Source organism: Elgaria multicarinata, chromosome 9 (assembly GCF_023053635.1).
Source record: "Elgaria multicarinata webbii isolate HBS135686 ecotype San Diego chromosome 9, rElgMul1.1.pri, whole genome shotgun sequence".
NCBI classification, from domain to species: Eukaryota; Metazoa; Chordata; class Lepidosauria; order Squamata; family Anguidae; genus Elgaria; species Elgaria multicarinata.
Window position 1 is genome coordinate 101,237,558 of NC_086179.1, and position 144,179 is coordinate 101,381,736.

Sequence of the window (144,179 nt, forward strand, 5' to 3'; positions counted from 1 at the left end):
CATCCCCAAGTACCGACATGCTTTTACAAGGGCTAGATTTAACTGCCTTACTTCTGCAATCTTGGAAGGGCGTTATCAGGGCATCCCATATGAGGACCGCTTGTGTCCCTGTGGTGACAAAGCAGTCGAAACACTAGACCATGTTTTTTTCCAATGTAGCTTCCACAGGGAGGAGAGAAATAGATTTCTTGGCCCTCTTATGAGAAAATGCCCTGGAAGGACACCCAAACAGTATTTGGAATATTTTCTGGCAGGTACAAACAAGTTAACAACAGAGTTAGTGGCTAAGTTCCTCTTCTCCATACAAAGGAATCGCAAATTGATCTCATCTCAATTGTAACTTCTATCCCATGCTGCTGTTGCTTATCCTTTGTACCAGATGTTCTAACTATGCCTATATATTTTAAATATGTGTATGTTTTAAATAACTCTTTTAGCCTGTTCGTATAATGAACAAATGACTGTGATTTTATGGTTTTAAATTAATGATTGTTGGTATTGTTTCTATTGGGTCTGTGACCACATAATAAAAATCTATCTATCTATTTGAATCTCCCTGGTCAAAGGCCATGACAAGCAAAATCATTTCATTAGGGCTCTCATCTCCTATGTTACTATCAAGGGATCTAGCAAGTGCCAAATCGATTGTGAAACAGAGACTACTCGACATAGATATGCAAAGACCTTCAGAGTGCTGCTTGGGGTCTATGCTCCCCCAAGGCCCTAGGCTTAAATGTAGGGTACATGTACAAGATGGGAGAATTTGTGGCCTGGGAGAACTACATTGAAGGATTTGGGTGTGGCAATTGACAGCAATCTGAACATGAGTTAGCAGTGCGAGATAGCTGCTAGAAGGACTAACGCAGTTCTAGGCTGTGTTAGAAGAAGCATTGTATCAAAGATGCATGAAGTCCTCATTCCTCTCTACTTGACACTAGTGAGACCACACTTGGAGTATTGTGTATGATTCTGGGCACCACATTGCAGAAGAATATCACCAGGTTAGAACAGGTTCAGAGGAGGACAACAAAGGTGATACAGGGACGTGAGGACATGCCCTATGAGGACAGGCTGAACGAACTTGGGATGTTCAGTCTAGAGAAAAGACTGAGGGGAGACATGTTACCAGTGTTCAGATACATAAAAGGATGCCATAGGGAAGATGGTCAAGAACTATTTTCCATTACCACAGAAATTTGGACCTGAAATAATGGATCTAAGTTATAGCTACCTAGAATTTTGATTAAAAACAAGGAAAAGCTTTTTGAGGATAAGATCTGTACAACAGCAGAACATTCTACTTACGGAGGTTGTGGGATCTCCATCTCTGGAGGTTTTTAAGAAGAGGATGGAGAGCAACATCTCCAACCTCTCATGGATGGTTTAATTGGTTTTCCTGCACATTGCAGGGGGTTGGACTAGATGATCCAACACCACAATTCTATGATTCTGATTGAAACAGCCTAATTTGGTTCCGAAGCACACAACTATTGTTCAGCTGCCTTCCTTTTTGGGTCTGTAATGACCCCAGTGTCAATTCTTGTAGAGTCTCACACCAATCCTATACTCACTTATCCAGAAGTAAGCTCCATTGAGCTCAGTAGGACTTTCACAAGTCTGAAAGAACTGGGCATGTTTAGCCTGGAGAAGAGAAGATTGAGGGGAGACATGATAGCACTCTTCAAATACTTAAAAGGTTGTCACACAGAGGAGGGCCAGGATCTCTTCTCGATCCTCCCAGAGTGCAGGACACGGAATAACGGGCTCAAGTTAAAGGAAGCCAGATTCCGGCTGGACATCAGGAAAAACTTCCTGAGTGTTAGAGCAGTGCGACGGTGGAATCAGTTACCTAGGGAGGTTGTGGGCTCTCCCACACTAGAGGCCTTCAAGAGGCAGCTGGACAAGCATCTGTCAGGGATGCTTTAGGGTGGATTCCTGCATTGAGCAGGGGGTTGGACTCGATGGCCTTGTAGGCCCCTTCCAACTCTGCTATTCTATGATTCTTCTGAGTGGACATGAATAAGACTGCCTGTGAATAAATATATAATAAATAAAACTTCCTTTTCAGTACTTTGGATGTGGATTGTTGTATTTACTCACATTCATTGATCCCAATGTCCAGAAAAACACAATGGAATCAGGGGGCGGAGGAAGGAAAGTCAGAACTCCACAGAATAAATCACTACTTTCATTATAGGGAATTTATTTAGAGAATTTATGAGCCATCGTTCACCATAAAATGTTCTTGAGCCATCATTCCAGAACAGTGTACATTTAAAAAAGTAAGATAATAACATTCAAAGAGTTAAACAATATAAAAACATAGAAACAGCAGTGTCACCATGCTGCACGAAGTAGTACAGGATAGGGGGAAAACATGCATTGTTCTTTTTTTAAGGTAGAGCAGTAGCTTCTTGAAGGGAGAGGCAAATACCTCAAAGTCCTATTACCCCTAAGAAAACACATCTCGCAGACTATTGGGCACTGGGCTATCTACTGCAGAGCCATTTCCAACCCAACGTTTAAACAGCAGTGATAGCAGCAGAGATTACGTGAAATGTTAGCCTACATGTACTCTTGAGCAAAAAAGGAGGTATCTCCTTTTGTACAGAATCATTTTTCTGAATTCAAAGCCCAATTTCATGTTGTCAGATCACTAAAGTTTCCTCTTTTTAAGCATTTGATACTGAGAAGCAGAACAACTTGCACTAGTCGGGTGACTGTCAATGGGGCTGTGCAGGATTATTTTGGCCCTATTGCTGTGCCGATAGGAACACTCTGCTTCAAGGAATTTAGAACATCTGAACTGGTCCACTGCTGTGCTGAGCATTTAAGTGCCAGGGATTTATGGGAAGTAACATTGACGTTAGAGCTAGACTTGAAAGGCAATAGCTTCTAGACCAACAAATACCACCTAGTCCATAGTTAGAAGTGGTCTTTTGATGGAGGATGCTTCTCTCTCAAACATGTATGCAAAGTACACATATTAAAAAACACGTCATATATTCAATAAGAAACTAGACTATGGAATACCATTTGGACAAATAGTCTTTATCAAGTTTATATGATTAATTCCAATACCTTTGAAAAGCTTTTCTGTTGGAATCCAGCTGGGTTGTTACTGAAATCCTCCCACTCTTCCAGTGGTATTTATTAATTATTATTATTATTATTATTATTATTATTATTTTATATAGCACCATCAATGTACATGGTTCTTGCAGCTGTAAAACCTCCATGCAAGTGTCAAACAAACTTATATTATACCAAAACCTCTAAGAGAATTTCTTCCTGGTCTTGACTCTTCCAAGAGATATTGTCCTTTACTTGGGTGGATGATATCTCCCACCCCACAAAGAACGACACCTCTGCAAGAGCCAAGAACAGGAAGAAATTCTCTTAGAAGAATTCACATGATATATGTTTATTCAGCACTTGGGTGGACATTTTACAGATTGAAGAACATGAAGATCACCAGATGAGTGGGAGGATTTCAGCTTGGTAATACAACTGGATTCCAATAAAAAACTTTTTAACCCAAGGAATTAATCAAATGAACTTGATAAAGGCTATTCGTCAAAATAGATATGGTATTCCATTTTGTTGGATATATTATCTGTTTTCTATATGTATGGTTTTATATATTATGTGTATATTATACATACTTGCAATAAAAGCATTTTGTATAAAATTGGGTCCTGTGATGGGATATTTATCAAGAAGACTCACATTTTGTTGAGTTTGTACTACTGGTATGGGAGACGCTTCAGACTATTATGTGATTTCTGGGCAAAGTAATCATTTTAATTTTTTTCCTGTGCCTTTAACAGAGGCCTGACATGAAGAATTAAGTGTCAGAAGCTTTTTCTGGCAAGGACATAGTGAAGGGAGATGCTTCAGCTGTCAAGTACCTTTGTGATAGGCTCCTGTTAAAAGCACAAGAACAAGGAAGGAAAAAATGGCAACCCCAACAGAATAAAAAAATTTATACTTAAAACAGCTATGTAGGATTTCAGAGTTCATACATTTAATACTTGTGTAGTAGAGGGGACCATTGGTTGATACTTTTAATTACAAGCTGAACCGGTTGAATTCCCTTGCAACTATCAGTCCTTGGAATTTAGTCACCCTCTTTATACTTTAAAAAGCACATTAAAATGTACAAATATTTACAGGATCCAAACCTATGAACAAGATGCTATAGTAAACTGGAGTACTATTAAAAAGAAATGGGAATTCTCCTTACAAGATTTCATAAGGAATGGACTTAGGTTGTCTTGATTGCTTGTAAAGTGTCTTCTTGGCCCTCCATATAACTAAGAGCAATAGCCATTTGAATGCCAAGCAGGCTCTGGGCAATTTTATGGCCAGCTACATGAGAGGGTCATCCTAGTGTGTCAGTTAACGTAAAAGTTAGTTAACAAAGTACTCTTGGTTATGAACAGTGAGCAGTTTTCAGAATATACCAGCCAGTTTTCTTCATTTCAGTTCAGGAATTAACTGTGACCAGCTGAAATCAGTACCCACATCATCCTCAGGGCCAGAGAAACTGATGTCTAGGAGAATTTTGCTCAAGCTGTCATTCATGGTATCTAATACTAGGCCTTCCAGGAGTGAATGTTTTTCTGGAAGAACAGAGGCCCAAAGCTCTGGTGATGACTGTTTGCTGGGTGCAGGAGAACTTGTCAAGGGCCCAGACACCATATCATTTGCTTCTGCATTTAAAAGTGGCAGCTGTGGGGAATCACACAAGGGAATCGCACTCAGGGGAGTGCTACTAAATCCCAAAAGATCTAAATTCTCTTGGAGTGATAATAGTGGCAATGGAGGGGTTCTCACAGGGCTGAAATCCGGATTGCTAGTTTCCTTAACAAAGGGTGCTAATCTCCAGGGATCAGTACATCCCAAGAATGTTGGGGTAGCTACAGATGCTTTACTACTAGGAGTGGAAGAAATTGGCAGCTTGCAGAACATCTCTTTCATTGGAGTTTTAAAAGGGCCGCCTTCCTCCTGAAAGCACCTAAAGTAGGACATGTTTCCCTGAGGAGGAATCTCCTGCTCAAAGGGAAGGTCATGCCTCAGGATGAATGAATCTGGACTACAGCTGCCTGGAAGGAGTAGGACTGGTTCTTCTGAACAAGGCAGGGCTAAGTGCTGCTTCCTTCTGGATCTACCCATTTTGTGCTCCTCTTGCCTCTTGATAACCAGCATATCCAACAGGCTCTGGGGTGGTGACTTGAGTGCCATAAACTGTCTCTTCTGCTTTACAGGTGCTGCTGGGAAGCGCAGGTTCAGTACTTCACCAGACTGTGCTGGTTCTTCCTTTACAGGCAGGGCTGGGAGGAAGGAAGATGACAGCTGATGGGAATGAAAGTTGTCCCTCTCCTCTTTTATACACAGCGCTGCAGGGAATGATTCTCTGCTGATCTGACAGGCATCCTCCTTTATGGATTGGTGGGTGGCAAATGGACATGGCTCTTCATCATAGTAAGTCTCTTCCTTTACAGAGACTGCAGCTGGGAACAGCATTGGCTCTTCACCCGATGGCAACACCTACAAAGGGGACATAGAAAGGAAGAGGCTATACTATTTAAATAAATAAAATCCTATATCACTTGGGAGTGAACTCCAGTGAACTCCGCGGCATTGACTTCTGAGAAGACATGTATAGGATCCAAGTGTAAACCAACCTTCTCCAGCTTCATGCTCTCCAGATGTGTTGCACTGTGTTATGAAGAAGACAAAAATCATTTTTATCACTAGTTTTGAAATAATGAAAGTATGAAAGTTTCATGAAAGTATTAGGTGATAGCTCTGCCTTTGATCTCACACTTGTAAACACGTAAGAAAAATCCTGTTAGTCCCCCAACACCATATATCTGATATTCAATAAACAGACAACTAATTGAAAACCAATTTTGGTGTCTGAAGAACTATGCTGGAAAACATCATACTTTAGAACAGATGTGGGCAGAAAATAGATCTATCCTGTTGCTTTGGACATCAACTCCCAGCATTCCTGATCACTGCCCATGCTGATAGGGGCTTTTACAAGTTGAATGCCAAAATATCTGGAGATCTACATTCTGCCTGCCCTTGCTGTAGAACAGCATTCCCTAACCTGGTGCCCATCAGATGTTTTGGGCTGCAACTCTCAACATGAGGAGATGATCTAACAAAAGAGAAGTAGGTGGCCCTAAGTTGTTCATGATCAGTTTTCCACAAGTCCAGTTTCCTCTGCATATCATATTGCATATCATAACCTGCTGCCCTCCAGATGTTTGAAATTACAAGTCCCAGCATTCCTGACCATGGGACATACTGACTTGCAATGATGGGAGTTTTAGTCCAACGCCTTTGGAGGGCACCACGTTGGGGAAAGTCAGGTTGCTTACCTGTAACTGAGGTTCTTCGAGTGGTCATCTATGCATTCACACATATGGGCTTTGCGCCTGCGCAGAGCTCATATCGTGTACTTCCAAAGCTAAATTAAATGTGTTTGGCGGGAACCCCTCCCAGCACCACTGTGCATGGGCAATGGTTCCCGCCCAAAATCCCCAGTTCGAAATAAAGAAACTGACATTGCAGCCTTTAGTGACCAGAGTACCAGGTTACTTATCCTGGAAAATAAATGTAGACACCCACCAAGCAGGGATGGAGGGTGGGTTGTGTGAATGCATAGATGACCACTCGAAGAACCTCAGTTACAGGTAAGCAACCTGACTTTCTTCTTTGTGGTCTCTATGCATCACACATAAGGGCGAGTATCAAGCTCACATACCTGGTGGTGGGTCTGTGGGTCAACGCAGAACCTCCGACAAGACTGCTCTCCCAAAAGGACAGTCATGCCTCGCTCTGACGTCCAGTCTATAATGTTGTACAAACGTGGATGGAGTAGACTTTACAGATCCCGTGTATGGGAACACCCCTGCCAAAGGCAACTGAGGTCGCTGTTCCCCTAGTCGAGTGGGCTTTTATCGACTGTGAAAGTTCTAACCCCACCAATGAATATGCCAACTCAATTGTCTGGGTGATCCAATGTGCCAGCCTTTGAGGTGACACAGGGTGCCCTTTCCTAGGCTGGCCATAGCATACAAAAAGTTGTTGTGATTTCCTAAACTGATCCGTTCTAGCCTTGTAGAACAACAAAGCTCTTCTTACATCGAGTGTATGTAGAGCAGACTCAATCTGTGTTTTTGGGCTCTGAAAGAATGCTGGGACACAATATCCTGACTGATGTGGAAGTCCGACAGAACTTTAGGATGAAAAGTTATGTCAGGTCGCAGGATAGCCTTATATAAGGTACGGGGAGTCCACTCTGAGCGCTGTGAGTTCGCCAGAGCGCCTGGCTGATGTCACAGCTATAAGGAATGCCACCTTCATTGATAACAGTGGCTCAAAGGGGATATTTTATCAGTGCCTGAAGCACTACAGATAGGCTCCATGCAGGAAGTAACGTTCGTATTAGTGGGGCCATATTCTTTAAACCTCATAAAAAACTTTTTACTAAAGGATGAGAGAATAAAGATTGTCTATTGCATGAAGTGCAATTAGCAGAGATGGCAGCCAGGTGGAGTTTTATGGAGGAAATTCATAAACCCTTATTATAAAGGTACAGCAGATATTCTAAGGTATTTTCCACTGAGCTATGCTTGGGATCGAAGCTGTTGTCCTTGGCAAAAACGTTGAAACGGTTCCATTTATAACGGTATGAGCGTCTTGTAGATGTTTTTCTAGTTTCTCTTAGGACGGCTTGGAGAGAAGCAGATAAATTCTGAGGCCACGGTATGTCAGGTTCCGGACTGGTAATACATCAGGCTGATGGACAGACATTGCTAAGGGAGGATTTTCCAGGCGGTGAGGTGGAGAGTCTCTATCTCTGGATGTATAATTTTGCCTCTCTCCCTGATAAGAAGCGTCGTTAGTGATGGGAGGTGTCAATACCGTCCCTTCGATAGCAGCAGAAGTTGGGAGAACCACACTTGACGAGGCCACCAGGGGGCAAACAGAATGCATCCGAGGCATTGTTCTGTATTTTTACTACCATTTTGGCGATGAGTGAGATGAGGGGGGAGGTAGAGAAGGCCCCCGCTCCACTTCCTCATGAACACGTTGCCTAGAGAGGACGTGCCCTTGCCTGCTCTGCTGCAGAAATTCTGACACACCGCATTGTGTTCCGACGCAAACAAGTCTATTACTGGGAATCCGCAGTGGAGGAATAATGCCTGGTGAACTTCGGGATCGAGCTCCCATTCGTGAGATGTCTGCTGAGTTCTGCTTAGTGCCTCCGCCAGGATATTGTCTTTGCCTGCAACGTGGACTGCTGTAAGGAGAATCCTTTTCCTGATGCACCAGTTCCACACCTGAAGAGTCAAGTGAATTAGTTGGAGGGCTCGCGTTCCTCCATATTTGTGTAGATAAAAAACTACAGTCGTGTTGTCTGATGCCAGCTGCACATGATGTCCTGCTAATGGTATCACAAACGCCTTCAGGGCATATTCTACCGCCCTCAGTTCCAAGAAATTTATATGGTTGTTGGCATACCTTCTCTGCCAACGACTGGAGTCACAATGTGCTCCCCATCCGGTTAGTGATGCGTCTGTTGTGAGTAGTATAGATGGTGTCGACTGAAGGAAGGGCATCCCTGTCTGAGGTTGTCCATTGTCGACCACCATAGTAGTGATGATCGAACTTGTAACGGTAGGGTCAACCAAACCGTGTCTGCATTTCGACGTAGGTCGAAGGTTCTTATGAACCAATTTTGCAGGGTCCTCATTCGTAGCCTTGAAAAGAGAATCACCGATGTAGTCGCAGCCATAAGGCTGAGAAGTCTCTGTATTGATCAAGCCCATACAGGGCGCTGATGTTTGACCTGATTTATGCAGCAAACCAGGATGCGGGCTCTCTCCATGGGAAGGAAAGCTTTTTCCGTTAGGGAGTCCAGTGTGATGCTGATAAAATCCAATTTCTGGGATGGCAAGAGCTTTGACTTCTCAAAATTGACACATAGTCCTAAACTGGATAGGAGATGTAGGGTAGGGAGTACTTCTTCCTGGAGTCGAGAGTAGGAATGGGACATCAGAAGCCAGTCATCTAGGTATGGAAAAATGTTAATACCTGACTTCTGAAGGTGAGCGCACACTACCACCATGCACTTCGTGAATACTCAAGGTGCCGTAGTAAGGCCGAATGGAAGGATGGTGAATTGAAAGGGTTGGTCTCCTATCATAAACCGAAGAAACTTGCGGATGGATGGTGCTATCGAGATGTGAAAATAGGCATCTCATAAGTCTATCACTACAAACCAATCGTTGTTGTGTAGGAGCTGTAGGATAGCTTGAATGGTGATCATGCAGAACTTTTTGGTGGTGATGAAACTGTTCACACCTCTTAGGTCCAGAATCGGTCGCAGTCCCCCGTCCTTGGGAACGGTGAAGTAGCAAGAGTAAAAGCTGCTGTTCACATCTGCTGATGGGATACTTTGAATTGCTCCTTTCAAGATAAGGTTGTCTGTTTTGATCAACAGTGGCGGAGATGGAGCGGTTACTTTCAGTCCCGAGAAGGGCGGGGGGTATCGAACTCGATTCTGTAGCCGTGTTCTATGATACTTAGAACCCAAGAGTTGGAGGTGATGATCTCCCATTCCTCAATGAACGATTGGAGACAATCCATAAAAAATGGCGTGTGTGCGCTGTGAGGGAAGTCAAAGGCGCTGCTTTTCACCATAGTCAGACTGGCGATGGGATTGTTGGTATTTGGGCACAAAAGTGTATTGCCTTTTTCTTTGAGGCTGCTGTTGTTGTTGCTGCCTCGGTTGTCTGTCAGGCTGGAATTTGGGATGCTGGAAGTAAGTATTTCTACTCCAGTGTCGTGGTCTATATGTCACTTGTTGTTGTATGGAGAAGCCCATGTGCTTGGCCATCGTACGTGCCTTGTGAACCGTATCTAGGGCTTCATCCATTTTTGCATTAAAGAGGCCTTCCCCATCGAAGGGGAGGTCCTCTATTCTGGTCCTGGTCTCTTGTGCAAGACCGGCCGATCTCAGCTACGCGTGTCTCCTGAGATCCACCGCACCCATCATGGCCTTCAAGTGGCAGTCTGCCTGATGCCTCGCGGTGTTGTCCTTGCCTGGCAATAGACATAGCCTCCACTTGGAACACTCTTGCGAGCTCCCTTCTGTCATCGGGGAGGTAATCGCACAATGAGCCAACCTTTTCCCAAAGGAACAGCCATGGTAGCTTGATAGTTTGCAACTCTTAAGCCCAGTGATGTTGAGGAATATATTTTCTGACCTATAAGATCAAGTCTCCTTCCCTCTTTATTGACTGGGGCAGAGTGGGGCCTGTTGGATTTGCCCTGTGAGGACTCCACCACTATAGAATTCAGCTTGGGGTGCTGAAAAAAGAATTGAGCACCCATATCCTGCGTGCGATACATAGCCTTTAAATGTTTTGAAGTTGGTACCGTGGATGATGGTAATTTCCAAGACTGTTGTGCAGTTTGGAGGATCGTAGGGAGGAAGGGGATGGCTACTGGGGCGTTGGACTCAGTGTGAAGGACATCATAAACCGGGTCCTTGGGCTTCTCCACTGGTTGCTGGGTTTCTAGCCCTAACGACTGTGCCATGCGTAGTACATGCTCGGAAAAACGTCCCATGTCCTCTGAAGGAGAGGGTGGCTTGGTGGAGCCCACTACTCTGTCAGGTGACGGAGTAGATGGTGTTACCAAAGGCTTGGAAGGGGAGTCCGACTGATAGTCTTCCTCAGGTGAAGGTGACTTTTCTCTCTGCCTTGAAATATAGCGCTGTGGAGACTGCGAACGTTGTCTTTGAAGATGGGGCTCTTCTGCGTGGGTAACCGGTTGAGGTGACGGAGCTTGGTCCCTATATTCTGAACATATCGGTGAGGGCGGCAACAATGGATGCGTCGGCATAGGAAGCAGAAAAGCTCTCGATACTGGTGGAGGTAAAGATGGTAACAAAGAAGTCTGTGGCCCGCAATATCTGGATTGATAATTGCCTTGTGGATATGGGTCATATTGCCTGTAGTAGTCCCAGTCACTTCTATCATATTGCTGAGGATCAGAATGCCAATTCATTCCTCGATCCCAGGTTGGGGAGTACATATGGCCAAAACGGCTGGTAGAGCCTGCACTTCCCAATCTCACAGGAGAGGGGGGAGGGGGCATCAGGCATTGCGGATGGTATTGAGTTGTGTCATGATGGGCCGCTGTCGTTGATGCTCTGTCTGCTCTCGAGGAGGCTGAGTCCTGTATCTCCCCCTCTGATATCGACTCCAATGGCCTCGGTATTGATGTCGGTACCAAGGGTGAATATCTCAATGTTGGCGAATTCCTTGGTACTGACGGTGAAAATCTCAATGCTGGCGAGTTCCTCAGTACCAGTGAAGTCGGTGCCGGTGCCAGCGTGGGCGAGGGCTGGGAGCGTTTGCTTTTCTTTTTCTTCTGGGCATCTTTCATGCTCCGCACCTTTTTTTATTTATTTATTTATTTATTTTTGATATCTTTTTGGCAGAGGAAACGGTTATACAGTGATCCAGAGTTAGTGGATGATGGTGGTATGTGTGCTGGCGGCGAGTCTCCAATACACACCTCCTGTATAGAAAACTCGGTTCCATCATGAATAAGATCACAAGGAGAAGATCCCTCCCTTCGCAATGAAGGAGCAGAAGGGGGTGTGTGTTCCATAGTCTTGCACCTATGCTCGTCCGAGCGTTTAGGCGCATCTGGTGCTGAGCATTTAGGCTTGTCTGCTGCTTGTAGGGCTTTCTCCCACAGCACTGCACAAAGCTTGTCCGCTCTATGCCTGGTAAAAGATGTGCAGTGATGGCAAGAGTCTGTTTTGTGCCCTTCTCCAAGGCAGATAAGGCAGAGCGAGTGTCCATCAGTGGGTGGGGGGGAGCTTTCCCCTGCACCTGACACACTTTTGAAACGGCGCTTTCGCGGCCATTCACCCTCAGGGTGACCCTTCGGTGTGATTTTTGTGGAAACAGAGATATCCGATGATCTTTGAGGTTTGAAAAAATGAAAAATCATGAAAAAAAATAGGAAGTCCCTTCGTATGATGCTGCTGCAATGGTGGTCGATGAAGAACTGGGGATTTTGGGCAGGAACCATTGCACATGTGCAGTGGCACTGGGAGGGGTTCCCACCAAACACGTTTCCTTTAGCTTTGGAAGTACCTGATATGAGCTCTGCGCAGGCGCAAAGCCCATATGTGTGATGCATAGAGACCACGAAGAAGAAAGGCTGTTCTAAACAAAGAGAAGTAAGTGGTCCTAAGTTGTTCGTCACCAGTTTTCCACAACCCCAGAGTCACCTCGGCATATCATATTCTCCATCCTGTCCTCATGGTTTATCTGCTTTGGGAGAATGAGAATTTCGCTTGCACTTCCTGCCTCCTTAGGGAGGATGTGGTGTTAAGGCTTGTGGAGCCTTAAAGTTGTTTTGTAAACCGTAGGTTTTTTGTTTAATGAATTTATTTATATCCAATATTGTGCAAGTGTAAATAACTGATTATTCTGGTTTACAATGTAATTTAATATTAATTAGCTGGGTTCTTTTTTGTAATCGGCAGAAAGCTTTCTCTTTGCTACAGTTCTACCAAGTCACTAAGGTTTGACAACTATTGGTCATAATTCAGTATTTTACTAACCTAGGAATTAGTGTTTCAATAGCAATCTGAAATGGAACATTAACATTTTTTGTCAAAGTCTGGATGAAGATGTAGATACTGATGTAGATCGGGGGAGAGGGCGCTATAACCAATTTCGATAAGCCAAAAAGTCCATTTCTCTATTTCACAGGGCTCCATTTCTCTGTGACATCTGAATCAGGAGAAGCTGTGCACATTCTGAACTGGTATCTGGATGCAGTTATGACTTGGATGAGGACTAATAAAATGAAGCTGAATGCCAATAAGACAGAGACCCTATGGGTTGGCGTTTCCCAAGTCCAGGAATTGGAGTGTTTGCCTGGTCTGGATAGGGTTGCACTCCCTCTGAAGGAGCAGGTCCATAGTTTGGGGGTGCTCCTGGACCCATCTTTGTCACTGGATGCCAAGGTGGCCTGGAGCACCCATTACTACCTTCAGTTGGTATACCAACTATGCCTGTTCCTGGATAGGCATAGCCCATGGTGTTCCTGACACTGGTAACCTCATGATTAGACTACTGCAGTGTGCTTTATGTGGGGCTGCACTCGTACATGGTTCAAAAGCTGCAGTTAGCACCCTCCCCAAGCTCCAATCTGGAGGCTACCAGAGGAGAGGGGAATCCCCCTATTATTTCTGACTATTGCATTTCAGTCAGGGATTGGATGATGGTATGGGTGTGGCCTCCTCCCATCCTGCCTCCTCCCAGAAATCCCCCACCCTGCTCTACAAGCTATCTTTGTCCAGATAAACCTACGTGGCTAATAGATGCACAAACGGCACCTGTGGTTCACTGTCCATCAGCTACAATTGGTATGCTACCTGTTTTCTTCTTGGACATGGATAACCTGGCCACAGGAATCCATGCTTGACTAAACTAGTTTAATTTATTATATATAGGTTTACCTCTGAAAATTGTTTGGAAACTTTGACTGGTATAGAACATGGCCAGATTATTAACCAGTATGGACTGCTCTGAACTTATTACCCCAGCGTTAAAACTTATTACCCCAGTGTTGAGCCATTTTGTTTCCAGGCTCAATTCAAAATACTGTTTTTGATTTTTAAAGCCTTTAACAGTCTTCAGGCTGAATATGAATGACTGTTTTCTCTACATGACAATCTTCTCCCATTTGCCAGTTGTGATAATCTTCAGGGATCCTTTTCCAAGTGCTCCTGTCTTTTGAAGTTAGGCAAGTAGCTATTGGGTGGTGGCACCCAAATTATGCAACTTTTTTCCTAAATTACTCATATGGTGCCTACATACTTATCCCTTGAGCACCAGGCAAAATTCATCCTGTTCTGTCAAGATTTTAATGGCAGTTAGGATCCCTTTAGGGCTGCAATCTTTTACCTGCTGTTGGGAGTAAGCCCCACTGAACTCAATAGGACCGTGATGTCATATATGAGACATGTCAGGAATCTGTGCATATGGATGCATTAACTTTTTTCTGGTGAGTAGATCTAGCAAATGAGTGGTATGAGCAACAGGAGGTATGTTGTATTTGCCTATGTGAGATGATTGGCTGAGTGAGTGGAGGAGGAACAAATGGTGTCTGATATATAAATAGGGAGCAGTGCCTGTAGTTTTAGATAGGGAAGAGATATATAGGGCTTGTGAGGAGTTAATACTGCCTAGGATCTGTGTTTATAGGATTAGAGTGGTGTGTGTGTGTGTGTGTGTGTGTGTGTGTGTGTGTGAGAGAGAGAGAGAGAGAGAGAGAGAGAGAGAGAGAGAGAGAGAGAGAGAGAGAGAGAAGATATATTAATTTTTTTAAGTGACTTATTACTGTAACTAAATTATTTAAGTGCAGGAAGAGAATAGCGTGGTAAAAATTATTATATATATTAAAAAAAAGTAAAGGTCCTGGTGACAACTTTACAGCCTGCTGTGGGAAAGGCTGTAAAAGGAATTCACACTGGTAAATACGCATGAATACCACAGCGACTTACCTTTGAGTAGAGGTGTATTAGATTTCACTGAAAATGTCCTACCTTTAAGAATGTGCTGGTTTTGCCTTCTACTGATCTTTTAATTGTTTTAAGTTGAGTTGTTTTGCAAGCTCTCCTGAGAGCATTTTAAAATGCATCACATAAATACATATATAGAAATTCACAACGAGAGAGCTGCCAAACTGTTGCATCCATCTTTGGCTGAGGTCATTGAGATTTTACTTAGAGATTGCAAGACCCTCTGCAAAGTAACAGGATCAAGTCAATCAATCAATGAATTAAATTCATATACTGCCCAACTGATAAATGATCTTTGGTTTATCTATGATAATTAAAAAACCTTATAAATCAAAAACAATACAACAACCAAAATATAAACACCTATGAAAATATCAATATTTTCGCCCTGATGGGAGAAAGACGGGGGAGTGTGACTCTGTTTATTCTCCTTGATCTCTCAGTGGCTTTCGATACCATCAACCATGGTATCCTTCTGGGACGACTGTCTGAGTTGGGAGTAGGAGGTACTACATTGCAGTGGTTCCATTCCTACTTGACGAGTCGGCTCCAGAAGGTGGTGCTTGGGAGACATTGCTCAGCCCCATGGATTCTCCAGTATGGGGTTCTGCAGGGGTCAGTCTTGTCCCACATACTGTTCAACATCTACATGAAACTGTTTGGTGTGGTCATCCAGAGTTCTGGAGTGCGTTGTCATCAGTATGCTGATGACATGCAGCTCTACTTCTCCTTTTTATCTTCATCAAGTTGTGGATGTGCTGAACGTGCCTGGCTGCGACAATGGACTGGATGAGGGATAATAACCTGAAGCTCAATCCAGACAAGACTGAGATGCTGTTAGTGGTTGGTTCTGCTGACCGGATGGAGGGTGTTCAACCTGTTCTTGATGGGGTTGCACTCCCTCTGAAGGAGCAAGTTCGTAGCTTGGGGGTTCTCCTAGAACCATCTCTGTCACTTGAGGCTCAGGTGGCCTCAGTGGCATGGAGTGCCTTCTACGAGCATTGTTGGTGGCCCAGCTGCGCCCCTATCTGGACAGGGATAACCTAGCTTCAGTTGTCTATGCACTGGTAACCTCCAAGTAATATTACTGCAATGCACTCTACGTGGGGCTGCCTTTGAATATGGTTTGGAAGCTGCAGCTTGTGCAAAATGCAGCAGCCAGAGTGAAAACAGGGACCAGAGGGTTTGAGCATATAAGACTGACTTTGGCCTCCTTGCATTGGCTGCCTGTATGTTTCCAAGCTTGATTCAAGGTGCTGGTTTTAACCTATAAAGCCTTACATGGCTTGGGACCACAATACTTGATGGAACGCCTCTCTCGGAATGCCTACCCATACACTGCGCTCAACATCCAAGTTCTTCCTCCGGGTGCCTACTCCGAGGGAAGCTTTTTTGGTGCTGTTAGCATTCCTCAGTAGCCTCAGCTCATTCTCAGCTTTAGCCTTCCTGGTTTCTTCTGTTGTCTTCAATCTTTTTTCCTTGTTGGAATTGTGCCTTTAAAAATTTTTTATTAAAAATTCCCACCCATCTTAGACTCCTTTTCTCTTTAGGGTCACTTGCCATGGGACCTTACTTATCATTGGCTACACTCAGCTTTTGCTTCCTTTAAAATCAAGAACTCAAGTATGATGTGGTCACTTTCCCAAAGAGCAACCATAACTGCCACTTTATCCACTATGTTATCCCTATTGGAATCAAGTCAAGGATAGACAATCCTCTAGTTCCTTCCTCCTCTTTCTGTAGGAGAAAGTTATCAGCCACACATGTCAGGAATTTCTTGGAAGACCCACATTTAGCAGAATTTGTCGCTCAACAGATATTAGGGAAATTGAAGTCCCCCATTACTACTACATCACACTTCCTTGGAACACTGGCAATTTGCTCTTCAAAAATTTCATCCTCATCTTCTCCTTGACTGGGTGATCAATAGTAGACTCTGATTATCATGTTCCTTTTATTCCTTGCCCCATTTATTTTAATCCAGATGCTTTTGATGGGGCTCCCAGTCTCATCCGCCTGTATTTCTGTGCAGGGATAGGTATTTTTAACATATAGATCAACTTCCCTTCCCTTTCTATTTCTTCTTTTCTTTTTGAACAAGTTATATTCTTCAATTGCTATATTCCAGACATGGGAGTCAGCACCAATACCATGAACTAGGCACAAAAACTGATGGGCGACCAGTGCAGTTAATGCAGTATTGGAGTAATATGTTGGAAATGGCCCAGTCTCAGTAAGCAGCCTTGTTGCTCTCTTCTGCACTAACTGAAGTTTCCAGACCATCATCAGAGACAGACTCACATATAATGCATTGCAATAATACAGACTGGGGGATAATTGTAGCCAGGCTGTCTGTCTAGGTAGGGTTATAGTTGGTATATCAGCTGAAGCTGATAAAAAGCGCTTCATGCCACTTGAGCCTCAAGTGACATAACTGTATCTAGAAGTACCCCTAGACTATGAACTTGCTCCTTGTGAGGGAGTGCAACCTCATTCTGAGCAGGTTGGACACCACTTAACCATACAGTTGAATCACCTACTTACACAGATTGCAAACAAGCTAGTTTTGACCCTTTTGGTGCTCTGTAGACATTATGATCCCACTTTTTCATTTTCCTGAATTTGGAGATAGCAGGCGCTGCATGTGGCTCTCAGGCTGCCCACCCCTGTATTAACAGCATCTCCAGCTTGTCTGGATTGAATTTCAATTTATTGATCTTCAATCAACCCTTTACTGCTTCCGAGAACCAGTCCAGGATAGCCACTGCCTCACCTGTATTTGATGAAAAGGAGAGGTAGAGCTGAATATCACCTGCACATTGCTGACACTTCATTCCATCAGACACCCTCCCCAGAAAGATACCATGGTTGATGGTATCAAAAGCTACTGAGAGGTTTAGGAGAACCAACAGGGATGTACTCCCTCTGTCTTTCTCCTAACAAAGGGCATCCCACTCCAGCCCCAAACCAGTCCTAAAACCTGATAGAAATAGGGCCAGATAAGTACAACTACAAATGTACCGGAGGGTGGGGGCAAGGGGGACTCTGGAAGTCCAGTGACAAGCCTGGACAACCTGGACTGCAGATTTCTTCTCAGGCAAGATGATGGAGCTTGGCACTAATTATTTGAGGCATTCAGGACCAAATCTTAATAGGGACAAGAGTAACCCTGACTATATTTACACTTCTGCTATGAGGACTGACCTTTGGAGCAATGCGCACCCGCTTGCTGCTCTGCATGTTCTCAGAGGCACTCTTAGCTATAGGCAGTGGCACCTTTGAAGAAGACTGAAGAATGAGAGACTGACTAACTGGGAACTGGATCGGAACCAAGTAGGAATTAACACGTGGAAGCAAGGGCTTCATTTTCCAGCCTAGAAAGGAAAAACAGTTATCAGCTCAGTAGCCAGAAATTGTGAGCGTCCTTAGTTCTAATGAATATAGCATAATAGCAAGTTGGTCCTTTGAACCCTTCTCACACCTAATTTGGACATTGGGATTAGTGAATGTGAGTAAATACAACAATGCACATCCAAAGTACTGAAGAAGATTTTTTATTTATTATATATTTATTAACAGTGCAATTCTATTCATGTCTACTCAGAAGAAAACCCCACTAAGCTCAATGGAGTTTACTCCTGGATAAATGGGTATAGGATTGACACTTGAATGACTTCAGCATAGTGAAAAATGCAGGTTGCTTACCTGTAACCGTAGTTCTTCGAGTGGTCATCTGTGCATTCACACTTAATGGGGCTCTGGGCCTGCACGGAGCCTCGATCGGAATTTTAATAGCTGAGAACTTTTTGGGTGGGAACTCCACCCCCACCATCATGCGTATATAGCTGTGTTCCCGCCCAATCCCTCAGTTCCTCGAGACCAAGTCGGTCCCAGACCTTGGGATAACCCATACCTCAGTACCGATAGGTTAAGTGACACCGAAGTGGGGACGGTGGGGGGTATTGTGAATGCACAGATGACCACTCGAAGAACTACGGTTACAGGTAAGCAACCTGCATTTCTTCTTCATGGTCTCTGTGCATCACACTTAATGGGGTGATTAGCGAGCTGACTTACCGGAGGTGGGTAAGGTGTCTCATTGTAGTATGGATGCCAGCACAGCTTTTCCAAACCGGGAGGCGGATCTGGCGTGTACATCCAATAGTGCCTGATGAAGGTGGATTGTGATGTCCAGGTAGCCGCTTTACATAAGTCCGAGAGGGGAATTCCTCTGGCGAAAGCTGTGGAGGTAGCCACTGCTCTAGTAGAATGGGCTTTTACCTGGACAGGTAAATCCTTGTGTGCGGCACAGTATGCCAGCAGGATTGTTTGTTGAATCCAGGTTGCGATTCTTTGATTGGATACGGGGGCTCCTTTGTTAGGTTCCCCATAGCAGACAAAAAGTTTTTGAGTAGATTTAAAGGGCTGAGTTCGGGCCTTGTAGAATGCGAGTGCCCTTCGTACATCTAGTGAGTGGAGTTGTCTTTCCAGGTTGGACATCGGATTGGGAAAGAAGATTGGTAGAGATATTGGCTCGTTAACGTGGAAATCGGATGTGACCTTCAGGAGGAAGGAGATGTCCGGACGGAGAGAGACTGACTCTTTGTGGAAGACCAGGTAAGGATGGTCTACTTGAAGGGCTGAGAGTTTGCTGACTCTTCTAGCCGATGTGATGACTATAAGGAACGTTACCTTCCACGAGAGGAGTTGAAGGTTGCATGTTGCCATGGGTTCGAAGGGTTTAGTCATAAGTGCCTTCAAAACCAAGGGAAGGTCCCAAGTAGTTGCTTGGGGTCTGAGAGGTGGTGCGAGGTTATTTAGGCCTCTGAGGAATGATCTGGCTAGTGGGTGACAGAATGTAGTATGTCCATCAGTGGGCAGGTGTGAGCTTGATATGGCTGCTAGGTAAACCTTGATCGATGTTGGCTTTAGTCCTTTGTTGAAAAGAGTCACTAAAAATTGAAGGACATCGGTTATAGGGCCGTTGTACGGATCCAATCCGTTGTCGGTTGCGAACCGTAGGAAGGATGCCCACTTGGAAGAGTAAGAACGTTGAGTGGATGGCCTTTTGGACGTATCGAGTATTTTTTGGACTTGGTTAGGAATCTGCGGTGGTGTTATGGCTAGCATATCCTCCAAGCCGTGAGCTTTAAAGTCTGCAGGTCTGGGTGGTGTATTCTGCCTGCGCTGTGTGAGATTAAGTCGTCTTGTAGGGGAAGGTGGAGGTATTGCCCTTGAGTGAGTCGAAGTAGTGTGTGGAACCACGTCTGCTGTGGCCACCACGGTGTTATGAGGATTGCATTCGTTCGTTCCGTGGAGATTTTGGTGACTATTCATGACAGCAGTGGGAATGGTGGGAACAGGTAAAAATGGCTCCCTGACCAGTGAATGGCAAACGCGTCTCCAAGTGATGGCTGGCATCTGCCTCTGGAGCAGAAGGCCTGGCAGACAGCGTTCCATGGGGACGCAAAAAGATCCACCATGGGCTGTCCCCATTTGTGGAAGATGGTCTGTAGGATGAGAGGCATGAGTTCCCATTCGTGGGATGTCTTGGTTGAGTGGCTCAGTATGCCCGCTAACATGTTGGAGGCACCTGCAATGTGTACAGCTGTGAGGCTAATGTTTCTGGGGATCATCCCGGTAAATATCTGAATAGTAAGGTTGAAGAGGTGGGGAGAGTGGGTGCCTCCCTGTTTGTTTACGTGCCACAAGACAGCTGTGTTGTCTGTAAGGATTTGGATGCGGTGCCCTGAGATGTCTGTCTTGAATGCGATCATCGCTTTCCATACCGCCAGAAGTTCCAACATATTGATATAATGGAGTCTCTCAGCTGTAGACCACAGTCCTTGGGCTTGTAGGATCAGCAATCCTTTGAGAGATGCATCTGTTGTTATGGTTTTGGAGTGTGGGGATGGCTGGAATGATGCCTTGAGTGAGGTTGTGGATGTCCATCCACCAAAGGAGGGATAGTGCTGTTTCGGGTGGTATGATCAGTCAAATTTGATGGCCATTGGATTCAAAATTGAAAACTTCTGCCAGCCAACGTTGTATAGGTCTCATTTCGAGTCTGGCCCATTCCACAACTGCTACTGTTGTCGCCATGTGACCCAGTAGTTTCTGGACAGTGTGGGCTATGGTGCTCCTCCTGTTGAATAAGGAAGTGGCCATGGTAACGATTTGAAGGCTCTGTCTTGGGGCAGTTAGGCTCCTGCCGGTGTATGCATCCAGTTTTGCTCTGATGAATTGGATGGTTTGGGACGGCTGTAAGTTGGATTTCTCGGTATTGATGCACAGACCTAGTGTATCGAGGAGGTGAAGGGTTTGGAGTATGGCCGAGTTTAGTGCTTTCTTGTCAAGTGCGACGATGAGCCAGTCGTCCAAGTAAGGGTATACTTTGAGACCGTTGGTACGAAGAAAGGCGCACACCGGAGCCATGCATTTCGTGAACACCCTGGGGTCTGATGAGAGTCCAAAGGGGAGTACACAAAATTGAAAAACCTTGGCACCTACTGCAAAATGGAGATACTTGCGGTAGGTCGGGTGGATTTGTATGTGGAAATATGCGTCCTGCAGATCCACCGATGTGAACCAAGTGCCCTGTCGGAGGAGTGGGAGTATTGTTCCAAGGGTGTTCATTCTGAACTTTCTGGAGATGATAAAGTTGTTTAGGGGGCAAAGGTCCAGGATCGGACGGAGTCCTCCATCTTGTTTGGGGACTGTAAAATAGCAGGAAAAGAACCCGTTTGTGGTTGGGTTGGTGGTGATTCGCTCTATAGCCCCTTTCCGGAGGAGAGTCACGGTCTCTGCTAGGAGTACGTGGCTTGGATTCGTGGTCTTCACAAATCCTAGTGGGGGAAGGGAGAGGAATTCGATTCAGTACCCATTTGCTATGTCGAGAACCCATGAATCTGTTGTGGTGGCAGCTCAGGCATGTTGGAATTGGGAGAGCCTGCTGCCAAATATGATTGGCACTGTGAGGTGACTGTCAAAGGCGGCGTTTTGGAGGTGGTTCGGCACGGCTGCGTGGTGGGCGTGATTTTGTTGGTTGGTATTGCTTCTTTTGTTGTTGTGGCTGGTACTGTGGTAAGCGGTCAGAATACTGCCTATTGTAGTATGGGTTCTGTGGTTGAAACCATCTGCGGGGCGTGGATGGTGATTGAGGGTGTTGTTGGCCGAGACCCATTTTCTTTGCCGTGGAGTGGGCTTTATGTACAGAGTCCATTTGGTTGTCAGTCTTGGCATTGAAGAGGCCTTCTCCATCAAAGGGGAGGTCCTCTATCCTGGTCCTAGCCTCTGGAGTTAGTCCAGATGAGCGTAGTCATGCATGGTGTCTGAGGTTTATGGCGCCTACCATTGATTTGGCATGACAATCGGTTTGGTGCTGCGCTGTGTTAATCTGGTGGCGTGCCAGTTTTGTGGCTTCCGCTTGGAACACTCTGGCCAGTTCTCTCTGGTCGTCCGGGAGGTAGTCGCAAAGCGAACTCATTTTATCCCAGAGAAAAAGTTGGTATCTGGACATCATTGCCTCATAGTTAGATACCTTGAGACCGAGTGATGCTGTAGAGTAGAGTTTTCTTCCCAGCGCATCTAACCTGCGTCCTTCCTGATCAACAGGTGAATTGTGCTGTTTATGGGTTTTTCCTTGCGCTGACTCAACAATTATAGTGTTGGGGCATGAGTGTGATAAAAGGAAAGATACATCTTTCTCTTGCACCCGATACACAGACTCGAGACATGTTGATGTAGGAGCCATTGTGGAAGGCGAGTTCCATGTCTGGTGAATAGTTTGTAGTAAAGCTAGTAAGAATGGAACAGAGACCGGTAAGGATGATTCTGTATAGACCGCATCGTATACTGGATCCTTTATTTGTTCAGTTTGTTGATGAGCATTGATACCAAGGCTCTGGGCCGTCCTGAGGACTTGGTCAGAGAAGACTCCTAGTTCTTCTGAAGGAGATGCCCTGCCCTTGCGCCTAACACTGTCCTCTGGCGAGGGTAATGATGGAGGGGGTGACGACGCTGAAGAGGAGTCTGACTTGTAGTCCTCTGGAGCAGCGGGTGAGATGTGCTGGGTGGTTCGAATTGGAGCCGGTTGTGAGTCCGGTGGTGGAGGTGGGAGCAGGTGGACTCGGAACGGTGATCCTGTTGAGGAATCCTGTGGGAAATCCCTCACGGTGGTACCAGAGGCGGCGGTGTTGGTTGGCGAGGTTGTGGGCGCGGAGACACGGATCCGTAGTAAGGGTCTCGGTGTTGAGAGCTTGGTTGTTCTGCGTGGTCCCTCCAATAGTCGGGGTAGTAATGAGTAGGTGGATGGTAGTATTCGTAGAAACGGTTCCAATCCCTATGCAGCAACCTAGAGCGAGGGCGGTAGTGATCATACTCGGAATGCGAGAGTGATTGTCCCCTTCTATCCCTATAGCGGGGACTGGGGGGTGAACAGCTCGGAGGGCTGGTATGTTTATTTATTTATTTATTTATCATACTTATACCCCGCTCCTCAGCCAAAAAAGGCTCTCGGAGCGGCTTACACTTAGCAAAAAAGACAGTCCCTGCCCTCAGGCTTACAATCTAATAAAGACATGACACACAAGGAAAAGGAGTCAAGAAGGGAGGGAGGGAGGGAGGAGAGAGAGAGAGAGAGAGAGAGAGAGAGAGAGAGAGAGAGTCCAGCAGGAGCAGGCCCCGATGTTACTTCTGCCTGCTCCTGTCCCCTCGGTCTTTCTTCTTCCCCACAGGGCCAAGATGGCAGTTTGCCCTGGGGGGGGGGGGGGAAGAGTCCAGCAGGAGCAGGCCATGATGTTTCTTCTGCCTGCTCCTGTCCCCTTGTTCTTTCTTCTTCCCCACAGGGACAAGATGACAGTTTGCCCTGTGGGGGTGGGGGAAGAGTCCAACAGGAGCAGGCCATGATGTTTCTTCTGCCTGCTCCTGTCCCATTGTTCTTTCTTCTTCCCCACAGGGACAAGATGACAGTTTGCCCTGTGGGGGTGGGGGAAGAGTCCAACGGGAGCAGGCCATGATGTTTCTTCTGCCTGCTCCTGTCCCGTTGTTCTTTCTTCTTCCCCACAGGGCCAAGATGGCAGTTTGCCCTGGGGGGGGGAAGAGTCCAGCAGGAGCAGGCCCCGATGTTACTTCTGCCTGCTCTGTCCCCTCGGTCCTTCTTCTTCCCCACAGGGCCAAGATGGCAGTTTGCCCTGTGGGGGGGGGGGAAAGAGTCCAGCAGGAGCAGGCCCCGATGTTACTTCTGCCTGCTCTGTCCCCTCGGTCCTTCTTCTTCCCCACAGGGCCAAGATGGCAGTTTGCCCTGTGGGGGGGGGGAAGAGTCCAGCAGGAGCAGGCCCCGATGTTACTTCTGCCTGCTCTGTCCCCTCGGTCCTTCTTCTTCCCCACAGGGCCAAGATGGCAGTTTGCCCGGGGGGGGGGGAAGAGTCCAGCAGGAGCAGGCCCTGATGTTTCTTCTGCCTGCTCCTGTCCCGTTGTTCTTTCTTCTATGTTGGCTATGAGTTGGTGACAGAGAGTGATGGTGCTGAGGCAATACGGTATCGACGGCTTGGTTCGGAGGAACTGATAGGTTCCAATCCCTATGCGGAGATGGGTCTCGGGATCGACCGATAGAAGTGGGAGGTTGCAATGGAGGTGAAAACTCCCTGACTTCTCCCTCTGACGCCATTGATATTGGTTCGATGACCAATGGCGGTAGAGGGGACCACACCAGTACTCGAATGGGGGAGTTGAGTAGTGGGGGAGGTGGTGGCGTCTTCACCAAAGGAGTAAGATGCTTTGTCTTATCCTTCTTCTTTGGGTGAGATTCACCTGCTTTAGCGTTTTTGGTGAGCTTTTTGGCTGCTGCCTGTGCTGTGGAACCTCCTGAAGTTGGAAGATTTGCCGGAGGGTTCAATGAGGTGGAAGCGACGGGTTCGTTGACGGACGCCATTTTAGTTGTTCGGGCGGGGTCGACCGCTTGGAGCGCCTTTTGCCAAAGAAGTGCCTTTAATCTATCGGCTCTGTTTTTCCGAGCCTGTCTGGAAAAAGACATACAATGTCTACAAGACTCTATGACGTGGGTTTCTCCCAGGCACAGGAGGCAAAGAGTGTGTCAGTCAGATGGTGGAAGTTTACTTCCACATTGGACGCATTTTGTAAATGGGGCCTTCAAGGCCATGTGCCTGGAGGACGCACACGGATAACAACAATTTTCTTCTTCTTTTTTTTTAGGAAGTGAACGTGAAGAAGAAGAAGAGAAAGGCGACGAAAAATGGTGAAGCAATTGGTAAGCAATTGGTAAGTAGTAACTCTAATCCTGATGAGGCAATGCCAACGGCGGTCGAAGAGGAACTGAGGGATTGGACGGGAACACAGCTATATACGCATGACGGTGGGGGCGGAGTTCCCGCCCAAAAAGTTCTCAGCTATTAAAATTCCGATTGAGGCTCCGCGCAGGCGCAGAGCCCCATTAAGTGTGATGCACAGAGACCATGAAGAAGAACCATATTTCCCCATTCAATGCCCAGACAGCTTTGGCTATGGGGCAGTGTAGAAATATAATAAATGAATGAAAGAATGTTACAGTAATGATAAGGAAAAAAATTGGTTTTTTATTCATATCTCATGAGGACAAAAAAAGAGAACAAGTTGGAGAAAAGTGTATATATAAAATATTAAAGGTTGGTGATACTTTACCAGAATTAACACTGGGGTTATTACAGACCAAAAAAAGGGGGCAGTTGCACAATAGTTGTGCGCTTTGGATTTGGCCAAATCCCGCACCAAATCAGGCTGATTTGGACAGATTCAAAAGATGCTGAAATCAAAACAGAGCTCCTCTGAAGTGGACCTATAGCAGTCAATGTGAAGCACAAAGGTTTGAATTCGATAGAGCCATGGAAAGTTCCTCCACACACAGATAACCATCACGCCAGCCAACACAGGAAACCAGATCCAGCGTGTCTACTGCTGACATCAACTGAGATAGACCCATGATTGACATGAAATCCTGAGCTACTCCCAACAGTGCAACCTCAGCATGTATGTCGAAGTCCCCCTTCAGCACTACCTCAGCTCACCCAGGAAGGAAGACTATTGGGTAGCAGGGTGGGCAGTAGACCAGCGCAATCTCTATTCTGTCCTGAAAACCCACTTACAGGTACACATGCACACACAGAGCTCCCGTACACTAGTTTTGTTCAATCAGGTCTTTGGCATACTCTTCCAGGATGGCTGTTTTCCCATTCACCAACCTGACATTCAGTAGCAGTACCTTCAACTCAGACACGCTACTGGCAGCAGTGCCATGCAGGCTTTATGAACAAAGAGACAGTCCAGGGCAACCAACACCCTCTTGCATTCCCTTCCCTTATAATGACCTCGCTGCCTCTCCCTTGCCATATCTTGCTCTACCCTCTCTAGCAGCTCTTTCCCGCTTCCACCTCTCCACCACTTTCAGAATATCTCTCTCCCAGTTATGGCTGGGAGGCAGGCCACCAACTATGCAACTCAAGGAGTTTGTATACAGACCTTTGATATCAAGCCAGGAAAACTTCAGAGCATCTGAACTTCAAGAGGCAGCTGCACAACCATCTGTCAGGGATGCTTTAGGGTGGATTCCTGCATTGAGCAGGGGGTTGGACTCGATGGCCTTATAGGCCCCTTCCAACTCTACTATTCTATGATTCTATGATCGCCAGCCCTATCGGAAATGTCAGTCCTTACCCATTTAATGGGATTTGTAACATCCCTACAGAAGCTGGTGTAGGAGATCGGAAAGGAATAAATGATGCTGCCTTTTGCTGGGGTAGTCTAGCCATTTCTACGCTGGCAGCGCTCTTCAGACTCCCAGATAGGGGTCTTATCTGCTGCCTGGATTCCATCAAATGGAGATGCAGACATTGAAACTGGGCCCTTCTGAATACAAATACACATGTTCTCACGGACACTCGCAGGTAGTGCGGACTGTTTGAAGCTCTCCTATGGGAATGCTGTCTCACCCAGTTTTCCCCTGGACAGAGAATTTTGTTTGAGTCTTAATTGAGCTCACGTGTAGATAATTACCCATTACCCATTACATCCATTGCTTCTTTTAGGGAGGAGAGTTCTGGCCTTTTCTCTGGGTTTCACAGAGATGCAGAATACACACTCACGTGCTGTCTGTGGCTCACTTTTGCTGCCACAAGAGCCTCCCATATCCTTCTGCAGATCCAGACTGTGCCGTTTTTGCTGCTACATTCATTTTGGGTTGAGAGACAAGAAAAGAAATGTTAGAGGATAATCCACCCCTGTCCAATGGCCTTCTGTTGATCCAGTGTGTAGTGCTAAACTAAAATAGGGAATGTAGCTGACACAGTAATTATAAAACCATTGGGTGTTATGTGTCACATCCTGCTGCATGCGAGCACTGTGCTGAGTGCCACCCAAAAGCCCATTAGATCTGGTGGTGGTTTGACAGAAGTCATTCCGCAGCTGTGAGCTCTTGTGCAGGGGTGTGTGTGTGTGGGGGGGGAGATATCGGGATTTGGTACCTCTCACTGCCTAAGAAGAAATATAGATGATTAATTATACAGTGTCCTGTTCTGGCCAAATTCCACACGCTTAAGCATACTGGCAGAAAGGGAGAGGAACATGCACAAGCTGTTTGTAGAAGGGACAAATCAGGCTGTTTTTCAACTTGCAGCTCTATTATCAAATGTTTCAGAGAGTTTTCAGCTTCAATCCTGCCAGCAGCTTTGCTGATGTCAGGATGCAGAAGAAAAAAGATACATTAAGAAGATTTTTTTCTAATAGAAATGCTCAAAAAGTGTAATTGCAGGTATTTAAAAAAATATGTATTTAAACCCCACCATTTGACTCATGACTTCATTGGCGATAATGACCATCCCCTAAGGCGATATGATGCACATAATTAAACTTAAGTGCCCATCCATTAATCCAAGTAGGTAGTCAAGCCTGACCAGAATACTGAATATTTGAGGGAGAATAGGAAAAGGAAGGTTGCTTACCTGTTTCTCTTGTTCATACATATGTGTTCTGGCCTGCATGGACCCTCAATTCTGGAAACTTCTAAAGCTGAGGAACCTTTTACTGTGAACCATCCCCCACATCCTACTGCTCCTATCTCAGATGGTTCTTGCCTAATTCCGCAGTTCCTTGAGACCACTGATGTGGCCTCAGGAATGAGGATATAAACTTTTCACACCTTAACACCATCAAAACTGACTTCAACACCAAAGTGGGTTGTGGGTGGGTTGGTTGTGTGAATGCACAGATGGCCACTAGAAGAACTAGTTACAGGTAAGCAACCTGCCTTTCTTCTTCGTGGTCTCTGTGTATAACACTCATGGGCGATTAACAAGCTCACTTACTAATGGTGCGTAGGTGCATGATGATGTTTCACTACAGAGATGACAGCAGTTCTCCCAAGCTCGAACATCCACCCAAAAGCCCAATAGAGCTGGTGGTGGTTTGACAGAAGTCATTCAGCAGCTGTGAACTCTCCTGTGGGGTGGGGGTGGGGGAGTTCTGGATTTGGTATCTCTCACTGTCTAAGAAGAAATATAGAAGATTAAATATACAGTGGTTGATGGCTTTGTCCAAGTTGTAGCCCTACAGAGGTCTGGTAGGGCCCTCCTTCCTAATGCAGGAAGGAGGAAGCCCTCCTTCCTAATGCAGTCGACGTGGCCATCCCTCGAGTTGAATGTGTCCATTTCAAACTTGATAGCTCGAGACCAGCAAGTTCATATGCCAGTTTACAAATTATCCAAAATGTGAATCTTTGGGATGAGCCCTTTCTGGTTTCCACCGTAATAATGAAAGTCATTAAGATCTACAAAACTCTGGATTTGCAGAAAGCCAGGGCTCGCCTCACATCCAACATGAAGAGTCAACTCCAAGGAAGAAGTGGGCAACTAGAAACAAAAAACACGGCAAAATAATATCTTGGTTCAAATGGAAGTCCAAAACCACCTTTGGAAGGAAGGAAGGATAGGGGCACAACACCACCTTGTTCTTATGAAATATCAAATAATGTGAATCAATCCGTAAAGCACACGGCCCTTGCTGTAGTGATTGCAACAAGAAAGACAACTTTAAAAGTTAAGAGGCATAACTCCACCATTGCAAGAGGCTCAAATGGCTTCAGGAATACTGAAAGAATCCACTGAGGGAAGAGCTCTTGAAGCAGAGGCACCAAATTATTTATCCCCTTCAGGAACTGTTTGTGAATGCTGTGAAACCTTGAATTACTCTATTTCTTCGATTCTAAGACACACTTTCCCCCCCATATAAACATCTCTAAAAATGGGGTACGTCTTTGAATCACAGGTGTGTCTTAGGTTTTTTTCCCCTGTTGGTGGTACTGAAATTAGTGTGTGTCTTACAATCACTGACGTCTTACAATTGAAGAAATACGGTAGATGATGCAAAGCTGAAATAGCTGCCCAATAAACTCAGATCGATTATAATTTGAGTCTCTTACAGAATAAGGAATGTAGAAAAAGAAGAATCCTTTTTACCGGTCCTCTGAAAGGATGGAAGTTATAAGGCCTAGCAAAGCTGGTGAATGCCCTCCACTTATTAGCAGGATTTCTTATTGTGGGCTTTCTAGCAGCCATTAATACAGACAATTTCCTGTGGAAAACTGTCCTCCTGGTCTGTCCTCTTATTTTCCGAGCCATCAACTTGAGTGTGGACAAGTTCAGATGCTGGACCTGAATGCCGTCCTTGGAAATAAGATCTGGTACAGATGTGAGATGAAGATACTCTCCCCTGGCAAGTTTGAATAAAGAAGTGAACCATGCTTGTCTTGTCCTCCATGTGCCCTGACCTGCGATTTGCTATTACTTTTGTCAAGAGAGGGAATGGGGGAAACAGATAGAAGAGCTCCCCGACTTAGGATAGGAGAAAGGCATCCCCTAGAGACAATCTGCCTCAACTTGCTTTGGTGTAAAACTGTGCACATGCTGTATTTTGAGGTGAGATGAAGACATCTTTAGACAGTGAGCCCTAGCACTGGAATAACTGATGAAGAATCTTCCATGACAGCTGCCACCTGTGAGTGTTCAGGTAAGTTCAACTTAAAGGTTTCACCAAATTGATAACACTATTACTCAAGGAATGGCTCAAACAAAATTGTCTTGTGTCATGGTAATTAGATAATCCAAATGCATTGTGCCCTGCTTGTTTAAATGCCAGACCACTGAGGTATTGACTTTTATCATAACCCTTTTGTCCCTATGATACCCTCTTACATAAAAGATACCAGGCATTTTTTACAATTTTTGGATTCAATAAAATTATCGGCCAGTCAGTGCCTGTTGGCAACCCTCAATGTGTTTCATTTTATATGAACTTTACCCATGACGAAGCTATGGAGGTTATAGAATCAACCTTGTAACAAAGAACGGATTGGCAACATCCTCCAACTAATTTCATTTGTGCATTGGCTGAGACAGTTCTCAAAAAAACCTTTTTTGTATTCCAGGACCGGTTTTATTGGCAGACTTTGGGTACAGCCATGGGGTGTAAATTTGCCCTGGAGCTTGCAAACCTCTTTATGGATAGCTTCGAATGTACGTATATTTGGAGCCAGTGTATATCAAAAGCTATAGGAGCTATTTAGATGAAATCTTCCTCATTTGGGAATTATTGGAGTTCAAAACATATCTTAATAGTGTGCATGACACGATGAAGTTTGATCTTCAGTTTGACACCTCCAGACTTAATTAATTTCTTAGATGAATTAATTATTAAGGAAGGTACTTCTATTCACACACATATAGAAAGAAGACAGATGCAAATTCATTCCTCAAATACGACAGTTTCTATCCTTCTCATATTAGGCGAAACTTACCTTACTCTCAATTGATTAGATTAAGAAGAAATTGTTCCAATCTGGCAGATTTTGACAAACAAGCCAAAATTCTGATAAAACAATTCCAGATTCGGGGGTATCAAAAAAGAAAACTCAAACAAGTAGTGTTTGAGGTTAAGAAAATGGAATGGAAGGATTTATTCCAGGATAAGGATGAGAGACAACATGACTTGTGCCTATTACCTACAATGGCCATCACCTACAATGGCCATCCAGGCTACCATTCTCAAACATTGGGGTCTGTTAGCGGACATACCTGGCTGTAACCTCAAACCTTTGTTTGTATACAAGTGTGCCAAGAATCTAAAGGACTTCTTGGTACATAGCACTCTCAGGAGAAGTAATGAAGAGAATCAAGGCTGTACCGTATATCAGAAAACCAGGGGAAACTTTCCTTGCCATCATTGCAGTGTCTGTGTTGTTTACAAATCAAACACTTTACCAACCCCCAAACAACAGACGGGAGATGTTTAACTGTGAATCTAAGGGCATTATCTACATGATTCAATGTCCATGCAAACTCTTATATGTGGGCATGACCAGTAGAAAAATAAAAACCAGGATTTCTGAGTATAAGAGTTGCATTAGGAATCAGAGAATACATGCCCCTTTAGTCAAGTACTTTACAGAACTAGATCATTCTGTGGAGGATATTAAATTTTGGGTCCTTGAGAGACAAAATGGTTCTTATCAAGATTTGGAAAACAGATTAAAGAGGAGGGACCACCTCTTCTGGATCTTTACATTACAAACCATGGTGCCCACAGGCTTAAATGACCCTAACTGGTCCTCTATTCTGTGTAATTAAGTGATTGATTCTTGCTGTGTTGAATTTCCATTGGTCTTATTCTTTCTTATTTGTCGTGGTTGTTAGTATGTTTAAGGGCCTCTTTGGATAAAGGCAGGAATTAACTCCTTTTAGGACCTAGCCCCTTTACTTGCTGACACAGGTGCTTGTTCTAAATCTTTGATTCATTAGCACCAGTATGTATGCCTCCTCCAAATTGTTTGGTCTAGATGCCAGCTCTTCGCTTGCATGAGCAGAGGCTGCTTCAAGTACTGCTTATGGGCTTCTTCTAAATATTAGGTAAATATTTTGGGACACTTCCGTGTCCTCTTTTTTTAAAAAAAACCACACACTTAAGGATAAGATGTTTGAGAGTTTTTCACTCTTTCAATCTCTTGCAGGATTTTCTATTTCATATTGAGGGGAGTGACGTCCATTTACTCCTATTTTGAGGAATTTTCAAGTCAGCCCCATGTTTTATAAATAGCCCTGAGTACTGATTAGCCTGGGTAGGTCCAGTTAATATTTGATTATTTTAAATTTTAAATGTAAAGATTAGCACTTCTATGCATTTATCTTGGCTTTTGTAACTGTTTGTTTTATGCATTTTATAGTACACTGGCCATTGAGGAAGACTTTATGTTGAAAAGCGCCTGGCCAAGCCAATCAAGTTTGCTGAGCACTTTTCTTTTTGTAACATTTTAATTGTGTTAATATAAGTGATTCTGTTAATATAAGTGCTCTTTATAATCTGCTTTTATTAGTGTATTAAATTTTGTTTATTGTTTACACCCTTAACTTTTTTGTTATCAATTATATTATCACAGAAGCCATCCCTGCAACAGTATCATTTGGTGATGAGCCCATACCACCACATAAACTGTTGCTGCTATCAGTAGTCTCTGTAAATGCTGTAGTCACTCATTGTTGATAAACTCACTTCATCAATGTGACTAGATTTGCAGCACGAACTTCTGGAAAGTAGGCTTGATCATCCATGGAGTGCATGACTGCCCCAATGAAAGGAATTACTTCTGTGGGGGTAGATTTTGACTTCTCTTCATTGATACAGAGGCACAAGGTCTTTAGAAGATCTCAAACACAGCCTCTTCTCTCGAATGTGTGAAAATGAGTCAGTCATCAAGATAAATATAAGTTCTACCCCGAGCACCTGAAGGTGTCCACAAACTGCTGCCATGGACTTTGTGAGCACCCTTGGAGTGGTAGCCAACCCAAAAGGGAGACCTCGAAACTGGAACATCTCCTTCCCTATCATGAAGCGAAGGTATCTCTGATGGGCCTTGTGAATGGCTATGTGGAAGCCATTCACAAGGTCTATTCACAATAGACCATCACAACAGACCATTTATAAGCCATTCACAATAGACCATCCTTGAGGTTTATTGCTGAGAAACAGAGACCACGTTCAAAAAGATGGATCATTGCTAATGTAACCATCCTGAATGCCCTGGTCTTGATGTATGCATTCAGATCCCTCAAGTCCAAACTAGGGTGGTCTTCCAGCCTTCTTTGGGATTGTAAAGTAACGGGAAAAGAAATAGTCTCTCTCTTGATATGGTATTATCCTCTGAATAGCCCGTTTCTTCAGAAAGGATTCCATTTGTAACTGTAAAACATGTGACAGAGCCCACACCCATATGGTACTGATGGTAGGGAGGACATCGAATTCTATCTTGTAGCGCTCCTGAACAGTGAGAATGGAAGGTAACTGTCTTGGCCTTTGGGGTATCTTTGTTTCGAGACTGAGCCACTGAATAAAGTCACACATGTGCCCCAACCATGACATTAGCTGCACAATCTGATGTCGTGTCGTATTGATCTGCTGTCTTGATAACTTAAGGGCTTCAGCCTGAAAAACCCAAATCAACTCTCGTTGGCCATCTGGAAGGTGCTCACAAAGAGGAGTCGTTTTGTTCCACAGGAACACTTGATAATGGGCCATGGTGGCCTGATAGTTGGTAACATGGAGAGTTGTCGTAGGTGCCTGATGACATCCTGGAGAAGCCCCTCCAAGATATTGGAATCCCTCATGGAGGTCATGCTCCATGCTATACTGCCATTCATCCAAATAGTAATGTCTCAGTGGAGGGAACAACAAATCAGAGCTCCTGTCTCAGTCCCTAAGTGGGGAATGAGACTTTTTGCGGCTATATCTATGAAGTTGCCTTTCCACAGTTATCCGCCCAATGACTGCAGTGACTCAGAAGACTCTTCTTGAGGCCGACCTGAAGTGGTCTCTCCAGTGGCAAAACTCTCAGGGGAGAGACATCTTTAATCTCTCCCTCCAATGTCAAATCAGTGTGTATTGGCTCTGATCTCAGTACCAACACCTGCAGCAATAGTATCATTGAGGCCGGTAGGGAATAAGGAGCTGGGATGGATGGGGCTGGAATTGATTTCTGCAGCTTATTAGAGTCCTTAGTCTCTTTTTCTTTTTATGACTATCTGAAGAGGGTTTTTGCTTGAAAGATAGTTTTTCACCATCTCTAACAGTAGAATGGCCTGGTGTCAGAGGATCTGTACGGCCCATGGTTAGGGTCAACTGCAGTGGTAAAGTTGGAGCTGGAGGCATCATTATCTCAACTTGAGCAGGCTCCTTTGCTCACAGTTCAGAGGTTCTAGAAGCATCGATAGGCTCCAGTGCTTTCTTCCAATGGGGCTGCTTTCAAGCGACCCAACTGATTATGGCTAGCTTGTTTAGAGAAATTCATAGTGTGAATATGTCCTATACCACATGAACTTCTCCCAGTCAAAATGAATGTTAGTGGAAGAAACCTTAATTCAACAAGAGACACTCTTTTTAAAGTGCACCATGATCAATGAGTTCAAGATGATGGAAAAACAAAAATCTACTTTTTTGTTTTGAAGAAAAAGACAGGGAAAAGGAGGAACAGGAAAAATGCAAAACAAACAAACAAACAAAAAAAAAAACACTTCAACTATCTCATTACAGTAGCAAGTGAAGTTTGCCATAAGGCAACCAGTCAGACGGTCAAAAGAGAACTGAGGAATTAGGTGGGAACCTGCTGGGATATGTGCAGTAGGACATTTAGGGAGGGATTCCCACCAAAATGTTCCTCAGCTTTAGCTTTCCTGAATTAAGGCTCCACACAGGTGCAGAGCCCATATGTGTAATTCATGGAGACCATGAAGAACTAAAGGAAACTGAGAGTTGGCTTTAGCTAGACCTAAAGATTATCTGAGGCAAATGGAGGGGTTGTCCCTGCCTGTTCCCGGGATCCCCCGTGTGTCATTTGGATGCACAGGGATGATCCTGGGACAATCCCGGGATATAGGCTTAGTCTAGCCATGGCCAGAGTCTCAGTTTCCACAGGCAAAACATCCTCTCTGTATCTGCAGCAACTAAAACAGGAAAGAAAAAAGCCTACGCCCCCAACCAGGAGGGAAAGGTCTTATGGATTCCAAGAGCTCAGGCAATGCTGGTGACCCCACTATTGCTGTTGGTGGCCGGGCAGTAAAAGAAAATTATCAGAGTTGCAGGAGAACAAATGAATGTTGAGGCAGAGAACTTGAGTTCTCAATGAGTACAAGGGAAAGGTCTTATGGATTCCAAGAGCTCAGGCAATGCTGGCGACCCCACTATTGCTGTTGGTGGCCGGGCAGTAAAAGAAAATTATCAGAGTTGCAGGAGAACAAATGAATGTTGAGGCAGAGAACTTGAGTTCTCAATGAGTACAATGAAAATTCTATACATTAGCAAATTTTTGGAGCCTCCTATTATCAGACGGTCATCCCTACCTCAAGCTACACTGGTGAGCTCAAACAGCTTTTTAAACAAAATACTTGTAAAATACCTTGACCGAAACCACTAAATAGGTTTCATAGAACTTTCCCCCCTCTCTTCTGGAGCAGAAATAAAGGCTGCTCATAGAAATCCAAGTGGACAGCAACTTTGTCCCTCCCACACAAAATCCTCTTATTTCTAACTCAGCTCTTTTTGTGAAAAAAGAACTTAATTTTGAGGTTTTCAACATTTATTTATTTATTGCATTTTTATACTGCTCAACAGCCGAAGCTCACTAGGCTACCTTCCCACATTTAAGACAATAGAGGCTTTTTCCCAGTCCCTAGCCTCCTCCCTTCCTTCTGTCTGTTCGGCTGTCTCCTTGGACTCAGCTGTCTCCTTCTTTAATTCCTCCTTATCTTCAACTCTTGATAATCTTGCTCCATCTACAACTCGGATAGTTCGCCCTTCTCAACCCCAACCGTGGCTCACCTCTTCCCTCCGCTACCTTCGCTCTTGTTCCCGGGCAGCTGAACGCCTTTGGCGTAAGACCAGGGACCGGGCAGACTTTGTCCATTACAAATTTGTACTTTCCTCTTTCTCTTCTGCCATCTCACTGGCCAAACAGCAGTACTACTCAACGCTGATCCAGTCAAATGCTAGGCATCCTCAGCGGCTCTTTGCGTCCTTCAATTCTCTTCTGAAGCCTAATCCGCCATCTCTCCCCGCCTCTCTGTCTGCTAACAACTTTGCCTCTTTTTTCAATGCTAAAATCCAAACTATCCGCTCTGATCTGGCCAGCTCTGCTCCTCTTCCAGTTCCTGTTCCTCATCTGTCAGCTCCTCCTGCAAATTTCTCTGCGTTTCCTTCGGTCTCTGCGGATGAACTGTCTACAATACTGCGCTCTTCGAAGCCTTCCACTTGTTCTCGTGATCCGATTCCTTCTCGCGTCTTTATTAATCTTATTCCTGCTATCCTCCCTTCCTTGCTACATATTATTAATCTTTCTCTGTCCTCTGGTTCATTTCCTTCTGCTTTTAAACATGCTACAGTCTCTCCCATTCTCAAGAAACCTACTCTTGATAGGCTATCTCTGTCTAACTACCGACCTGTCTCTTTGTTGCCGTTTGTTTCAAAGATCCTGGAGCGTGCGGTCTACTCTCGCTGTCTTGACTTTCTTTCTAGTAACTCTGCTTTGGATCCATTTCAATCTGGATTCCGTCCTCTGCATTCCACCGAAACAGCCCTTACTAAGATCACCAATGATCTCCTTACTGCCAAGTCTAAAGGCCATTATTCCGTTCTTATTCTCCTTGATCTAACTGCAGCCTTTGACACGGTTGATCATGATCTTCTCTTAGATTCCCTTCATGACCTTGGATTTTGTGGCTCTGTCTATAACTGGTTTGCCTCCTATCTAGCGGGTCGCTCTTTCAGCGTGTTGACTAATGGCAGCTCGTCTTCCTCCTTTCCCCTTTCAGTAGGGGTTCCGCAAGGCTCGGTGCTTGGCCCGTTGTTGTTTTCCTTATACATGTTGCCCTTGGGCAAGCTTATTCAATCTCATGGTCTCCAATATCATCTGTACGCCGATGATACACAACTATATCTGTCATCTCCGGAACTTTCTCCTGATGTTCACGATCGTATCTTGGCATGTCTTTCAGATATCTCAGCTTGGCTGCTTCATCGTCGCTTGAAGCTTAACATGGCAAAGACTGAATTGCTTGTTTTTCCTCCTAAACCTTCTCCTCATCTCTCATTCTCTCTTACTGTCAATGATGTTACGCTTACTCCGGTCAAGGAAGCTCGTAGCCTTGGCTTTATCTTCGACTCCTCGCTCTCCTTTATTCCTCATATTGAGGCAGTAGCTAAATCTTGTCGATTTTTCCTGTATAATATTGCCAGGATTCGATCATTTTTGTCTGTCTCTTCTGCCAAGACGCTTGTTCATGCACTGGTTATTTCACGGTTGGACTACTGCAACCTTCTTCTCTCTGGCCTTCCTTCTTCTCACATCAGTCCGTTGGTTTCTGTTCACCACTCTGCCGCAAAGATCATCTTCTTAGCACGCCGCTCCGACCATGTTACTCCGCTTCTGAAATCTCTTCATTGGCTTCCAATTCACTTCAGAATCCAATATAAACTTCTCCTGTTAACCTTCAAAGCTTTTCACGGTCTAGCTCCTTCCTATCTCTCCTCTCTCATCTCACACTATTGCCCCGCTCGTGCTCTTCGCTCCTCTGATGCCATGTTTCTCGCCTGCCCAAGGGCCTCTACTTCCCTTGCTCGGCTTCGTCCATTTTCGTCTGCTGCCCCTTACGCCTGGAACGCTCTTCCAGAACATTTGAGAACTACAAGTTCAACCACAGCTTTTAAAGCTCAACTAAAAACTTTTCTTTTTCCTAAAGCTTTTAAAACTTGATGTTGTGCAGACTTCTACTGTTACTTTCTACTGTTAGTTTTTCCCTACCCTGTGCCTGCTTACCCTTCCCTGTACCTGTTGGCATTCTCTTCCCCTCCTTATTGTTTTACTATGATTTTATTAGATTGTAAGCCTATGCGGCAGAGTCTTGCTATTTACTGTTTTACTCTGTACAGCACCATGTACATTGATGGTGCTATATAAATAAATAATAATAATAATAATAATAATAATAGAGTGCAAAGCATCTGCATGCAACTGAATGCTAATTTGGCCTAGGAGGAGTTTGTGTGGGGCAGGCAATTAAAATTGAATGACCTTTGCAACAAAGCAAGATATGTTTTGCATAGAAGAGTTTGGGCTGGGTACCCAAACATCCTCAGCTTGACCCTCAATCTGCAATATTAACAGTAGGCTACATTGCAGGGTTGTTGTAAACCATTCTTACTTAGCTGCAGTTCTCCCCACCCCCACACTAGAGGGATAATGAACTGCATTCCTTTGGGGAGCTATATAAGAACCATGCTGGATTAGACCACGGGTCCATCTAGTCCAGCATTCTGTTCACAGTGACCGACCGTCAACCAGGAACCCACAAGCAGGACATGGGTGCAATAGTACCCTCCGACACTGTTCCCCAGCAACTGGTGTATATAGGCTTACTGACTCCAATACTGGAGGTGGCACATAGCTGTCAGTAGCCTTTGATAGCCTTCTCCTCCAGGATTTTACCCAACTGCCTTTTAAAGCCATCGAAATTAGTGGCCATCAGTGCATCTTGTGGTAGTGAATTTCATAATTTAACTATACTGTGTGAAGTACTCCCTTTTATCTGTATTGAATCTCCCACCTATCAGCTCAGTGGGATGACCCCAGGTTCTAGTAGTTTGAGGGAGAAAAATGTCACCCTATCCACATTCTCCACACCATGCATAATTTTGTATTCCTCTATCATGTCTTCCCTTACCTTCTTCTCCCTCTCCCAAGCTAAACAATCCCAGCTGTTGTAACCTTCCCTCATAGGGGAGATGCTCCAGTCCCTTGAACATTTTAGTGGCCCTTTTCTGCACTTTTCCCAGTTTTACGATATCTTTTTTTCAGTGTGGTGACCTGAACTATACACAATATTTTAAGTGTGGTTGCACCATAAATTGATATAAAGGCAATATGACACTGGCAGTTTTATTCTCAATTCCTTTAATTGTGCTTAACATGACTTTTGCTTTCTTTACAGCAGCCACATACTGGGATGGTATTTTCATCCAGCTCTCCCTCACAATCCCCAGATTTCTTTCTTTCTTTCTTCTCCTCCTCCTCCTCCTCCTCCTTCATTACATTTGTATTCTGCCCCATAGCTGAGGCTCTCTGGGCGGTTTACATAGGATACATTGTTCAGTCACCACTAGTTCAGATTCCATCAGGTTATACTTGAAGTCTGGATTTTTTGCCCCAATGCGCATCACTTTACACTGGCTTACACTGAATTGCATTTGCCATTTGGATGCCCAGTCTCCCAGTTTGGAGAGATAATTTTGGAGCTCCTCACAATCCCTTTTTATAAATGTTAAACAATTTTGTGTCATTGGCACCAATCTGCATTGGTTGGGCTATTTTTTAAAAAATGTTGATAAACTGGGCAAAATAATTCACTTGAAGATCTGAGTTAGAGCATTAAGTTCTCTTTCTTCCTACCTTTGTCTGGTGGTGGAAATGTTGCTGGCCAATCACAACTATGTTAAAATCTTGGAATTTTCCACTGATTTCTGTGGGCAGCTCTTGCCAGGAAGGCATATAAAAATGGCATCTCAGTGTCAATGAGAAAATGGCATATCTAGACAATGAAGTAGTCTGAGCCTTTTTATTAAAGGGGTAAAGGGAAGATCAGTGAGGGAATGGAGCAGACAGGAAGGGGTTAACCCCTCTTCTGTGGATGACAGGACCAAACAATATTTGTTTATTTATTTTTTATACCACCCAATAGCTGAAGCTCTCTGGGTGGTTCACAATACAAATCTTTGTCCTCCAGAAATGGTAAACCCTCTGTTTTTGATTGTGCCTTCTAGCAAAGAGCATGGCGAAGCTGAGGCTCCCAGTGTAACTGTGGAACTACCAATTGTTTGTTTGTGTCAGGCCTATGATTGCTTATCTGATTCTTCTACCCACTGTCAGCTCATAGACAGGATTTTAGTCTCAGCATTATTTTGGTTTTTCTTGTTCTCAGCCTTATGCAGGAGTAGTGCCAAGACTGCTCCAAGCCTTCCTTGTGCATTTCCTTGATGGCTACAGCCTCAAGTAAAAGCTAAAGTTCTTCAGTGGCTGCCGCTTTTTTGGCAGAAGCAAGAGACATTGAAAGTAACTTTGTAGTGCAGGCCACGACACTTGGGAGGCCTTAAGCTCAATGGTAATTTGCCTGGGTCCTACCTGTCTCCAAGTGAGCAACCTTTCTCTAGGCAGCATCACCTGGGGGTGTGGCCGGGGGCAGAAGGGTTTCTTGCCTTTGCCCAGGAAAACATGGTGCTCAGAAATGGGCCACAATATCCCTCAGATATGAGGGAGTGACAAGCCCTCACACAGGAAATTCCATACCGTCTACTCAGCAGCCTAGAGTGCAGCTCAGAGCCTCTCCAGACGGCACAGCTGTACAGAAGCAATAAATAATGCCTACAACCAAGGGCTGGTCTGTTTGCGGCTGGGGTATTGTCTCAGCCCAACATCCTTAGATGGCTGAATAAAGTGGTGATGAAGCAAACTGTGGCTTCCTTGACAAAACAACTTGGCCATCAGTTTTCAAAGTGAAAAAAAGGGCACAAAATGTTATGCCTGCAGGAGCCCTTCCTCCTCCTCTAAACATTAGTCCAAGTGGAGGAAGGGCTTAGGTATAGACATTCTAAGCCTAAGAAATACAGGGCTAATGGACACAGAAGCAGAGGGGATTCCCCTCATGCCTCGCTTGCTATGATTGGGGACCTATAGACAGTTGTCACCGTAATGGTGTCTTCAGAAGGGAGAGTTTCAGATGCCTGGGCTCACTCCCCCTTCCCAGTTCTGACAGAACCAGGTCCCTTAAGGCACTTTCAGGTCACTTTCTGACAACTCATCTGGCTGAGTCCATAAGAGAGGAGGGGGAATTTTCTGAGGGAGACGCACCTAACCTAGCCACTTCAAGCTGCAGGTTGTTCAGTATGGACATCTTCCCTACAATTCTTAATAAGGCAATTTAAACCTTAAAGCATATTGCGCCCCCAGCTGAGTCCAGGGTAGAACTATAGGGGGTGGTGAGATATTCCCTACAAATGCATCTTTAGCCCTACTTGTTGTGCTCTTCCCAGAATTCTTTTCAAAAGTTATGTAGAATAACTTTCTGGCAAAGGGAGGCATTGACCACTCCACTTACCCACTCAGCCATTCCCCCTCTGGCTGCTTTTATAAGCCAGGAAGGGCAAGGATCTAGTACACACATGGTGGCTCTCACCTCTCCAAGGATCCTGTCCACGTCATGGAGCTGTACAAATTGAAAGGTATCCAATAATATTTATTTATTACATTTTATACCCCCCAATAGCCAGGTGCCAGAGTTACATCCACTGGGTCTGTATCAACTATAGCATCCAAGTCAAGTGCTAGGCAAATTGGTCACAGCCGGCTGTCGAAAGGTCTGGATTCTCCTTTTGTGGGGCAGTGTGTAAAAGGGCCCTGACCACCTGAAACAGCTCCACTGGATGGCTCTTTGCAGACACAATAGTGGCAGGAGAAGGTTTTTTTGCTGCCCGTATTGTCATGAAGTAGGCCTTCAAATAGGCTCTAGCCTGTGTTCAATTGGATTCACTCTTGAGTTTTCTGCCGTCGCTCTAGTCTCCATCTCACTTGTTTCATCACTGCCAGTGGCTCCACTTCGTGAAAGAGGATGGTTGTGTCCACCACTCTGGTCATTTCTCTATTCCAGAGATCGACCCGGACTTTGACAGAATTGCCTGCCGAGGCAACAGGAAAATCCCCAAGAACCACCAGGAAACCATTTGGATCCGTCAGTCTCCTGAAGTGGACCATCTTAATCGATCCTCCACCCCAGAGGCTCTGAGTGCCAGCAAGTCTAAACCCCACCAGGTAGTGATCTGTCCATGGCAATGGAACTGTAGAAAGTTCCTCCACTACCAGATCACTGTCTCCCCAATCAGCACAGAAAACAAGGCACAAAGAAAACAAGGCCATACCCAGCAGCGTGGGTAGGGCCAGATACTATTTGGGACAGCTACGTGGTTGTCATGGCAGACATAACGTTCTGAGCTGCTCCCGACAGGGCAGCCTCAGCGTTGATGTTGAAATCCCCCAGCACAACAAGCTGAGGGGACACCAACCCCAAGACTAACCCGGCTAGCTCAGGCAGGGAGACTGTTGAGCAACAGGGTGGATAGTACACAAACAGAATCCCTATTCTGTCCCGGGCATCCTCCTCCAGATACACACTATTATTATTATTATTATTATTATTTATTTATATAGCACCATCAATGTACATGGTGCTGTACAGATAACACAGTACATAGCAAGACCCTGCCGCATAGGCTTACAATCTAATAAGTTGTAGTTAACAATAAAGAGGGAAGGAGAATGCAAACAGGCACAGGGAAGTGTAAACAGGCACCGGGTAGGGTAAAGCTAATAGTATAGAGTCAGAACAAACTCAATATTTGAAGGCTATAGGGAAAAGAAAAGTTTTTAGCTGAGTTTTAAAAGCAGTGATTGAGTTTGTAGTTCTCAAGTGTTCTGGAAGAGCGTTCCAGGCGTAAGGGGCAGCAGAAGAAAAAGGACGAAGCCGAGATTGTGGGGCAGGACACCTGGTCAGGGGGATGGAATCCTGATAGACCACTGCCACTCCACCTCCCTGCCCTCCAGGCCTTGCCTGCTGCTGGACAGAGAACCCTGGTGGGCAGAGCTGAGAGAGATTAACTCCCCCCACTTCATCCAACCATGTATTTTGTGATGCAGTCCAGGTTGGCATGCTCATCCAGAAGCAGGTCCTGGATAGCAGTTGTTTTCCCATTCACCGACATGGCGTTAAAATTCTGGTAGATCACTCTTGACGGGCAACCCTGATAGACCCAGGGAGAGATTTCATCTCTCTGATGAATGTAATGTGCCAAGGGTTAAAGATGGCTTCTCTGCCAAAGGGTGTCTACATGCCAGATCTGCATTCCTAATGGTGGACATCATGTCCTAGCAGACAAAGGGAAAAACTTTCAACCAATAGAGCATCGAATGTAACCTATGACTCATTGAGATTGTGCTCCTTAATTTGAAAATTGAATGTAACTTAATTTGCTAATCCAGAACTGACCAATAGAAGGGTTAGAAAGAGACTAACACCCTCTTGTAGTCAGGGCCTATATATACTGTGAGATTCCCTTGTTCTTGGTGCCTCCATTTTGTGGAACTGGAGAGCACCTCCATACTGCAGCATCGGAAGTAAATGGATTAAGTGTATTCTCCAGCCTCGTGTGTTTGATTGGCTATTAACGTGCCAGGGTAACGGGCCTTTAAAACCCTGGTTGAGGGACAACAACCCTGTCCTTCAGTTAAACTGCAGTTGAACTGATTTGAGAATGTTTGTTTCAGCTCGTGTGTTTTTTGTTAGCCCTGTTAAAATTCTGGTAGATCACTCTTGACGGGTAACCCCTTTCCCTCAGTTGTTTTTGACAGTGCAAGAAATTCCTGTCTGAAATCCATGTCGTTAGAGCAGTTACGTCTGAGTCCCAAAAACTGCCCATATGGGAGGTTTCCCCTAAGTAAATAGGGGTGGGAGCTACTGAATTTCAAATAAGCACCAACATCTGTAGGCTTTTTTATAAACAGAGGTCTTAAGCTGTTGCCCTGCCTTTCTTACTTTTAAATCTACCCTGTAGTTTTGAGACATTCCCCGGTGCTTGTAGCTCTGACCAGATATGAATCATAGCATCATAGAATAATAGAGTTGGAAGGGGCCTATAAGGCCATTGAGTACAACCCCCTGCTCAGTGCAGGAATCCACCCTAAAGCATCCCTGACAGGTGGTTGTCCAGCTGCCTCTTGAAGGCCTCTAGTGTGGGAGAGCCCACAACCTCCCTAGGTAACTGGTTCCATTGTCATACTGCTCTAACAGTCAGGAAGTTTTTCTGACTTGATGCAATTGCCCTGTTATCATAACACCTGTAAGAAACTCAAAGAAAAACCTTGTTTAATAGTATATAAAATGCATTGCCTTCAGTACATCCCATCTAGTCACCATCACAAGACAATTTGCTCTTAATAATTTCTGCAGACATTATAACAAGTATGCAATATTTTAACTGTTTTGTATTATTAAATATATGCACAGGCCTTATCTTCAATGTGCCCTAAAAACGTTATGTGTTTTATTGAAATTATGTTATTGTTTACATGTATGCACAGGCTGTACTTGCAATGTGCTCATATAATTGTAAAAGGTTTCAAGTTGTGTTGTCTCATTCTTGCTTTTTATATGAACTTTTACAGCCCCCTGAAGAAGGCCTAAAAACCAAGAGGCCGAAATCAGGTCCTCTGCCTATAGACAGAACTAGGGGGGAAAAAGGAGCTAGTGGCGGACGTCTAGAAGGCTGTAGTTGAGGCTTCAAAGTCTTTGCAAAGTGCAGCCTCCATACATTGTCACGCGTCCTTTGCCCAGCAGGGATGATCACAGTGGAGGTGAGTAGTGCTACTGGCGCATCAATTGTGGGTACTTTACAGTAGATCCATGGCTTTACTTAGAAGAGAATAAAGTTTATGGATTGGATTGGTTAAGAAAGCAGTGCAGTCACACATGCTTCGGCTTACTCCTGCATCTCTGTCTTATTATATCCTGATAACTGCTTTAATCTCTACAATTGTTGAAAACAGCCGATTCAGCTTTTTTTTTGCTTCTCACACCTTGTTAATATTGTTTTATTGGCTCTAAATTTGCTCTTAAACTGGCTTAATGTTGAGCAAGAGAAATACAAAAAAGAAATACAAAAAAGAAAACTGTGACAGCTTCATCCCCTTCAATACAGGAGTGGTGGGTTTCTCTGAAGAACACAAGAGAGATGCTATGTCACTCCTTAATGTGATGGTTGGGGACCTCAAAACTATACAAGATTCTATTGAATTGCTGCAAGGATCAATCCATGGCATTTCCACAAGATTAGATTCTGTAAATTCTAGAAACGTGAAGCTGGACGATAACCAAAAACAAAAGCGAGGAGAGCATTCAAGCCAGCTCAGAAAAAAAGGAGAATCGGGTTCTCAGGATGCAAATCATTTATTTTCATGAAGCCTGATGTGTTTTGGCCTGAATTTTATTCAAATGCCTTCCTCAGGGGGCTGTAACATTAATAATACATGGAAATACATTAGGATAACACATAACATTAAAATATGTTTTGTTATTAAGTTAATTAGGCACATTGCCATAAGGGCCTCTGCCCATATGTAAGTTTTAAAACTTTTACTAGGGCCTGTACACATGTGCTATTAATAAAAGCATATAAAACTGGTTTCTAACAAAAGCATCTCAGGGAGGGGAGTTTTCCATGGTGTTTAAAAGAAGTGGTGGTATGGCCACTTCTAAAAAAAGCCCTCCCTGAACCCTCTGGATCTTAACAACTATCGACTAGTATCAAATCTTCCATTTCTGGGCAAGGTGATCGAGAGGGCGGTTGCTCACCAACTCCAAGCAGTTTTGGATGACACAGATTTTCTAGACCCATTTCAAACTGGCTTTAGAGCAGGATACGGAGTTGAGACCGCCATGGTTGCCTTAGCAGATGATCTACGCCTGAGTATTGACAGGGGGAGTGTGTCCCTGCTGGTACTCTTGGACCTCCCAGTGGCTTTCGACTCCATTGACCATGGTATCCTTCTGGATCACCTGAGGGGATTGGGAATCGGGGGCACTGTCCTTCGGTGGTTCCAGTCCTACCTCTCGGGCAGGTTCCAGATGGTGACGCTTGGGGATAGCTGCTCCTCAAAAAAGGAGCTGCTGTGCGGCGTACCGCAAGGTGCCATCCTTTCCCCAATGCTATTTAATATTTACATGAAACCGCTGGGAGAGATCATCTGGAGGCATGGGGCGGGGTGCTATCAGTATGCTGATGACACCCAAATATATTTCTCTATGCCTTCGACAACAGCGTCAGCTAAGGATAGTGTGTCTCCTCTGAATGAATGCTTGGAGATGGTAATGGACTGGATGAGGAAAAACAAACTGAAGCTGAATCCAGACAAGACGGAGGTGCTCGCTGTCAAAGGCCATAACTTAGGTTTGGAGGTGTGTCAACTGGTTCTGGATGGGGTTACGCTCCCCCTGAAAGACTGTGTTCGCAGCTTGGGGGTGCTTCTGGATCTGTCGCTCCAAATGACAGCCCAGATAGATGCAACGGCCAGGAGTGCCTACTATCAGCTTCGGCTGATACGCCAGCTGCGCCCCTTCCTAGAGTTGGAAGACCTAAAGACGGTAGTGCACGCACTGGTAACTTTGAGGCTCGACTTCTGTAATGCGTTCTATATGGGGCTACCTCTGTGCCTAGTCCAGAAACTTCAATTAGTCCAAAATAGCGCAGCCAGGCTGGTCACTGGTACACCTAGGGGTGACCACATTACACCAGTTTTAAAATCTCTTCACTGGCTGCTGATTAGTTTCCAGGCGAAGTACAAAGTGTTGGTTATTACCTTTAAAGCCCTACATGGTTTGGGTTCAGGCTACCTGCAGGATAATCTTCTCCCGTACAATCCGCCCCGCACACTCAGGTCCTCTGGGAAGAATCCACTTCAGCTAGCAAAAACTAGATTAACAACTGTTATTTTATTTATTTATTTCATTTATATACCGCCCCATAGCGGAAGCTCTCTGTTACCCAGAGGAACTTCTCTTCTGTTGCTCCCAGACTGTGGAATGGCCTGCCGGAGGAGATTCGTCAACTTGACAGTCTTTTAGAATTCAAAAAGTAATAAAGACTGATCTATTCTGGCAGGCCTATCCAGTGAAATTTTAGAATGTTTTCAGGATGTTTTAATCATGTATGGTATGTTTTAATTAGTTTTAATGTGTATTTTATATCATGTTTTTATACTGTTTGTTTTACACTTTGAATTGTTTCAGTTTTTGTGAACCGCCCAGGGAGCTTCAGCTATTGGGCGGTATAAAAATGCAATAAATAATAATAATAATAATATACAATAATATACATAATGTGCACCAGTTGTTGGGGAACATGGGTGGGGGAGTGCTGTTGCACTATGTCCTGCTGTGTTGGTCCCTGGCTGATGGCTGGTTGGCCACTGTGTGAACAGAGTGCTGGACTAGATGGACCCTTGGTCTGATCCAGCCTCAGGGCACTTCTTATGTTCTTAAATCCTTACTTGTTAGGATCTTTAGTGTCTGCAGAATTTCCTCTAGCAAGGTAATTGTCTCCTGTGATAATCTATGGCAACTGAGTAGAGTAACATTAAAATCCATCCTTATATTCTTGTTCATTTTGGGGGGCTCAACCAGGTGTTTCCATGTAGTTATGATAAGTCCAAGGTCTCATAGTGAGACATTGCACTGCAGGTGGTGAAGTATCTCAAAAAATGTTTCTGCTGGTCAGAGGGATTTGTGAATTCGGTGACTTTGGAGGACTGACAACAATTTATAACGTGGGTAAATTCTAAGGATGAAAATACTAAATTTGATATTCAGTTTAACAACCTAGAAATTCATATCTTAGCCTTAAAAGTAAAGGAGGGAATTTGTTGGTCTTTTCTCTATTTCAATGTGAGACAGTATGCAATATTGTCACAATTGCTATTTGTGTTCCAGTTGATTTAGGAATTAAATGTCTTAGGCTTGTTAAGCCTTTTGGCACTTGGTGCGTTGTTTCACTTCTTAGTGATGATAATTGCAAAACACAGACGGCTTCCAAATTTAAGGAATATTTTTAAACTAACAAGGGTTCAGCTACACCCTGAACTATTGAATGGGAGGCACTTAAGGCATATATGATGGGAAATATTGTTGTATATGCTCCTCACAACAAAATGATTAGGGTGACATAAAAAGAGAATTTGGATAAAACAGTGAATTTGCAGCCTGACCCTCCCCATATCTCTATCAAAGACTACAATGTACTAAATATGAATTGAATAAACTACATTTTTCTTCCGATAGTGCAACCAGTTTGCACTTGTTGAACGCCATGTTGATCTCAGGCAGAAACACAAACATTGCACACACCTTGCAGGTCACTACCACTGGGGAATCCTTTCTGTCCATAGTCCCTCTTTGGTTCTGTCTTTCTGACTGTATTGGAATAGCCTGTGCTTTGTCCTGTCCTCCCTGAAGGTTATCAACAGAGTCCTGTACAATATGGGTGTGTGTTACAAGAACAAACAAACAAACAAAAAATTGTTAGGGACCTCCACCTTGACCTCCCCTGTCAAACTCCCCCTGACAAACTCCTGTTTGCTCACTCTGCTCACTCGCTGTCTGGGAGCTGACTTCCTTATGTAGTTTCTAGTCCAGCTGGGGGCAGCTCCTCTTCTCTTCTCAGCTAGGAGTCAGGAAACAAAGTAAGACTCCCCGCCACTCAGCTGCTGAGAGCAATCAGGCCACACTCCTTCAGGCCCAGCAGCAACCCTCAGGACACGCCCCTTGACTCAGCATTCAGGGGCACATGGCAAGCACACGGCATCTCTGAATAGGCAGCCCCCTGGATTTACTGGAGGCCTCTCTTCTCCTCCTTCCCTTTGTCTCCTCTTCCCCTACACTCCCCCTGACATACTCCTGTTTGCTCGCCCTGATCGCTTGCTCTCCTTGTGTAGTTTCTAGTCCAGCTGCTAGTCTTCTCTGCTCTGCTCAGCTAGGAGTCAGGAAACAGAATGAGACTCAGCTCCTGAGAGAAAATTGGGGGAAATTAACATGGTCTGGTTTTGCATTCTTTACATATTCCAGAGATAGGAGGGAAGGCTAAGTCCCCCTTCCTCTCCTGATGCATCCATAAACTGACCAACACAGATAAGCTATACAAGAGTCAATGTTTGGTAAACAGTCCTCATCAGTTTAAATTCTTTGGCTTAATTTTAGGAAAGGGCCAATAGGCCTTGGTAACCAGCTACTTTTGTTTTGCCTTGCAGGTCTGAATAGAACAATTAAGTTAACAAAACAAAAAACCCAAAAAAATCCCACAAACAAACCAGTGTTTTAGGCTATAATTTTGATAAATTTCTCATCCCACTGACAAAGTCCCTTGTAGTTGAAACACATATGGAACAGGTGGATGTGTATAGTATTCCATATGACCAGTAGAAACAAGTGAAATGTATATTCCATTTAGTGTTTGTGTACTGTTTAGCTTCTATTTTTGTATAGTTCCGATGAGAATCAGACTCCTCTGGAACCAATTTGGCTTTCTTCCTCTTCCCCCCATCCTGTCCTGAGGCACTGAGGATGGAAGGTAAAGGGAATTGCCTCTGAACCTATGGACTTTGTCCCCTCCCCCCCCCTTTTTAGGGATGAAGGAGAAATCCTGGGTTTTCGCCAGGCTTTAGACCCAGACCCAGAATTGTGCCATCACAGCCCACTTGGCTCTCCCACACTAGAGACATTCAAGAGGCAGCTGGGCAACCATCTGTCAAGTATGCTGTAGGGTGGATTCCTGCATGGCCTTTTAGGCCCCCTTCCAACTCTACTATTCTATGATTCTATGATAAGTCTAGAAGGTCTGTCTGTGTTGGAGCAGGACTCCTGTGTTGGGGCAGCGTGTTCAGAGGAGGGCAACCAGGATGATCAGGGGTCTGGAAACAAAGCCCCATGAAGAGAGACTGAAAGAACTGGGCATGTTTAGCCTGGAGAAGAGAAGATTGAGGGGAGACATGATAGCACTCTTCAAATACTTAAAAGGTTGTCACACAGAGGAGGGCCAGGATCTGTTCTCGATCCTCCCAGAGTGCAGGACACGGAATAACGGGCTCAAGTTAAAGCCCATTTAACTTCCACACAAGTAGAACCAACAACCTTCCAGACTTAGGCTCACCCATCATAATAAAGTATATTTTGTATAGTTTAAGCTTCATCTTGCTAATCCTCATCCTGTCCATAACTACATCTGGGCATTTATTCAGAAACTGAACTGCTGTCTCTGGATTTGTTGAAAATGAAAAATAGAGTTGGCTGTCATTGGCATATTTCTCCAAATTGCTCATTTATCTCTTCCAAAGGCTGCAGATATAAGTTAGACCACTAGAGCCAAGATAGAGCCTTGTACTATCCTGCAGGACAAAGCCTAGGGAAGAGAGCAGCAGTCTACCATGGTACTCAATGGCAAAGACCCATAAGAAAGGAGCAGAACCACTGCCTCCCAATCCCATCCAACTTGGGAGCTCCAGAAGTTTTTATCCTTAATCATGTCAATAGAGGATGAGAGTTCCAGAAGAAACGCAGGTTGCTTACCTTTAACCGTAGTTCTTCGAGTGGTCATCTGTGCATTCACACAAGTATGGGCTCTGTGCCTGCGCGGAGTCTCGTTCGGGAAAATTCCATAGCTGAGGCGTTTTGGGCGGGAACCCCTCCCCCATGACACACTGCGCATGTCCGGGTTCCCGCCCGATTCTCCTCAGTTCCTGGAGACCGACATTGTGGCCTCGCAGTCGAGAAGAATTCTCAGTATCGATAGGGAGATTGACGCCGAAAGAGGTAGAGATCAGTGAAAAGGGCTCTAGCTAATACAGAGTCATTACAGTAGCCCTCCGTAGCGAAGGAATACTTCAGTATCGATGAGGGCTTTTACACACTGAAAACTTTAGAATTGTGGAAAAAAACCTATGGGTTTATGCAGAAGTAAAAACATTGTCACCTAGGTACTAGGAGAAAAACATCCACACCGAGAGGGGTAGGCAGGTGGGTTGTGTGAATGCACAGATGACCACTCGAAGAACTATAGTTACAGGTAAGCAACCTGCATTTCTTCTTCGTGGTCTCTGTGCATCACACAAGTATGGGGGATTAGCAAGCTGACTTACCGGAGGAGGGTTGGTGTCCTATGCCAGTATTGAAGACAAAACTGCTCTGCTGAAGGAACAATCTGCTCTGGCCCTGGTGTCTAAGAGATAGTGCCTTACGAATGTAGAAGGCTTCGACCAGGTTGCTGCCTTACAGATGTCTGGTAGCGGTACTCCCTTTCCGAAAGCCACCGACGTTGCCATTGCTCTAGTTGAATGTGCATGGATCGGTGATGTCAAGGGGAGTTTGGCTAGTTGGTATGCAAGGGTGATGGTGCTTACTATCCAGGATGCTAGACGCTGTGAAGACACCGGCATTCCCTTGAGTTGCCCAGCATAACTAATAAATAATCGCTGTGATTTCCAAAAAGAATTTGTTTGCTGCTTATAAAATGCTAGGGATCGCCGAATGTCGAGAGTGTGTAGAGTGGTTTCGAGTTCGGAGGAGGGAGTAGGAAAAAAGGCAGGGAGAATAATGTCTTGGTTTAAATGAAACTCGGAGACAACCTTGGGTAGGAAGGTGACATCTGGACGTAGGACAGCTTTGTCTTTGTGAAAAATCAAATAGGGAGCGTCTACACATAAGGCTGATAGTTCGCTAGCCCATCTGGCAGTAGTGATGGCTATAAGAAAGGCTGTTTTCCAAGACAGGAGGCGAAGGTCTGTCATTGCCAAAGGTTCAAATGGTTTGGACGTTAAGGTCTTTAAAACCAGTGAAATGCTCCATGCTGGTAGCTGCTGTCTAATGGGTGGTGCTAATTTGTTCAATCCCTTGAGAAAACACTTTGTGAGTGGATGTGAGAAAACAGTAGATCCCTCGATAGGTGGGTGGAAAGATGATATGGCTGCTAGGTAGACGCGTACTGAAGAGGCGGCCAAGTTCTTTTCCGATAGGTTCAGTAAGAACAAAAGTATTTGTTAAATTTTAGAGGAAAATGGGTCGAAGTGATTGTTTTTAGCATAGTCCGTAAAAGCTCTCCACTTGCATTGGTAGAATTTCCTTGTTGCCGTTTTTTTGGAAGCATCCAGCACTCTTTGTAGGTTAAGTGGGATTGCAGTGGAAGCTGTTATATCCTCCACGCTGTAAGTCGGAGCGTACGTATGTCTGGATGTCTCACCTTGCCGTGTTGCTGAGTCAGTAACGACGGTAGGAGTGGGAGTTTTCAGTATCAATTTTTCGACAGTCGTAGGAGTGTGGCAAACCATGCTTGCCTTGGCCACCAAGGGGTGATGAGTATACAACTGGTATTGTCTGCCACTATTTTTGCTAGTACTCTGGTTATGAGTGGAAATGGAGGGAAAGCGTAAAAGAGACCGTCTTTCCATTGGAGAGAGAAAGCGTCTCCTTGAGAGTTCATTCCTAGACTGGCGCGACTGCAGAACAACAACGTTGTTCGACGCGGTTGCAAATAAGTCTATTTGTGGTGTGCCCCACATGCTGAATAGTCTGCGCAGAATTCTTTTGTGTAGTTGCCATTCGTGTGGCATTACTTGAGGTCGACTGAGTTGGTCTGCTAGGACGTTGTGAATACCTGCAATATGAACTGCAGTGATCCTTATGTTTCTGGGGATGCACCAGTGCAGGATTTCGATTGTAAGAGATAAGAGAGCCTTCGACTTGGTGCCCCCTTCCTTGTTCAAATATGCTACTACTGTAGTATTGTCGGAAGCTATTTGAATGAAATGCCCCGTGAGCTCTAGCTCGAAAGCAATGAGGGTGCATTGGACTGCACGGAGTTCCAGAATGTTTATGTGGTCGTGGGTCTCTGAGTTCGACCATAGACCTTGAGTTGTTAGGGAGCCTGAGTGTGCTCCCCACCCTGTCTTCAAAGCATCTGTCGTTAAGATTTTGGTTGGTTGTCCTTGTCGGAAGGGCAGTCCCTGGGTTAGATTGGCTGTGAGAGTCCACCAAGTAAGAGAGTCCCTGATCCGGGCAGGGAGATGTAGCTGAGTCTTGTTGGAGTCGTTTTGTGTGTAGAAATGGTGTATGAACCACGACTGTAGTGGTCTCATCGTTAGACGTGCATGTTGTACAACGCTGGTGGTGGAAGCCATGAGACCTAGTAGTTGCTGGATGTTGAAGGCAGAGGTGTTTGGCTGTTGTCGTAGTTTGTTTGCAGGCATATAATTTTGTGAGATCGGTCGGGCAGCAAGAAGGCTCGAGCGGCTATCGAATCCAATACTCCTCCGATGAAGTGGATCATCTGTAAAGGTCGTGATTGTGATTTTTCATAATTAACATAAAGGCCTAGATCATGCAGAAGGGAACAGGTGGCATCTATTGATCTCCGTAGCTGTTCTCTTGTGGGTGATACTAAGAGCCAGTCATCAAGATAAGGGTAGATTTCTATCCCCTTACTACGAAGAAAAGCGCATACAACCGTCATACATTTTGAGAATACTCTCAGTGCCGTAGAGAGGCCAAACGGGAGAGTCGTGTATTGGTAGATATGGTGTCCAATTACAAATCTTAAATATTTTCGGTAGGAATCTTGAATTGCTATATGAAAGTATGCGTCATGAAGATCAATGGATGCAAACCAATCCCCTCTAGATAGGAGTGGCATGATAGAGGCTAACGAGACCATTCTAAATTTTTTTGGTCGTAGGAAGATATTGAGGAGTCTTAAATCAAGGATAGGACGAAGACCTCCGTCCTTTTTCGGTACCGTGAAGTATAACGAATAAAACCCAGTGCGGTGTTGATTCACGGGAACTGTCGTGATAGCCCCTTTTTAAAAGAGCATATCGACTTCTTGTAGCAAAGAAGGTGTTGGTGTTATCCGCACAGTACCGAGGGAAGGAAGGTCTTCAAACTCTATCCGGTATCCTCTCTGAATGATAGAGAGGACCCATGAGTCAGTCGTGATCCTTTTCCATGTTTCAAAAAAATATGATAGTCTGTTATCAAAGTAAACTCCAGAGGAAAGGTAAGTATATGGGCCAAGAAAATTATCAAAGGCGCAGTCTAAAAGAGCTGTCTCCCCTGCGGGAAGGGGTCTTGCCCCTTGGTGTGGTAAATTGCTTACGTTGTTGAAAAGATTGTTGCTGTTGTTGTTGACGTGGTTGGTTTTGTTGGTATTGTTGTTGGCGAATCAGATAGTACGATGTGCGTGGACGAGACCAGCGGCGTTGAAACTGTTGTTGCGATTGGGCAAAGCCCATCTTGCGAGCAGTTGTTCTAGCTTTATGTACTGTATCAAGAGCATCATCTGTTTTTGCATTAAATAAGCCAAGGCCATTGAACGGTAAGTCTTCTATTCGGGATCTTGTCTCTTGAGCGAGTCCAGCTGATCGAAGCCAGGCGTGGTGATTGAGTGCGATTGTTCCCGTGAGGGTTTTGGCCATACAGTCAGTCTGATGTCTGGATGTCTAGATCTGTTGGCGTGATAGGTGTAGAGCTTCGGCATGGAAAAGTCTTGCTAGAGACTTTTTGTCATTTGGGAGATGGTCCATGAGTTTTCCCATCTTTTCCCATAAAAGGACTTGATAACCAGACATCGCTGCTTGGTAATTAGTGACTCTAAGAGCAAGAGAAGAGGAAGAATAGAGCCTTCTACAGAAAAGGTCTAAGCGACGGCCTTCCCTATCGACGGGGGAGGCATGTTGATGTCTGTCTTTTCCCTGTGCTGCCTCTACTACGATAGAGTTAGGGGCAGGGTGTTGGAATAAAAACTTGACTTCATTTTGTTGAATTTTATACATGCCCTCTAGCCTCTTGGAGGTTGGTTGCATTGTCGATGGAGACTTCCAGGGTTGTTTTATGGTGTCGAGGAGGGCAGGCAACATCAATATGGATACAGGTTTTGTTGTATCAGAGATGACAGAGTCGAATACAGGGTCTTGAATAGTAGATGCTGACTGTTCGATCTGTAAACCCAATGCTTGTGCCATTCGTACAACCTGGTCAGAAAAATGCCCCAGATCTTCAGATGGGGAGATTCCTCCTTGTGGGGTAACCTCCAGGTTGGGGGAAGCTATTGAAGGAGGTACAGTTGATGATGAGGAATCGGAACAATATTCATCTTGTCCAGATGATGGAGAATGGCGTGGAGCTGGGTGTGGTAAAACCTGAGCCGATGGGATGGTCTGGGATTGTGTTAGTCCCAATGAATCAGAGACAAGTCTGGATGGTTTCCCAGAAAGTGGTAATTATGGTTCATCCTGCTGGTCTGTTAAGGCAGCATATTATTGAGGAGGAATGTCCTCATCCTGTACTGAAATGACAGGTTGGATTGTTGGGTTAGGAATTGTGGCAGAGGGTCTAGATACTCGTGAGGTTGGTGGTTCTCGGTACTGATCCTCTCGGTAGTAGGGATCTTGAGGATAGCGACCCCAGCGATTGTCATATGGATGTCGATAGTAACGATTGTGGCCCCAGTAAGATGGGAAATTGGGGTCTCGATCCCATTGGGGGTGCCTGTCCATGTCGAATGGAGAGCGAGATCTCTCCCTACATCTTGATGGGGGATCATTATAGAAGTAGTCCCTTCGTGAACGGTGTGAAAACACGAAGACAAGTCAGGGGAGTCATGTCTGTACTCCCTCCTGTGTGGCTGGTCTTGGTTTGGGGGCATGAGTACGGGTGAAGTGTCCCGTATCTCACCCTCCGATATCGATGTTTGCCGTTGATCCCGTCTTGAGAGGGGTTGAACGGGGCTGAGTATCTTTCGGCGCCGATTTTCTGAGAGACTTCTTTTTGGTCTTTTCCCTCTGTTCCTCTGAGCCAGATGTGGTGTGTTTCACCTTTTTTGCTTTCTTAGCGAGCTTTTTTGCAATAGAAAGAGTAATGCCTCTTCCCGGAGTTGGAGGTAACTCCTGGGGTTCAGTTATGGGCAGTATCGGAGGTTGTGGAGAAGTCTCAGTGGTAGCCATGGCTGAACTCTCCATATTGGGTGTGTCCACCGCTTGCAAGGCCTTACTCCAGAGGAGAGCTTTTAGCATATCCGACCTGTTCCTCCGCGTTTGTTTGGAGAAAGCTTGACAGAACCGGCAGGTCTCAACGACGTGACTCTCACCTAAACAGTGTAGGCAAAATGAGTGTCCGTCTGAGGGTGGTAGTTTGCTCCCGCACTTAGTGCATTTTCTGAATGGCGCCCTGAGGGCCATGCGCCCCTTCAGGCGATCGGAGATCGCGAAAAGAATTAAACAAAATATATAACTGTAAAGGTAGAAGAGAAACTAGAAGATTAGAAAAGGTAGAAATAAGAAAAAACGCCTCAAAATGTTTGTTTTCTTACAGAGGATTTCCCAGACAAGGTCACCACAATGGCGGTCGAAAGAGAACTAAGGAGAATTGGGCGGGAACCCGGACATGCGCAGTGTGTCATGGGGGAGGGGTTCCCGCCCAAAACGCCTCAGCTATGGAATTTTCCTGAACGAGACTCCGCGCAGGTGCACAGCCCATACTTGTGTGATGCACAGAGACCACGAAGAAGAATGAACATCTTCTCCACATATACAGAAAATCTAGCAAGGCACATTACATTCTATCTTGCAGCTATGCAACCTCTTCTCCATAGCCACAATAACTTCCTTTTGCAAGTTTAGTTGATGCTCTCACGATTATCAATTCTATCCTTAGTTCTACAAAAGACCAGCTCCAAACCAGCATGCCCTTACCTGCCTCCTTAGACTCAAAACAACTAGATGTTTGAGACATCAAGAATTGGGAGGCAACCTTCTTTCCTGCAGAGAAGGCACTCACTTTGAACACTTGGTCCAGTGTCAGATAGCGGTTGGCTTCTGGGTGAATAGTCCAGAACGAGATTTTGCCATTGGCAGATGTCTCCCGAACAAACATCTCATGTAGGGAAAGATTGTGCCGTATGGAGTTCTGGATAAGAAAGGAGAAACCTTTGTTGTTTTGGTTTACATAACACTGGTGGATTCTTAGGGTGAAATCCTAACATACAAAAACACATATCAAGGAGAAGGTTTATCTAGAATTCTTCTTCCTGACATACTCTTTTCTACATGCAAATGGTCACTTGACTGCAATCAGGCAATGATAGCATGCATGGCTAAATCAAAAAAAATATTTGCCAAACTAATTTGTATTCATTCCAATCTTTCCAAACTCTTAAATTGGCACTTTTATGTTGTCAATGCAGTTCCCTCTCCCTTACTGGCAGGGCCAATTAACACGTTTGTCAATTGATGTGGCAGCATCAATAGAAAATTTGCATATGTTAATGAACCATCAGAAGTACCACCTATAGCAAAGTTCTGCCACCTTGAATTCAATGCTCTTCAATCCAGTCTACTGGGATTCTTGAATACTGAATGATCAAGTGTGTCTTTGCATGCGTCTTTGCACAATTGCATGTGTGTCTTTGACATCTGCTAATTGCATGGAACTACTCTTGCAATAATCAAAGACAGCTTTACACAGATTGCAATTGTGATTGCAATCACTGTTACCTTGAGGAATTTGTGGTGGGGAACATAGTAAACTCAGAGTGCACACATACATAGTGAAGATATTAGGCTTGTCTTCTTGCAGAGATAAACAGTGCAATGAGCAAAGGGGAAAACAGCTTGTTCATACCAAATGATTTTTCATACTAATTTCATTAACAAAATGCAGGATTATGCATATGATGCAATTTTGCTGGATTAGGAGAACAGAATGGGATATCAGCTGACGAACATAACTTTCAGAGAATGGAACGTTGGTACTTACTGAGAAGGTTCCTTCTGGGTTGGTATGTGGAAGGCATGCCCCAATGGGGTTATTTATTTATTTATTACATTTTTATACCGCCCAATAGCCGAAGTTCTCTGAGCAGTTCACAAAAATTAAAACCATCAAAAGCATAAAAACAACCAACAATTTAAAAACATGAATACAAAATACAATATAAAAAGCACAACCAGGATTAAAACCACACAGCAAAAATCGATATAGGTTAAAATATAGAATTAAAACAGCAAAGTTTAAATTGAAGATAAATTAAGTGTTAAAATGCTGAGAAAATAAAAAGTTCTTCAGCTGGCGACAAAAGGAGTACACTGTAGGCACCAAATAAACCTCTCTGGGGAGCTTATTCCACAGCCGGGGTGCCACAGCGGAGAAAGCCCTCCTCCTAGTAGCCACCTGCCTCACTTCCTTTGGCAGGGGCTCACGGAGAAGGACCCCTGTAGATGATCTTAAGGTCCGGGCAGGCACATATGGGAGGAGGCATTCCTTCAAATAACCTGGCCCCAAGCCGTTTAGGGCTTTTCCTATTGCCCAGGAAAAGCAGGGACTCATGTGACTGAGTTTTAAGCCCTCAGTCAGTCTGAAGCTCCTCTAAGCTAGTTCCGTCTGTGGCTAAAGCTCAGAAATTGAGGAAGAAAACATCTCTTTGTATCATAGGTAAGGAAGAACCACAGAGGAACAGATAGTTTGTTAGTAAGTACCTAGAAATAAATCTGAGAATCCAAACTTTATGATCCTTAGGATAAGGTCTGGTCAACCAAGTGGAGAGACCAGTTACCTATACACTTGGTGGTGTTGCAGAGTGAGGTTGTGATGCCTTCCGCACACCAACCCAGACTGAACCTTCTCAGTAAGTACCAATGTTCCATTCTTCAGATTGGTATGAAGAAGGCTAATGGGATATACTAAAGCTAAAAACCCTTATTTGGGTGGGAAAAACTCTGAGTCAAGTTACTACTTGCAGGAGATGGCTCTCCTGCCAATGGAGGCATCCACTGAAGCATGTACGTCTATTTTGTAATGCCTTATGAAGTAATTAGAACAAGTCCAGGTGGCTGTCTTGCAGATTTCTGCCAGAATAGCATTAGTACTTAAGCAGCTGATGTGGCTGCTGCTCTAGTAGAGTGAGCTGTGACGCCTAATGGTTTGGGGAGGCGTGAAGCCTCATAGGCAAAAAAATGCATGCCTTTAACTACCTAGCTAGGGTAGATGTGGTAACCTTCTTGCCCATAGCAATAGGGTGAAAAGAAACAAAGAGTGAGTCAGAATTTCAAAAGGAATCTATGCTTAAGTAAACTTTAATGGCTCTGTGGACATCCAGATTGTGCCAGGCTTTCTCCTGTGGATGAAAAGGGTTAGGGCTCAAAGATGGCAGAATGAACTCCTGCAATCTATGGAATAGTGTGTTGACCTTAGGGATAAAGGTTGGGTCTGTTCAAAGAATGACAGAATCCCCATGGAAGGTGATAAGGGGTTTTCTGATGGAGATGGAGAATAACTCTAAGATTCTGTGAGCAGACGTGATGGCAACAAGGAAAATAACTTTTATGATAGAATTCATAGTGGGATATATCTAATTGGCTCAAAGAGAGGTTTAGTCAATGCGGGAAGTTCAACTTTTAGGCTCCAGGAAGGAAACCTACAGACTATGGGAGGATTCTTGAGTACTGCTCCGCAGAGAAATCTTTTGATATGAGGGTGTGAACTTAGTGGCTGCCTACCAGGCTTGGAAAGGACCTATGACAGGGCTGACATTTGAGTGTGCAGGGTACCTGGTTTCAAACTCATCTGGAGGCCTTCTTGGAGAAAGGCTAGGAGTTTTTCTGACACCTGTCCCATGGATTAAATTTTTCCCTTTCACGTCCAGGTTGTTTCATATATTTTGGTAGTGGAACACCGGAAGAATAATATGAAAAGAAGACACAAAATTATATCCGGCCTGAGAACAGCCTTGTCATTATGAAAAACCAAATAGGGTTCGTCCACACAGAGAGCACATAGCTCTGGTGCTCTCCTAGCCATTGTTATGGCCGCCAGGAAGGTTACCTTCCATGTTGGGAGTCAGAAATTCACAGTAGCCATAGGCTCAAAAGGCTTATTGGTAAGAGCAATTCAGCACTACCAATAAACTCCAAGCTGGTACCGATGTGCAGACTGGTGGGATTAGATTCTGGAGGCCTCTAAGGAATTGACACACAGAGGGTGTGTCAATTGCACCATGGGTGCAATCTATTTGTGCAATCCATTTTTATCTTTACCATGACTCTGGACAACAGAGGAAAGGGGGGGGCATGTATAACATTTCACCTGTCCAGGCCCGGAGGAAAACATCTCCTGAGTTCTTTCCCATACCTTCTCTCGAACAGAATCTGTGGCAGATGGCGTTGTCCCTGTTTGCAAATACATCCATGGTTGGGGTTCCCCAATGGCGGAAGAGGTGACTTAGTGCTGACCTTGACATTTCCCAGTCGTGTGTGTCTTATACAGGACTTGCTGAGATGGTCCGCCAAGACATTGTCCTTCCCTGCAATATGTGTGGCTACAAATAGTATATTCTGAGGTATGGTCCAATTGAATATCTGTAATGTGAGATTGATCAAATTGAGGGAGGGAGTTCCTTCTTGCTTGTTTATATGCCAAACTACAGAAGTGTTGTCAGTGAGTAGCTGAACACTCTGTCCTTGCAGTTCAATCTGGAACGTGTGTAGTGCTCGCTGAACTGCCATAAGTTCCAAAACATTTACTTCGCTCACAGTCCACCTGCCATGAATCTGAAGATCCCTGCAGTGAGCGCCCCATCCTGTGAGGGAAGTATCCATCGTAAGTATACATCCAGGTGGGTCCGAATTGAATGGTGTGCCCTGGACTAAGTTGTCCACCAATACAGGGACTCTTTGACTTACTTCAGTATTTGAAGGTGAATTTTTCTTGCATTGAGATGGTTTGGAAACTCTCTGATGAACCAATTTTGAAGTTGCCTCATTCTTATTCGAGCCCATATACAGTCCTAACATCCTCTGTATTAAGAGTGCGGGGATGCTTCACGACTAAAGCAATAATCTTGCTAGTGCCATGATGTTGTCAACCTTTTCTTGTCAGAGGAATGCTCTTGCCACTGTAGAGTCCAGCACGGCTCCAATGTATGCGATGGTTTGTGTCAGTTGAAGTATAGACTTCTTGACATTGACAAGGAGACCAAGGTTCTTTAGCAGATCGCAAATGACTCTTGTAGACTCCTTGGCTCTGGACTGAGAGTGGGCCACTATCAGCCAATCATCGAGATATGGGTATACCTCAACTCCGAGCATCCAAAGGTGAGCACAAACTACAGCCATGCACTTTGTGAACACACTTGGAGCTGTGGCCAGGCTGAATGGTAGGACCCTGAATTCAAAAATATCCTCTCCTATCACAAATCTGAGGAATTTTCGATGAAAAGGATGAATAGTGACATGAAAATAGGCATCCTTCAGATCCACAGCTGTAAACCAGAGGTTCCGTTACAAGAGTGGTAGGATCTGTGCTAGAGTCAGCATTCGGAATTTCCGGGGATATGTAAAAGTTCAAACCTCTCAGGTCCAGAATAGGTCAAAGTCCTCCGTCCCTCTTCAGTTTCATAGAATCATAGAATAGTAGAGTTGGAAGGGGCCTATAAGGCTATCGAGTCCAAACCCCTGCTCAATGCAGGAATCCATCCTAAAGCAATTCCAAAAGTAATAGAAATAGAACCTGTTTCCTATTTGAGATGGAGGAACTTTTTGAATGGCTCCCTTCTCTAGAAGGGTAGTGGTCTCCTCCTGTAAGATGTTGGATAGTGTTATCTTTACAGTGCCAAGCGGAGGGAGGACGTTGAATTCTATCCTGCACCCTAAAACCACAATATTGATAACCCATTTGTCCATTGTGATAAGTTCCCATACATGGCGATTGTCCAGAAGAGTGTTTCTGAAGGGCAAACTGTCCTGGTGACAAGCCATGGTGGGTGAGTAAAAAACAATGCTTCGGATTGTTACTCAGTATTATCTCGTTGTGTGCAAAATGAGCCTGTGCAGGTCTCTTCCTTGACTGTCCTGGCTGTTGGTAGCAAAAATTACTGTCAGGGTTTCTTTGCCTTTGAAAATATTTAGGTTGGGAGCAGAACCATTTTGTGGCTTGTATTGGTATTGTTGATGCTGTTGTTGATTAATGACCATCTTCCTAGCTGTATTCTTAGCCTTCTGAATGGTGTCCATTGCCTCGGCGGTCTTTGCATGGAACAGTCCCACTCCATCAAACAGTAGGTTTTTGATCTTGGAATGTGTTTCCGGTATTAATCCCAGTTTTCTTTGTTAAAGAATCGATTGGATGAGGAAGGGTCTGTAATTTCTATGTCTGACCATCCACCTTCATCCCCTTCAGAAATGGATTCCTGAAGTGAAATTATGGAGTAATCATTGTCAGAGTGGGGCTCAGCCAAGGTGGTCTTGGGTTTGTTAGTGTGACCTGTGGTTGTGGAGCGGGGGTCTGGAGAGTCATCCCCAGAGCCCACTGATGAGTGCAGATTATGGGAAGAACTAGGCTATTTTGATTTTGAAGCCTTGTTTTTTGTTTTATTTTTGTTTTCTAGATGCAGAGGAGGAGAAGAGGAAGACTGGGAAGTGTGCAAGCTTCTGACACGTTTTGCAGAACAGCTTGATCTCAAAGTTTGTTTATTTAATAAATGGTTAGTCAGATTGTCCAGTATTATCCTAGCGATCTATTTGAGCCATCCTTGAGATAGGCGTTTGGGCTATCTCATTGTTCCCTGTCTGAGCAATGGAAGAGGTGGAAGGAAGAGGGGCTTCCCTTTGCAAGTTGGAATCAAAACTGCAACTTAAAAGGGTTGCCCGCTTTGTTTGATAGGAATCCCACTTTGGTGAGGGAGAAAAAATAGATTTGATCTCACCCTTGGTGTTGTTGAAGCGTCTAGCCTCTGCTGCTCCATTGCTTCCTCTTCCTGTTCTGACTGGAGAGGGTGGCGTGCAGTGCCCCTCACTCCATCAGCCTCGGCCACTTCCTTTCTGGCTGGGATCACACAAATCCTGGTGTCTAAAAGACTTAAGTAGAAAGAAGAGGGAGGGTGGAACACCATGATCTCTCAAAAAGAGAGATCAGATCTGGTTCTTATGAAAATATATTTTCTTCAATGAATTCTTCTTAGTTAAGCTCAACGTATTTCAGATAAAAATCTTCAACCATGGTTTCCCCCTAAGCAAGTCCAGCGCTGGGCACCTTTCATGTCTGTGCGTTGTTGTGCTCTTTCAGCTCATCTATCTTTTCACCCTATCTTTTCACGCTATGCCAGTGAAATCTCCAGCCCTGCCCCCTACATTTTCATTTCTCCTGCTGTTAATTTTTTTATTTTTAAAAAAGTATTTCTTTATTTCTGCCAAATACAATAGTACAGCAGCCTGAAACTGCGCAATTACCATAAAACAACAGACTATACTTTCCCTTAAGATCATATTAAGCAAACTCCAAGGAAGGGAGGCCGTTTGTAGGAAGCAGGAGGGAGCGCTTGGGCCGAGACTGTTGCTGCCCTTTGGCTTGAGAAAGGTTTACAGGGGGGAAGGAACGAAGGTTTGTTTTGCTTGTTTCAAAGGGTGGGCAGATGAACAATCATTTTAACTAATTTCTTTTGTAAAGGTCAGGTCCCCTCCTTTGCTCTAAGGTAACCAAAATGCTTACATCTGCATAAATTTTAAAGATAAAGAGATCGGGCTTGGCATGGTGATAGCTCTGAAGGAGGGCTTTAGCCATGCCAAGTTTGAGTCAGATCGGTTCATCCCTTTTTTTAAAGGATTTTTTTAGCTTTTCCCCTTAAATCCTTTTCCTGATAGTCCACCAGTGCAAAAGTCCATCTGTTTGCAATTGTGAAGGATCTATTTTACTTTACTTTGATCATGCAAAGCTGTGCATCTCCAGTTCATAAAATAGAGATCTGCTGGTTCCCTTACTCATGAGTAAATCTCATTGATTTCAACTGTATTTATTTATTTTATTGCATTTATATACCGCCACATAGTCAAAGCTCTCTTGGCGGTTTACATCAAAGTCATACTAAAATCCAGTGCATGCTTACTTTTGAGTACATCCCATGAAACACCATTCTGGCAAATGCAATTGAATGCAATTCTGGAAGACTGAAATGGGGGTAATGATGCAAAAGTGCACTTAAGGGATTAAGAGATTAGGGAAAGTCAACCCATTGCATGTCCACATACTAGTCTACCTATCCTCTACCTATCCTCGTTTCAACAAAGTATTGTTGCACTGTATAACTTAGGAGAAAGGGGCAGGGAGAAAAAGAACACACAACGCTTTCCCTGGGATCCTTATAAATCGAGTTGGAGGACCGAAAGTACGATGGAGCAACTCAGCGAACTACAGGGGAGGGGGAGCGAACGTGAACTGCAGCTCAATACCAGGTGCACGGTGCCTTGCTCCATTTCTTTAAAAAAAAAGTCTTTAACAGCGAAGCTTCACAGGTCTAGGGAAGTGCGGGAGTGAAATACCCCCCCATCCCACTGCATTTTCCACATTTCTTTTAAGATGAAAATGTACCCCTGGTCAAGAGTAAGAACGTAGAGTTAAATAGGACCACTATTCTTCCCCCTTCACGTTTGAGCAGAGAACCACTCCGCCCTCATCTTTTGTTAGTGAGACCGCCCTTAACACACACACACACAACAAAGAATGGGATGGTTGGATAGAATGCAATGACAGCAATACACATGAGAGAGGAGTGCATTTATTTCACACGGAAGGAAAAAACCCAGACTCCCTGCTCAAAAAAGTCTTAATTTTTGTGAACCACCCAGAGAGCTTCAGCTATTGGACAGTATAGAAATTCAAGTTGCTTACCTGTAACTGTAGTTCTTCGAGTAGTCATCTGTGCATTCACACTTAATGGGGCTCTGCGCCTGTGCGGAGCCTCAATCGGAATTTTTAGCTGAGAACTTTTTGGGCAGGAACTCCTCCCCCACCGTCATGTGGTATATATATATGGTGTTCCCGCCCACTCCCTCAGTTCCTCGAGACTGAAGTCGATCCCAGGCTTCGGGAGAACCCATTACTCTGACAGATTACTGACACCGAAGAGGGGATGGTGGAGGGGGTGGGTAGTGTGAATGCACAGATGACCACTCGAAGAACTACAGTTACAGGTAAGCAACTTGCATTTCTTCTTTGTGGTCTCTGTGCATCACACTTAATGGGGCGAATAGCGAGCTCACTTACCGGAGGCGGGTGAGGTGTCACTGTAGCACGGATGACAGGATAGCCCTCCTGAAACGAGATGAAGAATTGGCATGCAAATCCAGCTTGTAATGCCGAATGAACGTCGACTGTGACGTCCAGGTGGCTGCCTTACACAGGTCCAAGACAGGAATGCCTCTGGCGAAGGCTGTGGAAGTTGCAACTCCCCTAGTGGAGCGGGCTTTAACACCTGTAGGGGGTTCTTTGTGCATGGTGCGGTATGCCAGCTGGATTGTTTGTCGAATCCAAGCTGCGAGTCTTTGCTTGGAAACCACAGCACCCCTGTTAGGCTGTCAGTAGCATACGAAGAGCCTTGGGGTAGATCGAAATGGTTGGGTTCGATCTTTGTAGAATGCGAGAGCTCTTCTGACATCTAATGAGTGTAGTCTTTTTTCTAGGTCAGATTTCGGATTCAAGAAGAAAGCCAGAAGGGAGATTGTTCGTTGATGTGGAAATCGGATGCCACTTTAGGGAGGAATGAGATGTCCGGATGGAGTGAAACAGATTCCTTGTGGAATATCAGGTAAGGATGGTCTACTCTTAGAGCTGAAAGTTCACTAACTCTACTAGCAGAGGTGATGGCTACTAGAAATGCGACCTTCCAAGAGAGAAGTTGCAGGTTACATGTAGCTATGGGTTCGAAAGGTTTAGACATGAGTGCCCTAAGCACTAGAGGAAGATTCCATGATGGAGCTTGGGGTCTAACAGGTGGTGCGAGGTTGTTTAGGCCTCTAAGGAAAGCTCTTGCCATTGGGTGACAGAATGTAGTGTACCCTTCAAAGGTCGGCCGTAAGTTCGATAGAGCTGCCAGGTAGACTCTAATTGAGGATGTTTTGAGTCCTTTATGAAACAGGCTTGTTAAAAATTGAAGTACCTCGGATACGGGACCGTTATATGGGTCAATTCCATTGTCGGTTGCGTACCGAAGGAATGTTGCCCATTTGGATGAGTAAGAGCGTCTAGTGGACGGCCTCTTAGAAGCGTCCAGTATTTCCTGGACTTGGTCTGAAATCTGGGTCCGCATTAAGGTTGATGAATTCGCCAAGCCGTGAGCTTCAGGGTCTGCAAGTCTGGGTGGTGTACTTTGCCCGAGCTGTGCAATATCAGGTTGTGGAGTAAGGGAAGGTGCAGGTATTGTCCCTGTAAGAGCCGCATCAGTGTGTGGAACCACGTCTGTCGCGGCCACCATGGAGCTGTAAGAATTGCGTTCATCTGTTCTCTGGAGATTTTGGCGATTGTTCTCGTTAACAGTGGGAATGGTGGAAATAGGTAGGACAGAGTCCCTGACCAGTGGATGGCAAATGCATCTCCCAGAGATGTTCCGCCTCCTCCCCTGGCGCAGAAGGTTGGGCAGGCTGCATTCTGTAGGGATGCAAAAAGGTCCACTGTGGGCTGACCCCACTTGCGGAACAGGAGTCGACGGATGTGAGGCGCTAGTTCCCATTCGTGGGATGTCTTGTCAGATCGGCTCAATGCATCTGCTAGTGTGTTGGAGATTCCTGCGATGTGTACCGCTGTAATTTACTTGGGAATTTACTTGGGAATCATCCAAGTAAATATCTGGATTGTGAGGTAGACAAGATGAGGGGAGTGTGTGCCCCCTTGCTTGTACAGGTGCCACAGAACAGTTGTGTTGTCCGTAAGGATTTGAACGTGATGGTTTGTGACTTCTGGCTCGAAAGCGACTAGGGCTTTCTATACCGCTAAGAGTTCCAGCATGTTGATATGGTAGTGTCTTTCCAATGCCGACCATAGACCTTGGGCTCGGAGGGGGCCACAATGTGCTCCCCATCCCTTTAGCAACGTGTCTGTCATTATAGTTTTGGAATGAGGAGGCTGGAATGGTAAACCTTGAAGAAGGTAGTTGACGTCCATCCACCATAGCAGGCATAGGGCTATCTCGGGAGAGATGTGTACTCGAATGTGACGGCCGTCGGATTCGAAATTGAAGACCTCTGCCAGCCAAAGCTGCAGCAGTCTCATCTTGAGTCTGGCCCATTCGACAACTGTGATGGTAGCTGCCATGTGGCCGAGTAGTTTTTGGACGGAGTGTGCTGTAGTGCTCCTTTTTTTGAACAAGGATGTAGACATTGTGACAAGTTTGAAGGCTCTGTCTTGAGGGAGGGAGGCTCTGCCGACATGAGCATTTAGCCTGGCCCCGATGAACTGGATCGTTTGGGATGGTTGTAGATTGGATTTTTCTGTGTTGATACACAGGCCTAGTGTTTGTAGAAGGTGTAATGTACAGAGTATGGCGGAGTGTAGGGTCGCTTTGTCGGATGCGACGATGAGCCAGTCGTCCAAGTAGGGGTAGAGTTCCAGGCCGTTGGTATGGAGGAAGGCACACACTGGTGCCATGCATTTTGTGAAGACCCTGGGGGCGGACGAAAGGCCAAATGGGAGTACACGGAATTGTAGGATGTCGGTGCCTATTGCGAAGCGGAGATATTTGCAGTAGGTAGGGTGGATGTGGAAGTAGGCGTCCTGAAGATCTACTGACGCGAACCAGGTGCCCTGGCGGAGAAGTGGAAGGATGGTACCAAGTGTGTTCATCCTGAACTTCTTGGTGGCAATAAACTTGTTTAGGGGTCGAAGGTCCAAGATTGGGCGGAGTCCCCCGTCGTGCTTGGGCACGGTGAAGTAACGGGAGACGAATCCATTGGAGGATTGGTTGGTGTGTACCCGTTCTATGGCTCCCTTGTGTAGGAGGACAGAGGTCTCTGCCCAAAGTGTTTGGTTTGGGGGTGTTGTTTTTATAAATCCGAGAGGTGGAAGAGAAAGGAACTCGATATGATAGCCGTGTGTTACGATATCGAGAACCCAAGAGTCTGTTGTAATGTTGGCCCAGGCGTGTTGGAATTCGGGAAGCCTGCTGCCAAATATAGCTGGAACATTGATGTAGCTGTCAAAGGTGACGTCTGGGAGGTGGTTCGGTATGACTGCAAGACGGGTGTGACTTAGGAGGTTGATATTGTTTCTTTGATTGCTGTGGCTGGTATCGTGGAGTACGATCCGGATATTGTTTGTTGTAGTATGGGTTCTGTGGTCGAAACCATCGTCGTGCCTTAGATGCTGACTGTTGTTGTTGTTGTTAGCCTATGCCCATCTTTTTTGCTGTGGCTCGGGCTTTCTGTACGGAGTCCATTTGGTCGTCAGTTTTGTCATTGAAGAGACCTTCTCCATCAAATGGAAGGTCTTCGATTCTAGTTCTGGCCTCCAGGTTTAGGCCAGCTGAGCGCAGCCATGCATGGCGTCTTAGATTTATGGCACCCACCATTGATTCTGCGTGACAATCAGTTTGGTGTCGAGTGGCGTTCATCTGGTGGCGTGCCAGCTTTATGGCTTCTGATTGGAAGACTCTAGACAGTTCCCGGTGCTCATTTGGTAGATAGTCGCAAAGCAAACCCAACTTTTCCCAGAGAAAAAGTTGATATCTGGACAGCATGGCTTCATAATTCGAGACTTTAAGGCCAAGTGATGCTGTGGAGTAGAGCTTCCTTCCAAGAGTATCAAGCTTACGACACTCCTGGTCGACAGGCGAGGTGTGATGTTTGTGGCTTTTACTCTGTGCCGATTCCACAATGATGGAATTCGGACGTGGGTGCGATGAGAGGAAGGTTAAATCCTTTTCCTGTACTCAGTACAACGACTCAAGGCGTTTAGAGGTTGGGGGCATTATGGAGGTTGTACTCCATGCCTGGTGAACAGTTTGTAGTAGCGTAGGTAAGAACAGGACGGAAACTGGAAGGATGGAGTCGGTATAGATGGCATCATATACTGGGTCGCTAACTTGTTCAACTTGTTGTTGGGCCTCGATACCGAGGCTTTGAGCCATTCAGAGGACTTGGTCGGAAAATATACCAAGGTCTTCCGGAGGAGAGATTCCGCCCTTAGGAGCTACGGTGTCCTCTGGGGAGGGCATGGATGGAGCAGGTGATGGAACTGAGGAAGAATCGGATTCATAATCCTCAGGTGAGTCAGGTGAATTACGTCTGGAGGCTGAGATCGAAGCCAATTGAGTGTCCGGCGGTGGTAGCGGAAGTGGTTGGATTCGAAAAGCGGAACGGTGTTCGGAGCGGGGAATCCTAAGGGATACTCCTCTTGGTGGTACAGGAGGTGGCGGTGTTGGTTGGTGGGATCGTGATTGAAGGGACATAGAGTCATATTCTGTATCGCGGTAGCGTGGTTGCTCTGGGTGGTCTCTCCAGTAGTCAAAATAGTACCTACTGGGAGGATGGTAATATTCATAGGAATGGTCCCAGTCTCTATGAGGCGATCTGGAGCGAGCGTGTTGGCTGTGACGCTCCGGAAGTGTGTGCGGTTCCTTTCCTCTTTCCCTAGAAAGGGAATGAGATGGTGAATGGCTGCCGGTGCCGTGGGTACGGTTCGATGGCGACAGTCGTCGATGTCGAGGAGAGACGATATCAACTGGTTGATATGGAGGAATCGGTCGGTCCGGAGAAGGGTCTCGGGATCGATCGCCCTGAGCGGGAGGACGTGGTGTCGGTCCCTAATTTCTCCCTCTGACGCTGTAGATATTGGTTCAATTACCAATGGCGGCAGAGGGGACCTCACCAGTACTCGAATAGGAGAATCGAGTAGAGGGGGAAGAGATGCCGTTGTTACCGTAGAAGGAAGGTGTTTAGTTTTATCCTTCTTTTCCTTTCCGGCAGAGCTTCCTTGTTCTTAGGCCTCTTGGCTCTTTTGGTGAGCTTTTTCGCTGTCATTTGGGTTAGCAAATTTGCTGAAGCAGGAATAGGCGGAGGAATGTTCTGAGAAGAAGCAGATGGTTGCTCGGTAGACGCCATTTTGGATGAAAGAATGGGGTCGACCGATTGAAGCGCTTTTTGCCAAAGAAGAGACTTTAATCTATTGGCTCTATTTTTTCGAGCCTGTCTAGAAAAAGACATACAATGTCTGCAGGACTCAACAACGTGGGTTTCTCCCAGACAGAGGAGGCAAAGGGTGTGTCCGTCTGATGGAGTTCAATTTACTGCCACATTGGACGCATTTAGTAAAAGTGTCATGCCCTGCACAGAGATGGAGTCAGGAGATGAGGAGGAGGTGGCAGAGGCTGGACCTAGCGCCGAGAAGCCCAGCTCAGGTAGTGGGGAGGCTGGACTGGCAGAGACTGTGGCAGAGCCTCAGGGAGAAGAGCCAAGGCCAGCTGGATACTCTGCCAGCTCTGAGGGCTTGATGCCAGCAAAGACTGCGGAGGAGCCGCAGAGGTCTGAGGAGGAGGCGGAGAAGCCTGGTTTCAGCCAGTTGCGGGCGGAGAAGGCAACCAGACACCGGTCTTGCCACCTCCACCGGAAACGCCAGGCAATTAGGGATCAGCTGAGAGACCATGACTCAGCACTCTGACTGAGGATAAAAGCGCAGCCGTGACCCACGCAGAGTTGTCAGAGATTATCTGAGCGTTCTGGCGAAAGCCTTTGCTCTTAGATCTTGTGACCTCGTGCCTTGTTCCTGGACGCCTGGATCCTGATTCCTGCCTTGATCCCTGGACCCCGTGACCACGTCTGCCTACTCTGGATTCCTGCCTTGATCCCTGGACCCCGTGACGTCTGCCTACTCTGGATTCCTGCTTCGACCTTGGACCGGTTTGTGACTACGTCTTGCCTGTTGTTGCCCCGTGATTCTGGACTGTGTTACTGGATTGTTGCTGACTGTTGGCTGTGTTTGAACTTGGACTGGACTATCGAATCTCCGCTTTGCCACGCTCCCTCAACCTCGGACTGGACATTGACTTTGCTAAAAGCCTGCTTCCTGAACTGTTCCTGTTCATGGACCTTTGCATTCAAACCCCCGTTTCCCCCTCCTTTCCCTGCACTGTTTAGCTTCTGTAAATAAACACCTTCGTTGCTTAGCTACCGGCTGGTCTTATCTTTCTTTGTCAAGCCATTTGGCGGCTTTCCCGGACAAAAAGGGGCCTTCAAGGCCATGCGCCTAAAGGATGCTAACAGCTAAATAGACTAATAACTAATTTTTTAAAAAAAATTTTTTAGAGAAGAACAAGAAAGAGAAGAAGAGACAAAGAAGAAGACGAAGAGGATTCTCAGCAATAGTAAGTAAGTAATAGTATAGTAACTCAAATAATGATGAGGCAACGCTGACGGTGGTCAAAGAGGAACTGAGGGAGTGGGCGGGAACACCATATATATACCACTTGACAGTGGGGGAGGAGTTCCCGCCCAAAAGTTCTCAGTTATTAGAAGTCCGACTGAGGCTCCACGCAGGCGCAGAGCCCCATTAAGTGTGATGCACAGAGACCACGAAGAAGAAATGCAATAAATAAATAAATAATAAAAGAACGGAAACATGGAGGGAAAGAGGGGAAATGAGTGCTGGACGTGGACGACGTCATGTGAGTATTGGGCTGCAAAGCCACAAAGCAGGTATGGCGAGTGTGTGATAAATCACTGGTGTGATGCAGCCCTCGGTCACATGAATCCCTGCTTTTCCTGGGCAATAGCAGGAGCTAATCTATTTGGGGATGCCTTCCGCATACCAGCCTGGAGAATCTCAACTTTTAAAACATAAACAAACAAACAAAAACACTCACAGGTTTCTAGCACTTGCAGCTGCATGTGTGGTCAATTCATGCTACAATCTTAGAAATCAGAGGAATGGAAAAGGAGTGAAAACAAATCCAAAGGAATTATTCAGAATAATAGAACTGCAACTGTGCAAAATCAGAGAAACTATATAAATATGCCCAATTTGCAAAATCAATTTAGGTTACAGAATTAAATTTTTCTTGGCAATTTAATTTTTTTAAGTGCACCATTCTGGCAATATCTGCCTCTGAAAGGAGGAAACGGATAACTATTTGCATAACAGACAAATTTTCCCCATGTTCGTTTTACAGGCCAAAGGATGATTTACCTTCCAGCCTGGTTTGGCTACATGTTTGAAATAAGGGAAATGATCCTCAATCCATGTGTAGATGTCTTTCAGCATCATGCGCTTCTTCTCAGTGCTGTTGATAGCAAATTGGATCATAGCCATATAGGAATAGGGGGGACGTTCAGAGAAGGGCTCCTGCCATGAGGTAGTAGAGGATGATGGTGCAGAGCCTTCCTCAAACTGGTAAGTGGAAAAGAAGAGAAGGAAATATGAAGGGTGTATGGCCTGCAGAAAGTTACACAAAAGGCTTCTAGATCACAGTATACCAAACAGGGACCCTCTGAGTAGGACTGGTCATATACTTAAGGCATTAACCTAGCAGAAATGTAACAATGAGGATTGCATTATTTAGAAGGAAAATGAGTTTGTGAAAAGTGGTTGTGAAACCACAGAAGTAAAGGTGTTGTAGGCTGTTCAGCCAAGAAGCTTAGTGGCGACCCTGGGCCAGTTGCTTCATCTCTGGTGAACTTAACCTCCAGTGTTTTGGTGAAGGAAGGGGATAGGGTCACCTGCCCAGAGCCTGAAGTGGGAAGAATAGGATTAAAAATGTAATGAATAATGAAGTTTCTCAATAATTATAATTAATTATTATTTGTAACAATGCCATATAAATATAAATTTATTCAAATGGCATTTAAATGGTTGAACTGTTGTTAAATCGGACCTCATTATACTGCAGGGAAAGGCAGGGGCTGCTCATGGGCAAAGTGGGCGTCTGGCTTTTTATAGAGAGAGACTGGAAACAATCACACATACACACACCCCTTTGCTATCAAGTAAAACACAAGTTTTGCAATGAAGAACAAAAAGCCACTATAGACAGAAGGGAAGGTCATGGGACATTAGGACACAACCACTGGTCAGGCACCCCAAACCTAATTCTGATTACCTACCATTTGTCAAGTCTGCTCTCAGTGAACCTGGTAACCCAGAAATCCCACCTCCCTGCATTTCTAAGCATTTCACTGCCTCAGGAGAAGAGGTAGGTGCTTTGCCCTTTCCATTTTTCTTGAGGTTCTTTTGTCTGCCTCCCTCTCACAGTTGGCGTCCAGCTTGCTACAGGACACAAAAGATCAGGACAGAGCAAAACGCTGTGAAGGAAACAGGTGGGGTGAGTTTTTGCCACCTTGATTTTTTGAGGCAGCAGCACATAAGAGACATCTCTGTAGTGCACCCTGCTGTGCACACACATTCCTGAACTGCCCTTTGGCTTGGTTTAGCCATGCACCTTGCTTACCTTCATTGCTTTCTGCTTGGGGGTCTGGTTCTCTTTCTCTGCTTCTTTTTTCACACTGCAGGGGTTCAGTTCATCGGAGCTCATCTTGCCCAACCACTGGATATTGGTTAGACTGTTGTCCAGGCCACAGCTTGGTGTCTCCCCATTGCCTAGATGAGTACAAACACACAGTCCTTATTCTGCAACTCTAGATCCCCAAAGGGAGGCTTCAAGCCTGTTCTTTAAGCAAACAGAGTTCAGAGATCAATTATCTTGGAGACAATAGAGTTTTGACAGCATCATTTGAAACAAAGAATTAAATTAAAGCACTACAAATCACAGATTCATATACTATCAAGCTACTCAGTTTACTTACTTAGTAACTATAGTAAGGGAGGTAGTGGTGGTGAAAATGTAAACAAAAGGAACCCAAAAGGCGACCACCATAGAAACAAAATAAAACCAATGAAATAAATCATCATTCAAAAATTATACACGCTTATTTATAATAGAATAACTGTTTTCAATACAATACTAATACAAGTCTACAACAATCCACTTTCACATCAGTGTAGCATTTCATTACATATCAGTACAGCATTCAATTGCAATTAACAATCATTTCAAACCAGATTTAAATAGTCATTGCATTGAAATCCGACCCATAGACATCAGACACTATCACCTAATCACATAAACAGTATATTAAGACCAAATTTAGTCAACAAGGTTCATGTTATTCCTTGTTTCAAAGTATCTTCTTCAAAAACGTCGGTTTTAGTAATCTGTAAAAGATAACACCACATAGACTCAAGTTCCCAGGAAAGAGGAAAATTCCAGACTGGAGTTTAGACCCTGAGGGGCCACTGTATTTAACCTAAATGTCTACTGAGCCTTACTGCCCATAGCCACTCCTCTTATCTGAAAATAAAATTTACCCTAAAACCTAAAATAGTTTTTTTCTAATACAATGTCCACAAGATTAAGCAAAAAATAAGTTGGTGGATGAGGATTAGATCTTTTATCAAGAACAGTTGTTATGACCATGCGTGATTCCTGGACATCAGGAAAAACTTCCTGACTGTTAGAGCAGTAAGACAATGGAATCAGTTACCTAGGGAGGTTGTGGGCTCTCCCACACTAGAGGCCTTCTATGTAGTGTATGGTAGATATCACTTTAAGAACGGAAGTTACGGTTGGGAGATCTATGCTGTGGTTCATTATTTAATCAGCTGGCAGACGCTGCTGTCTGCCAGCTCAGAAACAGAAAACAATGTGACAAAGTAAAATACGTTTTTCTGATCTTGGTATGTATGTAAGGTCTTAATTTTGTGTTGACTTCCTGGAGTGTTAAATAAGTATATTGTTGTGGAATGGCATAGACCTTCGTCTGTTTAGGAAAAATATAGCTAATTAGCTTTTTGTATACTGTGGAGATATAATACCGGAAGATGGTCTCACCTTGAAAAACTTAATAAAGAGAGATTGCGTGAGCTTTCCACTGACTGTTGGCGGTAAGTTGTCTGAATAAAGCAGTTTACGGTGTTCTTATCTTGTGAATCAGCCAAAAAAATAAGAAGTAAATGAGAGTTGTTACTGTGGAGTAACTCTAATCAAATGTGTTTACTTTGGAATTGATATCTTTTACAGATTACTAAGACCGACGTTTTTGAAGAAAATACTTCGAAACAAGGAATAACATGAACCTTGTTGACTAAATTTGGTCTTAATATACTGTTTATGTGTTTAGGTAATAGTGTCTGATGTCTATGGGTCGGATTTTAATGCAATGACTGTTTAAATCTGGTTTGAAATTATTGTTAAGTACAATTGAATGCTGTACTGATATGTAATGAAATGCTACACTGATGTGATAGTGGATTGTTGTAGACTTGTATTAATATTGTATTGAAAACTGTTATTCTATTATAAATAAGCGTGTATAATTTTTGAATGACGATTTATTTCATTGGTTTTATTTTGTTTCTACGGTGGTCGCCTTTTGGGTTCCTTTTATTTACTACTTATAGTTAGGGCTGCCAACATTTTACTGTCCCTATGCCTTGACACGCACAAATGTAGCAGATAAAGCTTGTCCCACCACTTATTTGCATACCAGGAAAATCTCCTGCTTTATTCATGCATGTCAGAAAAGCTCTTGTAAAAAAAAGTTGACAAATCATATCTAACTCATTATAAAAACACCAAGCTTTATATTAATAAGATTTCCAAACTGACTTATCCCAAGGCTTGGGTCAACATAAACAATCCTTTCACAAGCACTAACAGGATAAAAGACCAACTATTAAAAATAAAACATCCTATGAGCTATCCCATACTAGTTGCCAAAAGCTAGCTCGGATAGCAGATATCTTCAAATGAGTCCCACTAGTGACTCAGATGCAGAGTACCTTTCTGAATATCTTACCTTGTAAGGAATTTAAACTCAAATCAACATTCATAGCTCAAGAAAATACAAACTGGTAAGGTAACTTGCCCAAGTGGGTTCCAAGCTGCAAATACCATATCACATTGTTGATCCCACATAGTGCAAATCACTTCTAAATAAATGCCTCTAAAATTTGCACAAATTTGTACTAATCGAAAAATAAACCCCAAGATCAACTCCTCTTCAATTAAATCTCAATCCACTCATTTTACATCTGTCAACCCAACCCACTCCCTTTTCTTTCTCCTTCTTGCAGCCAGTTTGGCAACCCCCACCCACAATCCCTCCAGCAATCTCTTTCTTTCTCTGCCAGCCAGCCCACCCTGTTGCAGCCTGACATTTTGTCCAAATCTCTCTCTCCTAGAATTAGCATCTGAATACACATGCATGATTATACAACCCCCACAACCCTCTACTTTTTCTGAGAATCTCCCATCCCAAAGCACACTTCCAGAATAACATCAAACCCTGTAGCTGAATGTGCTCGCCTAAGCACATGTACAAAACCACATTTGTTCCAGAAAGACCTGTCCACAGTGGTCATAGTGTATCTATGGGGAGCACCCAAAGAAAAAGCCACTTGACACATTTATTGATTACAAACAAGAGTTTGAAATTCACTGGCTGACTTGGTAGAGGATTGTAACTAAAAACACAAGAACAATGAACCTTCAAGCCTATAATGAGAACTGATGTATTGGAGAAATCCTTTGAAGTCTCATGGAAGGTTGGCTCCAGAGATTAAACCAGGCCACAGACATGGGCCTTCTCTGTGGCTGCTCCAAGGCTCTGGAACTCCCTTCCCAGGGAGGCTAGGCTGGCTCCCTCTGTGCTACATTTTCGGAGGCAGACATTTTTTTGTTTGTTTCAACAGGCTTTTGGAGCTACTCTGGACCTGTGTTAATGTATTGGACATCCTCCTTTTTGATCTGCTACTGTTTTTAAATTTTTTAACACGTTTTTAATTTTACTATAGGTTTAATTCTATTTTAACTTTTGTAAATTTATATTTATATGTTTAATTGTACAGGTTTTAATTTTGTAAACCGCCTTGAGTCCCAGTACTGGGAAAAAGGCGGGCTATAAATAAATAAATATAATAATGCACCCTTTGCATCGCTTGCAGTGGGGAGGGTTTGCAGGAATTAGAGAGGAGGTGGATCAGTAAATCGAGAGTCCTTAACACTTTGGGGAAGGAGAAAGGGGTTGGGGTCGACAGCTGGGATCAAAAAATGAAGAAGGGGGCTAAGGGTTTTTTAGGTTGAGGAGGTGCAGGGGTTACTGAGGCGCAATCAACTTGACTAGAAAAGAGGGGAAGAGTTGCATTCATAGACTGTGTTCGGATATTGCCATTGTCGTGTTCATGCCTGTTCCCTCTGGAATTCACACATGTTGGCAAGCTGACGCTCACATCAGTGAGACTTCTTTTATTGAGGAAATCACACGGTAGGCAGGCTTAATGGTAACACGGTCTCCAAAACACACTTAAAGCTAAACGATGGCTAGAAAGCTTTAGGCTCTTTTTCTAAAACGATCCTTAAGGCAAACACTCAGGGTGTGTGTGTGTGTTTAGGGTAGACCACCCTCCAATTTGAGCTTCTCCAGACACTGCATATGCTGGCACCTCAACATGGCCAATCGCCTAAAACAAAATCCCAGGGAAGGGTTGCTCTGAGCCACCAGAGCAGGGCAGAGAAGATTGGTCACGCACTTGTCAATCTCAGCCTGCCACAACTGAGCTGGCCCTGGTTACCATGGCTTCAGGGAAGATTAAGCCTCAGGCACAGGAGTCCCATCCTTCTAAGGACTGGCAACTCCCTGCCACCTGAGCTCAGGCCACACACACACAATCCACAGCAAATGCGAGTCCAAGTCTATGAAAAGCCTCACTACTTTTCATGGCACAGTTCTTAGATATCCAAAGTCCAAATAGCAAAGCATCCATGTGCAGAGTGCTTTCAAAGTCCCAATTGCAAATGGAATCCAAAGCAGGAGGGAGGTCAGGCATTGCGTTGGGAGATGAAACCTAGCAAAGCTTTTCCAGCTTTGCACCAGCATTTAAGGCCTATTCAAAAGCCACTTGACAGACAGGTCCTCTGACCTGAAAGCCATGCCCATGTGCCAACAGGGTGGGATGGCACAACCCACTTCTAAGAGCAGCTCCTGTCCCTTCCAAATACTCTCAAGTTCCCATTCTGATTCCTGACTCCAAGCTGAGCAGAGCAGAGAAGAGGAGCTGCCTCAGCTGGACTAGGAGCTACGAAAGGAAGCCAGCCCCTAAGAGAGAGAGCGATCAGAGCAAGCAGACAGGAGCTTGATGGGGGAGATCAGCAGGGAAGGTCAGGAGGGGAGGTCCCTAACAAAAAGTATTTTCTTCTTGTAAGACATACTCATATAGTAGGGGACCTTATTGTGCACCTTCAGAGAGGACAGGATAAAGCACAGGCAATTCCACTATAATCGGAAAGGAAAAAACAAAACAGAAATAGACAATATTCTTGTTGCAGGTGTTCACCTGCAACAAGTGCAAGCTGGTTGCACTATTGGAAGAAAAACTCAGAGGACTTGAGCGGCGAGTGTCCACCCTCCAAGGAATAAGAGAAGGTAAGGAGTTCTTAGAATGGTGGAACAGCAACAAGAAGCACAAGAGTTTGAAGAGCAACAGCAAGCTAAAGCAGAAGTGGAGTATGCTGAGGTGAGGAAAGCCAATGAAGAGGAAACTCCCTGGAAAAGAGTGACAGGAGCGGAAGAACTAGAAGACATTCTGCACCAGTGGAAGCATAAGAGTTAAGCAACTGCTTTCAGCTACTGGAAGATGAGACTGGAGGACAGCCTGCAGAGGAAGAATTACAGGGGACACCATGCAACAGTGAACAAGAGGCAGAAGGTCAGTCAACCAAGAAGAAGAGAAAAGTAGTCATTGTGGGAGATACCTTGCTGCGTGGCATTGAAACCCAAGTATGTTGTGAAGACCCATGGACTCCCCAGGTGTGCTGTCTCCCTGGAGTACAGATTAGAGATGTGACTGAAGTGTTGCCAAATCTCATAAAGCCCACGGACACATACCCTTTTCTTCTCATCCATGTAGGAACAAACGATATTGCCAAGCAGAGCTACGAAAAAGTCACGTCAGATTTTGAAGCTCTGGGAAGGAAACTCAAGAAATTTGGGACCCAGATAATTTTCTCATCCATCCTCCCAGTTTTTGGAAGAGGATTAAAAAGGGAAAGAAAAATACTTCAGGTGAACAACTGGCTACAAAGGTGGTGCCAACGTGAGAGATTTGAATTCTGTCCCCTGTAATTCTTCCTCTGCAGACTGGGCTTTGCCACTTGGAAGTTGGACTGCTGGCAAGAGATGGTTGCACTACACAAGGACTGGGAAGAATGTGTTTGGCCACAGCATGAAGAACTTCATCAGGAGGGCTTTAAACTGAATTCTACGGGGGTGGAAGACATAAACATCAAGGCAACAATGGATGAAGTCTCATGTACCATAACACCAAGAACAGCTTCAATAGTGCCCAAAAATACTGTCCACAACAATGTAGGAACGAAGCCAGACTATAAAGCACATGGTCTTCGATGGCTGTATATACCAATGCCCAGAGCATGGGAAACAAACAGAACAAACTGGAACTCTTCATACATGAAGGCAAATACAACTTGATAGGTTTAACTGAAACTTGGTGAGATGACTCCCATGACTGGAATATAGCAATTGAAGGATATAACTTGTTCAAAAAGAACAGAAAGGGAGGCGGAGCACTATATTAAAAATACCTATCCCTGCACAGAAATACAGATGGTTGAGCCTGGGAGCCCCATTGAGAGCATCTGGATTACAATAAATGGGGGCAAGGAATGAAAAGAACATGATAATTGGAGTCTACTACCGACCACTCAATCAAGAAAAAGACAAGGATAAACTTTTGAGAAACAAATTGCCAGTGTTTCAAGGACGTCTGATGTAGTAGTGATGGGGGACTTCAATTACCCCGATATCTGTTGGGAGACAAATACTGCCAAAAGCAGCCCTTCCAAGAAATTCCTGACATGTGTGGGTGATAACTTTCTCCTACAGAATGTGGAAGAAGGAACTAGAGCAGTGGTTCCCAATTAGCTAAGTACTGCGGACCTCTTGTTTTTCAAATGCCAAGACATGGACCACCTACTTTTGAAAAAATTGTTATCTCTATGGTAGTTACTTGTGCAAAGCATTTTTTTTTGGAGAAAATAAGGGGTAGCCCCTAATAAGCAAAGGATTTTAGGTATACTAAAAAACAGACCATAAAATTTGTGATATTACCATGCAAAAATGACAATGATTTAGTTAGGAATATAAAGACAAATTTAATTTTACTAATGTGTAGTTTACAATTGAACAAATTATGACATGTCTAGCAGCTACTAAACCTAAATGTGATGGGAGAAATCATGCCTCTCTTTGTCCCGAACAATCCCTTCCACATCCGGTTCAATATTTCTATGCTTGTTCTTCATATAACAAAATATTGAAAAAGTTTGTTCACAAAGATATGTGAACAAAAGGGAACTAGATGTTTCAAAGCTTTTTCACCTAACTTCTTATAATCAGGAAAAACCGTCACCCAGAATTGGTCCAGTCTATATTCTTTGAAAAATGATTTCAGTGAACCATCACAAGTCACGTCAACAAGTGCATCTTGTTTTTCCGCAGATAGAGTTCTTAGTTTGAACATCACCACATTCAAAATGATTCCTTATCCATGAGTTTTCAGGATTAGGTGCAGGGAAGTAATCTTCGAAGCTAGTTGCAGGTGCTCAGTGATGTTATATTTTACTTCTGGTAGGAATTCGTTGTCAGTGGACTCCAGAAATGAATGGTGAATATGTGAATGGTGCCACGGACCCCCTGGGTGGGTTACGCGGACCCCTTGGGGTCTATGGACCCCCAATTGGGAACCACTGAACTAGAGGATTGGCAATCCTTGACTTGATATTGACCAATAGGGATGACTTAGTGGATAAAGTAGCAGTTATGGGAACTCTGGGGGAAAGTGACCACATCATACTTGAATTCTTGATTCTAAAGGATTTTAGGAAAGCTGATTTTAATAAACCCAGAACTATGATAAGTGAGGCCCTATGGCAAGTGGCCCTAATTTGAAAAGGAGTGCAAGATGGCTGGGAGTATTTAAAAATGGAAATCTTACAGGCACAATTACAAACAATTCCAACAAGGAAAAAAGATAGAAGACAACTGTGCTTAGAGAGTGGTGGTTGGGGGTCATTTGTGGAGATGTTCAGACGGTTTGCTTGCTATTAATTTGTTTAGAATGGCTAAAAGAGGGAAGGGTAACTTTTTTTTGAAGCGATGAGAGGCAAATTCAACTCCCAATCGTGATCACCTGATGAAGCATCCTCCAATCCAAATGTTGGAGGGGGGGAATAATTAGTAACTTGGGTTACTGGATAACTTTTCTTTCTTTGTCTGAACAGACTTTTTCCAGTGTTTTTTGAAACAGTAGCCCCACCAAACACACAAACACAACCTTAAATCATATACTACTAAATAAATAACAGATAGGAAACACAGCACTGCTACCCACCCTAACCTTGGTGAACAACTGAATAGATGTGGTGCAAGGGGATGATGTTTATAGGGCATGTGGACGTGCCCAGTGCACACTGCCCTGCCTTGGGGAGTCATCAGAACCCTCCAAAGGATAGCCAGTGGAGGAAGCTATGCCTGTCACGAGTTGAAGTGTGCGGTAGCTTCTGAAAGACTGGTACCTAGACAGGACCAGTCAAATTGGCACAACAGTTCCCCTCCCCCTGGGCGTATCCACTTTCCTCTTACTGGTAAAAGACAGACATAGCCTTTTAAAAAAAATTCTTCTTCTTCTTGTGATTCAGCAACACTGCTGCTTTTAATTCCACCCCTCCTGTGGAATTTATTTATTACATTTATACACCACCCCATAGCCCAAACACTCCTGGCTTTCCCTCTTCAGTGAAGTCAGGCAGGCTTTCATTGTGGTTCAACTTCTTATTGTTGTTGTGATTATTATTATTAATATTAGTACTGCTATTATTAACGTTATTATTATTGTTGTTGTTTAATAATGGCTGTGATCACAGTGCAGTCAATCAACTCTGAAGCAAGGATCACAAAGCTTTACTCTTATCCTCCTAGCCCCCTATTAGTTATGGGATGCAAAAGAAAAAACATCTCTCTGTGCTGTTCCCGCCTTACAGGGACGGTTTGAAGCAATCCTTGGATCACTTACTTGTGCCCCCAGAAATGTCTGCTGCATGCATGCCTGCCTTCCCGCCTCCGCGCTGTTGTTGGGGGATTTCTGCTGGGACTTACTTCCCCATAAATTTATTTATTTATTTATTGCATTTCTTTACCACCCAATAGCCGAAGCTCTCTGAGCGGTTTACAAATCTATGGCATAGTTGTACATCTCTACCTGCCTCTCTGCCCTCCTGGTGCCTGGGAGATGTACTAGATGATGGGGTTTGTGGTTCAACCCCACAAGCCTCTGGCATGCTTGCTCCCAGTGCTACAGGGGCATGCTGCCTGTCCTCCTCTGTGCCCGCCCCACAGGGATGGTTCGTGCATGTCTTGCTTTGACTCAGCGTATCCTTCCTTGTGATAAAAGGCAGCTGCATTGCGTGCTCACCCTGTTTAAGATTTCTCTGTGTGTGTGTTCTTGAAAGGGATGTGAACTGTGGTTAGGGGGTGATGCTTAAAACGAAAAAAAATAAATGCCAAAATTCAGGGCATGCTCGGATTTGCTTGAAACATGCCATGAATGTGGATCTAGGTGGCATCTGTGAGGGTGCCCATTTGCAAGTTTGTATCTTTTAAAATGTCAGAACAAATCCCATTTCTGAAAATGGGGTGTAGGATTTGACAAATGCAGTAGAGGCTCGGATTTGCTTCCAACTGGGCATGAAGATGGATACATGGATAAACTCTCATGGTGCCAATTTTGAGGTTTGTAACGTGAAAATTGACGGAGTTCTTGAAAGGGGTGTGAATTGAGGTTAGGGGGTGATGCTTAAAACAAATAAAAAAAACCCCACCAAAAATCAGTGCATGCTCGGATTTGCTTGAAACATGCCATGAATGTGGATCTAGGTGGCATCTGTGAGGGTGCCCATTTGCAAGTTTGTATCTGTAAAATTTTTGGAGTAAATCCCATTTCTGAAAATGGGGTGCAGGATTTTCAAAAATTCCCCAAAAATCATTGGAGGCTCGGATTTGCTTCCAACTGGGCATGAAAGTGGATACATGGATAAGCTCTCAGAGTGCCAATTTTGAGGTTTGTAACGTGAAAACTGATCTAGAAAGGGGAGTGAATTGGGGTTAGGGGGTGATGCTTAAAACGGAAAAAAATCGCCAAAAATCAGGGCATGCTCGGATTTGCTTGGAGCTTGGTGTGAATGTGGATACATGGATAAGCTCTCATGGTGCCAATTTTGAGGTTTGTAACGTTAACCGTAAAAACATTATAGGCGGTTGAATTTCAATGCAAGTCTATGGGCAGGAAACATGGAGCTCCAATCCGGATCCGGAGCTCCGCAGTGGATCAGAGCGGACTATAGGCGGATCGATGCGGGGCGGAGCGGACCTGATCTGGAGCAGATCTGGGGGTCCGTGCACAGCCCTAGTACAAACAGGTAGCACAGAAGTGCAGGAATGAAGTCAGAAAGGCTAAAGTTAAGAATGAGCTGTAGTCAGCGAGGGATGCTAAAAGCAATAAAAAGGCTTTCTTCAGATACGTGAACAGTAAAAGACAGAGGAAAGAAATGGTGGTTCAACTGCTTAATGAGGATGGCAGATTGATAGCAGATGACAAAGAAAAGGCAAAAGTGCTCAATTCCTACTTTGGCTCAGTCTTCTCCAAAAAGCGGGTCTATGACCACCCTGGAAAAAGTGAATTACAAGCTGAAGGGGTCAGGATTGCAGTTTGAGATTGATACATCTAATTTCTTTGAACGAGTTCAAATCTTCAGGGCTCGATGAACTGCATCCTGGTAATGAAGGAGCTGGTAGAAGAACTCTCAGAACCACAGTCTATTATCTATTATCCTCTCCACCGTGCCTGGGTCCAGCTCCAGCTGAGAGCCCCCTCCCTCCTGCTACCAACTGTCTCTGGAGAGGCCACCAGTGAGGGAGGAAGCAGCAGCCAGGCACCTCTCCACCGTGCCTGGGTCCTGCTCCAGCTGAGAGCCCCCTCCCTCCTGCTACCAATTGTCTCTGCAGAGGCCACCAGTGAGGGAGGAAGCAGCAGCCAGGCACCTCTCCACCGTGCCTGGGTCCTGCTCCAGCGGAGAGACCCCTCCCTCCTGCTACCAACTGTCTCTGCAGAGGCCACCAGTGAGGGAGGAAGCAGCAGCCAGGCCCCTCTCCACCATGCCTGGGTCCAGCTCCAGCTGAGAGCCCCTTCCCTCCTGCTACCAACTGTCTCTGCAGAGGCCACCAGTGAAGGAGGAAGCAGCAGCCAGGCCCCTCTCCACCGTGCCTGGGTCCAGCTCCAGCTGAGAGCCCCCTCCCTCCTGCTACCAACTGTCTCTGCAGAGGCTACCAATGAGGGAGGAAGCAGCAGCCAGGCACTTCTCCACCGTGCCTGGGTCCAGCTCCAGCTAAGAGCCCCCTCCCTCCTGCTACCAACTGTCTCTGCAGAGGCCACCAATGAGGGAGGAAGCAGCAGCCAGGCACCTCTCCACCGTGCCTGGGTCCAGCTCCAGCTGAGAGCCCCCTCCCTCCTGCTACCAACTGTCTCTGCAGAGGCCACCAATGAGGGAGGAAGCAGCAGCCAGGCACCTCTCCATCGGGCCTGGGTCCAGCTCCAGCTGAGAGCCCCCCTCCCTCCTGCTGTCAACTGTAACTGCTGAACTTTGCAACTAAGATTGTAGTGCCTGAATTTGCTTTCCTTTTCCCCCTCCTCCTCCTCCCTCCCAATCCCCTTTCCTTTTGTGTCGTGTCTTTTAGATTGCAAGCCTGTGGGCAGGGACTGTCAAGAAATACTTTTGTAAGCTGCCGTGAGAGCCTTTTTTGGCTGAATGGCGGCATAAAAATCCTTAAATAAAATAAATAAATAAATAAAATCTTTGTGAAATCATGGAAGATGGGTGAAGTGCCGGATGACTGGAGGAGAGCTAATGCTGTCTCTATCTTCCAAAAGGGCAAAAAGGAGGAACCTGGGAACTACAGACCAGTCAGTCTGACATCCATTCCTGGGAAATTTTTGAAGATTATCAAGAAGTAAATCTGTAAGCACCTTGAAAACAATGCAGTGTTTACTATAAGCCAACATGGATTTGTCAAGAACAAAACCTGTCAGACTAATCTGATCTCATTTTTTGATTGGGTAACCTCCCTTGTGGACTCTGAGAATGCTGTGGACATAATATATTTTGTCTTCAACAAAGCTTTTGACAAAGTGCCCCATGATATTCTGATTAACAAACTAGCTAAATGTGGGCTAGATGGAACAACTATTACGTGGATTCAGTTGGCTACAGAATCGGACTCAAAGAGTGCTTATCAACAGTACCTTCTCAAACTGGGGAGAGGCAACGAGTGGGGTACCGCAGGGCTCAGTCCTGGGCCCAGTGCTTGTCAACATTTTTATTAAGGATTTGGACGAGGAGGTGCAGGGAATGCTTATCAAGTTTACAGATGACACAAAATTAGGTGGGATAGCTAATACCCTGGAAGACAGAAACAAACTTCAAAGTGATCTTGATAGGCTGGAGTGCTGGGCTGAAAACAACAGGATGAAATTTAATAGGGATAAATGCCAAATTCTACATTTAGGAAAGAGAAACCAAATGCATTGTAACAAGATGGAGGACACTTGGTTCAGCAATACTACAAACGAGAAGGGTCTTGGAATTGTAGATCACAAGCTGAATATGAGCCAACAGTGTGATATGGCTGCAAGAAAGGCAAATGCTATTTTGGGCTGCATTAATAGAAGTACAGCTTCCAAATTGCGTGAGGTACTGGTTCTTCTCTATTCGGCCCTGGTTAGGCCTCATCTAGAGTATTGCGTCCAGTTCTGGGCAAGTTTCCAGAAGGATGCAGACAAGCTAGCTAGAGCATGTTCAGAGGAGGGCAACGAGGATGATCAGGGGTCTGGAAACAGAGCCCTATGAAGTGAGACTGAAAGAACTGGGCATGTTTGGCTGGATAAGAGAAGATTGAGAGAAGTCAGGATGGCACTTTTCAAATACTTAACCCCTGATGTGCACGGACTGCCACTGTGCAGCTCTGAGCCTATTCATGGTCCCCGCTACTCGCGTGCAGGGCAGGACAACCCAGGAGCAGCGGCCACACAAAAGTAGGAATTTCCACGTCCTTTCTAATCCCAGGCTGCCCCCAGGATCCCCTGTGCGTCATGTGGATGAAAAGGGACGATCCAAGGACTACCCCGGAATATAGGCATGGTGTAGACATGCCCTAAGAAAGCCATAGGAACGCCACCTACACCCCCAGAACGTACCGTCGCTATGCCACCCGGCCCAAGTGAAAGAAATTTGAAGTTTTTGTTTTCCTTCTCCTCCCTAGTGTTTTTTTTTTTTTTGCTTCTCCTATGCTTAGCAGCTAGAGATAAGCAGTTTTGTTTTCAGTGAAAGTTTTTGTTTTCAGTGAAAGTAGTCCAAAGATTTTGAAGACTTTCTGTATTTTGTCTTTCACTAACCTCAGATAATTAGAAAATGTAGAACCCCATTTTCATGGAAGAAATCTTCCATAGCTTTGAAGATTTACTGCCTGAGTTAAAAAAGCTCAGGTCCTTGAAAGCACAAATAGTTTTGCCAACTGTTTTGCCAAGATGGGAGAAAGAAAAAGTATGTTGCTGAATGTCAGAAGTATGTAAAAATGTGTAATAGAAGAAAAGTGGATAAGAGAAATGTCTGAAAAGAGAGAGAGAGAGAGAGAAGGCTGTGCAGAAGAGATAGTTTGAAAGACTTTTAAAAAGGTTGTTTTGGTTGTTTTGAAAAGATGTTGATTTGAAGTGAAGTTGATTTGAAGAAGAGTAAAGTGTATGTGAATAGAAGAGGTGAAGAAGATAAGAAGTTGAAACGTAGAAAAAAAAAGAAAAAGGAAAGTGTTTGAAGGTTAGTGTACGTGGCATGGTTTTTGACCAGAAGGAAAAGGGGGGGTGAAAGAGCCCTGCCTTGAAAAAGTTAGTGAATGGACAATCTTGTGTCCTCTGCTGACGAAGATTGGAAATACTGAATTGCTATATTTTTGGGTGTGTTTTGAACGTTGTGTTCTGGAAATTGCCCAGAGGTTCTTTTTTTTGGGGGGGGGGGCAGAGATATTCTAACTAAGTTGTGGGCCCAAATTTCCTTTGGCCTAATAGAACTTTTGAAATGCTTTGAGCCCTGAGCCTGAGCCCTAAATGCAACTACAATTGAAGCCTAAAAGCACCCCTGTGTTCTTGCATCAGTATCCTTTGATATTAGAAGCCAGAAGAAGAATACAGCTATTGCTTTTTAAAAATGGACTTGTGAAATGATTAAAGCAATTAAAAACTCCAGCTTGCATTACTGTGTTTGCACTACCAGCCTCAAGTGTGCTGTGCCAAAAACGTGGCACAGACCAGTGGAGTACAGTAGAAGAAGCTGACACCTGAACCCTGCCTGCCAGTCCAGATATGAGATCAACCTCCTCGTGGACCCAAGCCTTGCCTCATTGAATCCTGCCACGTTGATACCTGAACTACAAAGAAAAGAAGAAGTTCCAGAGCATGAATGCCTTGAAGTCTTGCAACTTGGCACCAAACCTCGCCCAGACCTATATGATGACCTCAAGTTGTTTACTGATGGATCCAGCTACAATTGTACAACAAGCAGCTGAACTTGTAGTATGCACAGAAGCCCTGATGCTTGTTTCAGGCAAAAGACTATATTTACTGATTCAAAATATCACATGGACAGATTTGGAAAGAAAGAAGATTTGTGACTGCCCATGGAGCAGTGATCCATGGAGAATTAACAGTTGATCTGTTAGAAGTCCTGATGTTGCCAAAAGAATTGGCTAATTTGTCTACAAACAAGCTGCCATAATTGGAGCTAGCCCATTTCTCAGTATTTGAATCCACCTTATGAAAAAGAAGACTTGGAATTAGCACAATAACTCAAAGTTTTCAAGAACCCAGAAAGATGGGATTTGTTACCCCTGATGTGCCAAGAATCATCATGACCTCCCTGTTTAAAGATCAGGTGTTTAAAGACCTCACAAGATGGACATTGATCAGCCTCTTCAATGACTGAAAGACTTTTTTTTGAGAACCATGATCAGCCAAGGAATATAAATGCTCAGTGAATTGTTTTTACTGGCTTCATTTGTAAATGCATCAAAAGACATGGACTTGTTATCTTTTTTTTTAAGAATCCAGATTGACTTTGTTGAAATGTAAAAGGTTTTTTGAACACCTACTTGTTTTTGTTCAGGTTTTCTTGCCTGAAACCATAGAATCAGATCTAAAAAGCTATTTTACTTCTTAGGTAGTGTAGAACATGGCACTTTTGTCCTAAAAATAGGCTGGCATCTCATGAAGATTCCAGTCTGGTAGGCAGATAGAGTTAATAGGACCCTGAAAAGAGACCCTAGCAAAAATTAAATTAGAAATTTCCTTGAAATGGGTGGATGTATTTCCAATTGCATTGTTAAAGTCAGAAAAGGTCTTAAATTGTTTTCTTTTGAACTAATGTTTGGCTTTTCCTCTCAGTTTTTAGTGGGGGAACAAGAAAGAATTAAATAGGAATTGGGAAATGTTTTATTCCAAGAATATGTAATTGCCCTGTAGTTTTCTCTTTTTCAGCTCCATTGTTATGCTTCATCGTCAGAGATTGTTCCAGCCTACCTGCTTAAAAGTAGTGAAAAAGCCCTTGCTGCTTTGTACTTGTAAGTGAAATTATTATAGACAGATAAATGGACACATTGTTCTAAAATAAAGCCTCCCCTGGCCCCATGTGCCAGAGGGACACAGGCAAAGCAAAGGTCATCTGCCTTCTGGTGCACCGGAAGCCACCAGCAACATAGGCGAAGAAACCAGCACAGATACTCACGGATAAATACTCAGCCCAACATTTAAAGGACACTAAAGTTATATTTGATAAACTAATGAGCTTACATGTGTGTGAAGATTGTGTAGCTGTAATTTTGATAATTCTTACTTTAGTAGTAGTTTCTTTAATTGCCATAGCAAATGTTTTTAAGAAAGGATTTGTGCCTTTTACCACTCATAAGTGACTTGGCTTCGTTCCACAATTGCCAAATGTTCTTTGCAAATGCTTATCTTCCTGCCTTGCAAAAGCTTGTGATCACCACACAAGCCAAAATATAAGATAATTAAAGGTTCAGAATTGTGTACACATATTATGATTCTACCCAAGGACTTTTAGAGCATACGTTAGTTGTAAAAGAAAGTTAACAAAGAATCATAGAATAGCAGAGTTGGAAGGGGCCTACAAGGCCATCAAGTCCAACCCCCTGCTTAATGCAGGAATCCCTGACAGTTAGTTGTCAAGCTGCCTCTTGAATGCCTCTAGTGTGGGAGAGCCCACAACCTCCCTAGGTAACTGATTCCACTGTCGCACTGCTCTAACAGTTAGGAAGTTTTTCCTGATGTCCAGCCGGAATCTGGCTTCTTTTAACTTGAGCCTGTTATTCCGTGTCTTGCATTCTGAGAAGAGATCTTGGCCCTCCTCTGTGTGACAACCTTTTAAGTATTTGAAGAGTGCTATCATGTCTGCTCTCAATCTTCTCTTCTCCAGGCTAAACATGCCCAGTTCTTTCAGTCTCTCTCCATAGGGCTTTGTTTCTAGACCTCTGATCATCCTGGTTGCCCTCCTCTGAACACGCTCCAGCTTGTCTGCGTCCTTCTTGAATTGTGGAGCCCAGAACTGGGCGCGGTACTCTAGATGAGGCCTAACTAGGGCCAAATAGAGAGGAACCAGTACCTCACGTGATTTGGAAGCTATACTTCTATTAATAGCATTTGCCTTTCTTACAGCCGTGTTGCACTGTTGGCTCGTGTTCAGCTTGTGATCTACAACAATTCCAAGATCTTTCTCGTTTGTAGTATTGCTGAGCCAAGTGTCCCCCATCTTGTAACTGTGCATTTGGTTTCTATTCCCTAAATGTAGAACTTGGCATTTATTCCTATTAATTTTCATTCTGTTGTTTTCAGCCCAGCACTCCAGCCTATCAAGATCACTTTGAAGTTTGTTTCTGTCTTCCAGAGTATTAGCTATCCTACCCAATTTTGTGTCATCTGCAAATTTGATCAGCGTTCCCTACACCTCCTGACAAATCCATGTTGGCTTCTAGTAATCACTGCATTGATTTCAAGGTGTTTACAGATTGACTTCTTTATATTCTGCTCCAGAATTTTGCCCAGGGATGGAAGTCAGACTGACTGGTCTGTAGTTCCCAGGTTCCTTTTTGCCCTTTTTGAAGATAAGGACAATGTTAGCCCTCCTCCAGTCGTCCGGCACCTCACCCGTCTTCCATGATTTTACAAAGATAATAGACAAGGGTTCTGAGAGTTCTTCTGCTAGCCCCTTCATTACTCTTAGATACAGCTCATCGGGCCCTGGAGATTTAAACTCATTCAGGGAAATTAGGTGTTCTTTGACCATTTCTTTATCAATCTCAAACTGCAATCCTGCCCCCTCAACTTCTGCTTCACTTTTTCCAGGAGGGGGTCATAGACCTGCTTTTAGGAGAAGACCGAGGCAAAGTAGGAATTGAGCACTTCAGTCTTTTCTTTGTTGTCTGTTATCAATTTGCCTTCCTCATTAAGCAGTTGAACCACTCACTGATGATCTATTTAGATAGCTCACTAGTTAGTTATCCAATATAGAGTAGTTAAAAGAGGGATTTCTTGCATTGTATTTCGTTCCATTGTAATGATTTTTGTTTATCCTTGCTTTTTGTCTTCCCTGTATTTTGTCTCTTGTGAAAAATCTTGCAAAATCTGTAATCCACCAGCAAAAGTATTTGTATTGTGAAGCCTTAGCCACAGATGATCTAAAAGAAGCTAGCAAGCTTAAGTTTTGTATTGCTTTAAGGGGGGAAATGTTAGCATAACCACCTCCATTTTTAACAGGAAACTGTAAAATCTCCATTGCACACCAAGCAAAATGTCATAATGCCCTGTATGAGAATGTCTCCTTGTGTGCATCCTTGTATCCTTCTTATCTAAAATAAACAAGAATCCTGGCTCCAGTTTTATTCCAAGTGCTGTTGTGTCAAGGTTAACTTCTGTTACTTACTGTCAGGCCAAAGGTATTGTTCACAGGACTGTTTAGCATAATTAGCTATGCCTCAGTGTTATGTTCTGATTGGTTAATGCTGCTACTGGGCCCTGCCCCTTGAAAGCTCAAATACTGTACCATATTCCTTATGTCTTTTGTCTGATTGCTCCCTTTGTAGAGACCAGGCCTTGATTACTAATCAATAAAGCGCTTTTGAACCCTCTGTCGCTGGAATGGTGGAGTCGTGCTTAAGGGCTGTTTGGATCTCGTCCTTGGGTGAAAAGAACATTGATCTAACAGACATGCCCTAAGAAAGCCATAGGAACACCACCTACACCCCCAGAACGTACCATCGCTATGCTTGCCAAGACTTCTTGGACAAATGATGAGGATGTAAGTGCTTTAATGAAAAGCATATTGTTACAGCTGTCTCAACAGTCAAAATTATTGGCACATTTGGACCATATGGATCAACAATTGGCATGACTGGACTAAACAGGTCAACAGTTGGCACGACTGGATCAGCTGGACCAGCTCCAGTCGATTTCAGATTCTATAAGTAAGCCGCCATGAGATCTTATTGATATAGGGTGGGATATAAATGTTTTAAATAAATTAAAAAATAAATAATACTCTACAGGGGACTGTGGACTCAATTGATACTCGTCTTAATCAAATGGAGTCTAAAGTCAACAAGCTGGAGGATTGGGAGATCGCTAATGAAACAGCGACTACTGGTTTGCACAATGTGTAATCTACTAGAATTGCCCAGCTCGAAAATAATTCTCAGAGATGTAACCTGCAGATTCTCGGGGTTCCTGAACAGACTGCACAGTTACATCTGGCAGACTTCATGGAGAAATTCCTGCAGGAGCTGTTTGCGCTATCTGAGGAGTTTCATCTGGATATCGAAAAAGCATGGATCTGGCGGATCCATGTGGGTCCAGAGAGCAGCCAGTTATTATTCAGCTTCTGCATGCTTCAACTAAGGAATTTCTTCTACATACAGCTCAGCAGAAAGGAGAGTTTGGTGGAGGCCAACTAATGCAAAAATAATGGTTTATCTCGATTACTCAAAAGAAGTATCTGATCAAAGAAGGAAATTCACCAAACACGAATGCTCCATCAGAACCTGAAATTACAATATTATTTGTGATTTCCAGCTATTCTCTATATTAATTCTGAAGGCCAAATTAAGAAGTTTCACATTCCTGAATCAGCTGAATCATTCTTAATTGGGCTCAAAACCAAAAAATCTGTCCCATGAGATCTGTGCTCTGAGCCGTGAGAGTATTTTTGAGGCTGTGCTGTGTGAGTATTGTTACTAGCCTGCATTTTTTCTCCATCCTCTTTTTTTTGCTTTCTTTTGCTCTTAACATTTTTTCATAAATTTCAGTGTATCCTTAACTACCTAAAAAACACTGGTGAATATTCTTTTTAACCGCTTTCTGGTTACCCATCTTTAATATTTTCTCCCTTTTTTTTTGCTGTTATTTACTATACAATTTTCATATACATTTATTATTATTTTTTACTAATTACTAGTAATGTATTTAACACAGGTATTAATATTAATGGACATATTACTATTATTACTTTTTAATTACTGGTTTGCTTCTGTTTTTTCCTTTTCTTTTCCAATGCAATCTACTAATATTTCAATATTGATTGCTGGTTTGATTGAATATTGATTGAGTAATTCAATACAGGGGGAGGGTGGGATGAGGGAGTGCACTGTGGTCTCTAACGTAAGGCAGGATTTTTTGTTTGTTTGTTTTAGCCTTTTTTTGTTTTTGTTTCAAGCTCTGTTGGTTTTTTTTTTGATATTTTATTATTATTATTATTATTTGGGAAAGATAACTATTAGCACTTTTTAAAAAAAATTCACAGACCAGTATGTATTGTAGTAAACTTGTGATTTCAATGTAAGAAATGTTTTCCACATTGGTAAGGTTTATGTGGAGGGGCAAATAATACACTTCTTTTTTGTCCAATGTTTAATGTGACTTCATGGAATGTCACATTATACTAACAAACAGAAATACTAACAAACAGAAAATTATGCTTTCTAAGCTAAAAGAACTTAATGTTGAAACCCAACTGCCTGCTGAAGATGATGACGATGATGATTATGATTACTACATTATTTATTGCATTTGTATACCACCCCATAACCAAAGCTCTCAGGGCAGTTCACATAAGATGCTTACTTGTTGAATAAGAACTGGGTTGGTGAGGTTTATGTAACAGATACTTTAACACATTCCAAAGAGGTGGTAATTTTAATCCATAAACTACTTTCCTTTTCCCTGCAACAGGTAATTAATTACTGGTCCTGATGGTCTCTTTATAATTTTGGTGGGGAAATACATGGATAAAATCACTGCTGTGATTAATCGATATGGGCCAAATATGGACTCTCCTGCAATGTTTCACGAATGTTTTAGTAAATTGGTTGATATGACCTGTGATTATTTGTTGGTGTGGATTTTAATGAAATCTGAGATCCCTCATTGGATAGAAATACACTGGCCTCTAAGACCCAAACAGTGGTGAGACAGACACTTCAGGCCTATATAGTTTGACTGTAGAATATTGCACCCTGATAACAGAGAGAACACCTTTATTTCACCAGTACATAACTGTTTTCGATTAGATTATTTCTTGGTTTCCACTTCTTTACTGCAGCAAATAAATCCTTGCAGGATTGATACATTGGTAACCACGCTCCAGTATGCTTGGAGTTACAGTTCTCAGACTTGCCAAGGCCTTCAGGTCTTTGGCATTTTAATGTTTCTCTTCTAAATGATGAGTTGTTTAAATCTCAGATCTTTGCTGAATTGTCTGAATATTTCAATATTAATGAGGGTATACTGTGGGTTCCTGAGCCATGGAATGGGAGGCCAGCAAAGCCTTTATTAGGGGCCAAACCATTGCCTATGCTTCACATAAGAAAAAACAGCGCAACAGGTGCTTTTAAATAAGACATTGAAATCTCTTATAACCCAATTCACCAGTTCCCCAACAGCACAACTGTATCAGGAGTTGCAAAAAGTTAAATGCAACCAAAACAATATTCTTTCTCAGCAGGCAGAATTTGCCTTAACTTGCTTGCCACAAGCATACTGGGAAAATGGGGAACGTCATGGTAACATTTTGGCACATTGTCTTAAACACCAAAAACATTAAAGATGAGAATAGTATGATACATTCTACTGATATAAATCTACTATTTTAAAGATTTTATATGGTAGTGAGATATCGAATCAGGATATGAATACTTTTTTTGCTCAGATAAAGCTCCCTTGCTTAGATTCCTCGCAAAGGCAACATGTTATGGCTCCTATAAAACCTGAAGAGATTACAAAAGCAATTTTGAACATGAACAATGGGAAATCCCCAGGTCCAGATGTCCTTTTCTACTTTTTGAGCTCCAAAATGTTTATCAACTTTACAAATATATATTTGAAGAGGGATCACTTTCTTCATCATTAAATGATGCTTATATTACAGTTATTCCTAAAGCTGGCAAGGACCATACTAACTGTGCTAACTACTGACCGATCTCGCTAATAAATGTTGACATTAAGATATTAACAGCAATTTTAGCTGATAGACTGCAACAAGTCATTACAACATTGATTGGATGAGATTGTGGGTTTTATTAAAAATAGGCAGGGGGCTGATAATTGAAGATTAGTTATGGATTTGATAGCTTTAAATAGAGAAAGAACGGACCAGGCAGCCATTGTCTCCTTGGACGCTGAGAAGGCCTTCGACAAAATTCATTGGAAGTGTATGCTTGCTACATTGAGTAATTTTGGTTTTCCAAAAGAATTTTTGAATGGGTTTAGAATTTTATATTTGACCCCAAAAGCTAGAGATGACCAATAGTTGGTTGTCAGCCTTTTTTGTGCTTGGCCGAGGTACTAGACAAGGATGTCCACTTTCCCCATTGATATTTGATCTATGTTTGGAACTCCTAGCTTGTGCAATTAGACAGAATATTAGTATACACGGGTTTGTGCATGCTGACTTAGAATTCAACATTATGTTTAATGCTGATGATCTTTTATTGTTTATTTCTAAACTCCGGGTGTCTATTCCTGGTTTGATATAACTGATTAATACTTTCGGTGATCTAACCGGTTATTCAATTAATTGTTCAAAGTCTGAACTGATGCTAGGTGGAGACAGCATATTTCCTCGTGTGTTGGCTAATGGTCAATTTCAATGGTACCCTGATTTTATTACCTATCTGGGAATACTTATTCCCAGAGGTATTTCTCAACTAATTAAAACAAATTTGAATAAGCTGATTAGTGTGACTGCATGAGATAAGGATAGATGGGCACCGTTAAAGTTAAGTCTTAACACACTTAAGATAAAAATTATACTTCGAATTGTCTATGTTATTCCTGGGATTCCTTTTCCTATACCTGGCAAATACTTTCAACAATTTAATGCGTTGCTTCATAATTTCTTCTGGGGTTCTTCCCCACCTCGAATATCTTTGAAACGGATGCAGCTTTCAATTAAAGAAGGTGGGTTTGGTTTTCCAGACCTTGCTTTGAACCATTGGGCCTATCTTTTGGCTTGTAATAAGTTTTGGTCTTTTCCAGTTTGTTTAGAATTGCCACTTGGAATCCTTATGTCTAAAACCTCTTCCCAAATCGATGGCACTCAATTCTTGACATATTAGAATAACCCCCTTCCTACAGTCTTGGGCGCTAGAGAGGTGTGGTGTATAGTATCATGTTAATTACAGTATGATCCATTCTCTCATGCTAAATTGATCTTATGGGGAAATCCAGATTTAAGAATTGGAAAGAAAGTGTTCTTGTGGAGGACATGGACGTATAATTTTTACTTTGGATCAATTAATAGATACATATGACGAGTTTTTGTCATTTTCTGATTTATGTGTTAAATATAATTTGCCTACAGCTGAATGGAAATACTTGCAATTGCAACACTTGCTAGAAGGTAGGTTTGGTTCAGCTGTTTTTACAGCTTCGGAGCCTCCATTACTGTTAGAAACACTTATAGCAGCTAAACAGACATGTCGACATACGATCCATATAGATAAGCATTTACTATAAGTAAATAAATACTATACCCATTGTTTAAGACAGGATTGGAATAGAGAATTGGAGTGTCCTATTTTGCCTATTCAATGCATTGTTGCCTTAGAGTCTGTATCTGAAACTTCTATGGATCTTACACTACGTCTTATTCAGCGAAAAATTCTATTTTGGGTGTATTGGACTCCACGATGCCTTTTTAATAAGGTTTTGTCTAACTTGCATAATTGTTGGAGGTGTAATGCACCTAGGAAAAAGAAAGGAAAGGACCTTCTCGTGCAAGCACTTGAGTCATTGCTGTCTCCTAGAGGGACACCTCCTTTCTCTGACGTTTTCTTGGCAGACTTTGTAGTGGGGTGGTTTGCCATTGCCTTCCCTTCCCCAGTCGCAGTTACGTTTTCCCCAGCTAGCTGGGTACTCATTTAACTGACCTCGGAAGGATGGAAGGCTGAGTTGACCTGAGCCGGCTGCCTGAGAACCAGATTCCGCTGGGATCGAAATCAGGCCGTGGGGAGAGGTTCGGCTGCAGTAACTGCCGCTTACCACTCTGCGCCACACGAGGCACCTAATGCTTGTTTAATTCATTTGTTTTGGCAATGCCCAGTAGTTGCCCCCTTTTGGGAGGTTATAATAAGGATAAACTTTGTACTGAAACAATCTTTAATATGGAAGCCCTCCTAAACTACCTACTGGCTTCTTGGTAGTTAACAAACGGTCAGCGCAAATAGATTTTCAAAGCCCTTATGACAGCTAAAAGACTTATACTATCACACTGGAAAGATAAATGCTCACCTCCCATAATGCAAAAAACTGAGGATTTAACATTATCAACATGTGAATGGATGTTATATTGACACCTTTTGTGAGTGGATTACATGGATATTTCGTCTGCCTTTCTTGAAACCTATGCATAACTCTCTCCCTACTCCCCCCCTTTTTAATGGTATATCTGATGGGGGGAAATGATGATATTCCTATGTATGTAATGTTTTTCTTTTTCAAGATTTATTTTTTGTTGCGTTTTGTTAAATTCACAATAAAAAGGGGGGGAAAGCTTTCCCTAGTAGGGAGGCACCCAAAGTTCAATGAAAACCCTTTGTAATTACAAAGACATGCACTCATAATAGGGGCAGGGGCTGTAACTCTGTGGAACTTTGTAGGACTGGAGCCAAAACTCACACTGGTGTCCCTCGTAGGGGGGATGCAGCCAATGCAGTGAAAACCCTATGCAGCGGCGGTGGCGGTGGCCCAACCAAAAAAGTGTTTGACACTTAGGAAATGTGTAGTGTGTATTGTCAGGGTCAGGGCAGGGTTGGATGGCAAGTACAATCTGTGGATAGTCAGATCTTGGAAGCAGAGATCTGCTGGCTGGAGCAGAGTAGCGGCAGCAGTTTTGACCCCTCTCTTGCAAAGTGCCTCTGCAGGCAATCGTTAAACCACTCTTTAAGTGTGCTTTTTATATTGTATTTTGTATTTGTGTTTTTAAATTGTTGGTTGTTTTTATGCTTTTCATGGTTTTAATTTTTGTGAACCGCCCAGAGAGCTTCGGCTATTGGGCAGTATAAAAATGTAATAAATAAATAAATAAGCCACTGTGGAGCATCAGATGACACAATAAGCCATGATGGTTTAAATAAACCTCACTGCAGACCATGGCCTGTTAGATTGGCTTATTTGGCTAAATAAGCCACTGTGATTGAGGAAAACTACAGCATGAGGGTTATTGTGTTGCAGATTACACAATAAACCCTCGTGGCTTACTCAGGAAAATAAAACCATCATGGCTTATCATGATATGCAAACTCAGTCTTTAAGAATTTATAAAAATGCTATGATTATAAGGGCCTCTTAGGAAGGATTTTAATGGAATGGTAGACAGAGGGCATAATTTAAGAAAAAACTCCAATTCATTACCAGCTATATTTTACAAAGAGTGCAATAAAATAAAATTAATAGATACATAGAGATTTTATAACTCTGAAAACATTATTCTCCAACCAATGTTACTCAAGAATTTAATTAAGTATTTATTTATTTTTATGCCATAAATTATTTCTTGTATCTTGGATAGAGATATTAGTTAAATTTATTTAACCAATACCGCTATCCAATACCTCTCTTTAAATCCATGGGACTTACATCCAAGCAGACATGCTTAAGTTCAGGCTATAACTTAAACAACTCCCCTTGAGTCTCACTTATGGCAACTTGTAGAATCAGGAAATGCTATCTTTGACCACGACTTTGTTGCTATAGCAGTATTTCCCAAAGTTCTGATAGCTGAGGTACACTTTAAAAAATAATAATTAAATAGAAGGCACATGCACTCTTACACCCTAAAAGGCTTGCCCTAAGAATGTGTAAGGATAGGAATTACCTGCCCTTGAAGCCCTGCCCCTGTGTTTCTACCTGTATGCTTATGCTGGGCATGACTCCTGATTAGAAAGAGGCAAACCCAGACCTGTGGATTCACACAGAGACAGAGTGGGTGGCAGCTCCTTTTGTGGATGGGTGCTTTGGGTTCATATAAGCATTTAACTATTTCCTGTGGCACACTAAAAGTTCACAAGGCCCAGGGTGCCTTGGCACGTAGCTTAAGAATGACTGTTTAGCCATCGTTTCCAGTCACGTGTACCAGAGTTTTGAAATGCACTATTGAAGAACTTCAGGTTTCAACTACTGGGGTTTACTGCTCTGAAAGATACTCCTACGAAAGGTGCTTGCATTGTCCATCAGCACAAAATCTGCATGTTTCATAATGAAAGGATCTACATACTGTTTCCGCCCTGTTCTCGTCCTCCCGTAGACAGCAATTCTGATGTCGAAAAGGTTGACTTTTCCATTCTCCCAGAGCTTTGCCCAATGCACGTTACTTCTTTCTGTGCCCTGCTATTGGTGATAATGTGCTCATCTTCAGATTTGAACAGATTCTGAAATGCTCTTGACTTCATGCTGGAAGACCTGCTCCCACTACTGATGAAAATAAACTTGTTAGGCTCATTACTACCAGATTCTTTCCCTTTGGCTCTCATAGCCTCAAGGATGCTTTGAATATCTGTGTTGGTAGGAACAGCTACCACCTGTGCATTTGATAAGGTGGGGTGGTCAATTATTCTAATTCTTGTAGAGACTTCCTGAATTGCAGGTTCCTTTCCGTTTATGACAGGCTCATCTGTTCTTGCTTGTTCCTGCTTAGAGGATCCAGCAGTCTGTCCATCTGATTCATTTCTTACCAGGGTGTTAAATGCTTCAGTATGTGGGAGAGACAATTTCCGTCTCTTGAGAATCAGGGGCCTGTGAGGGCTGCTCTTCATCCTTGACCAGTGCAGTTGATATCCATGGAGGATAGAAGGAAGGATCCTGCAAAACACAAAAAACAGAACTTCACTACAGCAATGAGCACACATTGCATATAACAAGAGAGCCTCTTAAAAGTAAGGTTAGTTTCCAATACTATGTTATGAAGGTATTGTATTCTATAGTAAATGCAGGCATGTAAAAAAGAATGAAAGAAAAGTCTATCAATAGCTCCTAGTCATGTTAGCTATACACAACTTGCAACTTCATAAGCAGTATGCCTCTGAATATCATTTGCTGGAGAGCAACACTGGGGGAAGTCTTCAGGTCCTGTATGTGAGCTTTCTGGAAACATCTCATTGGATAATCAGGATGATGGACTAGATAGACTTATGTTCTGATGCAGCTAGGTTATTATATTATTATGCTCTGCCCTGGCTGCCTACAGTAAATCAGTCTGACTAGGAAAGGAGGCTATTACATACTGGGAAAAAGCCAAGTTCCTTTTCACTTTAAGGACAAAAGCAATAAGCCAAATGCTATAAATCTACACACACACATAGATTGAAGATTCTCCCTTCATAAGGATGGCAGCAGCAAAATAATAGTAAACCAAAAGTTTTTCTCATCCAGCCCATTACTGCCTCCAAGCATTCATTTAGAAGAGACACACTAGCCTTCGCTGATGCTGTTGTCGAAGGCATAGAGAAATATATTTGGAGATCATCAGCGTACTGTTAGCACCCCATCCCATGCCTCCAGATGATCTCTCCCAGCGGTTCCATGTAGATGTTGAACAGCATTGGGGATAAAATGGCACTTTGTGGTACACCATACAACAGCTTCTTCTTTGAGGAGCAGCTATCCCCAAGCATCACCATCTGAAACCTACCTGAGAGGTAGGACCGGACTGTAGTTATTAAGGTCCAGGGAGAGCTTTTTTAGAAGCGGCCGTACCACCGCTTCTTTTAAACATGATGGAAAACTCCCCTCCCTGAGAGATGCATTAATAATATGTTGTAGTCTTAATTGCATCTCCTCCCTGGGCGACCAGCCAAGAAGGACAGGGATCGAGAGGGCAAGTTGTCCTCCTCACTCATCCAAGCAGCTTGTCTATGTCCTCCGTACTAACCAACTGAAACAGATCTAGTGTAATCCTACTCACGCAGTTGCTGGACACTCCATTGTCAGCTTCTGCTATAATGTCAGTGTCTAAGTTGGCTCTTATCTGAGAGATTTTATCTGGCAAATGATAGTTAAAGGCATCACAGTAAACTACCGAAGGCTCTAAAATCAGGTTCAGGGGGGAAGGTGTCTGAGTTAGACCCCTCTCCACCCTGAACAGTTCTGCTGGATGCAAATTCGTAGACACAATGTGTGGAGAGAAGAAAGCTTTCTTTGCTGCATGTTTTGCCACCCCACAGGAACAAAGATATTCTCTATGTCGCGTCTTGTTGGATATAAGTTAAGTTTTCCGCCATCGTTGCTCCAGTCATCATCCTTTCCGCTTCAGCTCCCTCAGATCTTCTGTATACCAAGGTGCCGGGTTGGAAGCGGATTAGAGAGGACATTTCGGGGCGATCATGTCAATAGCCCTAGTTAGGCTTTGTTTCCATCTATTGAGCAGGGCTTTTACAAGTTCGTCAGCTATACCAGCCACAGAACCCTCTAAGGTTTTCTGGAATCCAAGAAAATCCATCAGCTTTCTAAGGCAGACCATCTTAATAGGTCCGCCACCACTGCAGGGGTGGATAATAGCCATGATACTAACCTAACCAGAAAATGATCTGTACATGACAACGCAGAGGTATTTTTCACCTCTGCCCACAGATCCATCTGTTCGAAACTGAAAACAGCATCGAGGGTGTGTCCTGCTGAATGTGAGGGTCCAGAAACCAGTTGGGATAGGCCCATGTTTATCATGAATGCCATGATAAACTCCTGAGCTGCACCTGACAAACTGATCCTGAATGGGATGTTGAAGTTGCCCAGGACCAAAAGCCTGGGCATCTCCAATACCAACTCCGAGACCAGTTCCGTGAGCTTAGACAGGGAGTCTGATAGGTAGCAGTGTGGCCGGCTGTTTTTGTGATGGGCGGATAAACCGCATGGTAAATTGCCTGCCTGGTGTGAAGGTTGCGGATATCACATGCCGTCTAGATAGCATAGTAGACAGTGCTGGGGTGGAGACAGTTGTTGTGGTCCATGTTGGTACCAACGATGTGGGGAAATGTAGTCATGAGGTCCTGGAAGCCAAATTTAGGTGCTAGGCAGAAGGTTGAAATCCAGGACCACCAAGGCAGTTTTCTCTAAAATGCTACCAGTTCCACACGCAGGGCCAGCTAGACAGGCGCAGCTGAGAAGTCTCAATGCGTGGATGAGATGATGGCACAGAGAGGAGGGGTTCAGATTTGTTAGGCATTGGGGAACATTTTGGGACAAGCTGGGCCTGTACAAGAGGGATGGGCTGCACTTCAACCAAAATGAAACCAGACTGCTGGCATTAAACATAAAAACGGTGGCAGAGCAGCTTTTAAACTATATCCTTGGGGAAAGGCGACAGGAGCCCAGAAGCATCCAATTCAGGTTAAATCATCTGAAGGACTCTGAACATGTTTTTGATTGGTCCAATGTAGAAGGGGAGCAAATATGCCATGAGTACAGGATAGAACATGATAGCCAATCAAAGAGGCTAAAGTGCAACAATGAAAAAGGGACATGCTCGAGACATCTGGGGAGGGACATGTATAGGTGTTTCTATGCAAATGCTACAAGCCTCCGAGCCAAAATCAGAGAATTGGAGTTGGTTTCAAAAGAGAACCTGAACATAGTGGGCATTACAGAAACCTGATGGAATGCAGAGAACCAGTGGGATACAGTCCTCCCTGGATACAAACTTTACAGGAAGGACAGGGAAGGGCATACTGGGGGTGGTGTTGCTTTCTATGGCAAAGAGGGCATTGTGCCAAGTAGACTAGAGCACCTAAACGGGGAAGACTCTTCCAAAGAAGTGCTGTGAGTAACAATGCAGGGCCTCAAAACTAATGTAGTGCTAGGAACATGCTATCGTCCTCCAAACCAAAATGCTCAGAGTGACCTTGATGTGGAAAACGAAATCAGAGAGGCCTTCAAACGGGAAGTGTCGTAAGGTTAGGAAAGATAGCAAGTCCAAGAGGTCACCAGCATGGTTAACAAGCAGTGTAAAAGAAGCTACTGTAGAAAAGAGGGTTTCCTTCAAAAAATGGAAGTCTTGCCCAAGTGAGGAAAATAAAAGGAGCACAAGCTTGCACGAAGGAGATGCAAGCAAACAATAAGAGATGCAAAAAAGCATTTTGAAGAGCACATCACTAATAATATCAAGGCCAACAATAAAGAATACATCAAATATATCAGAAGCAAGAAACCAGCTAGGGAAGCAGTTGGACTGTTGGATGACAATGGAGTTGAGGAAGTACTGGGAAATTGCTGAGAAGCTGACTGAATTTTTTGCATCAGTGTTCACTGCAGAGGGTAAAGGACAGATGCCTGTGCCTGAACTGATGTTTTCAGGAAGGGAATCTGAGGAACTGAGGCAAATTACAGGCTGGTTAGTTTCACATCTGTACCAGGTAAATTGGTTGAAAGCATTATTAAAGAGAAAATTAATAAGCATATAGAAGGACATGTCCTGCTGAAGAAGAATCAACACGGCTTCTGCAAAGGCAAGTCCTGTCTCACTAATCTACTAGAATTCTTGTAGACAGGGGTGATCTGGTGGACATTGTTTACTTGGATTTCCAAAAGGCTTTTCATAAAGTCCCTCACCAAAGGCTCCTGAACAAACTTAGCAGTCATGGAATAAGAGGAGAGGATCAGTAACTGGTTAGAGAAAGCAGAGAGTAGGAATAAATGTTCAATTCTCCCGATAGAGGGAAGTAAATAGTGGGGTCCCACAGGGTTCGGTATTGGGACCAATTCTTTTCAACTTGTTCATAAATGATCTGGAATTAGGAGGGAGCAGTGAAGTGGCCAAGTTTTCCGATGACCCAATTATTTAACGTTGTGAAAACAAAAAGAGTTTGTGAAGAGCTCCAAAGGGATCTCTCCAAGCTGGGAGAGTGGGCATCCAAATGGCAGATGTGGTTCAATGTAAGCAAGTGTAAGGTCATGCACACTGGGGCAAAAAACAACAACGTTCAAGTATAACCTAATGGGATCTGACCTGGCAGTAACCGAACAAGAAAGAGATCTTGGGGTTGTGGTGGACAGCTCGATGAAAATGTCGAGCCAGTGTGCAGCTGCTGTAAAGAAGGCATACTCCATGTTAGGCATTATAAGAAAAGGAATTGAGAATAAAACTGCTAGTATCAAAAGGCCTTTATACAAATCTATGGAGCGACCACACTTAGATACTGTGTACAGTTCTGGTCACACCTAAAAAAGGATATCATAGAGCTGGAAAAAGAGTAGAAAGGGGCAACTAAAATGATTAAGAGCTAGAGCATCTCCCCTATGAGGGAAGGTTACATCAACTGGGATTGTTTAGCTTGGAAAAAAGGAGGCTAAGGGGGAGACATGATAGAGGTGTACAAAGTTATGCATGGTATGGAGAATGTGGATAGGGAGACATTTTTCTCCCTCTCTCAAAATACTAGAACCCAGGGTCATTCCATGAAGCTGATTGGTGGGAGATCCAGGACAAATAAAAGGAAATATTTCTTCATACAGCACATAGTTAAATTATGGAACTCTCTACCACTAGATGTAGTGATGGCCACCCATTTGGATGGCTTGAAAAGGAGGTGGGATAAAGGCAAAGGCTATCAAACGCTACTGGAGGCAACGGCTATCAAAGGCTACTAGTCCTGATGGTTGTGTGCTATCTCCAGTATTCGAGGCAGTAAGCCAGTGTTACCAGTTGCTGGGGAACATGGGTAGGAGGGTGCTGTTGCACCTTGTCCTGCTTTGTTGGTCCCTGGCCGACGGCTGTTTGGCCATTGTGTGAACGGAGTGCTGGACTAGATGGACTCTTGGTCTGATCCAGCATGGCACTTATGTTCTAATGGCTAAACAAATTCTCTGGAAACACAATAAATTAGTAGGCTTAGACATCCGTGACATTGGTCTTTATTACGATTCACCTTATAGAGCTAGCTCCAATTATAATTAACCAAAAAATAGCTGGATTAAATTGGGAGTAAGTAAAAAAAAAAGATGGCAGAAATTAGATACATGGCATCTTGATTTGACAGATAAAAAAAATAGAAATTTACAGACAATCCCTTTAATTCAAGCAGCTCTGGAAACATGCAAAAAATGGTGTCAAAAACTCACTTCAGCACAACTTATTCACAGGCAAACAGTAAAAATCAAGTCATCAAATTAAACAAACCTTGCAATGCAGATTGGTTACAGATGCAAGAAATAATACATTTCAAAGCAAACACTCAAGTAAAAGAGCAAGTGACCCACTCTTTGAAAAATTTTGATTTTATCATAGCACAAACAGAATTAGAAATAAGGAACAAGGATTGTTCTCCAAAATATGTATTTCCCCATATATGTAATATGGAGAAATGTATTTCATGAGGCAGAAGAAATCACAAATGAAAAAAACTGAGTTCTCCCCAGCACTGGTTTATTATCCATACTTGACAGAGCAAATAAAAATTTACAACATAAAGATTAGGTACTTTATGTACTTTATGTTAGGTACTCATAGAGTCTTTAGTGCTCTCTGTGTTTAGAGTACTTAAGCTCTGGGAAATTTGAGGGTCAGTGTAGAGAGTGGTGTCTTTGGAGTGTGGTTTGCACATAGTTGAGGTATATTAATCAATACAGATAAAGAAAGTTCAAGAGTGATTGTGTGAGAAAAAAGAAAGCGCGTATGTGAATGAGTGGAAGGATTGGATGAAAGGTTTTTTTAAAAGTTTTTAAATGTTTTATTTGAAACAAAACTTGAGAACTTTTAAAAATGAATTTTAATTATTTTGTTTTTGACTACCAAAGAAATCCCATATGTTTGTTTGGCATTTATCATCTAAAGTTTATACATTTAACACCCACTTTGTCAATAATTCACCTCAGCACATATAACTCACAGTGTTTGATTTTATATATTGAAATCCTTCTCCATTTAAACCCCTTTCTCCACATAGTTTGGAGGAAGGTGGTTTCTATCCCTTGCCTCAGGCGTATCAAGCAGTGATGCTTGGCTTGAGCAGGGAGCAGCCGTGGCCGGGTCTGTTGTTCAGAGCCTGTGTCGTGGCATAGTAAGTGAACCCAGTTTTAGAGCCTTTGGTAGTTCGCTGTGATGCATTTAATGATCATTTCACAGATAAAATCTCTTGGATAAGAGACAATTTAGATGCCGTCGTTATAACAGAAGCTGAAGCGTCCAGCAACTCCGTGAGTAGGATTACACTGGATCAGTTTCAGTTGGTGAGTACTGATGATGTGGACAAGCTGCTTGGACGAGTAAGTTAGACAACTTGTCCTCTCGATCCCTGTCCTTCTTGGCTGGTCGCCCAGGGAGGAGATGCAGTTAGACTACAACTACAACATATTGTTAATGCATCTCTCAGGGAGGGGAGTTTTCCACCATGTTTAAAAGAAGCAGTGGTACGGCTGCTTCGAAAAAAGCCCTCCCTGGATCCCCTGGACCTTAATAATTATAGACCAGTATCATAAAATCATAGAATAGCAGAGTTGGAAGGGGCCTACAAGGCCATCTAGTTCAATCCCCTGCTCAATGCAGGAATCCACCCTAAAGCATCCCTGACAGATGGTTGTCCAGCTGCCTCTTGAATGCCTCTAGTGTGGGAGAGCCCACAACCTCCCTAGGTAACTGATTCCACCATCGCACTGCAAGTTTTTCCTGATGTCCAGCCGGAATCTGGCCCTCCTCTGTATGACAACCTTTTAAGTATTTGAAGAGTGCTATCATGTCTCCCCTCAATCTTCTCTTCTCCAGGCTAAACATGCCCAGTTCTTTCAGTCTCTCTTCATAGGGCTTTGTTTCTAGACCCCTGATCATCCTGGTTGCCCTCCTCTGAACACGCTACAGCTTGTCTGCATCCTTCTTGAATTGTGGAGCCCAGAACTGGATACAATACTCTAAATGAGGCCTAACCAGGGCCGAATAGAGAGGAACCAGTACTTCACGTGATTTGGAAGCTATATTTCTATTAATGCAGCCCAAAATAGCATTTGCCTTTCTTGCAGCCATATTGCACTGTTGGCTCATATTCAGCTTGCGATCTACAACAATTCCAAGATCCTTCTCGTTTGTAGTATTGCTGAGCCAAGTATCCCCCATCTTGTAACTGTGCATTTGGTTTCTATTCCCTAAATGTGGAACTTGGCATTTATCCCTATTAAATTTCATTCTGTTGTTTTCAGCCCAGCACTCCAGCCTATCAAGATCACTTTGAAGTTTGTTTCTGTCTTCCAGGGTATTAGCTATCCCACCCAATTTTGTGTCATCTGCAAATTTGATCAGCGTTCCCTGCACCTCCTCGTCCAAATCATTAATAAAAATGTTGAAGAGCACTGGGCCCAGGACTGACACCCTGCGGCACCCCACTCGTTGCCTCTCCCCAGTTTGAGAAGGTTCCATTGATAAGTACTCTTTGAGTCCGATTCTGTAGCCAACTGTGGATCCACCTAATAGTTGTTCCATCTAGCCCACTTTTAGCTAGTTTGTTAATCAGAATGTCATGTGGTACTTTGTCAAAAGCTTTGCTGAAGTCAAGATATATGACATCCACAGCATTCCCACAGTCCACAAGGGAGGTTATCCTATCAAAAAATGAGATCAAATTAGTCTGACAGGATTTGTTCCTGACAAATCCATGTTGGCTTCTAGCAATCACTGCATTGATTTCAAGGTGTTTACAGATTGACTTCTTTATAATCTGCTCCAGAATTTTCCCAGGGATGGATGTCAGACTGACTGGTCTGTAGTTCCCAGGTTCCTCCTTTTTGTAGATAGGGACGTTAGCCCTCCTCCAGTCGTCCGGCACCTCACCCATCATCCATGATTTTGCAAAGATAATAGACAAAGGTTCTGAGAGTTCTTCTGCTAGCTCCTTCATTACTCTAGGATGCAGTTCATCGGGCCCTGGAGATTTAAACTCATTCAAGGAAATTAGGTGTTCTTTGACCATTTGTTTATCAATCTCAAACTGTAATCCTGCCCCCTCAACTTCTGCTTCACTTTTTCCAGGGGGGTCATAGACCCGCTTTTGGGAGAAGACCGAGGCAAAGTAGGAATTGAGCACTTCAGCCTTTTCTTTGTCGTCTGTTATCAATTTGCCATCCTCATTAAGCAGTTGAACCACCATTTCTTTCCTCCGTCTTTTACTACTTCACGTATCTGAAGAAAGCCTTTTTATTGCTTTTAGCATCCCTCGCTAATCTCAGCTCATTCACAGCTTTAGCCTTCCTGATGCCATTTCGGCACTTCTGCGCCACCTGTCTGTACTCTTCTTTTGTAGCCTGGCCTTCCTTCCACTTCTTAAATTTATCCTTTTTTGTTTTCAGGACATCTCTAAGCTTTTTGTGGAGCCACATTGGTTTCTTCTGTTGTCTTCTATCTTTTCTCCTTGTTGGAATAGTTTGTAACTGTGCCTTTAAAATTTCCTTTTTTAAATACTCCCACCCATCCTGCACTCCTTTTCTCATTAGGCTCCCTTGCCACTGGACCTTACTTATTATAGTTCTGAGTTTATTAAAATCAGCTTTCCTAAAATCCAGAGTACGTGTATGGCTACGCTCGACTTTTGTCTCCTTCATAGTCAAGAATTCAAGTATGACGTGGTCACTTTCCCCCAGAGTTCCCGTAACTGCCACTTTATCCACTAAGTCATCCCTATTGGTCAATAACAAGTCAAGGATTGCCGATCCTCTAGTTCCTTCCTCCACTTTCTGTAGGAGAAAGTTATCACCCACACATGTCAGGAATTTCTTGGAAGGGCCGCTTTTGTCAGTAATGGTCTCCCAACAGATATCAGGGTAATTGAAGTCCCCCATCACTACTACATCACACTTCCTTGAAACACTGGCAATTCCTTGAAACACTGGCAATCTTCCATTTTTGGGCAAGCTGATTGAGAGGGCAGTTGCCTTCCAACTCCAAGCAGTCTTGGATGATACAGTTTTTCTAGACCCATTTCAAACTGGCTTTAGGGCAGGATACAGAGTTGAGACAGCTATGGTTGCCTTAGTGGACGATCTCTGCATGAGTATTGATGGGGGGAGTTGTCCCTGCTGGTACTTTTGGACCTTTTAGCGGCTTTTTATACCATCGACCATGGTATCCTTCTGGAACGCCTGAGGGGTTTGGGAATCGGGGGCACTGTGCTCCAGTGGTTCCTACCTCTCAGGTAGATTCCAGATGGTGATGCTTGGGGATAGTTGCTCCTCAAAAAAGGAGCTGTTGTATGGCTTACCACAAGGTGCCATCCTATCCCCAATGCTGTTTAACATCTACATGAAACCACTGGGAGAGATCATCCGGAGGCATGGGGCGGGGTGCTATCAGTATGCTGATGACACCCAAATATATTTCTCTATGCTTTCAATAACAGCGTTAGCTAAGGATAGTGTGTCTCCTCTGAATGAATACTTGGAGGCAGTAATGGGCTGGATGAGGAAAAACATACTGAAGTTGAATCCAGACAAAACAGAGGTGCCTGCTGTCAAGGGCTCTGACCTAGGTTTGGAGGTGTGTCAGTCAGTTCTGTATGGGGCTACATTCCCCCTGAAAGACTGTTTGCAGTTTGGTGGTGCTCCTAGATCCGTCGCTCCAAATGACAGCCCAGATGGATCAGCTTCGCCTGATACGCCAGCTGCGCCCCTTCTTAGAGTCAGAAGACCTAAAGACAGTAGTGCACGCGCTGGTAACCTCAAGGCTTGACTTCTGCAATGCGCTCTACATAGGGCTACCATTGTACCTAGTTTGGAAACTTCAACTAGTTCAAAATATGGCAGCCAGGTTGGTCACCGGTACATCTAGGGGTGAGCATATTACCCCAACATTAAAATCACAACACTGGCTGCCAATTAGTTTCCGGGCAAAGTACAAAGTGTTGGTCATTACCTTTAAAGCCCTAAATGGTTTAGGTCCAGGTTACCTGCGGGATCGCACACTCAGGTCCTCTGGGGTGAACTTACTTCAGTCAGCTAAAACTAGTTTTCCAGAGGACCTTTTCTTCTGTCGCCCCCAGATTGTGGAATGGCTTGCCAGAGGAGATTCGTAAAATTAACTCGCTGTGTGATTTTAAGGCAGCTTTAAAAACTAGCCTTTTCCGCCAGGCCTATTCAGATCAATGTTAAATCATGAATTTTTAAGATGTATTGATTTCTTTTCTAATGTTGTTCCCCGCCTCGATCCAAAGGGAGAGGCGGGTAAGAAATATTTTTTTATGATGATGATGATGATGATGATGATGATGTATTAACATTTATGTGGGTAGCAGCACGACTAACAATAGCAGTATCCTGGTAAAAAGAATGAACAAGCTCTCTTTCAATTTGGAGAAATTTATTTAAGGCAAGAGGAAAGTGACCACATCATTCTTGAATTCCTGATTATAAAGGAAGCAAAAGCCATAATGTAGCCATAAATGTACTCTGGATTTTAAGAAAGCTGCTTTTAATAAACTCATAACTATGATAAGTAAGGTCCCACGGCCTAATGTGAGCCTAATGAGAAAAGGAGTGCAAGATGGGTGGGAGTATTTAAAAAAGGAAATTTTAAAGGCACAATTACAAACAATTCCAACAAGTAAAAAGGCTCCACAAAAGGCTTAGAGATGACCTGAAAACAAAAAAACGATACATATAGGAAGTGGAAGGAAGGCCAACCTACAAAAGAAGAGTACAGACAGGTAGCACAGAAGTGCCGAAATGGTGTCAGGAAGGCTAAAGCTGAGAATGAGCTGAGATTAGCGAGGGATGCTAAAAGCAACAAAAAGGTTTTCTTCAGATATATGAGTAGTAAAAGACAGAGGAAAGAAATGGTGGTTCAACTGTTTAATGAGGATGGCAAATTGATAACTAATGCAGTGATTACCAGAAGCCAACATGGATTTGTCAGGAACAAATCCTGCCAGACTAATGTGATCTCATTTTTTGATCGGGTAATCTCCCTTGTGGACTGTGGGAATGCTGTGAACATAATATATCTTGACTTCAGCTAAGCTTTTGACAAAGTGCCCCATGATATTCTGATTAACAAACTAGCTAAAAGTGGACTATTAGCCGGATTCACAGTTGGCTACAGAATCGAACTCAAAGGTTGTGGGCTCTCCCACACTAGAGGCTTCAATGGGCAGCCGGACAACTATCTGTCAGGTATGCTTTAGGATGGATTACTGCACCGAGCAAGGGGTTGGACTCGATGGCCTTATAGGCCCCTTCCAACTCTACTGTTCTATGATCTTCGACTTCTGCTTTAGGGTGCAATCCTCCAAGGTCCTCCCTTGACGCTCGTAAGTCTACAGACTTGGCTTTTTTGCCCATCTTACTGAGGTGCTACGGGGGGGGGGGGGGTGGAAACTGGAGGGGCCTGTGGGTACTGCCTAAGCAGACGTCTCCAGTCCCCTCTCTTCCCCTCCCCTGGAAACACCCCCTTTACCTACTCTCTTGAGGTTTCTTTTGTGACCTCGGAGAGGCAGCTGGAGCAGTACTCTCCATGCTGGCATCAAGGCGGAGGGGAGTGCGAATTCCTGGGTCCAAGATAAGAGCACTCTCTCAGACCTAAGATCCAGGAATCCGAAATATCCTGTATCCCTTGAGGTAATGTCTAGGAGGCAGATGTAAAATTGACAGATGTAAAATTTCTGGAAATTTTAAGACTGTGGGGAGGGGGGGACTGATTTGGGGGGGGGATTTTGGAAAATTTGAAATATAAGCAATACTTATTTTTTAACATTCTTTACAGATCTAAAATCTCTTCATTGCATTATGACAGATGGGGAACACAGCACTGCAAGGTACTCACCATAACCTTGGTGGACAACTGGATAGAAGAGGCGCAAAGGGATGATGTCCATACGGCGTGTGGACGTGCCCAGTGCACTGCCCTGCCTGGAGGGTCATCAGAACCCTCCAAAGGGTAGCCAGTGGAAAAGCCAATGATTTGCACGAGTTGAGGTGTGACATGGCTTTTCAAAGGCAGGTACCTAGACAGGACCGGCCAAATGACTGGTGGCACATTCCCCACTGGGCACGTTCAGACACAGCCTTTTAAAAAAAATCTTGTTGTTGTGATTATTAGCAACACTGCTGCTTTTAATTCCACCCCTCCTTTGTTTGTTTATTTATTTATTAGATTTATACCGCCCCATAGCCAAAGCTCTCTTGTTTTTCCCTCTTCAGTGAAGTCAGGCAGGTTTTTCATTGTGGTTCAACTTCTTATTGTTGTGATTATTATTAGTACTGCTATTGTTTTTATTATTGTTTAATAATGGCTGTGATCACAGTGCAGTCAATCAACTCTGAGGGAAGGAACACAAAGCTTTACTCTTATCCTCCTAGCCCATTAGTTATGGGATGCAAAAGGCATCTCTATGTGCTGTTCCCACCTCACAGGGCCGGTTTGCATTACTGCCTTTGATTGGCCTGGAAACAATCCTTGGCTCACTTACTTGTGCCTGCAGAAATGTCTGCTGCATGCCCGCCTTCCGGCCTCTGCCTGGGTGCTGTCATTGTGGTGTATTGGGATCTGCTGGGACTTACTTCCCCATAGATTTATGGCATAGTCGTACTTCGTGTAGCACCTCTCTGCCCTCCTGGTTCCTGGGAGATGTAGATGGGCTGTGTGGGTCAACAACACCACAAGCCTATGGCACGCTTGCTCCCAGTGCTACAGGGGCATAGCCGCCTGCTTCCTCTCCTCCTCTGTGCCTGTCTCACAGGGCCTGTTTATGTGTGTCTTGCTTTGACTCAGGGCTTTAGTCCTTCCTCAGGATGAAAAGGCAGCTGCATTGCTACTGCGCTCACCCCGTTTAAGATTTCTGGAAGTTCCGTGTGTCCATTTTTGAAGTGTTTAACCTGAGATGAAGATTCTTATTTAGATATATCTTTAAAAATCCCCCCAAAATCAGGGCATGCTTGGATTTCCTTCAAAATGGGCATGAATAAGGATCAATGTGGAAGCTCTCATGGTGCCCACTTAGAGGTCTGTATGTGGAAAAATGATGGAGATGCATGGATTTCTGTAAATGGGGAAAGTATTTTTTAAAATCCCCCCAAAATCAGGGCATGCTCGGATTTCCTTCAAAATGGGCCTGTATCTGGATACATTTATAAGCTCTCATGGTGCCCATTTTGATGTTTCTAATTTTAAAAGTACAAAGATGTAAGCACTTTTTAAAATTGGGGTTAGGGTTGAGGGTTAAAACTTTCAAAATCCCCCCAAAATCAGGGCATGCTCAGATTTCCTCCAAAATGAGTATGAATAAGGATCTAGGTGGAAACTGTGATGGTGGCCAGTTGCAAGTCTGTATCTGGAAAAATGACGGAGATCACTGCCTTTCTGAAAATGGGTGTTTTTTTCAAATATTCCCCCAAAATCAGGGCATGCTCGGATTTCCTTCAAAATGGGCATGTATCTGGATACATTTATAAGCTCTCGTGTTGCCCATTTTGATGTTTCTAACTTGAAAACTAAAAAAGTTATAGGCGTTTGACATTTTCAATGCAAGTCTATGGGGGAAAACACGGAGCTCCGATCTGGATCCCCTCAGCGGAGCGGACCATAGGCAGATTTATGTGGGGTGGAGCGGACCCGATCCAGAAGTTGCGGATCGGGATCCAGAGCGGATCGGGGGATCCGTGCACAGCCCTACTTTCTAGTACATTATATTAGTGTAAGTGGATTGGATCTAAGATTTCCTCCCCTGGTTAGAAGCAATCCCTGAGTGGCATTCCAATCAGAATTCTCAGAGTAGTAGAAAGTGTGTGTGGGGGTGTTTTTCTGGATTCTGCTTTCCCCTTGTTGCAACTCCAAACTGCTCAAGAGGTTTCCCCAACCCTCTGGAGCACTTCCAGTGGAAAGAGACTAAACTCACTTCTCCCTCATGCCACCAGCATAGTTTTTCTTCTAGATTAAAATCCTTCTGTGGACGGAAATGTTCTTTCTGCTTGCATGTGGCAAATTCTGGATTGAACCCAATCGGTTTTATGGGTTTTTTGAGGAATTTATTCATATTAATATAGAAGGAATTGGGAAATATAACTTTGAATCACAGAATAGTAGAGTTGGAAGGGGCCTACAAGGCCATCGAGTCCAACCCCCTGCTCAATGCAGGAACCCACCTTAAAGCAACCCTGACAGATGGTTGTCCAGCTGCCTCTTGAGGGCCTCTAGTGGGGTAGAGCCCACAACCTCCCTGTGTAATTGGTTTACAGAAAGACATTCAATATTGCTTATTACTATTTTGGCTGCTAATATAGGCAAAGATCAAATTTGTTTGCTAACAGGGATTTAACTAATACAAGCAAAGACTGTCTTATCTTTAAGAGATATTTAGAAAGAGATGGGGAATGTGACATTTAGATCAATAAGTTGGTATTAGAAAGTTCTATGTTATTGTTTGAGCTGTGCAATAAGTAACAGAAGTAATGGCTAAAACAAAGATCTCTGGAAGGCTATAAATTCTATTTTTATGATAAATCATTTTTGGGGGCATGTGAGAATGAAAATGCATTAAAGTAAACAGAACTGTATTCAGTTCATAGATGAACTGAAAGCTATATTTTGATTAAGTTCAAAAGAATAGATGAAAAGACTAACCCTCTGGTATCTATATAGGATTGTAGTGTAATAAATTTTAATCTGATATATGTTATATAGTGTCTGTTGCTAGCAATTGCAGTAGAATTTCTAAGCTGGGAATTGTAGTAGAGTTTTTGGGATGTTGCAAAAAGCACAAAAAGGTGCCTACAGCATACTTGACAGATGGTTAGCAACTAAGTCTATGCTTAGTTATTATTATTATTATTTATTTATATAGCACCATCAATGTACATGGTGCTGTACAGAGTAAAACAGTAAATTGCTAACAAAATGTTACAAAGTGGAGATGTCTAAGAGAAGACCAGAACATTCTTAGATAACCGGAATCAAGAGAATGTTCCCCAGAGAATAGTAGATGCTTGCCAAGAAAATGTCTTACTATGTTTTATTTATTGCATTTCTATACCGCCCAATAGCAGCATCTCTCTGGGCAGTTTACAAAATTAAGACAATTCAAAGTATAAAACAACAGTATAAAACTACAATATAAAATACAATATAAAAGCTCAAGCAGATAAAAACACCAGCAATGCAAAAATACAAATTTAAAATAGCAAAGTTAAAATTAATTAATAGACTGTTAAAATACTGGGAGAATAAAAAGGTCTAATACTGGGAGAATAAAAATTTCCTGTTAGGCCTGAGAAGATAGTTACTTCCCTTGCTACTTCCCTAGCTACTTCCCTTGCGAGGTAGGCACATGCTTTGCAGCGATAAGCTCCAGAGCCTCTTTATTCTAAAGAATAAACGCTGCTTAACGCATACTTCTTTTCCTCTCCTCTTTGTGTGCTGAATTGGACTTGGTACACCAGGGAACGAGCTATTTTTGCTACAATTCCAGCCTTGATATTTTTCTCCACCCAGTCCCTTTTCTCATTATTTTTCTTCCTTCTCTGTTCCTAGTCATCTTCTTTCACATCTCCTGGGGTCATTCTTTCTCTCCCCTCTACCCCTTTGCCTTGCTATTCTACCACCACCACCACCACCACCACCACCACCACCCAGCCTCTTCTGTCTTGCCAGATCCCCACAGTAGCCATTATGTGACTAGTCACATCCTCCACGAGTTATTTTCTGGGGGAATGCACAGCTGTTCCTCAAATTCCCAAATGTGCCCATGGGTCCAAAACTGTTGGGAGGCCTGCTGTGGAAGTGTGTCGTGATGAAAATAAATGCTGAATGGGATATTCTAGAATATCACATTCCCTCCCCTCCAATCTTGTAATTTTAACCACAGATACCTAGAATAGAGCGTGACTATGTTAGTTTACTACTCCATGTTCTTCCCATGGAGTTGTGCCTCTGAACCTATGCAGAATGGAGCTTGCCTGAGAGGTGGGGGGATGCTACCCCTGTGAGTGAGGGTCAATGGGAGAGGTTGGATGCACGCTTACCTCTGAACATGCACAGAGTAGAGATAGGGCCCCATTTTATCTTGACCAAAGTGATGGCAGGAAATCCACCTTTTACCCCTTTGCATCTGGGGGGCATTGGTAAAAAAGCTGCTAACCCGGGAAGGAAAAGGGAGTTAACCCATTCCTCAAACTTGGACCAATCTACACCAAGTAGAATGTGACATTTTGAAAACTGTATATGTAGTGTGTCCTGGGCCCTAACAGTTTTCACTGCTGTTAGTGCAGTTCAACATGCAGTAGGATTCGGGGGTATGGCACAAAAGGTTTAGCTATTCTACATCCCATTTCCCCAGGAAGCACATGATAAAGAAGTACAGGTGGCTCTGGATTACCACCCAGTGTAGGAGCGTAGTACCTAAACAGCAGCTTTAGAACCACTGGTATTCATTTGCTGATACCAACGCCTACTTATGTTTCCATGTTCATGGGTAATCTGTCTGATCACCTGAAGGCTTGTGATCTTTTTTCCCCTTTTTTCTGGAAAGCAAGCAGTTTGCGTTTTGACTGACATAATAAATTCTGACTCTGGACAACATCAATGTAAACTTTATTTCATTATGGAGTTCATTGGAGATGGGGTGTGGGGCAGGGGTAGGTGGAATTAACAACAAAGTTGCTACCCACAGAGGAGAATGAGAACTAACTCTAGGATGTTATCAGCACTGACTTATTTCCCCTGGGTCCTGTAATTGGTGATGCCCCAGCAGCAAAAAGGATCAAAGATATGGGTCATATATCCAGTAGTTATTTTCCTCTTGACCGTCAAAAAGAAAGCATGCAGGAAGTTAATGATTTGTCAGTGTAGTGTAGTGGTTAGTATAGCAGTTTGAATTGAGAGTAGCTTTGTTGCCAATGGCCCTAAGCTACAACTGGGGAAAAGGTGGCTTTTCCCATTCCTTGCGTGTACTAAAATGGCCATCGAGCTGCCCCATCCTCATCCTCATCCCTCTGTCTATGTTTGGAGACACACTTCTCTAAAGCACCCATTGTGCCTTCCATTTGGATTAGCCGCTTTGTTATCAATGCCCACCCCCTCCACACACAAACGACTAGGTAAACAATGGAATTCACGTTCACTAAAATGGTCATCTTGGTGTCCCAGACCCACAAACCTCCTTAGAACTAAATGAAGTCACCATTGTAGAAATAAAACAGTACATTTTGAGGATCACCTAGAGAAAATGGATTAATAGATAGAACAGGCTAAAAAACAGAGGCGAATAAATACTAAGAAAGAGGTATTCAATTGTGCCAGCAAGGCACAGAATCTATTTTCAGCACCAGAACCTAGCACTGGAATATGAAGTAACAATCAAAGGTTTCTTAGCATGTGAAGAGAAACATACTCTATACTGAATGACAATCAAATATTTGGGAAAATGACTTTTACAAGATGGGTGATCACTAGAAGCCAACATGGATTTGTCAGGAACAAGTCCTGTCAGACTAATTTGATCTCATTTTTTGATCGGGTAACCGCCCTTGTGGACTGTGGGAATGCTGTGCATGTCATATATCTTAACTTCAGCAAAGCTTTTGACAAAGTGCCCCATGATATTCTGATTAACAAACTAGCTAAAAGTGGACTAGACGGAACAACTATTAGGTGGATTCACAGTTGGCTACAGAATCGGACTCAAAGAGTACTTATCAATGGAACCTTCTCAAACTGGGGAGAGGCAACGAGTGGGGTACCGGAGGGATCAGTCCTGGGCCCAGTGCTCTTCAACATTTTTATTAATGATTTGGACGAGGAGGTGCAGGGAACGCTGATCAAATTTGCAGATGACACAAAATTGGGTGGGATAGCTAATACCCTGGAAGACAGAAACAAACTTCAAAGTGATCTTGATAGGCTGGAGTGCTGGGCTGAAAACAACAGAATGAAATTTAATAGGGATAAATGCCAAGTTCTACATTTAGGAAATAGAAACCAAATGCACAGTTACAAGATGGGGGATACTTGGCTCAGCAATACTACAAACGAGAAGGATCTTGGAATTGTTGTAGATCACAAGCTGAATATGAGCCAACAGTGCGATATGGCTGCAAGAAAGGCAAATGCTATTTTGGGCTGCATTAATAGAAGTATAGTTTCCAAATCACGTGAGGTACTGGTTCCTCTCTAATCGGCCCTGGTTAGGCCTCATCTAGAGTATTGCGTCCAGTTCTGGGCTCCACAATTCAAGAAGGATGCAGGCAAGCTGGAGCGTGTTCAGAGGAGGGCAACCAGGATGATCAGGGGTCTGGAAACAAAGCCCTATGAAGAGAGACTGAAAGAACTGGGCATGTTTAGCCTGGAGAAGAGAAGATTGAGGGGAGACATGATAGCACTCTTCAAATACTTAAAAGGTTGTCACACAGAGGAGGGCCAGGATCTCTTCTCGATCCTCCCAAAGTGCAGGACACGGAATAACGGGCTCAAGTTAAAGGAAGCCAGATTCCAGCTGGACATCAGGAAAAACTTCCTGACTGTTAGAACAGTAAGACAATGGAATCAGTTGCCTGGTGAGGTTGTGGGCTCTCCTAGAGGCCTTCAAGAGGCAGCTGGACAACCATCTGTCAGGGATGCTTTAGGGTGGATTCCTGCATTGAGCAGGGGGTTGGACTCGATGGCCTTGTAGGCTCCTTCCAACTCTGCTATTCTATGATTCTATTGTGTAACTTCCTGGTAGTGGCTAGAGATGTAAAATATACAAAATTTTGAAGCCATGAATTTGGGGGACGGACGGACAGAAACTGTGGTAAAAATGGGGAAATAAGCAATACTTATTTTTAGCAGTCTTTGCAGATCTAAATTAATGGAAAACTTGGCCATCTGTTGCTCAGCAATAACGGACTTCATGCCGCTAAGTGAGTGGAGAACCAGTGGAGAGGAAACCTGGGATATTATCTTTCATGGTGTTGTTGTGGAAATCTGTGTTTTAAGTCACCCCAATGAATGTGGAGAGTGATGTTGTATTGGTCATATTAATCACAAATGTAGTTCCAAACAAGATGTCATTAAAACTTGCAAAAAATCACATTAGAAGAAGCAAATTTTATAAACAAGCATGATGATGGCAAAGTATTAACGAAGCTTAGGAAACTCAGGATTACAGCAACAATTTGGTCCTTAGGGAAAGTAACCTGCACCGTGAGCTACAAAAGAAGCTAAATTTGGTACCAGACAATTATCCCATAATCTGCAGAAACTACGTTTTCAAGTGATTTTTTTTTTTTTTACAGATTTTAAACTTGTCAATGTTTTAGCAGTATGCACCATGCCTTTTGAAATCAGATTACGGGAATTCACAAAAGACAACAGACCCCATGCAAAGAGTTTAATCCTTTAGTGTACTACACAATAAAATCTCTTAGAGCTACTTTGCAGGTTATTTAAGTATCGCATTTACAAGGCCAAATGTAAAAGCTGTTGCCACTGCAGTGAAACAAATCGATCCATTTGTTTGAAAGCAGGAAAGAAATTTTATTATTTACCACTTCATGGTTAAGTGAACTAACCAAGCACCTTTTATAAGACTGCTGCACGTTGGACTAAAAGCAAAAAAGAAGGTGTGTGTATGTGTGTGTGGAGGGGGAGACAACTGGCAGGCTGGGGGCCCTCCCAGAAACAAGTGTCTGCACCCATTTTGAGGCTTGCCCTGGAAGAGCTTCCTCAGGGCCATTGCACAGGCTGGGGCAACCGGGGCTCCAGTTGGATTCTACCCATTGTTAATAAATCTTTAACTATTGTCAACATAAAATATACTTTTAAATTTAATATAATAATTTTATGAGCAAACCAAGTTATATGTATCATATTTTAGGTTCCTGTTTTATGCCTGACCAAAGCGAACTTCATCAAGTAGTCCCTGAACTATTTGAATCATCCTAAAAACCAAAAGAAGCAGAAAGAACTGAAGACAGATGAAGACTGACATACAATATCTGTTCCTGCTTGTAAGGAAGTTTAGGAAAATTCCTAAATCTATTCTGGTTTGTGGGGTGGAGCTTAGGGACATCTGATCTGAAGAAAAAGCTATTGAGATTTAATTTATCTGGGAAACAGTCAGCTTAGAAAGCAAACAATCATATTTAATTTAAGAACCTTTAAGCAATCTCAAACTATTATTTCAAGAGTGACATTTTATTCACTTTTGTAAATTATTTCCATTAATGAGCATCTTCATTTTTGACCATTTTGAAAAATTGCCTCTAGAGTTTCTTTTAAGTGCTGTTATTAAAGAGTTTATAGCTGAGACAGCACTTCCTAATGGTGAGGTCTAATTGAGAACTTTATTTTTAAAACAAAACTGTGGGAGTGAACTTTATAGACCCAAAACTCAAAGTTATTTTTTTTAAAAGAAAAGAAATATAGATGGGACAACCCTCGTGCCCTTTCATCATATCTGGTCACAGTGGTGGGATAACCCACAGTCTTTCTTTCACATTTGGATTTTAGATTAGAACTACATTAATTGACTGCTACAGCATCTGACTAGAACAAGCCAAGAACACAGGACTTAGTAGAACAAAATCCAAGCTATCAAGAATGCACATTTTCTTCTATGATATGGTGACTCTACTCACATCTAAGGGACACTGAGCTTTTGACATGGAGCATCCCTAAATGTCTATCAGGAAAAATACATTAGATCAATAATTTTAAGAAAGAATGGAAGAAAAAACTATGCTGGGAGTATTACAGAGAGTTTAAAAAAAACCCATCTTGCCCTATGGCTTCATTATTTCCAGACACTTTACATCTTTGGTCTTTCCATAAAAGTCTTATTACATTGTTTTTAGAAATCATTTGGTAAACACCTTGTCTTAAATTCTAAAATAAAATATTTCATAATCCAAAGCTCTTCAATTTCCCATTGGGGTGGGGGGAAACGGTCCTGTGGGGGGGCCGGAATTCCTGAATTTCTCGCCTCCACATCTCTAGCAGTGGCTAATCATCGGAGGGGGCAGCCCCCAGTTCATCCTTACCTCAGAAATAAGCTAATTAAGGGGCCCTGGGAATTCCCCATTTCTCAGCCCTCCCATCTCCAATAAGGGAAAAGTTCTTGTCTACCTTACATGGATGTTATTTGGCTTACTGATGTAATGCATGTGAAACATATTGAATACTCATGCAGTTGATCCTATGCATATATACTCAGAAGTAAATCCCACTAAGTTTAATAGGACTTACTTCCGAGTAAGTGTGCATAGGATTGCAACCCCAAAGTGATGTATTATTATCCTCATTATTCCAAAAGTGCTTGTTGAAATTAAGTACAGCTGAGCAGCCAGAACAAAAACTTAAGTAGTTATTACAGGGATATTCTGTTTATATCAATCATGCTGCTACCAAATAGTTTTGCCCAATTGAAGAGATGCATAGGAGCCTCTATACATGCCATCTCTATTAATTCCTGCTTTTAAAAATATTGGTCCATTGTGAACTGCCCAGAGAGCTTCGGCTATTGGGCGGTATAAAAATGTAATAAAATAAATAAATAAATAAATAAGTGCCTCTGTATGATCTGCTGGGTGCCTGCGTTCTTTCATAAGCAAATAAGACAACCTCTCCTTTCTAGAAGCTTAGATTGCACTATTTCATCATTTAGGGATGGATAACTGAGCAAGAGAGAATTCTCAATATCCCTTTGTGACCCATGCTAGGAATCTAGCGCTCTGTCTCTGCCCTTCACCACCCTGTCTGATAGATTCTTCCTTTTAGAGCCCAGTAGGACTGACCATGGCTGGTTTCCTGATAGTCTGCAATGTGTTTTCTTACAGACCAACATAATGGAATATTCCATATTGCCTTAAATTTGCATAGTCAATTTATAAAGGGCTGGACTTTTCGGCCAAAGTTCAAGGTTGCACAGCTAAGCCCAAATAACCACTCAGAGAACAAGTGATCAGAAGCAAATTCCATTGTCTTCCTGCACCCATGATGGTGCCATGATTTAAATGAATTTAAAATGCAAAACTGCATATACACCACTGCTTTTGTCTTGATTTTTTAAAAAAATCAGTTTTGTTATTTTTCTAACATAGCAGGAATGTAGAAACAATTATAAAAAGATGTGGCTGTGGTTAGAAAGGGAAAAAAAGTTAGTTGTGAGGGACCATGAAGTCCAGAGCCCATAATTATCTGGCTGCCCCGAGGCGGCTCGCGCCCGGCTGCCCAGTCCGTCCAGTGCAGGCTAAGGGGGAGCGAGACTGCCGCTTGAACTGCTGCTCACCAGGCTGCAATCCGCGCGCCGCGGTGCGACGCTGCCCAGGTTCATGCGTCAAGAGGACTGGGCGGCTCGTCTCTTTCCCATACTAGGATGCCTTCCACTAAGCCGCCGCCGCCGCCGCCGCCGCCGCCGCCCTGGCAGCCCTTGCTTGTCCGCTGCGCCCCCCGGAGCGCCCCCTTTCCGCCTCTTACCACTTCGTCCTGCGGCGGCAGCCCGGCCAACCACGGCTGGAAGCGGGGGTCCGGGCGGAGGCCTCGCCGTCAGCCGCACGCCCTTCCCAGGTGAGGCAGCGAAGAGCCGCTCCGAGCCGGCCGCGACCTCCCCTCTCATCGGGGTCAGTTCGTCTTGTTTCCTGTGATTTGAATTTGGCGCCCAGCAGGCTCGTTCGGTGTCACGTGACTGCGCCGGGGCCAATCGGGAGCAGCGTGGCCGGTGCCTAGAACGTGGCTAGAGAAACAGCGGCAGCGAGGAGGACGCGGGGCGGGGCATCAAGGGGGCGGGGCCTCGCCGGGCGGCCCAGTGCCGAGGCTCAAAGTGACAGAGCGAGAACGGAAGGGAGGCGCTGGCGGGAGACCGGCCCTGGCTCGCTTGGGGCCTTCTGCGGCTTCCTGTGAGGGGATCCGTGTCAAACCCGTAGCTTCTGCTCCGACCTCATTCTTCACATTTAATTGGCTTCCTTCCTGTTGAAGGTTATAACAGCACAAGCCCATGTACGAATCGTCGTTCCTTACCCGCCTCTCCCTTTGGATCGAGGCAGCGAACAACATTAAATGCAAACTCAAAAGCAAGCTTGAAGCTTCGCTGTTCAGTAAGGCCTGCCGAGGAGGGCAGCCTAAGGGGCTGGGAATAGGCTCACCTGCTGACATACGCGAGTTTACTTCAGAATAAGCCGCTTTAAGGCTGCACTACAAGCCCTTTCCCGAAGTGGCACAGGGCAAATCTACACAGCGTGCTGAAGGCGCTTGCATGCGCCCCCAAAGCAATTGTGTAGATCTTGCCCTGGAAGAGGCGGAGGAGGAGGCGGCTGGGGAATCTGTCCGCGTCCTTGCCGCCGCTCACCACCTCCCCGCCGGCCTCCTGCTGCCGGCGAAAGAACCAGCCGGGTGGAGAGCTTCTTCCGCTCTCCGCCCCGCCTTCTTCCGCCGAGCTCTCCGACCTGGCCGGCGGGGAGGTGGGCGGCAGCAAGGACGTGACTGGATTCCCCAGCCTCCGCCTCTTCCTCCGTCTCTTCCAGGGCAGGATCTACACAATCACTCTGGGGGCGCATGCAAGCGCCTTCAGTAGGCTGTGTAGATCCGCTCACAGACCCCACTGTCATGGCAGGCGATGTCTTCCGGCGCTGCTGCCACAACATTCTGCCACGATTCGCCTCAGAAGTTCCTGTCCCACGAAGCATCGTTTCCGAACCGTGTGAAAGACCGGTCGGAAACACCACAGGCAGGAACAGCGCCTCTTACTTTTTAAACAAAACAAAAACATGCCAAACAATATAGCATGTGTTAGAAACACCCGAGAACAATATTTTAGGGCAGGAAGCTTTGCAATGCTATGTTGTTATAAATAGGGTGACCCTATGAAAAGGAGGACAGGGCTCCTGTATCTTTAATAGCTGCATAGAAAAGGGAATTTCAGCAGGTGTCATTTGTATATATGGAGAACCTGGTGAAATGCCCTCTTCGTCACCACAGTTAAAGTGCAGGAGCTATCCTAGAGTGACCAGATTTAAAAGAGGGCAGGGCACCTGCTGCTTTAACTGTTGTGATGAAGAGGAAATTTCACTAGGTTGCCCATATATACAAATGACACCTACTGAAATTTCCTTTTCAATACAGGAGCCCTGTCCTCCTTTTCATATGGTCACCCTATTATAAACCACTTAATACCCGGAACTCATCTGGATCTGAACAGAATAGCCTGGGACAGCTACTTCCAAATGAGCTAAATCACCCAAATTCACCAGTCACACAAGCTGTGCAGCTGTTGCAATAAACCACAAAGTTGCACAAAACCCATGTTCAGGTACTTACTCCTGGCAATAGCAAAGTTTTTTTTAAATTTTATTTTAAAGGCCTGGAATAGCCACTTCCAAGTGAGCCAAATCAACCAATTTATCATAGAATACTTAAGAGTTGGGAGGTGCCTATAAGGCCATCTCATCCAACCCTTGCATGTTCAGTGCAACATGTTAATATAATGTGAGACACAATCCTTGCATGTCCTTTAACCACAACACAGAAAGTAAGAGCAAGGATTGGGGCCCTTTTACAGCATTTCAGCTTTCAGAAAAATAATCTGAGGTCCTGAATAAATTTAGTAGTCATGGAATAAGAGGAGAGGTCCTCTTATGGATCAGTAACTGGTTAGAGAAAGCAGAGAGTAGGAATAAGTGGTCAATTCCCCCGATGGAGGGAAGTAAATAGTGGGGTCCCACAGGGATCGGTATTGGTGAGAACGTCATGTTTTGTCACCATTACTTGCCTTATTTCCCCAGATTCCCCTCCTGATAACCTTAGTTCAGGCATAGGTATCTGTCCTATATCTTCTGGAGAGAAGACAGATCAGAAGAATTCATTCAGCTTCTCTGCAATCTCAGTTATCTTCCTTTAGTTCTTTAACTCCTGTGGGACCACACTATTTACTTCTTCCATTGGGAAAATTGACCATTTATTGCTACTTTCTGTTTTCTTCTCTTTAAGCAGTTACTGATACATAAGAGGACTTCTCCTCTTATTCCAAGACTGCTAAGTTTTCTCAGGAGCCTTTGGTGAGGGACTTCGTTAAAAGCCTTTTGAAAGTTCAAGTAAACAATGTCTACTGGATTACCAGTGTCTACACATAGAATCATAGAATCATAGAATAGCAGAGTTGGAAGGGGTCTACAAGGCCATCTAGTCCAACCCCCTGCTCAATGCAGGAATCCACCCTAAAGCATCCCTGACAGATGGTTGTCCAGCTGCCTCTTGAATGCCTCTAGTGTGGGAGAGCCCACAACCTCCCTAGGTAACTGATTCCACCGTCGCACTGCTCTAACAGTCAGGAAGTTTTTCCTGATGTCCAGCCGGAATCTGGCTTCCTTTAACTTGAGCCCGTTATTCCGTGTCCTGCACTCTGGGAGGATCGAGACAAGATCCTGGCCCTCCTGTGTGTGACAACCTTTTAAGAATTTGAAGAGTGCTATCATGTCTCTCCTCAATCTTCTCTTCTCCAGGCTAAACATGCCCAATTCTTTCAGTCTCTCTTCATAGGGCTTTGTTTCTAGACCCCTGATCATCCTGGTTGCCCTCCTCTGAACACGCTCCAGCTTGTCTGCATCCTTCTTGAATTGTGGAGCCCAGAACTGAACACAATACTCTAGATGAGACCTAACCACGGTCGAATAGAGAGGAACCAGTACCTCCTGTGATTTGGAAGCTATACTTCTATTAATGCAGCCCAAAATAGCATTTGCCTTTCTTGCAGCCATATCGCACTGTTGGCTCATATTCAGCTTGCAATCTACAACAATTCCAAGATCCTTCTCGTTTGTAGTATTGCTGAGCCAAGTGTCCCCCATCTTGTAACTGTGCATTTGGTTTCTATTCCCTAAATGTAGAACTTGGCATTTATCCCTATTAAATATCATTCTGTTGTTTTCAGCCCAGCACTCCAGCCTATCAAGATCACTTTGAAGTTTGTTTCTGTCTTCCAGGGTATTAGCTATCCCACCCAATTTTGTGTCATCTGCAACTTTGATCAGCGTTCCCTGCACCTCCTCGTCCAAATAATTAATAAAAATGTTGAAGAGCACTGGGCCCAGGACTGAGCCCTGCGGCACCCCACTCGCCTCTCCCCAGTTTGAGAAGGTTCCATTGATAAGTACTCTTTGAGTCAGATTCTGTAGCCAACTGTGAATCCACCTAATTGTTGTTCCATCTAGCCCACGTTTAGCTAGTTTGTTAATCATAATGTCATGTGGTACTTTGTCAAAAGCTTTGCTGAAGTCAAGATATATGACATGCACAGCATTCCCACAGTCCACAAGGGAGGTTATCCTATCAAAAAATGAGATCAAATTAGTTGATCTCATTTATTGACACTCTCAAAGAATTCTAGTAGATTAGGGTGACAGGATTTGCCTTTCCGGAAGCCATGTTAATAAATCACCAGACTCCAGGTAGCCATCCTAGATTTCTTAAAGAACTCAATTATGAAATTAATGATCGTCTAATAAAAATATGCAACATGTCCCTAAGCTCAGCCTCTGTACCAGATGACTGGAAGATGGCCAATATAACACCAGTTATTAAAAAGGGACCCTGGGGGGATTTGCAACATTATAGGCCAGTTAGCCTAAGGTCTGCTCCAGGTAAATTGGTTGAAAGTATTATTAAAGAAAAAATAGTAAACATAGAGAAGGAGAATCCCTGTTGAAAAAAGAATCAACACAGCTTCTACAAAGGGATCCAGGGGGGATCCAGGAAATTACAGGCTGGTTAGCTTGACATCTGTTCCAGGTAAATTGGTTAAAAGCATTATTAAAGACAAAATTAGTAAGCATATAGAAGGGCAGGTCCTGCTAAAGAGGAATGAACTTGTTAATCTGGAATTAGAAGTGAGCAGTGAAGTGGCCAAGTTTGCTGATGACATGAAATTATTTAAGGTTGTTAAAACAGAAAGGGATTGTGAAGAGCTCCAAAGGGATCTCTCCAAGCTGGGAGAGTGGGCATCCAAATGGCAGATGCGGTTCAATGTAAGCAAGTGTAAGGCTATCAATGGCTATTAGCCCCAATGGTTGTGTGCTATCTCCAGTATTCGAGTCAGTAAGCCTGTGTGCACCAGTTGCTGGGGAACATGGATGGGAGAGTGATGTTGCACCATGTCCAGCTTGTTCATCCCTGGCTGATGGCTGGTTGGCCACTGTGTGAACAGAGTGCTGGACTAGATGGACCCTTGGTCTGATCCAGCATGGCACTTCTTATGTTCTTATTTATTTATTTATTTATTTATTATGGCATTTATAGCCCACCTTTTTTCCTCCAAGGAACCCATACATAATCCTCCTCCTCTCCATTTTATCCTCACAACAACAACAACCCTGTGAGGTAGGTTGGGCTGAGAGTCTGTGACTGGCCCAAAGTCACCCAGTGGCTTTCCATGGCTAGGTGGAGACTAGAACCCGAATCTTCCAACTCCCAGTCCAACACTCTAGCCACTACGCTACATATGTCCGCAGCATTCCCACAGTCCACAAAGGAGGTTACACATGATTTTTGTGCTCGCCATGTGCTCCTGAGAACTGAAGGGGCATGGCCTGATTGCTCTCAGCAGCTGAGTGGGCGGGGAGTTTCATTCTGTTTCCTGACTCCTAGCTGAGCAAAGCAGAGAAGCGGATGCTGCCCCAGCTGGTCTAGAAGATATATAAGGAAGTGAATTTTCAGAGAGAGTATGATCAGAGGAAGTGAACAGGGAAAGCAAACAGGAGTTTGTCAGGGTAGGTCCCTAGCGAAAAAAAGTGTGTTCTTGTAACACCCACATATAGTAGGGGTCTCCGTTGATAACCTTCAGGGGATGACATGACAAAGCATAGGCAATTCCAATACAATCGGAAAGGCAGAAACAAAAAGGAAATAAGGACTATGTATGGAAAGGATTCTCTAGTGGTGGTGACCTGCAAACTGTGTGCAATGTTTGTTTTCCTGCCTGAGATCAACACATGCAACTACAAGGTGGTTGCACTATTGGAAGAAAAAGTGAAAGTACTCGAGTGGCGAGTGTCCACCCTCCAAGGAATAAGAGAAGACAAAGAGTTCTTAGAAAGAACAGTGGAACTACAATAGCAAAGAGAAGCATGGGAGATGGAAGAGCAACAGCAAGCTGAAGCAGAAGTAAGGAATGCTGAGGTGAGGGAAGCCAATGAAGAGGAAACTCTCTGGAAGAGGGTAACAATTGGTTACTGGTGCAGAGGGTAACACTCTGCACCAGTAGAAACATTAAAGCTATGTAACCGCTTTCAGGTACCGGAGGATGAGACTGGAGGACATTCTGCAGAGTAAGAATAACAGAGGATCCTGTGCTACAGTGAGCAAGAGCCAGAAGTGAGCAAGAGGCAGTTAACCAGAGGAAACAATACCAAGGCCTATAACAAGAAGAGAAGAGTAGTCATCTTGGGCTGTACTGTGTGGGATTGAAATCAAAGTATGTCGCAAAAACCCATGGATTCACCAGGTATGTATCTCCCTGGAGATTAGAGATGTGACTGAAGGGTTGCCAAAGCTCATGAAGCCCACTGACACATATCCTTTTCTTCTCATTATAAGAACATAAGAAGTGCCATGCTGGATCAGACCAAGGGTCCATCTAGTCCAGCACTCTGTTCACACAGTGGCCAAAACAGCTGTCGACCAGGGACCAACAAAGCAGGACATGGTGCAACAGCATCCTCCCACCCATGTTCCCTGGCAACTGGTGCACACAGGCTTACTGCCTCAAATACCGGCGGTAGCACACTACCATCAAGACTAGTAACCCCTGATAGCCTTTGTAACGGAAGTCAGGGTCCACCTGATGTCCCTGCAAGGTAGGCCCATGGATCAAACGTCCTAGACTCCCAGGCAACCCGCCTCCCTAGCCCTGTCCACAACCAGGACGAGCCAGATGTTCCAAGAATAAAGCACAAACACACATTAGGGACCAAAGCGGGTTTATTAATACCACTAAGACTAACATGTAAGGCCTTGGTTGGTAAAAGCTAAGCGGAGGGGAAAAGGAAGGGTTGGGGGAGGAGGTGAGGGGGGAGGAGTGAGGAAAGAGATTGAGGGGGAAATTACCCCAATAAAACCATCAGTCATTCCACCACCCAGCCGCAATAGCGGCTGACCTTGTCCACAATACCCCAACACATTAAAACATAAGAACAGCCTAACTAACTCCGAGCAGCCCCCTTTGACTGCCCAGACCTGATCTTCCACTTGACACGTTTGTTGTCCAGCCAAGAAGATGGAGACTCCCCAACACTGGACTCTTTATTATTATTTATTTATTTATATAGCGCCATCAATGTACATGGTGCTGTGCAGAGTAAAACTATAAAATAGTAAGACCCTGCCGCATAGGCTTACATTCTAATAAAATCATAATAAAACAATAAGGAGGGGAAGAGAATGCACCAAACAGGTAGAGTAAAACTAACAGTATAAAAGTCAGAACAAAATCAAGTTTTAAAAGCTTTAGGAAAAAGAAAAGTTTTTAGCTGAGCTTTAAAAGCTGCGATTGAACTTGTAGTTCTCAAATGTTCTGGAAGAGCGTTCCAGGCGTAAGGGGCAGCAGAAGAAAATGGACGAAGCCGAGCAAGGGAAGTAGAGACCCTTGGGCAGGTGAGAAACATGGCATCAGAGGAGCGAAGAGCACGAGCGGGGCAATAGTGTGAGATGAGAGAGGAAAGATAGGAAGGAGCTAGACAGTGAAAAGCTTTGTAGGTCAACAGGAGAAGTTTATATTGGATTCTGAAGTGAATTGGAAGCCAATGAAGAGATTTCAGAAGTGGAGTAACATGGTCAGAGCGGCGAGCCAAGAAGATGATCTTAGCAGCAGAGTGGTGAACAGAAACCAACGAACTGATGTGAGAAGAAGGAAGGCCAGTGAGAAGAAGGTTGCAGTAGTCCAACCGAGAAATAACCAATGCATGAACAAGAGTCTTGGCAGAAGAGACAGACAAAAATGATCGAATCCTGGCAATATTATACAGGAAAAAACGACAGGATTTAGCTACTGTCTCAATATGAGGAATAAAGGAGAGCGAGGAATCAAATATAAAGCCAAGACTATGAGCTTCCTTGACTGGAGTAAGTGTAACATTATTGACAGTAAGAGAGAATGAGAGATGAGGAGAAGGTTTAGGAGGAAAAACAAGCAATTCAGTCTTTGCCATATTAAGTTTCAAACGACGGTGAAGCAACCAAGCTGAGATATCTGAAAGACATGCCGAGATACGATCGTGAACATCAGGAGAAAGATCCAGAGATGAAAGATATAATTGTGTATCATCGGCATACAGGTGATATTGGAGGCCATGAGATTGAATAAGATTACCCAAGGGCAACATGTATAAAGAAAACAACAACGGGCCAAGCACCGAGCCTTGCGGAACCCCTACTGAAAGGGGAAAAGAAGAAGACGAGCTGCCATTAGCCAACACGTTGAAAGAGCGACCCGCTAGATAGGAGGCAAACCAGTTATAGACAGAGCCACAAAATCCGAGGTTATGAAGGGAATCCAAAAGAAGATCGTGATCAACCGTGTCAAAGGCTGCAGTTAGATCAAGGAGAATAAGAACGGAATAAAGGCCTTTAGACTTGGCAATAAGAAGATCATTGGTAATCTTAGTAAGGGCTGTTTCAGTGGAATGCAAAGGATGGAATCCAGATCCCCTTTTGGCCACCTGGCCCCATGACCCCCGCCAACCAACTGATACCCTTCCCGGGCCTCTGGCGACCCCTCCCAACAGGAGCGAGACCCACATCTTAGCAACATTCTTTCCCACAGCTGAAACTTCTAAGCACCCCTGATAGCCCCCAGGTGCTACAGTGGGAGTTGGAACTGCCGGGCGAAGATGACCTTGGCAGGCACTCCCAGCTCCTTCCCTCCCACCCGAGCCTGGGACAGCAAAACTTGAAGCATAAAGAAATACACATTCTGGTAGACACAAAAAGCAACATTAAATCAGAACAGAACAAAAACCATTTCAGACCCCTTGTCCTTCACAGCCTTCTCCTCCAAGAATTTATCCAACCCCCCCTTTAAAAGCCATTATGGAACTCACTAGTGGTAGTGAGTTCCATAATTTAATTATGCGTTGTGTGAAGAAGTACTTCCTTTTATTTGTCCTGAATCTCCCACCAATCAGCTTCATGGGATGACCCGGGTTCCAGTCTTTTGAGAGAGGGAGAAAAAATGTCTCCCTATCCATAATTTCCACACCATGCATAATTTTGTACAACTTTCTCATATCTCCCCTTAGCCTTTTTTCCAAGCTAAACAATCCCAGTTGATGTAACCTTCGAGGGAGATGCTCCAGCCTCTTTTATCATTTTAGTTGCCCTTTTCCGCACTTTTCCCAACTCTATAATATCCTTTCTTAGGTGTGGTGATCAGAACTGTACATAGTGTTCTAGGTGTGGTCACACCATAAATTTGTATAAAGGCAGTACGATACTGGCCGTTTTATTCTCACTTCCTTTTCTTGCAGTGATTACTAGAAGCCAACATGGATTTGTCAGGAACAAATCCTGTCAGACTAATTTGATCTCATTTTTTGATAGGATAACCTCCCTTGTGGACTGTGGGAATGCTGTGGACATCATATATCTTGACTTCAGCAAAGCTTTTGACAAAGTACCAAATGACATTCTGATTAACAAACTAGCTAAAAGTGGGCTAGATGGAACAACTATTAGGTGGATCCACAGTTGGCTACAGAATCGGACTCAAAGAGTACTTATCAATGGAACCTTCTCAAACTGGGGAGAGTCAACGAGTGGGGTGCCGCAGGGCTCAGTCCTGGGCCCAGTGCTCTTCAACATTTTTATTAATGATTTGGACGAGGAGGTGCAGGGAACGCTGATCAAATTTGCAGATGACACAAAATTGGGTGGGATAGCTAATACTCTGGAAGACAGAAACAAACTTCAAAGTGATCTTGATAGGCTAGAGTGCTGGGCTGGAAACAACAGAATGAAATTTAATAGGGATAAATGCCACGTTCTACATTTAGGGAATAGAAACCAAATGCACAGTTACAAGATGGGGGACACTTGGCTCAGCAATACTACAAACGAGAAAGATCTTGGAATTGTTGTAGATCACAAGTTGAATATGAGCCAACAGTGCGATATGGCTGCAAGAAAGGCAAATGCTATTTTGGGCTGCATTAATAGAAGTATAGCTTCCAAATCACGTGAGGTACTGGTTCCTCTCTATTCGGCCCTGGTTAGGCCTCATCTAGAGTATTGTGTCCAGTTCTGGGCTCCACAATTCAAGAAGGATGCAGACAAGCTGGAGCGTGTTCAGAAGAGGGCAACCAGGATGATCAGGGGTCTGGAAACAAAGCCCTATGAAGAGAGACTGAAAGAACTGGGCATGTTTAGCCTGGAGAAGAGAAGATTGAGGGGAGACATGATAGCACTCTTCAAATACTTAAAAGGTTGTCACACAGAGGAGGGCCAGGATCTCTTCTCAATCCTCCCAGAGTGCAGGACACGGAATAACGGGCTCAAGTTAAAGGAAGCCAGATTCCGGCTGGACATCAGGAAAAACTTCCTGACTGTTAGAGCAGTGCGACGGTGGAATCAGTTACCTAGGGAGGTTGTGGGCTCTCCCACACTAGAGGTATTCAAGAGGCAGCTGGACAACCATCTGTCAGGGATGCTTTAGGGTGGATTCCTGCATTGAGCAGGGGGTTGGACTCGATGGCCTTGTAGGCCCCTTCCAACTCTGCTATTCTATGATTCTATGACTTGTGACACCAAAGGATCATGAAAAAGATTTAGATTTTTTAATATGTTTGAGTGTGTCACCTGTTTTCATGTTTAAAAGGCCACCAAAGGGCAAATCTTTGGTGTGAGGCTTCAGAATAATGTAGTACAAAGTACAAAGTCAGGCATAATGGCTTTGTATTAACTTGACACTTGATCCTGGAATTTCTTTTGAACGACAACCAGCTGATGTTGAACAATGCTGATTTATTGTTTGGCAGCTAGAAGGCATCAGGGTGGAAAAGTCCACAAGGGAGGTTATCCTATCAAAAAATGAGATCAAATTAGTCTGACAGGATTTGTTCCTGACAAATCCATGTTGGCTTCTAGTAATCACTGCATTGATTTCAAGGTGTTTACAGATTGACTTCTTTATAATCTGCTCCAGAATTTTCCCAGGGATGGATGTCAGACTGACTGGTCTGTAGTTCCCAGGTTCCTCCTTTTTCCCTTTTTGAAGATAGGGACAACGTTTCCCTCCAGTCGTCCGGCACCTCACCCGTCTTCCATGATTTTGCAAAGATAATAGACAAAGATTCTGAGAGTTCTTCCGCTAGCTCCTTCATTACTCTAGGATGCAGTTCATCGGGCCTTGGAGATTTAAACTCATTCAAGGAAATTAGGTGTTCTTTGACCATTTGTTTATCGATCTCAAACTGTAATCCTGCCCCCTCAACTTCTGCTTCACTTTTTCCAGGGGGGTCATAGACCTGCTTTTGTGAGAAGACCGAGGCAAAGTAGGAATTGAGCACTTCAGCCTTTTCTTTGTCGTCTGTTATCAATTTGCCATCCTCATTAAGCAGTTGAAGCACCATTTCTTTCCTCTGTCTTTTACTACTCACGTATCTGAAGAAAGCCTTTTTATTGCTTTTAGCATCCCTCGCTAATCTCAGCTCATTCACAGCTTTAGCCTTCCTGATGCCATTTCGGGACTTCTGCGCCACTTGTCTGTACTCTTTTTTTGTAGCCTGGCCTTCCTTCCACTTCCTATATGCATCCCTTTTTGTTTTCAGGTCATCAATAAGCTTTTTGTGGAGCCACATTGGTTTCCTCTGTTGTCTTCTATCTTTTCTCCTTGTTGGAATTGTTTGTAACTGTGCCTTTAAAATTTCATTTTTTAAATACTCCCACCCATCCTGCACTCCTTTTCTCATTAAGCTCCCTTGCCACGGGACCTTAATTATAGTTCTGAGTTTATTAAAATCAGCTTTCCTAAAATCCAGAGTACATGTATGGCTACGCTCGACTTTTGTCTCCTTCATAATCAAGAATTCAAGTATGACGTGGTCACTTTCCCCCAGAGTTCCCGTAACTGCCACTTTATCCACTAAGTCATCCCTATTGGTCAATAACAAGTCAAGGATTGCCGATCCTCTAGTTCCTTCCTCCACTTTCTGTAGGAGAAAGTTATCACCCATACATGTCAGGAATTTCTTGGAAGGGCCGCTTTTGGCAGTAATGGTCTCCCAACAGATATCAGGGTAATTGAAGTCCCCCATCACTACTACATCACACTTCCTTGAAACACTGGCAATTTGTTTCTCAAAAGTTTCGTCCTCGTCTTCTCCTTGATTGGGTGGTCGGTAGTAGACTCCGATTATCATATTCTTTTTATTCCTAGCCCCATTTATTTTAATCCAGACGCTCTCGACGGGGCTCCCAGTCTCATCTGCCTGTATTTCTGTGCAGCGATAGGTATTTTTAACATATAGTGCAACTCCACCTCCCTTTCTATTTCTTCTGTTCTTTTTGAACAAGTTATATCCTTCAATTGCTATATTCCAGTCATGGGAGTCATCCCACCAAGTTTCAGTTATACCTATCAAGTCGTATTTGCCTTCATGTAATAAGAGTTCAAGTTCGTTCTGTTTGTTTCCCATGCTCTGAGCATTAGTATATAGACATCGAAGACCATGTTTTTTATAGTCTGGCTTTGTTCCTACATTGTTGCGGACACTATTTTGGGACACTATTGGAGCTGTTCTCTGTACTGTGGTGCATTGGCCTTCATCCATTGTTGCCTTGAAATTTACGTCTCCCGCCCCCGTAAGATTCAGTTTAAAGCCCTCCTGATCAAGTTCTTCATGCTGTGGCCGAACTCATTCTTTCCAGCCCTTGTGAGGTGCAACCCATCCCTTGCCAGCAGTCCATGTTCCAAGTAGCATAGCCCGTGGTCCCAGAATCCAAAACGCTCACGATGGCACCATCTTCGAAGCCAGTCGTTCATCCGGAGTATTTTTCTTTCCCTTTCTAATCCTCTTCCAAGAACCGGGAGGATGGATGAGAAAACTACCTGGGCCCCAAAGTTCTTCAGTTTCCTTCCCAGAGCTTCAAAGTCTGAAATGATTTCTTCGTAGCTCTGCTTGGCGACATCATTTGTTCCCACATGGATGAGAAGAAAGGGGTATGTGTCCGTGGGCTTTATGAGCTTCGGTAACCCTTCAGTCACATCTCTAATCTGTGCTCCAGGGAGGCAGCACACCTGGCGAGTCCATGGGTCTTCATGACATACTTGGGTTTCAATCCCACGCAGCAGGGAGTCTCCCACAACAACTACTCTTCTCTTCTTCTTGGTTGACCTACCTTCTGCCTCTTGGTCACTGTTGCATGGTGTCTCCTGTACTTCTTCCTCTGCAAACTGTCCTTCAGTCTCATTCTCCAGAAGCTGAAAGCGGTTGCTTAACTCTAATGGTTCCACCGGTGCAGAATGCCTTCTAGTTCTTCTGCTCCTGTCACTCTTTTCCAGAGAGTTTCCTCTTCATTGGCTTTCCTCCCCTCAGCATACTCCACTTCTGCTTCAGCTGGCTGTTGTTCTTCAATCTCATGTGCTTCTTGTTGCTGTTGCAGTTCCACCGTTCGGTCTAAGAACTCCTCGACTTCTCTTATTCCTTGGAGGGTGGACACTCGCCGCTCAAGTCCTCTCACTTTTTCTTTCAAAAGTGCCACCAGCTTGCACTTGTTGCAGGTATACGCCATGTTGAGCTCAGGCAGAAACACGAACATTGCACACCCTTTGCAGGTCACCACCTCTAGGGACTCCTTTCCATCCATATTGTCGATTTCTGCTTTGGTTTTTTTTTTTTTTTTCCTTTTTGATTGTAGTGGAATTGCCTTTGCTTTGTTGTGTCCTCTCTGAAGGTACACAACTATATGAGTATGTCTTAAGGGAAAGTAAGATCTTTTTTTTTATTATTATTTTATTTTTTGGTGGTGGTTTTGTGGGTGTTTTTTCTCTTTGTTTTTCTTTGGTTTTCCCACCTCTTTTTTATTTTATTTATTTATTTATTTATTTATTATTATTATTATTTTTATTTTATTTTATTTTATTTAGAGGCCTCCCCCTTGACCTCCCCTGCCGAACTCCCCCTGTTAAACTCCTGTTTGCTCTTCCTGTTCGCTCGCTCCCTGGGAATCTGGCTTACTTTTATAGCTCCTACTTGAGCTGGGCCAGCTGCTCTTACCTGCTCCTGCTCAGCTCCAAGTCAGGAACCAGAATGAGGTCACTGAAAGGCCAACAACAATCAACAGCGATTAGGCACTGTTTGCTGAGTCCAACTGACAATCAGGCCACTCCCCCTTCAGCTCCTGCACACCGACCCTCTTACTCAGCACTCAGGAGCACATGGCAAGCACACGGCCTCTTTGAATTGGCAGCCTCCTGGGTTTCCTTGAGGCTTCTCTTCTTCCCCTTTCCTTGGTCTCCTCTTCCCCTACACTCCCCCTGTTAAACTCCTGTTTCCTCGCTCCCTGGGTATCTGGCTTACTTTTATAGCTCCTACTTGAGCTGGGCCAGCTGCTCTTCCCTGCTTCTGCTCAGCTCCAAGTCAGGAACCAGAAAGCGTTCCTGAATCCCAGAAGACCTGCCCATGGTACCTGTAGGATATATGTGGATAGCTTAACGAGTGCACAGACAGCAGTTGCAATAAACAGTCTGTTAAGACTTATGGTAAATGTAAAAAAAAAAAGCTTTTATTTTAAGTAAAAAAAATACATATGTCATCATCTAGGATACTGGAGAAAAAGAAAACAAACCTCATTACAAAGCAAGGAGGTAAGAGATAAGAAATGGAGGACGGAAGCATACCAGATTGGAAAGGGAGCAGAAGAAGTGGCAGACCCTTTCCAGACAAACAAGCGTTGTTCCCCATTTCCAACACACCTTCTCAACCACACTTGTTCAAGTCTACAAGATTCATCTTCTCTCATAGAATTTGAAGCTGATCTCTAGGAAGTGGCTTAGTGAGAATACCTGCAATCCTCTCTTTCGTTGGACTGTACTTCATCTCAACAAGCCCTCTCATATCTCTTGATATATGATACTTCACATCAATGTACTTAGTGCGTACATTGATTCTTTCTGTTTAAGAAATCTTTATGCAGCTTTGATTGTCTTCCATGTATTGGTGTTGGCTCATCTATTCCATTTTTTTTTTAGCAATTTATACAGCCATTCTGCTTCTTCACACGCATATGCAGCTGGATATGTACTCTGCTTCAGTAGACAAAGCTGCAACTGTATCTTGCTTCTTACTAAGCCACCCAATTACTGCATTTCCATAAAAGAACAAATTTGCACTAGTCGGGTTTCTACCTGTAAAATCTCCTGCCCAGTCTGCATCTGTATAAGGAACTAGTGTGGGCTTTTCAGTGGTTTGCAATCTTAGGTCCTTGCTAGACCACAGGTTAGCCCGGGGTGAACCCCAAGCTCGCCCCTATGCGTTCAGATGACACACAGGGGATCCCGGGCTCAGCCAGGGGTCAACCTTCCCTTACCCCAGGGTAATGGGCTCCAGTTTTAGCCCGGTATTTCCCGCGGCCTCGAGCTGAGCCCAAGACCACGAGCGTGTAGACCGTTCCGCCACTTTTCCCAGCTACTGCAATTACTCACAAGTAGCTGGGAAAAGCGGCAGATGGGGCGCAGTGAGCGCTGGGCCCATCGGGGTGGGAGGGAGATTGGATCCAGGGGGAGATCAGAGCCAGGGGGAGATTGGAGGTGGAGAAATCAGGGGGAGATCGGGGCGGGGGGGAATTGGGGGCAGGGGTGAGATCGAGGGTAGGGGGGAACGGGGAAATGATTTTTTAAAAAAAGCCTTACGTTTTGTTGTTGGTGCATTCCTGCGCACCCAGCCCTTTAAGAATTTTTTTTAAAATGGTGGACGTGATGGGGCGTTCCTGCAGCCCATCATGCCTGACGTTGTACCACGGGCTCACCCCTCCTCCTGCAAGGATTCCCAGGTAGGTCTAGCAAAGGCCTTAGTTTCAATCGTGCAGTCCCTTTTAAATATCTGATCACTCTTTTCACAGCACTCCAATCTCGCTGTGTGGGTGAATTAATTCCTCTGCTCAAAATCCCAACTGCAACAGATATATCTGATCTACTTCATTAGATAGATACAGCAGTTTTCCCATAACTGTTCTATACTGTTCAATATGAGGAAAAGGTTCACTGTTCTCTACTTCCTTTAAATAGTTTGTATTCATAGGTGTCACCACATCTTTAGCTTCCTGAATCTTTAAGGAATTCAATAACTTCCTGAACCTTATGCCTTTGATTGAGGAGATAGCTTCTGTCTTCCTCTTTTTCCATCTGAATTCCAAAGTAGTGGGTGACTTCTGGTCTCTTCATCTTCACTTCCATGGTACACAATTTCCTCACAATCAACCTTGTTCTCACAACTCAAAAGTCATCAACATAGATCATTTCCCAGTTTCTCTGATAAGCAGCTGGTTCAATTTTTCATTCTAGACAATTAACTGTGCACCTTGAAATGAAATTATGATTACCATTCATGAAGTATTAATAATCCCATGTATCATATACATTGACTTACAAGAGAGGAGATTCAAATACATTTGGGTAGAAATTCCTTTCTCAAAACCAAAGTATACTGCACTATGAAAGCAGTATATAAAAGGCAGTATATTCATAGTATACTGCACTATGAAAACAGTATATAAAAGGCAGGAGCCACACTACTGCTTTATAGCAGTATTGAAGTGCACTGACAACTGTTGGGGCCTGTGACACATACCATATTCCACTTATAAAAGAAAGACAAGCAAATGCTATTTTGGGCTGCATTAATAGAAGTATAGCTTCCAAATTGCATGAGTACTGGTTGACCTCTATTCGGCACTGGTTAGGCTTCATCTTGAATATTGTGTCCAGTTCTGGGCACCACACTTCAAGGAAGTTGCAGGAAAGCTGGAGGAGGTTCAGAGGAGGTCAACGAGGATGATCAGGGGTCTGGGAACAAAGCCCTATGAGGAGAGACTGAAAGAACTCAGCATGTTTAGCCTGGAGAAGAGAAGACTGAGGGGAGACATGATAGCATTCTTCAAATCCTTGAAAGATGTACATTGTACATTGATGGTGCTATATAAATAAATAATAATAATAATAATTGTCACACAGAGGAGAGCTAGGATCTCTTCTTGATCATCCCAGAGTGCAGGACATGAACTATTGATCTTATGCTACAGGAAGCCGGAGTCCGGCTGGACATCAAGAAAAGCTTCCTGACTGTTAGAGCAGTACAGCAATGGTTGCCCTCCTCTGAACACGCTCCAGAATCCTGATCATCCTCGTTGCCCTCCTCTGAACCTCCCCCAGTTTGTCTGGATCCTTCTTGAATTGTGGAGCCCAGAACTGGACGCAATACTCTAGATGAGGCCTAACCAGGGCCGAATAGAGAGGAACCAGTACCTCACGTGATTTGGAAGCTATACTTCTATTAATGCAGCCCAATATATCATTTGCCTTTCTTGCAGCCATATCGCACTGTTGGCTCATATTCAGCTTGCAATCTTCTTCTGTACAGAACTGCCACAAACTCCCCATGCCTATACTTTACAGTTCATGATTTATAATATATAACAATATGCGTAACAAAAGAAGCATAGCAAAGGAATGTGTGTTCTAATCTCTTACATGACCATTTAAAAACAAACCAAGTATCTTGATATATCTTAACAACAGTGGTTTATATGTATGTTGTCCTTAATATCAATTCAAATCACCATTGGAATATCCTTAAAATATTTTACTCAACATCAGATTTTATTTAAAAACATGCTAAAAACATGTAGCTAATTAATCATAGCAATATTTATTTCCTTTAGGGAGAAATGCATATCCACTCACCAAATGCAAGCCAAAAATGTACATTTTTAAACGAAAGTTAGGCAAATGGGTATAGGACAATTAGTAACTTTTAAGATATATACCAGTGAGTATATAACCATTATTTCCTTAAAAGCTGGTTTTTATTTGCCTTAGGAACAGTATTGCCTTTTTTGTTGCATATGCACCCATGTGCCCGCTTACGTGGGGCACAATCCCATCCTTCCACATATTAGGTGGAGCTACTTTCCCTCCCACTCTCCTTATTGACTGGGAGCATAGAAATGTCATTGCCTTCAATGTGCATCTCTCATGTGTTAATCCAGCCAGCTTGTTCCTACCCTGTGCCATGAGCGTAAATTACTCATTTGAGTGGGTAGGTGCATCGTGCTCCATGTTTGCTTTGAAGCCACAATGCTAACAATGGTTAGCTAACATTTGCTTGTGTAATTTTCAGCAGCATAGTCTGTATTTGGTAGTTTAATACTTGCTCAAAATGCTGAAATATGTCAGGAAATATCTGTATGCTATGCATATTGATCTCTCTCTCTCTCTCTCTCTGAAGATTTAAGAGAACGCCTGCTATGTGATCCAAAGGCCAATCTCTCAGTGAGGAGGTAAACTACTGACAAGGGTGTACCACTTCAGGCTCATGGGCTCCTCCAGTACAGAGAAAAGAGAAATTGTGTTTGCATTTCAAAGTGAATCTGCCAGATATGCACTTTCCGAACCTGGAAATGAATCAGAATGTGACGTTCACAATTTTCTGAATATTGTGATGTAGTTTGCAAATAAAAAATATGCACACACAAAAGCACATCACAGGGAAAGGTGTGCACAAAACACTTATGTTAGAGAAAAGAATGTGCAAAATACATGTATTTGGAAAACTAAATTAAAAATCTTATATTAGGAGAAATGTGCACAAAATTACATACAAATTTTCATGTGGACTTTTTAGAAACAAAATAGCAAAATTGCTGAAATGGGATGGAATCAAGTTAATGTTAGAAAAATGAGAATCCAAACAGATTGACAATGAACAACGAACATCCATCTATGTACATAGAATATTAGGGTTTCAAAGAGCATCTCCCCCCCCCCCCCCATTTATCAGGATTTTTTTATATGGAGAAACATCCAGCCATGTACATCCCTATCTGCATTCCAAAGTGGAACAGTTCAGACATACCACCTCAGTGCAGATCAAATTCCCTCTATCAATAAGGCAAGATGTGCCACTTGATATACCAATGCCATGTCACAAATAATGGCATTACCGAGGCATAAAAATTGATAACCTTTGCAAACAGTTTTACCATTATGATAAGGGTACAGAGAAGCTCCACATGACAGTCTTTTTTTTTTTTTTTACTGTGGGTACACAGGGCACCCCCAACACAGTATACACATCTGTTCACAGGTGTTTTTCAGTATACACAGGTTCACAGATTTACATGTTTCTTGCAGGAATCAGAAGCGCATCGATGTTCACTGCACAATGTATGAAGCTGTTTTTCAAAAAACTGTTTTTTCTGCCTTCAGGTTAACATATAGCCTTTTGTTAAAAAATTCTCCCCCACAAAAACAATAATAATTGCAGATTAAAATGTAATGACTGAACATGTACCACTGTGCAACTTTGAAAGGATTTTTAACATGTCACTGTTTGAAAGTATTTTAACCATATGACTATGAAATTAGATATGATGAAGAACATGGGGCTTCTGCTAAAACCAACAATTTTGTATTGAATTCGCCCTTTGTTCCAATTATACATGGTAATGAAATATTTAGCATTATCAGACTACTGATGTTGGCCTCCTGCCTGTCTCCTGCACCTTCTAGCCTTTTCTCCATCAAAAAATAAGATGGAGAAAATCTGTGTTGTTTTTTTACTATAATGATACCTGCCGCCGTTTCCTGCTATGTGCAGGAGAAGCAGCACGATAAAAATGCCCACTGAATGGGCTACATGGTCGTTGCTTGCTTCCTCTTTATTCCCCGTGTGAACAGAAGCAGGAGGCAAAGCAATGGTAGGGAAAAAACCCCGCCCGCTCCCCCACTCTGAAGAGGTTAATTGAAACATGAGTCTTACAGCATGCTGGGAATAGTTGCTAATTTAAAGTTTCCTAGAAAATTAATGAAAACAATAACAGCCCATCTATACTAATTAGTCCTTGATTCCTGACATATATAGCTCTGTTACCTAGTGAATAATTTACTACTGGGGATTCCTCCCTTAAATGTTCTTTACTTTATTTTTTAAATGGCTCTTTAATCAATACAAGTGCTTGTGTCATTTGGCAGAGAATGAGAATATTTTGTTTTGTTTCTCTAGATGAAGAAAATGTTGTAGTAAAAAATGAGAAGACAGAGGTAGAGTTCTGGCCTAACATTTCAAACTGAAAAAGAAAAAAGAAATAGAAGCATTCATTTTTTTCTTTCTCTCATTTTAAAGAATTTTGTTTCATTCATACACAGAACATATCAGACAGAACTCCTAGCACACATGGTCCCAGTTTTTCTCTGAAATTATTCAGAAAATAAGCTAAACGTTCTGACAACTCCATCAGAATATTCCAAGTCATGAAAAGTAAATATGAACGAAAATAGATTTCACAGTATGAGCTGTAGGATATCACCAGGAGGTTATACTCAATAATTATACTATAAACCAGGAATCCCCGAACTTTTTGGACCTATGAGCACATTTGGGAATTTGCTGTGGGTTCCACTACAAAATGGCTCCCATGGAAGACATGGCTAATCATCTAATGGCTTCCATGCGCCTCTGGCTAGTTAAAAGATAAGTAAATGATCTGGAATTAGGAGTAAGCAGTGAAGTGGCCAAGTTTGCCAATGAAACCAAATTATTTAATGTTGTGAAAACAAAAAGGGATTGTGAAGGACTCCAAAGGGAACTCTCCAAGCTGGGAGAGTGGACATCCAAATGGCAGATGTGGTTCCATGTAAGCAAGTATAAGGTGATGCACGTTGGGGCAAAGAACCCCAACTTCAAGTATAACCTCATGGGATCTGAGCTGGTGGAGACCGAACAAGAAAGTGATCTTGGGATTGTGGTGGACAGCTCAATGAAAATGTCTACCCAGTGTGCGGCCGCTGTAAAGAAGGCAAACTCTATGTTAGGCATTATAAGAAAACAAATTGAGAATAAAACGGCCAGTATCCTACTGCCCTAATACAAATCTATGGTGCGACCACACTTAGAATACTGTGTACAGTACTGGTCACCACATCTAAAAAAAGGATATTTTAGAGCTGGAAAAAGTGCGGAAAAGGGCAACTAAAATGATTAAGGGAGGGTTGCATCAGCTGGGATTGTTTAGCTTGGAGAAGAGAAGGCTGAGGGAAGACATGATAGAGGTGTACAAAATTATGTATGGTATGGAGAATATGGATAGGGAGACATTTTTTCCCCTCTCTCAAAATACTAGAACCCGGGGTCATCCCATGAAGCTGATTGGTGAGAGATTCAGGACAAATAAAAGGAAGTACTTCTTCACACGGTGCATAGTTAAATTATGGAACTCACTACCTCAGGATGTAATGATGGCCACCAATTTGGATGGCTTTAAAAAGGTTTGGATAAATTCCTCAAGGCAAAGGCTATCAATGGCTACTAGCCCTGATGGTTGTGTGCTATCTCCAGTATTCGAGGCAGTAAGCCTGTGTGCACCAGTTGCTGGGGAACATGGGTGGGAGGGTGCTGTTGCACCATGTCCTGCTTGTTCATCCCTGGCCAATGGCTGTATGGCCACTGTGTGAAAAGAGTGCTGGACTAGATGGACCTTTGGTCTGATCCAGCATAGCATTTCTTATGTTGTTATGTTCTTAATTCCCTCCACAAACTGAGTAAAAACAGAGGAAGTGCCTGAACTCCAAATCCATTTCACATTTGACCCCACAGAAGTACAACAAAATACCAATTTAACCCACGCACACATACAAACCTTTCCCAGCCTGAAAAAGAAAGGATATGGTTTCCCCACCTGTGCTTCACCCTGTTCCCCACCTGGCTCTGCTGTCTCCCCCTGCTGTCAGAGCTCCTTCCTGGGAAGGGGTGTGGGTGTAGAATGCGAGAAGTAGTTGGGTCTGTTCGTGAGTATTCGGCAATTTGTGGTAAGAAGGTGCTACTTTGCTCACATTTACTGTAGGCCTATATAAGTAATTTAAGAGAGGGACCCACCAAAAAATCAATTAGAAATCAATATGGTGGTCATCTTTCAAAATGGCAGACTCTATCTTAAAAATTGTGTAGATAAGCAGTTGAGGTGTCTTTTATGTTATTTTGGTCAAAAAATTGAATGGTACTATTTTAAAGTAGGTATTTTAATAAATTTGCTTAAAAATGAGAAAAATGAAAAAATATGTACTTTTTTAATTGTAAAATTTCTTCACTAATCAAACATTTAACAGCCCCATCCAATGTTTAAAATATATCAATTTTTTTATTTATATAGTGGAAAAACAAACAAAAATATGAACTATTAACTGTTATTACAGTATTCCTCATTTCTAAATTTAATGTGTAACATTGGCATATATTGAAGTATATGTAAATTAAACTACATTTAAGAAATAATTAAATGAAATTGTCTTTGATGTTTAGGCACTTAAATATTACAATACAACATCAGTGTCCTCAAATGGTTCTTCTACTATTGGGTCAGTAGACTTCAAGCACTTTGCCTTACAGTTCTTACACAGCAGTGTACATGGGACGCCAGCATTTTTGCAACTGCAGCGTGATTGGCATCCTGATTTACAGTTGCAGTGGACCAACTCTCCCATATTGCTGAAAGAGATGTCCACAATGATGTCCATATACCATCATTTTTTATCCAACCCCACTCTGAAGGTGGAGGTAAGACTGGATTTGCAATATGAGACTGCCCCCACATATGTCCACTCTGATAAGCATCCCTTAGAATGTGCTTTTGCAATGCAGCTGCAGTAGGAGGCACATTTTCTAGCAGTCTACCTTTTGATGCAAACAGCATTTTCCTGGCCTCAGTGATGGACATGCCAGCACATTCTGTACTGTAAAACAGAACAACGTAAGTTTGAAGTTTGTGCTGAAGTTCTGGACTTAGATATGGCATAGGGTTTGAAAGTGCAAGAAATGAGCTTGTAGCATCTTCAAATTTTATCCAGCAATTCCAGGAACTCCGTTTTCCATTAGCAGAAAATGCCGATGTAGTCTCACATCCGGTAAAAGTGTGGAAACCTCTTAGGGCAACAGCCTTTGATTCCCCTAGAACCTCTGTGATGTTGTGCACGGATATATGGCGCTTCTGGTTGCCGACACCAAACAAAATCCAAAGTCTCTTAAGGCCAAGGCTTTTTAGGTAGTGATAGTAAGATATAGAGAGGACAAGCACATCCGTATCTACAGTTCTGATCATAACATTGACTGCGCCA

General features: G+C 43.7%; 2 protein-coding genes and 1 pseudogene across 2 annotated transcripts in view; 2 read left to right on the top strand and 1 right to left on the bottom strand.

Moving 5' to 3' along the window:
- Positions 1–4,434: 4,434 nt before the first annotated feature.
- On the bottom strand, positions 4,435–98,746 carry FOXM1 (forkhead box M1). Its single transcript, XM_063134411.1, has 7 exons — positions 98,165–98,746; positions 72,605–72,753; positions 71,347–71,547; positions 56,188–56,316; positions 26,776–26,854; positions 17,846–18,015; positions 4,435–5,553 (listed from the first exon to the last, which is right to left on the bottom strand). Exons 1-7 carry the CDS (start codon positions 98,700–98,702, stop codon positions 4,480–4,482), a joined length of 2,340 nt encoding a protein of 779 aa, XP_062990481.1. The 5' UTR covers positions 98,703–98,746; the 3' UTR covers positions 4,435–4,479.
- A 19,076-nt stretch (positions 98,747–117,822) lies between these two features.
- On the top strand, positions 117,823–118,338 carry LOC134403354 (TATA box-binding protein-like 1; annotated as a pseudogene).
- A 2,855-nt stretch (positions 118,339–121,193) lies between these two features.
- Positions 121,194–144,179, top strand: part of CRACR2A (calcium release activated channel regulator 2A) — a 191,660-nt gene continuing 168,674 nt past the window's right edge. Inside the window, exon 1 of the mRNA XM_063135038.1 lies at positions 121,194–121,384. Coding sequence (XP_062991108.1) covers positions 121,194–121,384 — 191 coding nt within the window. The remainder of the gene's footprint in view (positions 121,385–144,179) is intronic.

What these genes read in the sequence shown, in the direction of transcription:
- FOXM1 (XM_063134411.1), bottom strand. Translation starts at nt 98,702, where the DNA reads ATGAAGAGCAGCCCTCACAGGCCCCTGATTCTCAAGAGACGGAAATTG. An exon ending in AAGTGAGCCACAGACAGCAC is followed by an intron (nt 18,016 to 26,775) that starts GTGAGTGTGTAT and finishes TTTCCTTTCTAG; the next exon opens with GCTGGAAAATGAAGCCCTTG. An exon ending in GGGTGCGCATTGCTCCAAAG is followed by an intron (nt 5,554 to 17,845) that starts GTCAGTCCTCAT and finishes TCCCCTTTGTAG; the next exon opens with GTGTTGCCATCGGGTGAAGA.